Raw genomic sequence first — 144,179 nt, 5'->3', positions numbered from 1 at the left:
GAGCGGGTTCAACCATGGCGGACACAGCTGTAGGCCAACATTAGTGACTGTGACAGTCATGGCCCAATGGCTGTGGCCATCAGTGGGGATAACCACTTACATGCTGTACATGTACACAGCGTTTTGCTAAATCACTCACTTGACTCTTGACACTGCTGCAATCATCAGCTCCACCACTTCAGCTACTGTGTACTGCTTATGGTAGCAATCATGGCAGGCCAAGTAGGTGAAAGGGCCCCTGCCCTCTCTGGTGAGGAGCTGGAGAAGCTTGTTGAGGAGGTCCTTCCCCTGTATGATCAGCTCTATGGCTCACCATAGGAGGAGGTAAGAATCTCATAGGCATATTTGACTCATTCAACACCATCCTTTCCTTCCTCATATGCTACAATGTGCCTCTGAATGCCAGTGAGACTTTTCGGGTACCTGTTGCCATATTTTGTACTCCATACATGGTAGGTATATCGTGCTAGTAGTGGAGACAAGTACTTTATGTATTTAACATTGCCATTATGTTGTGTGATGAGCCCTATATCCTCCTTCTGTTGCATTCATATATCTAGGCAAGAGGGCTTTACAGCCATACAATGACATCTTTGGATATGATGTCTGTAAATGTAAAACAACATGTATGTGCATTACAGCATGAGCTGTGTAAGTATACTCTTTGAGTATCTCATTAGCAATGTGTATAGTCCCACAGATCACTCACCCACATCTGGCCTTGGCAAACTTTTGTATGAGAACCATGTAAAGCTCACTGTGCCCTTCAGAGTGTCACACAACCCAGAACTCACATAGAGGATGGGCATAGGATGTACTGTCATGCAAGGAAGTGATGGAAATGTGGGTGTCATGTAGGTTCTGTATGCTCAGTCTGCAGATACCAAGGCCTGTGAAATGTTTCTCCCAGTATGGGACATAGACCGGACTTGGGTAGGGTTACTGTGGCTATGCAACAGTGGCACTAGACCCACTCCCTGTAGACCTATATATCTTTGGATGTGGTTAAAATGAGTCTTCAGTGGCAAGACTTGGCCTAAAGGCCTTTGTCCATTGACTACATTAGGAATGGGTGCTAAGGTAACCCCCTGACCTACCACATATTTGTGTTGACCCTCATTGGCAATGTGTGTCATTGACTTATGACAGGTCCCTTACTCTCACAGCTCTGTTGTCACCTTTACATGAGACATATTCACACAGTACAGGTGTATTGCACAAGTGACAAACCTACAGTGCAGATAGTTGGTTGATTCACGGAAGGGCATGACATGTGACTCATTAGCTTGATTATCTGCAATCAATCGGACCAAATATACCTTAGTATGCCATCTCTAAAGTACTGCCACATATGGTAAAAGGTGTTTTCAGTGCTAAAAGTACATACCACACAATCCCACTCTGAAGTGGCATAAGATTATATTGGGCAGGCCACATGTCCACACATGTCCAGAGAAGAGACATTCCACGCTACCCATGGCAGCCCCTTCATTGTCACTTAAGTCTTAGGGTGTAGTCTGTACTGTGGTAGTTGCCTGTAGGGATTGTATGCTATGAGTAAATGTGGCTGGATGTAAATGTGTCTTTCCAGTCAGGCCATAGGAGTTTACCCTTCAGAAGGTCATGTGAGAAAGTAGCCTCTTTCTAGCCTTGTTACCCCCACTTTTGGCCTGTTTGTGAGTATATGTCAGGGTGTTTTCACTGTCTCACTGGGATCCTGCTAGCCAGGGCCCAGTGCTCATAGTGAGAACCCTATGTTGTAAGTGTTGTTGTTATGTGTCACTGGGATCCTGCTAGCCAGGACCCCAGTGCTCATAGGTTTGTGGCCTATATGTATGTGTTCCCTGTGTGATGCCTAACTGTCTCACTGAGGCTCTGCTAACCAGAACCTCAGTGGTTATGCTCTCTCTGCTTTCCAAATTTGTCACTAACAGGCTAGTGACTAAATTTACCAATTCACATTGGCATACTGATACACCCATATAATTCCCTAGTATATGGTACTGAGGTACCCAGGGTATTGGGGTTCCAGGAGGTCCCTATGGGCTGCAGCATTTCTTTTGCCACCCATAGAGAGCTCTGACAATTCTTACACAGGCCTGCCAGTGCAGCCTGAGTGAAATAACGTCCACGTTATTTTACAGCCATTTACCACTGCACTTAAGCAACTTATAAGTCACCTATATGTCTAACCTTCACCTGGTGAAGGTTGGGTGCAAAGTTACTTAGTGTGTGGGCACCCTGGCACTAGCCAAGGTGCCCCCACATCGTTCAGGGCAAATTACCCGGACTTTGTGAGTGCGGGGACACCATTACACACGTGCACTATACATGGGTCACTACCTATGTATAGCGTCACAATGGTAACTCCGAACATGGCCATGTCCCATGTCTAAGATCATGGAATTGTCACCCCAATACCATTCTGGCATTGGGGGGATAATTCCATGATCCCCCGGGTCTCTAGCACAGAACCCGGGTACTGCCAAACTGCCTTTCCAGGGTTTCCACTGCAGCTGATGCCAACCCCTCAGACAGGTTTCTTCCCTCCTGGGGTCCAGGCAGCCCTGGCCCAGGGAGGCAGAACAAAGGACTTCCTCTGAGAGAGGGTGTAACACCCTCTTCCTTTGGAAATAGGTGTCAGGGCTGGGGAGGAGTAGCCTCCCCCAGCCTCTGGAAATGCTTTGATTGGCACAGATGGTGCCCATCTCTGCATAAGCCAGTCTACACCGGTTCAGGGATCCCCCAGCCCTGCTCTGGCACAAAACTGGACAAAGGAAAGGGGAGTGACCACTCCCCTGACATGCACCTCCCAGGAGAGGTGCCAGAGCTCCTCCGGTGTGCCCCAGACCTCTGCCATGTTGGATTCAGAGGTGTTGCTGGCACACTGGACTGCTCTGAGTGGCCAGGGCCAGAAGGTAACATCAGAGACTCCTTCTGATAGGCTCTTACCTCTCTTAGTAGCCAATCCTCCTTCCTAAGTAGCCAAACCTCCTTTCCTGGCTATTTAGGGTCTCTGCTTTGGGGAATTCTTTAGATAACGAATGCAAGAGCTCATCAGAGTTCCTCTGCATCTCCCTATTCACCTTCTGCCAAAGGATCGACTGCTGACTGCTCAGGACGCCTGCAAAACCGCAACAAAGTAGCAAGACGACTACTAGCAACCTTGTATCGCTTCACCCTGCCGGCTTTCTCGACTGTTTCCAGGTGGTGCATGCTCTGGGGGTATCCTGCCTCCTCTCTGCACCAGGAGCTCTGAAGAAATCTCCCGTGGGTCGACGGAATATTCCCTCTGCAACCGCAGGGAACAAAAGACTGCATCACCGGTCCTCTGGGTCCCCTCTCAGCACGACGAGCATGGTCCCTGTAACTCAGCAACTCAGTCCAAGTGACTCCCACAGTCCAGCGACTCTTCAGTCCAAGTTTGGTGGAGGTAAGTCCTTGCCTCCCCACGCTAGACTGCATTGCTGGGCACCATGTGATTTGCAGCTGCTCCGGCTCCTGTGCACTCTTCCAGGATTTCCTTCGTGCACAGCCAAGCCTGGGCCCCCGACACTCTAACCTGCAGTGCACAACCTTCTGAGTTGTCCTTCAGCGTCGTGGGACTCCCTTTTGTGACTTCGCATGGACTCTGGTTCACTCTTCTTCCAAGTGCCTGTTCAGGTACTTCTGCAGGTGCTGCCTGCTTCTGTGAGGGCTCCCTGACTTGCTGGGCACCCCCTCTGTCTCCTCATCCAAGTGGCGACATCCTGGTCCCTCCTGGGCCACAGCAGCATCCAAAAACCCTAACCGTGACCCTTGCAGCTAGCAAGGCTTGTTTGCGGTCTGTCTGCGTGGGAACACCTCTGCAAGCTTACTCACGATAGGGGACATCCATCCTCCATAGGGGAAGTTCCTAGTCCTCTTCGTTCTTGCAGAACACGAAGCTTCTTCCAACAGGTGGCAGCTTCCTTGCACCCTCAGCTGGCATTTCCTGGGCTCCTGCCCACTCTCAACACTGTCGCGACTCTTGGACTTGGTCCCCTTGTCTTACAGGTATTCAGGTCCAGAAATCCACTGTTGGTGCATTGCTGGTGTTCGTTACTCTTGCAGAAACCCCCTATCATGACTTCTGTGCTCTCCGGGGGTTGTAGGTGCACTTTACACCTACCTTTCAGGGTCTTGGGGTGGGCTATTTTTCTAACTGTCACTGTTTTCTTACAGTCCCAGCGACCTTCCACAAGCTCACATAGGTTTGGGGTCCATTCGTGATTCGCATTCCACTTTTGGAGTGTATGGTTTGTGTTGCCCCTATACCTATGTGCTCCTATTGCAATCTATTGTAACTTTACACTGCTTGCATTACTTTTCTTGCTATAACCTGCATAATTTTGGTTTGTGTACATATATCTTGTGTATATTTCTCATCCTCATACTGAGGGTACTCAATGAGATACTTTTGGCATTTTGTCATAAAAATAAAGTACCTTTATTTTTAGTATATCTGTGTATTGTGTTTTCTTATGATATTGTGCATATGACACCAGTGGTATAGTAGGAGCTTTACATGTCTCCTAGTTCAGCCTAAACTGCTTTGCTATAGCTACCCTCTATCAGACTAAGCTGCTAGAAACACCTCTTCTACACTAATAAGGGATAACTGGACCTGGCACAAGGTGTAAGTACCTCTGGTACCCACTAGAAGCCAGGCCAGCCTCCTACAGGTCACAATGGTGTTCTGTGTTTCATTGTGGCTTACATCACAGTGCATGTTGTTTGGGCCTGAGCTACCTGATGTCAGTGGGCTTGCTTAGTCAGTGTAGGCCATGAGCAGGGTAGTGGGTTAGCCTGCAGATGACTAGAAGTGTGTATTTATGTCCCTGTACTTATTGGCATGTGTGGTTTACCCTTGTGTATGTTGAATATAACAAACATTTTGTGCTTTGTGTTTTTGAAATGTGTGTGACACAACCAGTTGGACAAGGAAATGGAGTGGAAATCTTTCCATTTGTTTATTGCGCACATCTGAAGAAAGGGATTTGGAGAGCCATCGCCCAGAAGGTGCAGACATTGGGGTCCATAGCCGGTGGAGCACCCACTGTCGCAAGAGGTGGGAGGACCTGAGACGATGGGCCCGGAAGATCACGGAGTCCAGCTAGTGCTGTCCTCCCAATATGCGTGGGGTGCACGCCGGAGCTTGACTCCCCTGATAGCCCGCATTCTGAGGATGGCCTATCCCAAACTTGATGGGTGTTTGAGTGGAGCACAGCAGCTACTAGGGGATGAGTCCAGGGCATATCCATGCCTGTTACATTGCCAAGTTGAAGTGTTAAGAGTATTCCATCTCCTGAAAATTGAAGATGGACCATGTGTGACACACAAGATAAGTAATTGTGTAGGTATGGAAGTTGGTGCATGCTGATGTGCCTTGCCTATTGGTCCTGTGACCTAGGACACAACAGAGTACAGTCTACTACCAATATACTCTCCAGGACCAACACATGGCTGAGTACAGTGATCAATCAGGTCATGTTGTTTGTTGTTGTAGGTGTCATTTGTACCCAACAATCTACTTGTCTTCAGTGTGTCAGCCCAAAAATAGACAACAGAATGTAATAGATCACTGTACTCAGCCATGTGTTTGCTCAAGTGAGTGTATTGGCATCTGTCCTCCACAGGCCACTTGTCTTCAGTGTGTCACGAGTGCTGGTGCCTCACTACTGTCTTTCCTGTGAAGGTGGCCATCATACATGTGACAGAGTATGCATTGCCCTTTGGGTGCAGTCACAGAGCCACACTTTCCCTTGATAGTAGTGAATGTACAGTGACATGATTTTGGCAACATTACTGTGGCCATCATTCCTTGTGCCTACATGTTAGCATGTGTACTTTTCACTTTTGACATATCATGTTCACTGCTGTTTGATGCATGGTCTACCTGTCTTCATAGGATGATGTTTGATTCCCTCATATATATGTGCATGCCAACATGTGTTTGGAATTGGACAGATGTGATGGGGCTACAGTTCATGTGGTGCCACAGGCAGGAGTGTCACCATTGGTGGCTCACACATACCCTCACCCATCACTCCATGTAATTTGGCATGCACAATTGCAGAAGTAATGAAGGACATGAAAGCTAGGACTACAGTTTTTACTCACAATGTGCATTTCCATGCAGTTGATGTAGAATCATTTGGCAAAGTGCTCAGCACCTAACTGTTTACATACATCAGGGAGTGACTTGCAGGAATGTGGGAATCATATGTAGTTGTGTACACTTATTCGTCCAAGTGAATCTGTGACAAAAAGGGGACAGTGATGTGCCTTCCCATTGGGCAACATGTTAAGGGTCTTCTACAGGTACTGAAGATTCCCTGAGCCTCTACAACATTCAATGGGCTATTGGCTTTTGCTTATACAATTTAAGTAGGTTATTCCCCGCAGTACCAATCAGGTTATTTCTCTGGGGCTAACTGATTCATTGTGGTGTGAATATTTACAGACAAATCTCCCAGACATTTTAGCCAAATTGTCTCCAGTGTACATTTCTGTGCAAAATGTGTTATCTATCACAGCAACATTGATACAACTTCCATGAGTCTAATTAAGCAATGGTCATATTGTGAAGTTACCATTGGGGATTTTTTACAGTGTGACATGGGGTTTTACATGCCACCTTCTCCCGGTGACTGTATTGCTTTCTGCAACATGACTGGATTATTTGGCCATCATTTCATCATCATGTGGTATTGGGTTTATGAAAAAATAGCTGGATGCATGACCTTGTGTGGGATCTGTGATATTGAACTTGGTATCGCCATAGTATTTTGTGACAACAGGTTACTAAGGGATGCTACATAAGCCAAGGAGTTAAGGTTTCCTACTTGCTCTCGGGGCATTACGATTGCACAACTTCACCCATGGAATTGGAGTTGTTTGTGATTTTCCTTTGGGCAGCTGTTCACAGTTCATGTAGCATGCATACATACAGTGTAGCAAATGTTAGAGCCACTTTGCTAAAGCTTGTGGCTGGGACTACTGTACATTATGGTAATGTTTGGGATCAAAGCTGTTGTTCAAGTGTGATCAGGCGCATGTAGTGACTCTATTTGTCTTTGCAATTTCTGCATCAGCACAGGCAAGCGGAGGAGACAGGGCTGAAACCAGTGGAGAAGCAGCTGGCCATGGTACCTCCAGTCAAGAGACATCAGACACAGAGGGACCCAGTGGTCTGGAGGTTGAGGGAAGTGCCACAGAGGACACAGGATCAACATCTTCATCTTTGGATTCTTCCTCCAGTGGCCCCTCCCTAGTGGTGGTGTACCCATCAGGACCTGCTCCTTGTCCACCACCCCCAGTTCCATCTCCACCCTCCCTGTTCCTCTCCACCCAGTTGGCCGTGTCTGCTCACCCAAAAGGGTGGACATCTCCTTGATGGCAGGCACCTCACCTCCTTCCCCCCTGCTGCCCTAAGAGAGGAGGCTATCAACCTCCTGAGGAGTATCTCTGTGTCAGATTGCCATTACGAATGCCATCCAAATGCGGACCAGCAGCTTCAGCAGGTTTTTGCGTACATGGAAGGCATTCATAGTGCCATGTCTAGCTTGCAGAGATCTTACAGCCACCACACACACACCATACCCCCAGATACCATGCCACCACCACCCCCACAGCCACCACACACACACACAGACAATACCCCCAGACACCACCCTCACCGACCCACACACAACATAACCCCAGACATCACTTCAGCATCCTCAGACCCACACACCATAACCCCAGACACCACCCCAACACCCACAGACACAGTCATCACACATACCATACTGCCAGACACCACCCCAACACCAATAGCCACAGCCACCGCATCCACCTTAGCCATCACTTCCACCTCACAGTTCCCAAGAGATGCAAACACCCACACTCACACATGCAACAGACACCACCCAAACACAAGCATACCTCAGACATACACACACTGGCACCAATAACACCCAGAATCAGCACAAGCAATTCCTCAATTGCCCAATCCATAGTCCCTTCTGCAGACCCTACCCCAATTCCCAAAGAAAATTTCCTGTTCAGCCCTGCCCTTACCCCTGTGAACCCCCCTTCTAAAACCAAAACAACCCCACCTATCCAGACCCATCACTTCCATGTCCAAGTCCTCACCTGTCACACTTGCCCCCACCCACCTGAAACCAGTCATATCCCTGCCACCCCCAAGAAGGAGCCCACCCCTCCCAAAGTTTTTCCCACTCCTTCCAAAACCAAACCCACTCGTCTTAAAGCAGATCTCACCCAAGGGTAATCACTGAGGTGCCTGGCATGCCCAGTTGATGCCCCTTCCTGTGCAGGTTCCTAAGGCAGTGATCAGAGAGTCAAGTTGTAGTGCACAGGAGTGTCCATGGACAATTATTTGTAGACTGGCCATTGGCATTTAATCATATATTGATTTGTGTTAATAAACCCAAGCTGTTTTTTTGGGTACACAACTGTCCTGCCATCACTTTTCCACCATTTTGTTGTTCCTGAGTAATCTGTGATGTATGCCTATAATTGTGTTTTAGTCACCCTGATTGCTGATCCATTTGCTGTGGTTGGTAAGATCTGACTTTGGGACAAGCGCTGTGTCGCCCAGGACAAGAGGAGATGTTCAAAGGATGGATATGTGGTAATAATCCAATTGGGGAGTCATTGCATTGTGTTAATTTGATATGGTAAGTATTTCATCTTGGCTTGGCCAATGTCAACACCTATTAGGTTACATTTGTCCCCCTAATGTCGACTGGACAATTGTATCATGTGTGCAAGCTAGAATTGTGCTACCTTCCTATACATTTGACTGACCATGTGTCAATTTTTATGTGTGTAGCTTCCAACTACTTCATCTAAATGTGCACTTACACATTTGACACATATTCATGGCACTTAGTTACACTATGTCTTGTCCCTGAGATACACGAAGGCCCAATTCCTTTGCAAATAGTGTTTTAGGGGCATGTGAAAGGTGAAATGTTTCCCAGAGCAGCATCCTTCCTCAGGTTCCCCTGGTACCACCATCCCTATTCTGAGGGTATTGTTTACGCTGGGAGCTTTGAATATTTGTCTTACAAAATATTGTGCATCCCATTTACCTTACATTCTCTTGCAATGTAGGTGATATGCATTGGTCCATTACAGGAATGTTGCATGGAAGGGATGTTTGGGTTAAGTGGCACATCCATACATGTTTCTTCAGTATCACAACAGGCCATGGCATATGAGTAATGTGAGGGTGTCAGTTCAATTAGTAGGTGTGCTATTGATGTGGTGTTGGTGTTGGGTGACACAATGTTATGTACACTTCACTGTCCCTGAAAATGGGATGTTTGGTCATGTGTTGTTTTGTGGAGTGTGGCGGTGCAGTGCCAGTGACCTCGGCACAGGGGGTGCCATGGGGTTGTGACTGGGTCATATGTTGTGTACAACTCTGACTCTGGACACACAAAATTATACTTGGTCCAGGAGCACAGCACCCATACCATGTCAATGGCAGTGCATCGATTTGCTGTTGAGTTTTGGGAGACAGGTAGGTGTTTTGTCTTACCATTGGCTGCTTCCACAGCAACATTGATTTTGGGCCCCATCTATCAGCAGCGGCAGAACACGTAGGATCAGCTCCATGGCAGCACAGGATGTGTGAAGCTGCCCACAGGTGAGTTCCTGCCTTATATGCCTCAGTTTCCTTCAGCTGAGACGTGGTGTTTGGACTGCTACAGTCACATCGGTGGAAAGCAACATCATGATATGTCCGGTGGAAACATTGGTGGTCCATCCTCTGGCAGCCTCATTGGCCTATCTCATCACTGCGGCGGTCTGCCAGGTGATGCCTGTGGGATGTTGATGTAACCGTAAGCATCATAATACGGTGGTAAGACTGCCAACCCATCTGCGGTTGTGCCATCCCCACACCCCATGGTGGTTCAAAGACTGTCAATCAGGCCCTTATTTTTTTTTTTTTTAAAGGAAATCAATTTTGGTTTATAATAAACAATGCATTTTACTTTTATTTCCATCTTTTTATGGGTACTTACCTTAGTCTATCTTTTTTGCTGGTTTATGGTAGTTTGTTTTTCTGTCAGTTTATCACTTTAAGTAGCAGTTTTGTATTTTAAGAAGTCTACACAAAAAGATAGAAGTGAAGGAGTGTATTATAAATTATTTGTTATTTTACTTGCGTAGGTTTAATAACAAGTACATTTTGGTTTAAATTAAGTTTGATTTACATGGTTAGGTAGTTGTTGAGATGTATATATTTCTTCTTTGATTGTCTGGTGAGAGAATTAAGCAGAGTTTTCTCATCTTGCAGGGTTTTCATTCTTGAAGTATTCAGTTGTTTAGATGAGCGTGCCTTTTATATTGTTGATTTAATTGCTTGTCTGATTTTATTGGTTAAAGTTGTGTATACTTTTATTTTATTAGTTTAATTTAATTTTGAACTTGTTTTATCACTTATGTCTTTCTGTGATAAACACCAATGTAGGTTTTATTTTGAGTGTATGATATATAGTTTGGAATATAAATTTGTGTGTGTGTATGCATGCGTTTGTGTTGGAATGGAGTTTTCCCAAGGGAGGGTGGGCTGGTGAACCTACCCGATCCAAAAGAGATACGTTGATTGGTTATTGTGATAGGAGTGGCAGTTAAGAGGCCTTTGTCAGTCTTGTAAATGTCAAAGTTTGTGTTCTTGGCATTTGTGGTTTTGCTAGTTAAGTATTGGAAGTTTTTATTTTTGTTATGGATTTTTAATTTTCATTACTTTTAATTGTATGTATCAATATTATGTCAGTGATCCCTTCCAAAACCTAAAAGTCAAAGCTAAGCAAATAAACAACCATTCTGAAAAGGAGATTTTAAGAGCTCTAAGTATTTGAAACATGAAGTTGTTTGGTGCTACTGTTCTGAAAAATTGTTCCACAGCTTGGAACTCATTACCAGGCAGGTCGCTCCCTCCATCTGCCACGCAGCCCCCTGTGGGTTGAACCTCCGTTGCCGCTTTTGCCGCCTGACTACTCTCTCCCTTTTTTCTGTACCCCTGCGCTTGGCTTCTGTGCCACTTTGTTTTTTTCATTCCGTGCCCCTGTGTTTTGCTTTCTGTACCCCTGTGCTCTGTTGTCCCTCTCCCGCCGTCTTTTCCTGCCGTTTTTTCCCCGGTTTTCCCCCGGGTTTTCTGCTGCCCGCCCCCTTCACTCCCATTGGCCGCCCCGCTCCCACCTCCCAGCTGCTCCTCCCTCCCTCTGCCCTCATATGGAGGCCGCGAAGCGGGTGCGCCACTGGTAAGCAGCGGGCGCGCCGCTGGCACGCTGAAGGTGCGCCAAAGGCAAGCCCGCCTGCGCCCGTCTGTGCCTGGACCGCACCCAGCACCAGAACCCCTGGAACCCGCACCCCCGCAACGCCAGACTGCACTACGACGCAAGCACCCTCCACGCACTCAACACCAGACGAGACCAACCCTGCTACCGGGCCACCCTGAAACGCACCCAGGGGCCTTTCACCTGCCGGAACTGCAGATTCACCAGCATCCAACCCTCCACACCACCAGCCAGAGAACCCAACCACCTCCGCTGCATCCTCCTCAACACCCGCTCCGCTCGCAAGCACGCCATCGAACATTGGGACCTCCTAGACTCCACCGCCCCGGACGACGCCTTCCTGACGGAGACCTGGCTGAACGCCACCTCAGCACCAGACATCGCCATAGCCATCCCACAGGGCTACAAGATCTCCTGCAGAGACCGCACAAACGGAGTGGGAGGAGGAATCGCCATCATCCACAAAGATTCCATCAAAATCTCAACGAACACCGATGACACCCTCACCACCGCCGAGCACATGCACTTCCAGATCCACACCGACCTCAACACCACCCTGAGAGGAACTCTCATCTACAGACCTCCCAGACCCCGCCCACAGTTCAGTGACACCATCGCTGACCTCATCAGCACCCACGCCCTCGCTTCCACGGACTACATCCTCCTCGGGGACCTGAACTTCCACCTCAAGAACTACAACAACGCCAACTCCACCGCCCTGATCGACAACCTTGCCAACCTCGGACTCAAACAGCTTGTAACGACACCCACTCACGCCGCTGGACACACGCTCGACCCCATCTTCTCCGCAAGCCCCCACGTCTCCTTCAACCTCACCACCGAACCACACTGGACTGACCACAGATGCGTCCACTTCACCTTCAGAAAACCCACCACACACCACCGCACCCAACAGCTACCACGCCGCTGCTGGGGCAAGGTCACCGAGGACCAAATGACTACCGCTCTCGCCCTGAGACCACCCACCAACCCCACCGACCCAGACACCGCCGCGACCAACCTCACACAGTGGATCAACGACTGCGCCAACACCCTCGCCCTCTCAAGACCTTTACAACCAACCACACCAACAAGAAAGCCGCCTGGTTCACCGAGGACCTCCGGATCACCAAGCACACCTGTCGGAAGCTGGAGAAGAAATGGCTCCATGAGCGAACACCAGACAACCACACAGCCCTCAAGAGCGCCATCCGCAGACATCACCAACTCATCAGGACCGCCAAGAAGATCGCCTTCAAGGACCGCCTAACAACAACGCACACAACACCAAAAAGCTCTTCAGCATTGTGAAAGAACTCTCCAACCCCAGCTCCATCACCAACGACATCCCGCCATCTCAAGACCTGTGCGACTCCCTGGCCACCTTCTTCCACCGCAAGATCACTGACATCCATGACAGCTTCAACCCCGACCCCCCCGCACCCACCACTGAGTCCACCACCCCTGCGACTACCACTCGCACCAGTCGCCTGACCGTCTGGTCCAGCGTCAGCGACAAAGACACTATCAAAACCATGAACTCCATCCACTCCGGATCCCCATCGGACCCCTGACCTCACCACGTCTTCAACAAAGCCAGCGCAGTTATCGCGCCCCACCTCCGGAAAACAATCAACTGTTCCTTCGAGACAGCAACCTTCCCAGAAAGCTGGAAGCATGCTGAGATCAACTCCCTTCTGAAGAAGTCTAAGGCGGACCCCAAGGACCTCAAGAACTTCCGGCCCATCTCCCTGCTCTCTTTCCCGGCAAGTGACCGAGGAGATTGTCAACAAACAGCTGACCCGCTACCTCGAAGTCAACAACATCCTGGACCCTTCCCAATCCGGTTTTCGCAGTAACCACAGCACCAAGACCGCCCTCATCGTCGCCACTGACGACATCCGGACCCTGATGGACAAAGGAGAAACAGCCGTCCTCATCCTCCTGGACCTATCAGCAGCCTTTGACACAGTCTGCCACCGCACCCTATCAGCACGCCTCCATGATGCCGGTATCCAAGAGAAGGCCCTGGCCTGAACCACATCCTTCCTCTCCGGCAGAACCCAGAGCGCCCGCCTCCCACCCTTCTGCTCTAAAACCACAGAGATCATCTGCGGCGTCCCACAGGGATCCTCCCTCAGCCCGACACTGTTCAATATCTACATGGCCCCCCTCGCCCACGTCGCACGACAACACAACCTCAACATCATCTCCTACACCGACGACACCAAGCTGATCATATCCCTCACCGAAGATCCCCACACCGCCAAAGCTAACATCCACAGAGGAATGAAGGCCGTAGCGGACTGGGTGAAGGACAGCAGACTGAAGCTGAACTCAGACAAGACAGAGGTCCTCATTCTCTGACCCACCCCATCAGCCTGGGACGACTCTTGGTGGCCCACGTCACTAGGCACAGCCTCGGAACCCACGGACCACGCACGCAACCTGGGGGTCATCCTCGACTCCACTCTCTCCATGACCAGACAAGTCAACGCCGTCTCCGCGTCCTGCTTCAACACCCTCCGTATGCTCCGCAGAATTTTCAAATGGATCCCCCTCAACACGAGAAAAACTGTTACCCAGGCCCTCATCACCAACAGACTCGACTACGGGAACGCCCTCTACTCAGGAATTACAAACAAGCTCCTGAGACGACTCCAACCCATCCAGAACGCCTCGGCCCGACTCATCCTCGATGTCCCCCGCCGCAGCCACATCACACTCCACCTGAGAGGCCTGCACTGGCTCCCCGTCAACAAAAGGATCACCTTCAAGCTCCTGATCCACGCACACAAAGCACTGCACAACACCAGACCCACCTACCTCAACAAACGACTCAGCTTCCACACCCCCACCTGAAGCCTCCGCTCAGCCAACCTCGCCCTCGCCACAGTCCCCCGCATCCAAAAAATCACCGCCGGCGGCAGATCCTTCTCCTACCTTGCCGCCAAGACCTGGAACACTCTCCCCACCATCCTACGACAGACCCAGGACCTGCTGGCCTTCAGAAGACTCCTCAAGACCTGGCCCTTCGACCAGTAGCACCCCCTCTCCCCAGCGCCTTGAGACCCTCGCAGGTATGTAGCACGCTTTACAAATGCAGTGATTGATTGATTGATTGAGTATTGCAAACCATCAACCTCCCCTCCACATCCAACTAGAATACAGGCTATCAAACAAGGGCCACGAGACCAATGGAATAATAAAGAACCTTGATGTCATGAGATTTTGAAGTCTTATATTGGAGGTAGATAGGACTGTCAAGGCTGAAGCACTTCAAGAGAAGGCAGGGGTGTTTAAGCTTAAGTCTGCCCTACACCTCATGTCAATGTAAAGTGCCTTTAGCTTATGAGGCATGGACTTGCCTGCGAAGTCTAGTGCATAGAAGTACTCCAAAGTGACTTGTAGTTTCCCCATCCTTTTTATGTCCCACTATATGGATAAGATGGTTTTCTGATAAAGAAGTCTGGCAGCACAACAATGGTGCTGAATTTCTGGTATGGGGCTTTATCTAACAAATGAGGACTCCAGGTTATCCACGTTCAGTCTGAAAGCATCAAATGTATTTGTTTGTTTATTTATTGAAATTAGGAGGATTTCTCAAAGAAACACTGTGAGTGACAACAAAGATAAACACTGCATAAGTCTGTCTCAGAATAGGTGAATAGGTATACAATGATGGTAGTATGCATCAGAAGTGGTAATTGATAATCATAACAACACAATCATAAATATATATGATATATTTAGAGTAATAGGTGTGTTGGTCTGGTGTAAGATTATTATTGGGTAGGGAGCATTAAGCTACATTTGCCTTTAATACAAGTAGATTATTGCTTATTAGGAGCAGACTTGAACACATGGATCAATAAGGACATAGTTATGGAAGGAGCGAGTGGTAGGCATTTGGATATTTATGTTGCACAAAGTTGCCTGAGGAGTAACGAGGGCACTGTATATTATAGGGACACAATGCAAGATTGTGTGCATCAAGTTGGGGTTTACTTTGTGGTACTCCAAAATTACCATGCCTCAGCCGGGGCCTTAGATGGGGAAGTGGCTGTCATAAAGATTTCAAACCCATTGCACAGATGAAGAGCACTGAGGTCTCCAGGCTAACTTAATTGGGGTGCAGTACAGAGCATGGGATCTGTACACAGATCATCTCTGCCTTTATTCTGGACAAGTTTACAATATGAGAACTGAATTCCATTTAGTGGTAAATGACCATGAGGCAATCAAACATCCCTGACTGACGATGGTGGGTTAATGTTGTAAACAAGATGAAGATTTGGGTGCCTCCCGCATAAATATGATAACAAATACTAAAGGAGGTAAGGATGCCCAGACCCTGCGATGTGAACACAGGCAATTAAGTTGGCCATGTAATACCAACTTTATTACCTGCTTTGTAAAGTAAAGAACTCAGAGGCCAGGTGTTTCACTATGGAATGTGAATAAGTTAAGTACCTGGAGCACTGGGGCAGGATTTTAAATGGTACATCAGGATGGAGCGAACACAGAAAAAAGTCGTAAAGAATGGGAGAAAACAAAGAAAGAAGGAGTAAAAAGGAGTAATAAAGAGAATTGATCCTTTCTGATGTTGAGGGCTAGTTTAGTAATTGGAAAACTAAGCTGAGGATCTGTCTAATGTTAGTGATTCTAAAATAGTCTACAAAGGAAAAGCACCTTTAATGCAGCCCTCTGGATCGCCTCATTTGGCCCTGGTGAGCATCTCCAAGAGTTGTATCACAACATGTTTACCTCTTGAGATCTTGAGAACAGTGCAGTAGCTTCAAGGGGATATTTGCAGTGTGATACCCCCATATAAATACATTCTTGGCTTGGTAGTTGGGTAAGGGGGCTTGAGTTGGGTCTGCTATGTCTGTGTCATTTTTCGCGCTGTCCTGATTTAACTAAAAGTATTAAATTATTTGATGTTTTTGATCAAGAATTTAAATATCAATAGTGAGCGGTTTAAAAAGAAAAGCAAATATGCATCTATAGAAGTACTCCTTGAATGATTATAAATATACTACTTTTTAGAATTTTCAGACATTGGCAGTAGTAGGCTTGGAAAGCTGCACCTGTCTCACGTTTCCAGGCATACTATTGGCAACCAAACACTCAAAAGGTGATGGAACAAATGCTTAGGGTAGTAAATTGGATTTTTTATTGGGTGTGAAAACCCTTCTCAAACAACAACAATCCTTGTCAGGGTGAACCACAAAGGTGACTTAATTAACCCGTGCATAACCCGTGCATAACTCTTTGGTAATTTGGCACAAAAGCAGTCAGGCTTGACTTAGAGGCATTGTGTTAAGTAATTATGCAGCACACAAACAGTAATAAAGTCAAAACACAAAACTAGAAAAATTCCAAACTAATTTAGAAGAGTACATAATATTAAATACAAAGAGACCAAGATGACAAAAAAATCAATCAGTAGAATAGAAGATATTGAATTTAAAATGTTTAAGTAATAATAGTGCCAAGAAGCAGGAATCCCCAACTGTGGGTATCTAGTCGTACTGAACCAGGGCAAAGTCAGAAGTTTGTGCCAACCACAATGGATCACAGGTTAGGCACAGAACCAAGTTTGGCCCCCTGAGGATTGTACCTTATGTCCTTGGTGAGAGATCTGCATGGCTTTGCTTTGTGAGGTTTTCCATTGTCCGATATCAGTTCTGATGAGGTTGTGTGGCAAGGCCTTGAGGGGCTTTCTGTTGCTTAGCATCAGTTCCAATGAAGCTTGCAGCTGCATAGTGAGGCTTTGAGTCACTTAGCGTCGCTTCCGATGAATATTTTACCTGTGCGTCAAAGCTTTTCAGGGCTCTGCGTTGCTGGGCATCTGTTCCATTGAAGCCTTCAGCTGTGCAGCGAGGCTTCCCATCGCTTTGTGCCAGATTTGATGAAACCTTCAGTTAAGCCAGAGACGAGTTCTCTTGGTACCTCTTGCGGATCAGAAACTCACTACAGCCAAAGCCAGCAGGGCTCAGGCAGGCCCCGTCGCTGGTCCAGGCAGGTGCAGTGCAGTAGGTCAGCTGGGCAGTTGCAGGGAGGCCTCTGGAGCTGATTGTGTCCTTGTAGTTCAGAACAGGAGTTCAGCCATCAGACCTTTTGAGTCATTCAGTTCTTCTGGAGAGCAAGAATATGATCGAGTTCTCCTTCAGCAATGCAGCCTTCAACTACCAGGACAGTCCTCTGGAGGTCCAGGCAAGCCTCTAGCAGCAGGACAGTCCCCTGGGGCACATGACAGTAATTCTGGAGCCTTCCACAGGTCCAGGAGTGTACTGAAAAGTTGGTCTGGGGGTCCAGTATTTATACCTGGAAAAATGTCCCCCACATCTGGGTCTGGAAATGTCCTTCCTCCCCTGCCCAGGCTCCAAGAGGTCTAGGGTAACAATAAACTGGTGTCACATTGTATGTGAGTGTGCAAGAGGCAGTTCCTTTGAAATGTAAGTGGGGCAGGGAATAGCTCCTCCCCTCCATCCTGGCAGAAGGCCCCAGGCTGCCATTACCTAGTCCCCTTATTTCCCACTGTCTCAGCAGAAAACACAAAGCCAACTGCCACTGATAGTGACCCAGGACATAGGATGCAGGCACCAAATGATTAGGATAAGAAAATACCATCTTTCTAAATGTGGCAATTTTAGAATTGTGACTTTAAATGCAGTAAGATAACCCATTGTTATCCTGTGGGAGAGGTAGGCCTCACAGCAGTAAAAATCTAATTTGGGAACATTTCACTACCAAGACATATAAAACGTAAAACTACATGATAATTTTTAAATACACTGCACACTAGCACTATTGACTGGTTAGGGCTTACCCTGATAATGACTTAAAGGTACTAAACAGGAGGTTTAGGCAGTGGCGTAGCAAAACTTGAGGGGGCCCTCCAGCAAGGTACAGGGAGGGGCCCCCTCCGGACTCACTCTGGGTCTCTCTGGCCAGAGGACTCTGCTGAGGGGGCACCCTGAGTTCGGGTGCTGCAAGGGCCCTTGTTACACTAGTGGGTTTAGGCTTGGCAAAAGGTATATTTTGCTAGGTTGAACTGGCAGTTTTAAGCTACATCCAGGCTGCTACTGCGGGCCTGAGACATTTTAAAAAGCTGCTTTTGTGGGCGGCACAAGAAGTGCTGGGGGCTCACTAGAAGCATTTAATTTCGAAATTCTGGGTAAATGTTGTACCCCTTTACTAGGGACTTATAATTAAAATAAATGTGCCTTTCCTGTGTAGGCCAATTTTACCATGTGTTAAGGAGTGAACACAAGAACTTTAACACTGGTTAGTCAACAAAAACAAATTTCAGCAAACAAGAGGTGAGAAAGGCAAAAGGTTTTAGGGAAGACCACATCAAGGACTGTCACATCTAACACTTGTGAATAGATTAATCACTGACAATCTCTGAGGATAGCATTCCAAACCATTGTTTTCACCCACTGTGACACTTTACACAAAAGACCCGACTTAGGGTTTGTCACAAAGGGCGGCGTAGGACTTTACCTCCGCCACCCTGACTTTGCTCACCCTGCCACATATAGAGATGTCTGCCGGCTCGTGGGCATCTCTATGAATTAGCAGGAACCACAGTCATATTGGTTCCTGTAGATGTAGGAAAACTTCGACGAACAGCTCTGTCAACCATGACAATTGGATGTCAAGCTTCTCCAAAGCATTTTATTTTCAAAAACAAACTGCCAAAGTGGGAGTTTGTTTTTGAAAAAAATCAAAACACTAATGACCCCCATACCACTGGAGTTCTCTCCCATGGTGTTGGGGTTATTTTTCTTTTTTTAATGTCCCTCACTTGCAGGATATAGCTCACAGTGACAGACAGTGAAATAAAGCCTTACAACAATCCACTCTTAGTAGCTCAGATGGCTTACCTCCAATGGCACCTACTCTGTTGGGCTGCCAGTAGAAGTTCTACACTGACAGGATACTCCATCATTGTTGCAATGGAGTACCTGCCTGCCAAACTCTAAATAAGTCCTGGTGGCGCACCTGGCTCTTGTTTATGGATAACTTCTCAGAGGTGAACCTATGGTTGAGTTGTGGTCTCATTGTCATTTAATACACACAGTGACATTGCTTTCATTTAAATTAGCCAAGCAGTTCTATAGACTGACTGGTGAATTGTCTGTAGTCCTTCGGTTGATTGCCACAAACTGGCAACTCAGAAAGTTCTCTTTTAAGATATTAATTGCCTCTTTAGTTAGGACTAGTAACAAATGTGATGCACCTGCAGACTGCATATCTTACTATACCTAAACATATCTTTACAGTCTGACCCCCCACATATACACAAGGTGTACCAGTCAGACACTTGTAATATATAATACTCAAACAAATGTGTGAATATATTGGTATTTATATAGCACAAACTTAGCTAGGATGCAATGGAGAAACAAACAGAAAGGGAAAAAGAAAAAAGAAAATAGGAATGAATAAAAGGAAGACTAAACTATCAGCAGTAGGGAAGGGAAGAAGAAAGAAAAAGTGAATAGAAGAAAGAGGGCACAATAGAAACAAAAGCTAAAGTAAAAGAAAGAGACGGAAAGACAAAAGCAAGGGATAAAAAAGAGAAACAGAAACAAAAAGACAGAGTGAGAAACAGGGACAAAAAAAGAAAGAAAATATGACTGACAACACATAAAACAAAGGGAAAGACAAAAAAATATACAGAGAAAGGAAGAGAATGAAAGAGAAATGCAAGACAAGAGGACAAGAGAAAAGGAAAAAAGAAAAGAAGCACAAAACACAGAGAAGGTTAAGCATGAAAGAAGGAAAAGAGAACGGGAAATAGAATAGTAGGGAACCACAGAGCAAAGGACAAAGAGGAAAAAGAAAAAATAAAGAAAGCAGCAAAAGAAAGTTAGTGAAAGAAACAAGGGAAAATGAAAGAGGAATATAAAATAAAAACAGAAAAGATAAAAGATGGAAAAGGAAAAAAAGTAGAAAACTAAAGAAAGAATCTAAGAGAAGACAGATAGATGAGACAAGAAGAAATAAACAAGCATTTGCAATGCAATGGGTCTCGCGTTTGCTAGAGCAATTAGCATTGTAAACTCCTAACCGGAAGTTTCTTGCCACTTAAATTGAAAATGAAAATAAAACAGTTTCACATAACTAAATGGACTTTTCTTGCCATATTAACTGAAAAGCAAAAGTTTCACATAAGCGAGCTGACGGCCACCATCAGTGCAAAGCAGACACACTAAGGGAAATAAAAGTTCACTCATAGTGAAACCTATCGGCAACAGTGTAGTTATCCATGTAACCGGCAAAAGTGCAATTATCTACGTGACCGGCAAAAGCGCAACTAACTGTAACAGGATGATGTCATTCATGTAAAGCGCTCGACTTCCTCGAGCGAGCCATGTGAAAAAAATAATAATTAGTCCAGAAACCCTACGGAATACATGGAGCCTCGAATGTTTACAATACTTGGTCTCTGGGGGGCTGAATGCCTTTCACTAATGAAAGCAAGCAGATTTTAAAAGGCAAGCCAATGAAAGAGACTGACGTGAGATGGGCATGGTTTGAAGCCCAAAGAGAGATTACAAAACGGGACGAGCACTTTGCGCTCGCCTCTAAAAAGGAGGGATGAAAAGGAAAATAAAGGAAAGGAAGAAAAGGGGAAAGAAAAACAGTAGGAAACATAAAGGACAGAAAAAGGAGAACAGTGGAAGAAATGGTACAACATGAAAAGGTAGAAAAGGTGCAAGAAATAAAAAAGAGAGGGGGAGAAAAAGGAAAAAAAACAAAGAAAACAATACAGCATGAAAGAAAATTAGAGAAGAAAGATAGAAAGAATGACGAAAGAAGAAAAAAGGAACAAGCAAGAAAGAGGGGAGAAATTCAAATAGAGAAAGGAGACAATGAAAGGCGAAGGGAAAAAGAATAAAAGAAAGAAAAAGTATAAGGGAATGGGAATGGGAGACAAACATGAGAAAACGATACTTAGAGCGAAAGACCAACATTTAAAGAACCGTTCAGAGAGTTAGGGTGCATGGTCTTGCACTGTCAGCTTCCTAGGCCTAATGGAACTAAGCACACAAGTGCTGCATTAGCAAGTAGACAACTAAATATTCTCAAACCATCTGATGGGCATTTTAGTTCTGACTTTGTGACAGCTAAAACAAAATAGTAAATCTGTCAACGGAAGGACCTTCGGTTAGTCCTCCACATCTAATAAACTGATCAAGAGTAATTCACAATTGTTTCTACCCACACGAGCATTCAGCAATGGGTCAGCCCACTTCCCTTGGTGCTGGTCACTACGATGACAGCATTTTGTGCACGTCCGCTTAAAAAAAGTGCTCTTCAGGGCTAGTAGGCCAAAATTCTGCTTCATTTCTGCTTGACTGTCAGTTATTAGTTTATTTGTTTCAATGGGAATGTTATACTTGTTTGCAAACATATGCACACCAGATGTGGCAGGTGCATTTTAACTTCCTATTATTTTTTGCACTTTTAATATCTATTATTTGCGTTTACAATAAAAGAAATTAAAAACGGCAGCTTCCCCAAGGCCAGATGCCAATGTTAGTTTTATGTTTGAGCTACTCAGATGCAGCCGACGAGCTACTGGCAGTCTCCAATCCAAAGAAAACCCTGCACTACAGGAAAATTGGAGAGGGGACGATGAGGCAAAGAATGGGGAGAATGAAAAGAGGAGTGGAGAAATATGGGGGTTGGATACTGAAACGGGACAAAGGATGGAGTGACGCAGGAAGATCATACTCAGTATGTAATAATACCTCGAGAGAGCTGATATATAATGTGGATCCCCCTCTCCCAAGTAGGAGGGGGACAGAAAATTATGAGATGGTAATGTTTTTGGTAGGGGCATTAATGCATTTTCTACCGTAGAGGTATTATTTTGACAGGGTCTTTGATATTAGATGTTCTCATGAGCTTTTCTTTAGAACTACCTTTAATACCCCTGAAACTCCTTTGCTATCAATTTATTCATGTTTTAAATCCAAGAGAGAACCCCTAAACCCTAATTCCCATTGCTATGTCACCAAGGTTGTTATCTCACAAAAGGCTCACCTAGTCACTCCACGATGCACAGAAAAGCAAGCAATCTACCATATCATTTCTACAAAAAGTTAGTTAGAAGACACTGCTCTATCAAGGTTACATTCAGATGGCGCTAGAAATATCAATGAAATAACCCTACTAATATAGCCCACAGATAGCTGTGCTGAAAAACACACTGACAACGGTTTCATTGGTTATGCAAGAGAATGAGCGTGCCTACTGCATTTTGGAGACAGATGGAAGTCATTCACGTATCTGTCAGTACAAAGCACGAAGTGTATTCACTTAACAAACAAAGGCAAGGAATCATTAAAAAAATAGAATCAGGCATGCTGACATGCAAATTAAATGAATGTAATACACAGGAAATTACTTTCCAGTCGTTCCCATTCTGCTGTTAAAATCATTATAGCTTACAGCGTGGGAACTCTTTCACATGCCGAAAAGTCAGAGGTAGTGGTTTTAATATAAAAATCCATTCATTTGAAGTTACGCCTCACAGAAAAGATGACAGTCATTTCACGCCCCCTCTGTTTCATGACAGCTCAATTTCCTATAACTTTCGACAGCATCTTTGGCAGCACTGATTACAAGAATTTTAAAAATTGCGCTACTATATTTATAAATACGCACTGAACAACACTTTAAAAAACGATTTATCGTTAAAGAATGTTTATAACCAACTGTGGTGACGATCAATGGTGGGATCTGATTTTGTACCGGTCAGAGTCCCACAAAAATCCACCCATTTTTAGGTGTGACCTGAAGGGCACTGCAGATCAGCTCCATTAAGGATACACGTTTCAGTTTTCTTGAAAAGACCAGTGGCATCTTGCCCTTGTCAGGGGAAACAAAACACGTTGAGATGCTATGTTATGACTATTTGTAGAACGAACATCTTACCCAATCTGGGAGGGTATCCAGGTGGCAAATAGAATAGAGGATGGGCTTGCCGAGTCTGAGGTCCAGGTAAAGAGCCACATCTTTAGTTTCTTTGAAATTCAAGAACTGAAGAGGTGGCTCTGATGTGCAGAGGGAGCTTACTCCAAGCTTAGGAAGCGAGGTACAAGAAGGCGTAGTCTCCAGCTCTGGCTTTGTGGGTACAGATCATACATTTCTGGCTGGGGTATAGAAGTTGATGCAGCTGTGGAGGTAAGTGGGGCCTAGGTTGTGCAAGGCTTTGTATGTGTGGGTGAGGGGCTTAAGGAATGTGCAAGAGGAGATTTTTGAGGTGCTGGATGAGGTGTGCATGGGCTGGGAGCCTGAGTCTGAGGCTGGCCACTGTGTTTTGATGGCCTGAAGCTCCATTTCAGTTGAGATATGAAGTTGACAAAAAGTGTGTTGCTGTAGGTAGTTTGCTGGTGATAAAGGACTGGGTGATGGTTCTACATGTGTTGATAGGTAGTCATTTGAAGATTTTTCTGGAACTCTTTCGAGTGTGGAAGCAGGATGAGGTAACCACCTTGTTGACTTGACTGGTCATCAAGAGTTGGTCGTCCACCACTATGACCAGATTCATGGCTTGATTTGTCGGGTAGGGTGTTGGTCCGAGGTCTGCTGGTAACCAGGTAGAGGTCCATAGGGAAGTATTCTTGCCAAACAGTACCACTTATGTTTTGTCTGTGTTGAGATTCAGACAGTTGATCTTCCTCCAGTTGGTGACTTTGGACATTCTTCTAGGTGTTAGATGTTTTATCGGAGAGGGAGAGAATGAGCTGGGTGTTGTTGGCATAGGGGATGATGTTTATTCCTTGGGTTTGGATGATGTTGGCTAGCAATACAATTTAGGCATTGAACTGCCTAGAGCTGAGGGATGTTAGTTGGGGTACTCCAAAGATGCATTTTGCAGCAGCTGAGGTGTAGGGGGGCCATGATGACTGACTGGGTAAGTCTAACGAGGAAGAAGCAAGTTTTATAAAGAGTGGGCCCTAATATGCCAAGCTTGGTAGAGACATTGAATGAGGACTGGCAGAAAGACAGAGTCAAAAGCGGCAGATAGACTCTATGATTAGAGCTACGGTGTCTACTCTAGCCATGATCAGTTGATTAACGTCTCTGGCAACAATTATGGCAGTGCTGGTGCTGTGGTTCGGCCTAAATCCAGACTGGGAACAGATGGAGGACATTGTTGTTGTTCAGATGGTTGGCCAGTCATTGATCGTTGACGTTCTCCAGGACTTTGGCAGGGTAGGGCAGCAAGCAGATCAGTTGGTAGTAGGCCAACGTCTTAGGGTCTGCTGTGGGGTGCTTCAGAATGGGGAATATGGTGGCTTGTTTCTAGGCATCCGGGAAGGTAGCTGTGTTCTTTCCTACAACAGCTGCCAAGAAGTCCGCTCCTGCCCATGCCTGTGTTGCCAGATGCTCTGCCCAAGCCTGTGGCACTTGCCATGAAGGCTGCTCTCTTTTAGTGAGAGCAAGCAGAAGTACAACTAGCAGCTACTGCATGGTGTCCCGTGCCAGGCAGAGTCGGGGGAGTCCTATTACAGGGGAAGTCACCCTTACCATCAGAAACATACTTGTGAAGCAGCCTGACACACTCAACATAAGGAAAATGTCCCCACCTGTAGTCTTACATGAGGAGATGCCTGAAGTAAAGGAAGCTGTTGGAAGAATATGACTATCTGTATACTGACATGAGATTTGTGGAGTAAAAGAAGCTGTAGGAAGATAAAAACCTAAACATGTGTTAAGCAAGGAAGCTAGATCATGAATTTGAAGGCATAAAATAGTTAGAAATTCAATATATTCAAGTGCACATGATGTAGTCCATGGCAGATATTGTAGTAGTGTTGCTGGTCGATGGGGCTGCCTTTCTGGGATTGAGGAGCAGTAAGCTGAATATGGGAGCATCGTCCCAGAGAGATGCACATTTTCACCAGGTTAATATGGTCAGCTGACTGCTACATTGCCTTAAAAGCTCGTTCACCTGACATAAATCTCTCTTACCTTCCACTCAGGCTGGCACTGGGCATCAAAAAGCAGCAGTGAGGTGCAATTCTGCTTGGCCTTCCGTGGTGAGTGGATTAGTTTATTTATGTATAAAGGTATACTAGGTTTTATGGTCTTAGGAACTTGATTTCAGGATTGATACAAATTTGTGAGGACAACCAGAGTTCAGAGAGAAGAGCATATTATTATCCCCATGAAAGTGGTGAAGGATATATGCTGGGGCCCAGCGGAGTGACAGGTACTGTTAAGGAGGGTTAATTGTTTCTCGAATAAACCAAATGTACTGATGTTAGCCATTCCGTTAGAAGTGGGGTCTCTAGTTGGCAGAGGTATACACCCTTGTCCAAGTAGGGAACACAATCCTAGACAGGGTAAGTCACACACAATCTAAATTGTCCTTTGCCCATCCTCTGTTGGCTTGGCACTTAGCAGTCAGGCTTAACTTGGAAGGCAATGTGTGAAGTATTTGTGCAATAAATCATACAGTAACACAGTGAAAACACCGCAAAAATACACCACACAGGTTTAGAAAAATAGATAATATTTGTCTGAATAAAATAAGGTCAAAACGTCAGAGATCCAATAAGTATAAGTTAAAATATCACTTTTAAAAGGTTTAAAAGAGTCTCAATCCTAAGAAATAAACGGTTGTCTTTTTGTTACACACAGTACCTGGTATGCGTAAAAAATAATGACGCACGGAGACCACAAAGGAGGAGATGCATGGAAAAAAATGGTGTTGCATCAGATTTTTTAATACTGCACAGACAATGCATAATTTCTTTCCACGCTGCCCGGGGTTTGCGTCATTTATCGGTGCACAGTCTTGGTTCCTTCCTGTGATGCAGGGATATTTTGCAGGGACGATGCGTGAAAATCCTTGATGTGCTTGAACAAGACACAGGTGCTGTGTTGATCTGGTAGGCGATGCGTAGAAGTTCCAGCCGAGAAGCTGGGCTGCGTCGTTCCGGTCATCTGTGCATTGATTTCTCAGTTGCAATGCAGGCTTCGCATTGATTTTGGCAGGAGTTGTGTCGATTTTCGATGCACAAGGAGAGCACTTTTGAGGGAAGTCAGATGCCAGCCTGGCAGCAGGGCAACAGCAGGGCAGAGGTCCTTCTGAGCAAAGCAGTCCAGATGAGTCCTTTGGGCAGTCAAGCAGCTCCTCTGACAGGGTGCAGGTGTAGGTCCATAAGTGTCTGAGTTGGTGGGCTCAGAGACCCAGTTTATATACCCCAAAACACCTTTGAAGGGGGGGAGACTTCAAAGAGTGGTTTTGAAGTACACAAGTTCATCTTTCAGCCCACTCCTGTCTGCCAGGGTTCCAGTGGGGGGTTATCAGTCCTTTGTGTGAGGGCAGAACAGTGGCCTTTGAAATGTAAATGTCAGGCCCTCACCCTTTCAGCCCAGAAAGACCCATTTAGTATGCAGATGAATGCAGATGTGACTGAGTGCCATATGTTTGTGGTTGTCTGGGTGAAATGCACAAGGGAGCTGTCAACCAGCACAGACTAAACATTGATTGGAGACAGGCTGCAAGGCACAAATAATTTTAAGGACAGAGAAATGCTCACTTTCTAAAAGTGGCATTTCTAAAATAGTAATATAAAATTCAACCTCACAAATAAAAGGATTTTCTATTGCCATTCTGGCCCTACTGAATATGACCTGGTTATCCCTTTCAAATCAGAATCTACCACTCAAAAAGTATATGAGGGCAGTCCTAATGATAGTCTATGAAAGGAGCAGGGTAGTGGAAAACAAATTTAAGAGTTTTCCACTACCATGACATATAAAACACATATTTACATGTCCTGCCTTTTACCTGCATAGCACCCTGCCCTGTGGGTTACCTAGGCCCTTCCTTATGGGTGACTTATATGTAGAAAAAGGGCAGTTTAAAGCTTGGCAAGTACTTTTAAATGCCAAGTCGAAGTGGAGTGAAACTGCACACAGGCCTTGCAATGGCAAGCCTGAGACGTAGTTAAGGGGCTGCTTATGTGGGTGGCACAATCAGTGCTGCACAATCTACTAGTAGCATTTAATTTACATGCCCTGGGCACATGTAATGCACTTTACTAGGGACTTAAATGTACATTAAACATGCTATTTGGGTATGAGCCAATGTTACCATGTTTTTAGGGAGAGAGCACATGCACTTTATCACTGGTTAGCAGTTGTAAAGTGTCCAGAGTCCTAAAACCAGCAGAAATGAGGTCAGAAAAAGAAGAGGAGGAAGACATAAGGTTTGGGGTGACTCTTCAGAGAGGCCATTTTCCAACACATTCTATAACAATGGGTGTAGATTAGTTCATCCTAATGGCGTTGGGTGAGTACTATGTATAGGGGTAAACCCTTCACTCTAGAAAATTGTTACGAACACGTAATAGACTCAGTTAAAAAAAAAATTATTGCCTTTTTAATGTACACCTGGTAAAATCCACATAATTTCACTTAAGATGAGTGCTCTAATGATATTGTTTTTTTTAAAACAAATTATATGCTAATTCAGAATCAATAATATTATCTTTGTGTCCTGAAGAAGGTGGTGTAGACCCATTAATCCACCAAAAAGCTACGTTGACAGTTTTTTAATATTGAACAGTTTCCCTATTTGAAAGTAGTGTATTTAACATTCGTTGTAAACATTGGATGTACGTATGTTTTTGACAAATGTGTAATATGTGTTGGTCTTTTGTGTGTAAAGATTACATTTCATTTATACTTTTCTGTTGCCTGTTTGGGCATTCAAATATTGTAAAAGAAAGAACTTTTTGACACAGTGAATGTTTCAAAGAAATAAGAACCTGGTTTATTAATTAATGTATAACCTTATTTTGGAGCATGCCGATTTATAAGTCTTCGGTAGTACCTGAGGTCAGCATATATATAGTTCTGCTTTTTAATGTACAGTAAGAGGGAAATTGCCTCATTTTGTAGCTCACGAAAAACCAGCAGCCTTCTTGGCAAATATTGCAAGGGTGACATTGACAATGTAAAATGTGCCCCTCCCCTACAGAATGCGATGAGGGGCCCTGAGTTTCCCATATCTCACAAATATTTATTGGGCATAGGCTGGGCTGAATGGACCGCCTGTAAGAGGGATGGGAGCCCCTTGATGTGTTGGGGGCCCTCATACACGGCTGGCATTGCCGGTAATTGCGTTACACCTCGGGTGAGCAGCCGTTCAGGCAACACAGGCTTGGGTGGGAGGACGAGGTTTGGGCAGGTAGCTCAGGAAGGAGGCTGTGTCGGTTCTGTTACACGCATGGAGCTGCCGCACCACCCAGAGTCTAATCACCAGTGACTGTCTCCAGAGTGCAGCACTACATACGCCTATGGCTGTGAAACCTGCATTTTGGACCACATCATAGGTATCTGAAAGATTTTCAACCTGCCATCTCTTGCAGTGTGCTCCTGGCCCACCCACAAGTGTTCATCCTTTAGTCAGTGCTTGCACATAAACAATTATAGCAATTCTGGTTTGACTGGGATTGCAGCTTTGAGTGTTTTAGAAGAGCAAATATATTTAGTAAATATCAAGTTTTTGTAATCCTTCAGTATGGAATGTAACCTTAGTGTCAAGGGATTAGAATGGGTTTCCACAGTCAACAATTTAGCTACTAGTTGATATCTGAAGCATAACATAGCTTTTATGTTTTGTGTCATACTGAAGACCAGGTGACACTGTGTTTAAGGTGGGTTGCAGTTGACATTATAGGTATGTAAAAATAAAAGTACATCTGTTTGCATGTATTCAATTAAAAACACAGTTAAACTGCAAAATGAAGGCCTACAACTGGTGAAAGTTCCCATTTATGGTTAACTACAGAACCCATAATGAACACAATAGTCATGCAGACCATAACTCACACAACAAAGACAGATTTAATAAAGGTTTCTGCTGGACCTCAAGAGAAGCATAGCAGCACAAAGAGGCACCAAGAGTAGAAAAATAGCAGTGAGAGACCAATTGTAATGTGCAAAAACTGCTTGGCATTGGAAATTTAGCTTGTGCTGAGCCCAAGCCACTTTGTGTCACCCCCCAGTTAATATATGTAAGGGGACATGTCTGAAGCATACCAGTGAAAAATTAGAGTGATCCAGCTTTTCCCCAAATCTTAATGCTAAGTAAAAGCAGGCACATTAATGGGGTCAAGCTGTATATTACCTGATATCTCTACATGTATTGTGTGTTTTATCTTAAAGCACGCATCTCACGTCTGATCGCCCTATTGATATCTACATTTAGGAATTTGTACTGGGGTACAAATCCTAGGCTAGCTACTACTTGCTTTCCTTTGCACAAACATGTGAGACTTGGCATCACACACAACAGGCAATTTTATTCTGAGCATCATCAGTGATGTTATCGTCAGGCAACTCTTACTAAACCTGATGCAGCATTACTTTCAGCCCTTCATGTAATATGGCCCTACAATTTTTCACTCTGTGCTTCGTTGTGTGAAAGACAGCAAATCTGAGTTGAAACACAATGCCTATGACCTCACAGTTGATGTGACATACGCAACTGCAAATGTATAAATTATCATTATTGCATGGTAATTCAAAAACTTAGAAAATGGAAAAAAGACAGACTCCACTTTGGCAATGGAAAGACAGCTCTTTATTGTTGCGACAGGTAGATTGACCCTTTTCACACAGGCAGGACGCCAGTCTCAATCTGCTGCTGTATAGACAGCTTCTTATATACAAAACCACACAATGCTCTATTCCAAAACCACAAATAATGAACCACTACATAGTTATACATTAGTTGTGAAAAACATAATGCCACCTGTGACACTATTGTCAAGCACTAACCTGTTCGTCCCACGGAGACACAATGTTGACCAAGCTGCTTGTTCCCAATTCCACCTAAACGTTGCATGCACATGATCAGCACTGCAACGTCCCCGGGGGAAAGGAGATGAATGTGAAAAGGAGAGAGACACTGGAGTCGCAGGGCTGGATCCGGACACCTAGTGATGGTTCTTGAAGAGCTGGTCTTTCTTATGATAAATTACACATCAATAAAATAACTAATATCTCTACCGTTAAGCTATGATGTGCAAGCTATATGTACCTGTTGGGGTCCCCTGTCCCGCTTCTGATGGCTCTCTCTCTCTCTAGGAATTTTCAGAAACAATGTGGATTACCTGTAATTAAATAAGAGCCTCGAACCTCCTATACTGTCTATAACTACTCCCATTGTGATCCCAGATTAGTCCCTCATCACCTCAATTAAGCCTACCTATATGTTCCTTGACATTCAGTGTATATCTTGCATGTTTCACCTTGATGGGATTTCCCAAGATGCTGACTTGCTTGACTCTTGACTCAGACATTTATATAGGCAGCAATAATGAGAGCAAACTCTCAGGCAATTCGATTCTCCAGATATTCATGGGTTAATCATTGCACTGTTCTAGTATTGCGAGGAGCACGATCCAGTGTTTAAATCACACTGAATGCATAAGGTTAATATTAAGGATTATGGTTCACGTATTACTATGAAAACATAGGGTTAATCAATAGTGCTTAACTTCATGAACAATCGGCTTATCACTGTTACATCACAGCGTAATTATGAGCATGGCAAAGATAAGCTTCAACTTCATTTAAGCACCAAACATGGAATGCTCTGCATAACCAGCAACAATTTAAAATAATGCAAATGCCACTTCGAACTCAGCGATAATAACCCTATTCACAGTACATTGTATCGCTAACAACAATAGTAATGTCACATTAAACTCAGTGATAACTAGATTGTCTTTTTTAAATGTCGCTCAATTGTCTTGTATCACAGGAGTGGTTAACTGAGATACTGCACTCAACTCTAACATTCAAGGGTGAGATCCATAATTGCAGTAAAAAGGTGAATATTCAGTGGATACATGGGTTACATTGTTATACGAAAATTCAGCTGCCCACAAGCACTCAGCCAAATCCACTTCTGAGCTTATGAGATAACAGTGTAAATATTGTTCCATACACTGGTTAACTCTTTCGGTTTGTCCATCTGATTGTGGATGATGCCTTGATGACAGGTGGACATTCACATCCAATTCCTGACAAAGACATTTCCAAAATTTGGACGCAATTTGTATTCCTCTGTGTAGGAGGCTGGCCTGGCTTGTAGTGGGTACCAGAGGTACTTACACCTTGTGCCAGGTCCAGTTATCCCTTATTAGTGTAGAAGAGGTGTTTCTAGCAGCTTAGGCTAATAGAAGGTAGCTATGGCAAAGCAGCTTAGGCTGAACTAGGAGACATGTAAAGCTCCTACTATACCACTGGTGTCATATGCACAATATCATAAGAAAACACAATACACAGAATTACTAAAAATAAAGCTACTTTATTTTTATGACAATATGCCAAAAGTATATCAGTGAGTACCCTCAGTGTGAGGATAAGTTATATACACAAGATATATGTACACAAACCAAAATTATCCAGATAATAGCAAAAGGAAGTAATGCAAGCAATGTAAAGTTACAGTAGATTGCAATAGGAGCACATAGGTATCGGGGCAACACAAACCACATACTCTAAAAGTGGAATGCGAACCACAAATGGACCCCAAACCTATGTGAGCTTGTAGAGGGTCGCTGGGACTATAAGAAAACAGTGAGGGTTAGAAAAACAGCCCATCCCAAGACCCTGAAAGGTAGGTGTAAAGTGCACCTACTATCCCCAGAGAGCACAGAAGTCGTGATAGGGGGATTCTGCAGGAAGAGCACACACCAGCAATGCAACAACAGTGGATTTCTGGACCTGAGTACCTGTAAGACAAGGGGACCAAGTCCAAGAGTCGCAACAGTGTCGAGAGTGGGCAGGAGCCCAAGAAATGCCAGCTGAGGGTGTAAGGAAGCTGCCACCTGTTGGAAGAAGCTTGGTGTTCTGCAAGAACGAAGAGGACTAGGAACTTCCCATTTGGAGGATGGATGTCCCACGTCGTGAAGAAGCTTGCAGAGGTGTTCCCACGCAGAAAGACCGCAAACAAGCCTGGCTAGCTGCAAGGGTCATGGTCATGGTTTTTGGATGCTGCTGTGGCCCAGGAGGGACCAGGATATTGCCACTTGGATGAGGAGACAGAGGGGGCACCCAGCAAGTCAGGGAGCCCTCACAGAAGCAGGCAGCACCCACAAAAGTACCGGAACAGGCACTTAGAGGAAAAGTGAACCGGAGTCCGCCCAAAGTCACAAAAGGGAGTCCCACAACGCCGGAGGACAACTCAGAAGGTTGTGCACTGCAGGTTAGAGTGTCGGAGACCCAGGCTTGGCTGTGCACGAAGGAAATCCTGGAAGAGTGCACAGGAGCCGGAGCAGCTGCAAATCACGCGTATCCAGCAATGCAGTCTAGCGTGGGGAGGCAAAGACTTACCTCCACCAAACTTGGATTGAAGAGTCACTGGACTGTGGGAGTCACCTGGACAGAGTTGCTGAGTTCCAGGGACCACGCTCGTCGTGCTTAGAGGGGACCCAGAGGATCGGTGATGCAGTCTTTTGTTGCCTTCGGTTGCAGGGGAAGATTCCATTGACCCACGGGAGATTTCTTCAGAGCTCCTGGTGCAGAGAGGAGGCAGGCTACCCCCAGAGCATGCACCACCTGGAAATAGTCGAGACAGCCGGCAGGATGAAGCGATACTAGGTTGCTAGTAGTCGTCTTGCTACTTTGTTGCGGTTTTGCAGGCGTCCTGAGCAGTCAGCGGTCAATACTTTGGCAGAAGGTGAAGAGGGAGATGCAGAGGAACTCTGGTGAGTTCTTGCATTCATTATCTGGTGAGATCCCCAAAGCAGAGACCCTAAATAGCCAGAAAAGGAGGTTTGGCTACCTAGGAAGGAGGATTGGCTACAAAGAGAGGTAAGAGCCTATCAGAAGGAGCCTCTGACGTCACCTGCTGGCACTGGCCACTCAGAGCAGTCCAGTGTGCCACAAACACCTGTTTCCAAGATGACAGAGGTCTGGGACACACTGGAGGAGCTCTGGGCACTTCCCCTGGGAGGTGCAGGTCCGGGGAGTGGTCACTCCCCTTTCCTTTGTCCAGTTTCGCGCCAGAGCAGGGCTGGGGGATCCCTGCACCGGTGTAGACTGGCTTATGCAGAGATGGGCACCATCTGTGCCCATCAAAGCATTTCCAGAGGCTGGGGGGGGGGGCTACTCCTCCCCAGCCTTCACACCCATTTCCAAAGGGAGAGGGTGTTTCACCCTCTCTCAGAGGAAGTCCTTTGTTCTGCCTTCCTGGGCCAGGGCTGCCTGGACCCCAGGAGGGCAGAAACCTGTCTGAGGGGTTGGCAGCAGCAGCAGCTGCAGTGGAGACCCTGAAAAAGCAGTTTGGCAGTACCCGGGTTCTGTGCTAGAGACCAGGGGGATCATGGAATTGTCCCCCCAATGCCAGGATGGCATTGGGGTGACAATTCCATGATCTTAGACATGTTACATGGCCATGTTCGGAGTTACCATTGTGACACTGTACATATGTAGTGACCTATGTATAGTGCACTCATGTAATGGTGTCCCCGCACTCACAAAGTCCGGGGAATTTGCCCTGAACTATGTGGGGGCACCTTGGCTAGTGCCAGGGTGCACTCTCACTAAGTAACTTTGCACCCAACCTTCACCAGGTGAAGGTTAGACATATAGGTGACTTATAAGTTAATTAAGTGCAGTGGTAAATGGCTGTGAAATAACGTGGACGTTATTTCACTCAGGCTGCACTGGCAGGCCTGTGTAAGAATTGTCCGAGCTCCCTATGGGTGGCAAAAGAAATGCTGCAGCCCATAGGGATCTCCTGGAACCCCAATACCCTGGGTACCTCAGTACCATATACTAGGGAATTATATGGGTGTACCAGTATGCCAATGTGAATTGGTAAATTTAGTCACTAGCCTGTTAGTGACAAATTTGGAAAGCAGAGAGAGCATAACCACTGAGGTTCTGGTTAGAAGAGCCTCAGTGAGACAGGCATCACATAGGGAACACATATAGGGCACATACTTATGAGCACTGGGGCCCTGCCTGGCAGGGTCCCAGTGACACATAGACTAAAACAACATATATACAGTGAAATATGGGGGTAACATGCCAGGCAAGATGGTACTTTCCTACACTCTGTCGGACAGGTCTACTGAAAGAAGACCATGTAAATGGATTATTGATTGTAGGAATACATGGGCTCATTGTATAGCCGAAGGTAAGGCTTTTTGAGGAATAAAATGTTCCATCTTGGTCAAATGATCTACCACAACTAGAATGGTGGTGAACCTAGCTTGAAATTTTGGTATTTCTAAAACGAAGTCTAAAGACACCATGTGCCACGGTGCAGGTGGTGTAAGTAAGGGTTGCAAAAGACCAGCAGGTGCTTGATGAGAACTCTTCTCTTTGGCACAGGTCAAACAATTTGCTACAAAGGTATTTGCGTCCTTGGATATGGATGGCCACCAAAAGTGTCATAGAAGGATTTCTATAGTCTTTTTCTCCCCTGGGTGACCAGCAAGATTATCAACATGGCACTACTCACAAGCTTTGCCTTGTAGTGTTTTTTTGGTAGGTATAACTTTTTTACTACATAGTTTGATCCCTCATGGCTAGTAATGTCAGTAGTGTGGTGTTGCAGAGATTCTATGGCTAACGTACTTTCTTGCTCTCTTTGCACTTCTTGCAAGAAGTCTAAATCAACATTAGTGGCCCCAACTATTTTGTCTGATGAAATAATAAAGGATGGCTCTCCCACTTGTTCTGTAATGGTGTGAGCTAGTCTAGAAAGTGTGTCAGCTTTTCCATTCTTACGACCTGGTTGGAACTGGATAAGCAAGTCATAGTCATGAAAAATTTGTGACCATCTCAACTGTCGTGTAGACAAAGCACGTGCGGACTTAAGAAATTGTAAGTTCCTGTGATCTGTAAAAATGGTGATGGTGTGTAAACCCCGTAAAAGATAATGGGGTCATTATGACCCTGGTGATCACTAGACCGCCAGGGTCACGGTTGCGGCTGGACTGGCACCAAAGTGGCAGTCCGGCTGCGACATTATAACCGTGGCAGAGCAGCAACGGTCAAACCGCCAACACTGCCAGGCTGCCGCCAGACTGCAGCCTGGCAGCCCCAGCGGTTGTAATCCACCTGGGCAGCGCTGCAACCAGTGCTGCCCTGGGGATTACGAGTCCCCATCTGCCAGCCTGTCCATGGCGGTGTGAAAGGCTGGCAGTATGGGGGACTCAGGGTGCCCCTGATGGCCCGGCAGTGCCCATGCACTTGCCGTAGGCAGTGCAGGGGCCCCCATGCACAGCCCCATTGTGCATTCCACTGCCCGAATTACGGCAGTGCAATGTGTGATGGGTGCTGCTGCACCCTCTGCACCGCCACATGTTAATGCCCTGTTCTCCGCTGGGCCGGCGGGCAGAAACTCAGCGGGCAAGCCATAATAGGGCCAGCGAGTTTCAGGCCGCACAGGCGGCCTGATGGCTGGATAGCATTGGCGAACGGCAAAAATGAGGGCCTATGTCTTCATTCTTCAAAGGCCCGTTTTGTTGATAGTAATTCTCAGTCTGCTACTACACAGTTAGTTTCAGCTGGGTTCAATTTGTGGCAGAAGTATGCCACTGGATGAAGCTCGCCGGTTCCAGGGTCTCGTTGAGACATGGCCCCACCCACCGCTACTTGAGAAGCATTCGCTTCTACCACAAATGGTTGCATAGGATCCGGGTGTTGTAAAATGGGGAGAGGGGTACTAAACTTATCTTTTAATTGATGAAAAGCCTTATCTGCCCCTTCTCCCCACTGAAACTTTATTTCTTTACGAAGTAACTTTATGATGAGAGCTACAATGGTGAAAAAGTGATCAATAAAATGTATATAGAAGTTGGAAAACCCTAGGAAGCTTTGTACTTCTTTGAAACTTTGTGGAGCCTTCCAGTGAGCGATGGCTTCAACCTTCCTGGGGTCCATTCATACCCCATTTGGAGTTAAGATATACCCAAGGAATTCTACTTCTTGAACATGGAAACTACACTTTTCTAGTTTTGCGAAGAAATTATTTTGTCGCAAAACTTGGAAAATGACCTTGACATAAGCCACATGTTCTTCATAGGAATTGGAATAGATCAAAATATGGTCAATATAGACAACAGCACACTGATCAATAAAATCACTAAGGCCGTCATTACCACCCTGGCGGTCAGTGATAAAGTGGTGGTAATACCGCCAATAGGCTGGCGGTAACTACTGCCAAATTTTGACCATGGAAAGGAGATCTCATATAGACTGCCACTTTTCCACACCGACCGCCAGGGCGGAAACAACAGCCACCAATGCGGTAGCCGCCTAGAGCCAGGTGGAAGCCAATGTTCCACCCACTGTATTAAGACAACCCAATCCGCCACCTCTTCCAGGGCGGTACCAATGACATCAAAAGCCTGGTGGAAACAGAGCTCAAAAGTGAAAGGACTCACCATTGGAGACACAGGGAACAACCATGCTGCCATGGAGCCCGAGCTGCAGATCTTTCCGATGATCTTCTACATCCTGCTCCACCACGAACACCAACGACGGCGAAGACGACCACGGTGAGTACAGGTGCCTAGCACACAAGGGAGGTGGGGGGAAGAGAGTGACACACACACAACACACACACCACCATACACACAATCAGATGCAGTAAGAAAACATATTTACCCCGCACCCCTCAGCAATAATGTAAGGACTACAGGAATAGATGAGAGTGAGTGTAATAATATAAATATAGTAGAAATACAAAAATACAATCTAATGGTATATACATATGTACAGTTCAAGGGACACATCCCAGTCCTCAAAGCGCGTGGGCCACAGGGCCACATGACAAAGTCAAAAGCCCCACATGCCTCCTGCAGCAACACAGAGAGAACACTTGAGGGGCATCAGTTGGAAAATAGGCAGGCACCTCAAGGGGACGGGGAACGGGGGCACCTCAGCCGGCAGATGGAACAACACCACCGGTCCTGGAGGGGGCAACATGCCCTGTGCTTGGTCCTGGGGAGTGCAAGGCCACAGTCTCTCAAGTAGGTGACTTACCCACATGCTCTGGAGGGGGCAAAATGCCCGGTGCTTGATCCTGGTGAAGATGGGGTGAATGGGTGCCATACCCACTGGTTCTGGAGGGGGCATCGTGCCCTGTGCTTTAGATACTGGTGAGGATGGGGTGAGTGGGTGCCATACCTACTGGTTCTGGAGGGGGCATCGTGCCCTGTGCTTCTGATCCTGGGGAGTGCAAGGTTACAGTCTCTCAGCTGGGTGTCATTCCCACAGGATTTGCAGGTGGCAGGCCATACAAAAGCCCATGGAGGCAGGACTACAGACCGTCCTCCGGCAGTGAAGGCTGCTCAGTGGTGGTGCTGCTGATGCTACAGCCGCTGGTGGGGGGAGGCTCCAGCCCATCCCCTGCAGCCTCGGACGGCTGCCCACTGCTGGTGGTGGTGGTGCTGCTGCTTGTAGTGGTGGGGGGAGGCTCCAGCCCATTCCCTGCAGCCTCGGACGGCTGCCCACTGCTGGTGGTGGTGGTGCTGCTGATGCTGCTGGTGGTGGCGGTGCTGCTGATGCTGCTGGTAGTGGTTGGGGGAAGATCCAGCCCTTCACCTGCAGCCTCGGATGGCTGCCCACTGCTGGAGGTGGCGGTGCTGCTGCTGCTGGTGGTGGCAGTGCTGCTGCTGCTAGTAGTGGCGGGGAGACTCCAGCACATCCCCTGCAGCCTTGGATAGCTGCACAACCATGGTTGGTGGTGTGGGCTCCTACTGAGTCCCTGCACCAGGCCCCTTGTCCTTTCTGCCTGCTGGTGCAGGCTCCTTGTCCTTCCTGGCAGCACTTGTGGCAGGCTTCTTGCCCTTCTGGGCAGCACTTGGGGCAGGCTCCTTGCCCTTCCGGGCAGTACTTGGGTTGGTTCAGGCTCCTTGCCCTTCCGGGCAGTACTTGGGTCAAGCTCCTTGCCCTTCCGGGCAGTACTTGGGTCAGGCTCCTTGCTCTTCAGGCAGCACTTTGGGCAGGCTCCTTGTCCATCTGGGCAGCACTTGGGGCAGGCTCCTTGCCCTTCCTGGCAGCAGCTGGCGCATGCACACTTTCTTTGAGGCTGGCTGGTACCCTGGATCCTTTCCCACCACGAGTGGGTGTGGAGACTACTGGGCCCGTGGACTGCGTTGCAGAGGTGCTTGCCTGGGTTATTGCCACCCTGAACAGACATGAAGGATGGGGAAGGGGTAGGAAAGAGGTCAACGGTGGAGAGGAAAAACTTCTTAGGACATTGGGGCAGGAAGAGGGGGAAGGTTTAGGAGTGGAGGAAGAGGTAGTGGTTGTAGGTGGTATCTGTCTGCTGTGTTTGGGTGCAGGAGCATGGGCTGCATGCAGGTGTGAGTGTGGATGCAACTGGGAGGGAAGTGGAAGAGGAGGGGGAGGGGGGCCACAGTGGAGGCAGTGGATGTTGGTATGTCTGCATTTGGATGGTGTTTGTGTGAGTGCCTGTGGATGATGTGTGGTGCCTGTATTTGCCTGTGACACTCTTGTGTGTTGTCCTGTGTGCATGCACGTCTGCCTGTGTGCTCGAGATAGGTTGGGGTTGAGGAGAATGGGCCATGGTAGGTTCCAGACACAGGTCACAGCAGCACATGCAGTGTAGGTCCTCTCCTGTTGAAGGTCAGGGGGCAAGTGAATGATCAGATAGAAAATGGTGGTCACGCCCATGGCGGAGCATACCGTCACCGCCGGCGTACATCACCATTGGCCACTGTACTCCATAGGGGCCACTATTATCCAATGATGAGCTGCACAGCGGTTCCCGACCGCCTCCCGCAACGGCATACAACGTCAGCGGAATTACCTAACTTCCACCTGTCCCTCCACACAGGACAGGCAGACTCCATTTCAAGGAAGGGGGGCAGGCCCTGGATCATTACTGTGTCACAGTACACAATCGGACATACAGGACAGTTGCTACATATACATAAAAAATGGACATCATGCATTGTACTGTTGAGGCTACGATGTACAGTTTGTGACCGGCTCCTCACTCTTTTGCGCCATAGATTGCTACCGCTGCAAATGAATAGGAGATGGAAACATACCACAGTGTACAGACCCCTTGTGGACTTGGCAACAATGGAGGACAGGCACATCATCCTCACCTATAGACTTGACAGGGCCACAATCACAGAGCTGTGTGCCCAAATGGAGCCTGACCTGATATCTGCTATCTATCACCCCACTGGGATCCCCCTCTTGTGCAAGTGCTATCAGTGCTCCATTTCCTGGAAACTGTTTCTTTCCAAGTCACAGTGGGCTTGGCAGCAGGAATGTCACAGCAAATGTTCTCAATAGTGCTGACAAGAGTGTTGTCTGCCCTGATTAAACACATGTGGAGCTACATTGTTTTCCATCACATGGAGGGCTTGGCCACTGTGAAGGCTGACTTCTATGCAATAGGACATATCCCCAACAACAAGGGGGCAATTGATGGAACAAATGTTGCATTTGTCCCCCCCGGCAAATGAACAGGTGTTCAGAAATCTAAAGAGTTTTCACTCCATGAATGTCCAGATGGTGTGTCTGGCGGACCAGTACATCTCCCATGTCAATGCTAAGTATCCTAGGTCGGAGCATGATGCCTTTATCCTGAAGAATAGCAGCATTCCAAATGTGATGAGCCAACTACAGAGGCACCGGGTGTGGCCAATAGGTGAGCCCTGGTTCCCATCCAGTGGATGTTGGTGTATGGGTATGGTGTGGGCAACATGGAACAGTGTGTGGCTTAATGTTGTCCCTCGATATTTACAGGTGACTCTGGTTACCCCAACCTATCATGGCTACTGACCCCTGTGAGGAATTGTTACAATGAGGCACATGGGTGAACAAGAAGGATTATTGAACGTACCTTTGGCCTCCTGAAGGCCAGGTTTTGGTGCCTCAATCTAACAGGGGGATCCCTGTGCTACTTACCCAAGAAGGTCTGCCAGATAATCGTGGCATGCTGCTTGTTGCACAACCTTGCCTTGAGACGGCATGTGCCTTTTCTGCAGGAGGAGGAGGCTGGAGATGGCTGTGTGGCAGCAGTGGACCCTGTGGACAGTGATGATGAGGAGGCAGAGGATAAGGATGAGGACAACAGAACTGCAGTGAGTCAACAATACTTCCAATGACTCACAGGTAAGACAATGTTACTTCACATTTAATTGATAATTTTTTTGTTTCACTTTGTCACTGGTAGGCTGTTATTTCCCACTTCTATGCCCACTCACTGTACCCTTTGGTAACTCTTTTTGCAGACTTTCGCTCGTGGTGTGATCACTGCAGCCATCTACAGATCTATCCTATGTGAACATTACTGTACAGTTGAATTGCAATTTTTGAACCTGGTTGAACAAATACATACTTAAATCATTTGACATACTCCATACTTTTATTTGTTTAAAGAGTGTTTATTTAAGTGCTAAGGGTATTGTTCCAGTTTATTGGTAGCACAGGTACATTGTCCAAAGGGACATAGGAAGGGGAGCAATGGCAGTTCAAGGTGGACAGGGTGACAGAGTGGGACACAAGGGTAACAATCAGGAGAGTCTCATTTGCTGGCGGGGTCTTGGCAATAGTCTCTGGCTTCTGCCTGGATTGCAGGTAACATTTGTGGGGTGGTTCTCCTTCTGAAGGGAAAGGGGTGCTGGTGGCCTGTTGGTCCTGTGGCAAGGCCTCCTGTCCACTAGCGGCAGCAGAGGTGGAAGGCAGTTCAGATGTCTGGCTAGTGGCAGGGGCCCGCTGTTGTAAGACTGCCTCCCTCGTGATGTTGGCTGTGTCTGCCAGCACCCCTGCAATGGAGACCAGGGTGGTGTTAATGGCCTGCAAGTCCTCCCTGATCCCCTGGTACTATTCCTCCTGCAGCCGCCTGTTCTCCTGCACGTTGGCCAAGATCTGGCCCAGCGTATCATAGAAATGTTGGTATGCTCCCAGGATGTTGGTGAGTGCCTCCTGGAGAGTCGGTTCCCTGGGACTGTCCTCCCCCTGGCACACAGCAGTCCTCGCAGTGTCCCTGTTGTCCTGTGCCTCTGTCCCCTGAATGGTGTGCCCACTGCCACTGACCCCGGGTCCCTGATTGTCTTGGGTATGAGGTGTGCCCTGGGGTCCCTGCAGTGGTGGACACACTGCTGATTGACGTGTCCTGGGGATGCTGGGTGGGTGCTGTGGTAGTGTTTCCTGAGGGGTGAGGCTCTGAGGTGGTGTGTGGCTGTGCCTGGGTAACCAACTGTTTGGAGGTCCCTGATGGGCCACGTTGGTCATCCATATCTAGGCGACCATCACTGTGGGCCTCTTCTTTGGGGGACTGGATAGTACTGGCACCTCTTCTCCGCTGACATTGGCTGGGATACCTGTGGGAATGTAAATGCAGTGTTATTGTTTCTCTGTATGACATATTGTGCATCAGTGGGGTTGCACTCTTTGGTTGGATTTGCCCTGGCAGCTTTCAATTGTGTACGTTGGTGTATGGTGGGATGATTAGTTCTCTATAGTGTGCATGCTTTAGTGATAGGTGTCCATGCAGGGCTGTGAGTGATGTCCATGCATTGGTGGTGCATGCAGGGCTTGGCATCGGGATGGGTGATATGTGATGATGGGGTGTGGGAGGTGGGTGGTGGAGTGATGGGAGTGAGGGTGGGGTGGGGGTATGTGATGGCATGCAGAAAGGGGGTTGAGAATAGTATAGACTTGACTTACCAGTGTCCAGTCCTCCTGCTACTCCTGCCAGGCCCTCGGGATGCATGATTGGCAAGACTTGCTCCTCCCATGTTGTTAGTTGTGGGGGAGGAGGTGGGGGTCCACCACCAGTCCTCTGTACAGCGAGCTGGTGTCTTGCTGCAATGGAATGTACCTTCCTCCATAGGTCGTTCCACCTCTTCCTGATGTCGTCCCTTGTTCTGGGGTGCTGTCCCACGGCGTTGACCCTGTCCACAATCCTCCGCCATAGCTCCATCTTCCTAGCAATTGATATCTGCTGCGCCTGTGCTCCAAATAGCTGTGGCTCATCCCGTATGATTTCCTCCACCATGACCCTTAGCTCCTCCTCTGAGAATCAGGGGTATCTTTGTAGTGCCATGGGTGTTGTTTGAGTAGTGTGGGTGAGGATGGGTAGGGAGATGTGTTGGGGTGTGTGATATAAGGTTCGTGGGTGGTGTATAGGTGATGGTGGTGTGTGGCTCTGGTTTTGTCTGTGGTCGTGGTATCTGTCTCCTGCCAATGGTTTGTAATGGTAAAGGGTTGTGGGTAATGTAGGTGTGTGTTTTATAGTGGTGTGGGTGTGGTGTGTGTATGGTTGTTAGGTGTGTGTTGTTTGAATTGTCCAATGTGGTGCTGTTTTGTTTGTGTGTGTGTATATTGAGCGTGGTGGTATGTACTGCCAATGGTTTACCACCATTGAATGTTCGCCGTGGTGATTCATGGGTCATAATGTGGTGGGCGCTGTTCTGTTGGCGTAACGGTGTGCGTTTTGATACCACCAGTTTATCACTGACCTTTGGACTGGCGGACTTGTGTGTGTGGCTAAATAGTGACAGATTGGTGTGTGTGTGTGTGTGTGTGTCATAATATGGTGAACGGTTATCCGCGGCGGTATGTTGGCGGCAGTCACCGTGGCGGTAAGTGGGATTTACCGCCAATATCATAATGATGGCCTAAGTGTCTTGTTGATGAAATATTGGGAGGCAGCAGGGGCATTGCAGAGTCTGAAAGGCATGACGAGGTACTCATTTAAACCAAATTTGGTCTGGAAAGCTGTTTTCCACTTGTCACCCTCCTGGACTCTCACAAGATGGTATGCCCCTCACAAATCCAATTTCGGGTATCTGCGTGCATTTTTTACCTGATCTATAAGGGTTGAAATAAAAGTTAACGGGCATCTGTTTTTTATCGTAATTTTGTTTAGGGCTCTATAATCAATACCAGACCTAAATTCCCCTCCCTTCTCAGGAACAAAAAATAGTGCTGATGAAGCTGGGGACCTAGAGGGTCTTAAAAATCCTATGGCCAGTATCTCATCTAAGTATTGGCGCTGATGCAAATTTACCCTTTCTGTTAGAGTGTAAATTCTACTACAAGGAATTTGTGAACCTGGCTGCAAATCTATCTGACAGCCAAAGAGACGATGCAGTGGCAATGTAGTGGCCTTCACTTTATCAAAGACATCTGCAAAATCTTGGTATACCAAAGGTAACTCATTTTCTCTTTTTTCTGCATTACCTATGCTTAAAACAATACCTTTATCTGGTAGGGCCTCAGCCCAAACGTTGTCTTTACGGAACTAAGAATGTAAGGTAACACTTTGTGTAACCCAGTTTATGGTGGGGTTATGTTTTTGTAGCCATGGAATTCCTAATATTACTTTGAATTGAGGGGAACATATCAAATCGAATTTTATGATTTTTCGATGATTGGAGTATAAGCACATTGTGAACTCACAAGTTGGTAATGGCGCCTGACTGGCCTATCTACCTCAGGACTGGGTTTAAGCAGTATCCCAAGTTGTTTTGGAAAAGCAATATCCATGAAATTCCCGCTGACCCCGGTATTCACCAGGAGGTTGAGTAAAACTGGACAGTCTGAAGATAACCATTCCATCTGCGCATATATATATAAGTGATGGAATTCTTTCTGGGAGCTAATTTGAGCTAAATTATAGGAGACTTCTGGTCGTTTCACACCCGAACAATTAGTCTTTACAGTAGTCGGGTGTTCTGTTTTCCCTCAAATTTTTCACTTTTAGAGCATTTGACCCCTACAGACTATTTCTTAGGCTTAACATTACAAAGCTTCAAACCCTTTTATCTGCAATACAGACAACTTTTGGTTGCGTTGTCGCTGTCATTCTTCTTTAGTAAGTAGGCCCCTAATTGTGCTGATTTGCATCGGTTCACCTTCATTAGTGCCTCTGTTGGTGTCTTGTTTCTTATTTCTATTCACCGACAAGTGGTGAATGGTTCAACCCTTGTCACTCTGTCTCTCCGACAACCAGTGACCCAATTTGACAACTAAATCAATAAGCTCTTCGCAAGAATCGGGTGGATTAACTACTTGAGTTAAAAGATCCTTTAGTTCATCTTTTACCCCTCTATAAAACAAGGAGCCCCCTCTTCTGTATCGGACAGTCAGCCTCAGTCCCCAGTCTATTAAAGGCAGTTATGTATGTCAGAAAATCCCTATCACCTTGCTTTAGATTGAGCAGTTCTGAGTCTATGCTTGGATAAATGTATGCTTATCAAACTACTTTTTCATTTCTGTTTTAAAGGCCTGATAGTCATACCACAACAGACCATCTCGTTCCACTAACTGAATAGACCATGAGGCAGTAGTATCAGCCAAATATGAGAGAACAAATGCCACCTTAGACTGCTCACTCGGAAAAGAGGTTGGTCGACATTAAAAATGAAGGTGACATTGATTTAAAAAAATAGCAAACTTAGCAAGATCCCCTGTATAGAACTCTGGGGGTGCTAATGGCACTGGAAATGGTGTAGTGACCTGAATTACCAAGCCATTATGCAGTGATTGTTCTCGAGCAGCCCCCACTTGAAATGGTTGAGGCCTTGCTCCAAAGAATGTGGGTTTACTTAAAGGAGGCCGTTTGACTGCAAGTGTGGGCTGAACAGCATCTAATCGCTGTGAAAATATCTGGGTTGCGCATTGCAAACTCCCTAGCAGGTGTGCAGAATCAGCTAGGGGAACCTCTTGAGTCTCCATTGTGTCTGGGTGGCAATTTAAATGTGGGCTTGCTGTACTGTCACAGGGTTAATCAATAGCATTCAACTTCATGAACAACCAGCTTATCACTTTTACATCACAGCGTAACTTGAGCATGGCAAAGATAAGCTTCAACCTCCTTTAAGCGCTAAACACAGAATGTTCTGCATCACCAGCAACAATTTGAAATAATGCAAATGGCACTTTGAACTTAGCGATAATAACCATATTCACAGTACATCATATTGCTAACAACAATAGTAATGCCACATTAAACTCAGCAATAATAAACATATTCACAGTGTATCATTTTCATAATAATTGTTTGGTAGAAACTCCATTCTGTGGTATAATGCAAGCAACTACAATAAGAGTTATAGCATGACAAGCGGCAAACATCCCAGTGACCATAATAGCCAAATATGTGCCCTTTTAGGTGCATCACATCAGAGAACATTCGCTTATCAAGGTTCAAGTCAGCAAGTATCAAGTTTTAGCAAAAAATGTTCTTAAATTGTGTGCAGCACGTTACTGCCTTTTTAAGGGTTAAATCACTTGGTTCTTCTTCTTCCAGAAGTGGCATCCAAGATGCTGGAAAGAACAGAACCTATAGATCAAAAGTAGAGGAGCAGAGTTGCCTTCTCTGCAGCCTGTGAGCTTTACAACAAGCAATTCACTCAGTTTGAGTATGGTTTAAATACCTGCTGCATCCAGCTACACCCAGTCTGAGTCATGGGGAGCCACACCCAGTCAGAATTATTGAGATGCTGAAGGCTTGTGCAACACATGTTCCCTAATAAGCGTTGGTGTCTAACAAGCATTAGTTTCAACAAGCATTGGTCTCTGCAAACAAGCATTGGTCTATGTAAACAAGCATTGGTCCCTGCAAAGGCAAATTATCAACTCAGAAGTTTTTTTGCTGGGGCATATCTGGGTTTGCAGGCCCCACACATATGACCTCAAACTTTAACTTAAATCACTACACATTCTTTATTTCAGAACAGCAAATAATGATTGATTTGTCAGTTGTAGACTGAAAACAGAAAAACATTAAAATACCTATGACCCTGTAAACCTCAAATCTAACCTAATCCTCTACACATTCTTCATTTGTGGCTTTTACAATGCTTGGCAATCTAACCATTCTTTGTTCTTGAACAGATGCATATTTGTGGTAAATACAGCTTTAATAACACGTGTGCTTTATCATTGTGAACCTAAGACCTCTATGTAGGTTGAACTGATTAGATTTTTTGCACCCGTTGTCTAATCAGGTTACAATCTATTTGAAAAGACAAAGTACGTGCCAATGAGCTTGAGTGTTAAGATAAACACGAGTTGGCCTTTAACTGCAACCTTTTAAAGTTACTTATTCCATTATGTCTCCAACTGAACTCTTCACCTTATTCTGGTCGGTTTTAGATTTGGTCCTACAATATTCTTTTACTACATACAACTGTGTAGCATTTACTGCTGGTGTATGTTGTTGCGTTATATTTTTATATTCATATTCCACATTTTGTGTAATACTCCCCACTCTAGTTGACATTTCAACTATTGAATCTAACCCTTGATCTACATTTGGCACTATATGATATAAATTACCCTGGGAATCTACAACATGTGATAGTGACCTAATTGGAAACACCCGTCCTACCTTAACACCTACTCTTCTACAACATGCTAGGATCAACTGTATGACACAGTAACTTTAATAATAAGGCTACAATAGCTGGCAACAAGGCTCCCAACAGTCCTGACATCCAGGATGGCAGTAATGTCAACCAACCACTAAACCAATTATCTGGAGCACCTCCTTCATCTATCATTTTCTTTTGTAAATTATGTAGTGTCTGTATGACTTCTGACAAAGTTCCATTATCCACATCATTTGCTGGAATGAAAATACAGCACGCGGTTCCAATCTTCTTGCACAACCCTCCTTGCATGGCTGTCATACGGTCAAGTACATAGCAATACTGCATTACCATTATTCTCATTGCACACAGCTCCTCCATTTTGAGTCTATTATTGTAGCATTGATGCGCTTTAGAAACTTCCCTCAAGTTATCCACAGTCATCGAGCAGTTGCCTTAGCCTGAACAAATGGTAGAAAGCTTCAAAAGGACTACTGTGCATCATTAAACAAATGGTACTCATGAGGACTGTCACTCATGTACTTGTACCATAATACTCTGCAGTTCTCTTCCTTTAATTATGATGTGGCACAGTCAATGGACGGCTCATGGGGTGTTCATGCAAAACCGTCGGTTTATTTCCAAGAATTACCAAACTGAAGCATGCAAGGTCACAATGGAGCTGATTTAATGGCAACTGGGCACACAAAAGTTCTCCACACTACCAATAATAGTCCATGAGGCTGGAGGTGCCCCCTGCATGTCGACGTTATCTATTGTAGTCTGACACCCAATATTTCACTTACACCTGTATGGGCTGTGTCCTGTCTATACACAAAGGGCTGTGTAACCCCCTGTAGTGAGACAGGGAAGGAAGGGCAGGAATGCTGTGCAGTTCAAAGGCATGTCTTTGAATTCTCCCCAATTTCAAAAGTCTATACAAGTATAAGTACTGGACCTCTGACACTACCAACTCAGTATACTTCTGGACCTGTGGATACTCTGCCAGGGTAAAAGGACTGCTATGCTACTGAAGGCCTGCCACTCTGCTGGACTGCTACTCTGCTGGAAAATACACAAAGAGGGACCCCTCTAATATCACAAAAGGAATTTTGAATAAACAATTCACATTGAAAACTAATTGTACATATTAGTCCATATACAACAGAAAGGTCCTAAATTCAACCAAAACGATAAGTCCAAAGTTTATTCAGATTGTGATTACACATTAGACAGTCCAAAATCCAAAGAAATTTGTGGTTCCAGCCCAGGTTGCATGTTCTATTAGATTCTTCATGTACTTTAAGTATCAAAGTTCTATTTCTATCCAAATATCTTGCTTTGTGTCGTGCTTTAAAAAAAATCTTTTTAGAATATCCACGGGCTGTAAATCTCTTCTCCATGTCATTCATTTGGGCAACAAATTAATCATCTATACTACAATTACGTCGTGCCCTCATGAATTCTCCAAAAGGAATTGCTGCCACCTGATGTTTGGGGTGAGCACTTTTAGCATGCAGAATAGAATTGCAAGCAGTTGCTTTTCGGAAAAGTCTACTATGAATTTTATCATCAGTAATAAAAAGTTCAACATCTAAAAATTCAATCTTGACATTACTATATTGATAGGTGAATCTAACATTCATGTGGTTGGAATTTAAAAAATCACAAAATTCAACAAGTTTCTCCCCGCCTCCAGTCCAAATCATTAGACAGTCGTCTATATAGCGACCCCAGAATAGTATATAAGTCTGCCATGCAACAGCATCAGGGCCCCAAATCCATGTGTGTTCAAACCACCCCATGAATAGGTTCGCATAGGATGGAGAAAACTTGGAACCCATTGCTACACCTTGTTTTTGTCGAAACCACATATTGTTAAATAAAAAGAAATTATTAGTAGTAATCATAGTGATCATCTCCAATAACATCTTTGTGTGATCCCACAGATTTGCTGATCTTTTATTTAGAAAATATTTTAAGGCTTATAAGCCTAAGTCATGATTGATACCACGTCTAGAGTTACCAAAAGCATGTTACTATCCCATTCAACATCACTCAGAATGCTAAGAATATGCGTGGTGTCTCTGATAAATGAAGGAAGATTATGAACCAGTGGTTGCAAAAAACAGTCAACAAATTCTGAAAGCCTTTCCGTAGGTCCAAGTATGCCTGAAACAATGGGTCTCCCTGGTGGGAAAGGCAAGCCTTTATGTATTTTAGGTAAGGTATATATACATGGATAACGAGGATGGTGTACCTTCAAATATGAGTATTCATCTTTGTTAAGTAATCCCTGTTGTTGCCACACTGCTAGTCTGTTATTAATCCTAAGTGTAAGATTAGTGATGGGGTTATATAGAATCTTCTCATAACAAGACAAATCATTAAGTTGTGACAGAATCTCATTGTCATAGTCCAACTTATCCATTAAAACCACGTTACCACCCTTATCTGCTTGTCTGATAACAATGTCTTTATTAAGTTTCAATTCTTGAAGAGCAGCTAATTCCTCAGTATTCAAATTCATTGTAGAGTATCGATATTTGTTACTAGCTAAGTAATTGTCATAATCCTGGCATACCACATCAAAAAACTGATCTAAAGAGTTAGAGCCCAGAGATCTCGGAGTCCACCTAGATTTACTTCTTAAACCACTCGATACACTTTTATTTGAGATCATGTCTAGATCATTTAAAATTCTAGCAGTAATGTCAGGTTCCTCATCTCGTTCAACTAGAGATAATAAAACAGCTGTGTCCTGGACATCCTCAATAGATAAAGTGCTTAAGGGAGAAACATTAGCCTCAGAATTTGTATCAATGCAGGGATTAGTTTGAAAATGTTTCTTAAGTTTAAGTTTCCGTATGAACTTAAACAGATCAATTTTGGATCTACACGGGTCACCAAAGTTACTAGGACAATAGCTAAGACCTTTAGATAGAAGACTTTTGATCCCTGTCGTTAAGACCAAACTCGATAGATTTACTATATTGATTGATGATGCATCCTCAGAGTTTACACTTTCCTGTCTCGAGATCTCGTTTTGACTCCTTCCACCTCTTTTGTAACATTTGCCCGATCCTCTCCTGCCCCTCCTAGTTTTTTTGTATATAACACTCCTTTGTTCTGAACACTCTTGCCCCGCCTTATCCTCATTAGTTCTAATAAAAAATTATTGCCACTTGAGGTCTCTTGAGCAGATGTGCTTGCTCCATCCTCCATCTCACTATCACTAGTTAACGAAGTACTTGCAGATGTTGAGTCAGAGAACTTGGACAAACCTGAACCACTGGGGAGCCCACCAGTAAGGAAAAGATGATCATATTTATTAGAAAAGGTAAAAATTCTACCAGTCAAGTAGTCTCTCTCGTCCCGCTTGAGTTTGCGTGCTTTCCTCTGCATAATTTCCTCTTGATGTTTAAGTAATATTTCTTCCAAGATTTTATAATTTTTTTCAGTGTCTTCTCTAAGGTTTAAACCTTCAATCTCCTTTTCTAGAATACCAATCTCAGTTTGTAATTGGCTGACTTTTCTCTCCGAATTAATGATCAAAATATCAATAAGTTTCATAGAGCTAGCAGTTAGCTCCTTGTCCCATAGTGTTAGTAAATCTTCATCCAAATCGTCGTAAGTAGGAAAGATCTGTGATCTCAAGCCTCGAGGGATACGGTTAAGTTTTTTGTACTGTTTTAACGTTGTGCCATCCCACCATTTAGATAGTTCATTTTTCTTAAGTCTTTCTAGTTTTATAAATTTATTCCTCAGGCCTTCCTTGTGTGAATTGCCACCAGAAATATTATGAAAAGTACCTCCCTTTGCTAAATTTTCAAATAATTCTTCAGCTATTTTATTCCTATCCATAGTGCAGTATCCAAAAGCATGTTACTGTAGGGTGTGTCCCTTGTGAGGTTCCCCGTTATTTACTTAGGGTAGATTGGCATCCCTAGCGCCATATTTCCTCTATTCGCACCCCGTTCCATTATTACTGTTTGGGTGAGGAGGCTGCTTGGTTGCGACCCTTTAATATTAATTACTGCACTATGGATAGGAATAAAATAGCTGAAGAATTATTTGAAAATCTTGCAAAGGGAGGTACTTTTCATAATATTTCTGGTGGTAATTCACACAAGGAAGGCCTGAGGAATAAATTTATAAAACTAGAAAGACTTAAGAAAAGTGAACTATCTAAATGGTGGGATGGCACAACGTTAAAACAGTACAAAAAACTTAACCGTATCCCTCGAGGCTTGAGATCACAGATCTTTCCTACTTACGACGATTTGGATGAAGATTTACTGACACTATGGGACAAGGAGCTAACTGCTAGCTCTATGAAACTTATTGATATTTTGATCATTAATTCGGAGAGAAAAGTCAGCCAATTACAAACTGAAATTGGTATTCTAGAAAAGGAGATTGAAGGTTTAAACCTTAGAGAAGCCACTGAAAAAAATTATAAAATCTTGGAAGAAATATTACTTAAACATCAAGAGGAAATTATGCAGAGGAAAGCACGCAAACTCAAGCGGGACGAGAGAGACTACTTGACTGGTAGAATTTTTACCTTTTCTAATAAATATGATCATCTTTTCCTTACTGGTGGGCTCCCCAGTGGTTCAGGTTTGTCCAAGTTCTCTGACTCAACATCTGCAAGTACTTCGTTAACTAGTGATAGTGAGATGGAGGATGGAGCAAGCACATCTGCTCAAGAGACCTCAAGTGGCAATAATTTTTTATAAGAACTAATGAGGATGAGGCGGGGCAAGAGTGTTCAGAACAAAGGAGTGTTATATACAAAAAAACTAGGAGGGGCAGGAGAGGATCGGGCAAATGTTACAAAAGAGGTGGAAGGAGTCAAAACGAGATCTCGAGACAGGAAAGTGTAAACTCTGAGGATGCATCATCAATCAATATAGTAAATCTATTGAGTTTGGTCCTAACGACAGGGATCAAAAGTCTTCTATCTAAAGGTCTTAGCTATTGTCCTAGTAACTTTGGTGACCCGTGTAGATCCAAAATTGATCTGTTTAAGTTCATACGGAAACTTAAACTTAAGAAACATTTTCAAACTAATCCCTGCATTGATACAAATTCTGAGGCTAATGTTTCTCCCTTAAGCACTTTATCTATTGAGGATGTCCAGGACACAGCAGTTTTATTATCTCTAGTTGAACGAGATGAGGAACCTGACATTACTGCTAGAATTTTAAATGATCTAGACATGATTTCAAATAAAAGTGTATCGAGTGGTTTAAGAAGTAAATCTAGGTGGACTCCGAGATCTCTGGGCTCTAACTCTTTAGATCAGTTTTTTGATGTGGTATGCCAGGATTATGACAATTACTAAGCTAGTAACAAATATCAATACTCTACAATGAATTTGAATACTGAGGAATTAGCTGCTCTTCAAGAATTGAAACTTAATAAAGACATTGTTATCAGACAAGCAGATAAGGGTGGTAACGTGGTTTTAATGGATAAGTTGGACTATGACAATGAGATTCTGTCACAACTTAATGATTTGTCTTGTTATGAGAAGATTCTATATAACCCCATCACTAATCTTACACTTAGGATTAATAACAGACTAGCAGTGTGGCAACAACAGGGATTACTTAACAAAGATGAATACTCATATTTGAAGGTACACCATCCTCGTTATCCATGTATATATACCTTACCTAAAATACATAAAGGCTTGCCTTTCCCACCAGGGAGACCCATTGTTTCAGGCATACTTGGACCTACGGAAAGGCTTTCAGAATTTGTTGACTGTTTTTTGCAACCACTGGTTCATAATCTTCCTTCATTTATCAGAGACACCACGCATATTCTTAGCATTCTGAGTGATGTTGAATGGGATAGTAACATGCTTTTGGTAACTCTAGACGTGGTATCTTTGTATACTTGTATCAATCATGACTTAGGCTTAGAAGCCTTAAAATATTTTCTAAATAAAAGATCAGCAAATCTGTGGGATCACACAAAGATGTTATTGGAGATGATCACTATGATTACTACTAATAATTTCTTTTTATTTAACAATATGTGGTTTCGACAAAAACAAGGTGTAGCAATGGGTTCCAAGTTTTCTCCATCCTATGCGAACCTATTCATGGGGTGGTTTGAACACACATGGATTTGGGGCCCTGATGCTGTTGCATGGCAGACTTATATACTATTCTGGGGTCGCTATATAGACGACTGTCTAATGATTTGGACTGGAGGCGGGGATATTAGAGGGGTCCCTCTTTGTGTATTTTCTAAGTTGTGAGGTGGTTTTTCACCTCTAAGGGTAGGGTGTGTCCCTTGTGAGGTTCCCCGTTATTTACTTAGGGTAGATTGGCATCCTGAGCGCCATATTTCCTCTATTCGCACCCCGTTCCATTATTGCTACTCTGCTGGACTCCTTCCTTGCTGAGCTGACCTGTGCCTCCTGACCTGATCTCCTGATCTGAAGCCTCATGGACAAAGATGACTTCCAACTACCCTGCTTTTGCACCTAGACTCTGTCATCTGTGAGTCTGCCCTGTCAAGTGGTGCCACCCTAGTCCTGGATGCTTGGAAGTGGCCTAAGATGTTTTGCCCCATTGGAACCAATGCATCCTCTGCTGTAGGAACAGAACTGATGTATAGCCAATGTTGTGGGGAACAGAAAGGACGTATCCCCTACTGCGTGGGTCGGAACCGATGCAATAAACTCGCATTGCCCCATCTGGGGAACAATGCATCTCCCTTGGAACCACCACTGTGAGATACTTTTCCAGGTGCAACTTCCTCTCATCCATCATCCACGGCAGCCTCTACAACATTGCAGAACCTCCGCTTTGCTGCCAATGCGTGGATCAGAACTAACACCTTGTCTCGACTTCCCCACACATCCTCAACATCGGTCTTAGCCTCACAACCTCCATTGACAGGATCCTCAATGTCAATGCATCAGGATCTCACACATCTGCCGCGCCACATCTCGGAACAGAGGCATCACCCTGGCTGCACTATGCATCTTCGTTTTCGGACCCACCTAACGTTCCGCAACCAGGATTTGAGGTACTTTAGTTTAGCGGGCCTAAACTGGGTCCCTGTAGCCAGCTCGCGTTCTATTGTGGTTGGTCTGAATGTTGACTTTGCCTTGGTCTGATGCAGCAAGATCTCTTTGGTTGGCTTTGCTTGCTTCTAAGTGCTGCTTTATAGTTTATTCTTTAAAAAAAATCACAACTCAAGTTCTACTTATTGTTTTGGTGTCATTTTGGGCTTGTTTTATTTATTTAATTAAGTACTATTTTTCTAAAATGGTGTGGGATCCTTAATGTGTTTAGTTTTCCCTGTTTTACTGTTTAAAGTGTTGCACAAATACTTTACACTTTTTCTTCAAATTAAGCCTGACTGCTCTGTGCCAAGCTACCAGAGCATGAGCACAGGTGAATTTGGGATTTGCATTTACCTTACCCTGACAAGAATTGTGATTGCTGCATGACTCAGGGCCCAGTCAACCAGCAACCCAATTTCCCACAAGCATGGACAAGGTTCTATAGTCAGCCACGCCAAGCACGTCACCCCAGGACTTGGGGATGGATAATATAAGTGCCTTTCTGGGGGTGCTTTGCAGAAGACCGCTGTCTAGCGCTCCTCCAAACATGTCAGCTAGTTTCAGAGACATATGGTCCATGTATGTCTGGTAACATTCCACTGACAATCTGTCAGTTCCTGGCTCCTTGCCACATGTTAGCTCTTTTATTAGTTCTTTAATCTCCTCTTCTGTAATCTGTTGGTTCAACTCATCAGTGGCCTAGGTATTCAGCCTGGGAAGCCATGCCCAATCCAAGTATGTCTTATTGGCAGCCCTAGGAGCCTGCTGCTGCTTTCCATACAATTCTCTATAATACCTAAAAGAAACTTCATGAATATGAGTTTGCAGTGGCATGTGATGGGATGACCCTGTTCCTCAGGCTGTACCATTCATGCCAGTAGTCTGCTCACCCAACCCCCCTTAGCGTGGCTAGTGGGCAGATAACGACAACATGTCAGAGCCCCCAGCCGGTTCTCTCTCTGACACCCATCGAGAGTGTAGGGAGGGATCTATTGCGATATTAATTTCAAATGCACGAAGGTTGTCTCCCAGAGTCAGTAGCTCAGCTTCTAGTGACTGCTTAACTTCTTCTTTTGGCCTAGGCAATAACCCTGTCTCACTAACTTGAATTCTTCCCATCCTGTGGAAACATGTTCAACTGTTCCACTATTATGCTGGAAATTATTGACTATTGCCTCACTGAAAGGGGTGCGGAATGTATTCTCTTCAAAGTGTGAGGTTTAAAGCAGCCACGTAGGAATTGCTGCTTTTTGTTCTCGCTGTGTCATCTTCAGGAGGAGTGAGTTATGATCCGACAGTGTGTGGCTTAAGTATTCAGCATCTACAGCTCTACTAAGGAGACCATCAATACACAGAAAACTGTCAAGTCTTATGTGTAGGTCATTCACCGGAGAGTAAAAGGAATACTGTTGCCTTCTACCATTGCACCAACATCACATGTCCCCAGGCTCCACTGCGACACCCAATCTCAGAATTTCCATGCCAGTTTCATATGGGGTGGGTCCGCCAGTGGTGGGTGTGATCTATCAAGTTCTATGTTTTCAATGCAATTGTAGTCACCTCACAGTATCATGGGGCATGAACTGCATTTGGCTCATGTTTGCTGCATATAAACTGCCCAGTATAAGCTTTGTATCGTTTAGTCTCACCTGTATTAGCACATACTTCCCATATTGGTCTGTTTGAACCATGGTGGGCTTCATAGAAACACCTGGCTGTATTCAGATAAGAGTTTGTCTCGCTTAAGTAGAATAAACACTAGCATAAACCTGCCACTCCACCAACTTTGCAAACCGCAAAGACCTTCAGCCCTTAGGTGTGTTTCCTGAAATAACCCAACATCAACAGCTAGAAATTTCAAATAGGTTAGGGTGTTGTGTCTTTTGTCCATCATGTTCATGTCTCTCACGTTCCACATGAGGAACATGCCAGTTATCATGTGCCTCATCTCCAAGTGTTAAGCAGACAGATGGTCACTTCCAGGTTAGGTGGTTTCCCTGTGTCTAAAGTATTTGTGGTGTGCACATCGTTATATGTCAGGAGTGGCTATCACAAGCAGTCCTTAGTGAACAGTCCTAACTCCCACCCCAGGTTGTAATTGCAATGGCTATCTGTTAGAAATGGGGTATTTAGTTGGAAGAGGTATACACCCTTGTCCAAGTAGGGTCCACAATCCTAGTCAGGGTAAGTTACACACAATCCAAATGATCCTGTGTCCACCCTCTGGTAGCTTGGCACTGAGAAGTCAGGCTTAACTTAGAAGGCAATGTGTAAAGTAATTGGGTAATAAATCATACAATAACACAGTGAAAACACCACAAAAATACACCACACAGGTTTAGAAAAATAGATAATATTTATCTAAATAAAATAAGGTCAAAACAACAAAGATCCAATAAGCACAAGTTGAAATATTACTTTTAAAAGGTTTAAAAGAGTTTTGATCCTTGGAAATAAACTGTTGTCTCTTTGGTACACACAGTACCTGGTATGCCTAAAAAATAAAGACGCACGGAGACCGCAGAGGAGGGGATGCATGGAAAAATAGGATGTTGAGTCGAATTTGCCGACATGACACAGACAATGCTTAGTTTCTTTCCACACTATAAGGGGTTTGCATCATTTTTTGACACAGTCTTGGTTCCTCAATGTGCTGTAGGGTTATTTTGACACCCAGGGATGAAGCAGGGAAAATCCTTTATGTGCTGGAAGAAGTCACATGAGCTGCGTCGATTTGGTAAGCGATGCGTAGAATTTTCCATTGCAAGGCAGGCGCTGAGTCGAATTTCAACTCGGGAACTCGGGCTGTGTCGTTCCGGTTCGGCTGTGCAGCGATTTCTCGGTCACATTTCAGGCTTCATGTCGATTTAGGCAGGCAGTGCGGTTATTTTTGACACACAAGGAATTTCCTTAAGTGATGAAGTCTTTTTGGCCCTGAAACTTCAGAAAACAGGAGGCAACCTCAATCCAAGCCCTTGGAGAGCACTTTTGGGGAAGGTAGAGTCCTTCTCAGCAAAGTCAGAGGCCAGCAGGGCAACATCAGGGCAGCTGTCCTTCTCAGCAAAGCAGTTCAGATGAGTCCTCAGGGCAGCCAGGCAGTTCCTCTTGACTGGATGCAGGTGTAGGTCCAGAAGTGTCTGAGTTGGTGGGGTCAGAGACCCAGTTTATATACCCAAAAATGCCTTTGAAGTGGGGGAGACTTCAAAGAGTGGTTTTGAAGTACACAAGTTCCCCTTTCAGTCAGTCCTGTCTGCCAGGGTCCCAGTAGGGGGTTTGGCAGTCCACTGTGTGAGGGCAGGCCACTGGCCTTTAAAATGTAAGTGTCAGGTCCTCCACCCCTCCAGCCCAGGAAGTCCCATTCAGTATGCAGATGAGTGCAGGTATGACTGAGTGACCTGTGTTTGTGGTTGTCTGGGTGAAACGCACAAGGGAGCTGTCAACCAGCCCAGCCCAAACATTGATTTGAGACAGGCTGTAAGGCACAGAAGGTTTTTAAGTGCAGAGAAATGCTCACTTTCTAACAGTGGCATTTCTAAAATAGTAATATAAAATCCAACCTCACCACTAAGCAGGGTGTTCTATTAGCATTCTGGCCATACTAAATATGACCTGGTTACCCCTTTTAGATCAGAATCTACCACTCAAAATATACATGAGGGCAGTCCTAATGCTAGTTTATGAAAGGAGCATGTCTCACGCTAGAGGAAAACAAATTTACGAGTTTTTCACTACCAGGACATATAAACCACATATGTACTTATCCTGCTTTTTACCTACATAGCACCCTGCCCTATGGATTACCTAGCTAGCACAACACGAAATGTATAGCAGGGATAGATAGCTAATTGCTTTGCGCTACAGTGACACCTTAATTACTCAATGGAAAGTATCCATATTCATTTTGGAGAAACCTTTTATTATATTTTTAATATTTTACTTTGTCATTCTCCAGCCTCTATTTTGTAGCACTTATATACCATTCTACTAGACATATTATATATACTTAAACTGCCTCATTCATAGTACGACAAACATATTATCGCAATACAATTACGGCATGTTGTACTTCCTGGTTATTCCATATTAGCCGCTGTTATCAATTATAAATAGCAGTTCTTTGTTTTGAGGTAGTAAGAAAAATGTTTCTATAGATTAATCGTGATGTTGTTCTGATATCCTTATAACATCATAGAATTTCTTTGTACCAGTTCTCAAATTTATAACACTGCTCTGGTCTTTATGGTCAATGAGTTTCAGCCTCAATTCCTTAAGGGCCTCCTCAGGACATAGGAAGACATGCAATATCTAAACATAAATTTACACTCATATATATATACACACACAGAGTCATATATATATATAAGAAACTCTGCTACAATTAATACTGTAATTCTTATGTGACATTACCGCCAGGGTTACACAACCCTTCATAATTATTTTTACATTAATATGGTTAGTAGAACACCCTGTGAGGTCATTACTTTTGTATTTATCATATACTTTTAAAACAATGTATGCCACATGGAGAGAATAGCTATATATGTAACAATTGGTACTAACCTTCTATATTCAAATGAATGTAAGATACATAGACCCTCATTAAGACCCTGACGGTTGATGGAAAAGTGGCGGTTTTACCGACAACAGGCCTGCAGTAAAAAATTATGAATTATGAACCGCCATGGTCATCCGCCACTTCTCCGATCAGACCGCCAGGGCGGAGACAACCGATGGGCTGGAGACTTGGGTCTCCAGCCTGGTGGCCGTCACACTACTGCCGGCGGTATCATGACCCGGCTCACCGCCATGGATTTCATGGGGTTGGGAACCGCCATGAAATCCATGGCGGTGAGCACTATCAGTGCCAGGGAATTCCTTCCCTGGCACTGATAGGGGTCTCCACCACCCCCCACCCCCACACCCGAGTCCTTCCCCAACACCCCCGCCCCCTTGCCACCATTGAAAGGTGGCAGGACCCCCGCCCCCACCCCCAACATCACATTACTGATACACACCTGACACGCACGCAGGCACCACCAACACACATACCCACACACACACCAACAAACATGCCAACAGCCACACACACAGTCATACACGCACACCCACATTCAGACATACACGCACACATCCATACAGACATACATACAGACAGCCACGCACACTTTCCAAACACACAACACCCCTCCATGCATACACGCACTCACACACCCCCTCTACATACTCACACGCACACTCCCATGCACACACATAACACACAACACCCCCCTTCCCCCTACCCTAACGGACGATCAACTTACCTGGTCCGTTGATCCTCCGGGAGGGGACGGGATCCATGGGGGCTGCTCCGCCGCCAGCACCCCGTCGACAGAACACCGACAGAACGTGATTCGGTAGACGGCGTTTTGTTGACGTGGCGGTGGAGGTGGAGCAACCTTCACTTCCCCACCGACCACCAGTATGGCTGCTGGCGGCTCTCTGTCCGGAAAAGGACGGAGGGTTGCCAGCAGTCATAATGCGCCGAGCGGAAAACCGCCTGCACTGGTGGTCTTCAGCACGGCGGTCCCTCAGCAGTCTTGTAAAAAGACCGCTGAGGTTGTAATGACCCCCATAGTTCTTATTCCAAGGTAACACTGTGGTATTTGTTTCTACACACATTAATGCCTCAGCTGTTAGCACTGCTAGCAAATGTTTTTGCCTTTAAGGCACATCGGTTCGCCAGCTGCTTAACAGCGAACACGATTGGTCACTAGAGCACTTTATGTATCTATGAACTAATTAACCGGAACCCCATTATTTATCTTTCCTCTTTACCTTAGCTGTGGGGGCCCGCCCCTACAGCATACTACCCGTTGCTGTCGAGCGAGTCATCACTGCATCATTAGAGCATCCTTGTGGGCCAGCGACGCAACACTTCTAAATCTTTGCGCGGTAACCATGGAAACCCTTAAAGCTATCTGACCTTAATTGACGTATCCGGCGTGAGTGCTACATCAATATAGTGTGCCGCTGACGCAATGCTTTTCAATCTTTTGCGTTGTAACTATTCGAACCCTTGAGACTGTCGGACCTCAATTAACATATCCGGCCTTAGTAGACTCTCTTGTATAGTTCACATTTTTAAGTGCCCATTTTTAAATGGGACCAGTGCTACAGTATACTGATTACTTTTTCTTAAGGGAAAGCCCAGTCGTTTGCACGCACCGTGAGCCATACATTCACCTTACAGTCACTCAGCTTATGTTTCCACCCTCAAAGTTAGTGAACCTAGAAAGGATAGAACACTGCAGGGGCATCAGTTTGCAAATAGGTAGGCACCTCAGGGATGGGGGGCACCTCAGCCGAATGCGGGAACAATCCCACTGGTTCTGGAGGGGGCAACATGCCCATTGCTTTGTCCTAGAGAGTGCAAGGCCACAGTCTCTCAAGTAGGTGTCTTGCCCACTGGTTTTGGAGGGGGCAACATGCCCATTGCTTTGTCCAGGGGAGTGCAAGGCCACAGGTCCTAGAGTGGGTGTCTTGCCCATGGTCCTGGAGGGGGCAACATGCCCATTACTTTGTCCTGGGGAGTGCAAGGCCACAGTCTCTCAAGTGGGTGTCTTTCCCACTGGTTCTGGAGGGGGCAACATGCCCATTGCTTTGTCCAGGGGAGTGCAAGGCCACAGTTCCTGGAGTGGGTGTCTTTCCCACTGGTTCTGGAGGGAGCAACATGCCCATTGCTTTGTCCTAGGGAATGCAAGGCCACAGTTCCTGGAGTGGGTGTCTTGCCCACTGCTTCTGGATGGGGCAGCCTGCACAGTAGCCCCTGGAGGGTGAACTGCATGGCATCCACCAGCGGTGATGGCTACATGGTGGTGGTGGTTGGTGTAGGCTCCTGGGCAGCCTCTGCACTCAGTGATGGCTGCATGGTGGTGGTGGTTGGGGGAGGCTCCTGGGCACCCCCTGCACTCACTGATGGCTGCATGTCCACAGCTGGCAGTGGGGGCCCCGTGACAGCTGGTGGTGTGGTGGTGTTAGCCTGACAACTTCCTCTGGCGTAGAGTGCCTCTTCTCCTCCTGTTCATGGGTCCAGGATCCCTTACCCTTCCTAGCAGGCGTGGATGGGCTCTTCCCCTGACTACCTGGTGGTGCATATTCCTTCCCCTTCCTCACAGCAGTTGCAGGCCCCTTCCCCTTCCTCACAGCTGGTGCACGACTCTTCCCTTTTATCCCTAGTGGTGCTGCCTCCTTCCCCTTCAGCGTCGTAGATCTTTTATCCTTAACACCACGAGTAGGTGGTGCTACCACTGTCCCCGTGGACTGTTTGGCTGAGTTACTGGGCTGTGTCCTTGGTACCCTGCCCATATGTGCAGGACAGGGTGAGGGGTAGGGAAGAGGTTAAGTTGGGCAAGGAAAAGCCTTTTAGGGTTGCTTGTAGCAGAAGGAAGGCGGAGTAATGGGAGTGGAGGATATGGGAGTGGTTGTTGGAGGTGTATGTCTGCTGGATTTGGGTGCAGGTGCATGGGCTGTATGCTGATGTGAGGTGGATGGCTGTTGGGTGCCTGAGTGCTTGAGTTTGTGTCCTTTAGGAGGGGGACAGACACAATGGGAGAGGACACATGGATGGTTGTTGTGGAGGTGTCTGCCAGTGAGATGTGGGTTCTGCTTGGTGTGGTAATGCTGGTAATGAATGTTGATGTAGTGCATGCAGGTGTTAGTGTGGACGTAACTGGGAGGGAGGTGGAGGAGGAGGAGGAGGGGGAGACAGTGGAGGCTGTGTATGTTGTTGTGTCTGCAACAGTATGGTGTTTGTGTGAGTGCCTGTGGGATGAATTGTGGTGCTTGTGTTTGCCTGTGCCATTCTTGGGTGTTACCTTGTGTGCATGCTCATCTGTTTGTGTGCTTGCGATGGGTTGGGGTTGAGGAGAATGGGACTGGGAATTGGGAGTTGGAGGGGGGACAGTAGAAACAGGGACAATGGCTGCCATCAGAGAGGAGGCCAGAGCCTGAATCGATCTCTGTTGGGCCGCCAATCCACCGTGAATGCCCTCCAGGAATGCATTGCATTGCTGCGTCTGGGATGCCAGCCCCTGGATGGCATTCACAATGGTTGACTGCCCTACAGAGATGGATCCCAGGAGGTCAATAGCCTCCACACTTAGGGCAGCAGAGATCACTAGGGCAGGGCCTAAGGTGCCTCGGCGAAGGAGATGCCCACCCTCCTGGGTGAGGGGGCACGGGCAACTCACTGACAGGCTACTGGGAGGGCGGTGCTGGTATGGGGGTGGCGGCTGCACCTGCAGTTGGGGTGGACACAGAGGTGTCCGCCACCACCAGGGAGCTCCCATCGGAGGAGGTATCAGAGTCTGTTTTGTCCCCTCCAGTCTCCGCCGTGGTGCTCCCCTCGCCCTCCGTCTCACTGGTTCCCTCGCCGTCGGTGGACTCTGCCTCGAGGGTCCTGTGGGATGCCGCTCTCTCTGTCGCCGGTGCCTCTGCTCCTCTGCCAAATGATGCTAATGCACAAAAGGACAGGATGTCAAAACAATAAAGGGTGGGAGAGAGACAAAGGATACACTGGATCAATGACTGCACCAACACCACAGTTGGCGTACACTGCACCCTCACACACAGGGAACACACCTACGTACTATTCATTGCACTACCAGTGATATGGCTCATTACCAAGGCATGAGAAGGAGCACACAGCACCAACTGCAGCACACCTGGGACCCACGCAGCCCTGCCTAGAAGTGAATGCTAACAAGCTAGGTTACATGTATTTGCCATGCAACCCTTACCCTGCAGAAGACCTACGCTGCTATGTCTGCCCTGGCCTTAGGGGCAGCCACTAACACACAACCACCACCCGGATACCACCCCACCAGCCATAAGTTGTAACTATACCCACTGTACTCACCCCCTTGTGGGTGATGTGATGCCCTCAAGCGCCCATCCAGCTCTGGGTAGGCCGCTGCCAGTATGCGGGGGGGGGGTCAGGGTCTGACGGGCACCCCTTCCTCATTGGGAGGCCATCCCCAGCTGGGCCTCCATGTTCTTCCGTGCCCAGCATCCCAGGTCCGTTTGCGACAGTGGATGTACCGCCTGCCATAGACCCCCAGGGTCCGCACATCCTTGGCGATGGCATGCCATAATCTCTTCTTTTGATGGGCGCTGACCTGCAGAGGTAATACATACAGCAGAACTCCATTAAACAAACTGTCCAGCCTGTCACACACATATCAGATCCCAATAACATTGCAAAGCACATAGGCCAGCTCACAACATGTACACCGCCAAGAGTAAATCACCCCACCTCCCAACCCACCCTTACATGATGCCGTCACACACATCTCCATGCTCTCAGGCCACATGCATTGTGCCCACAGTGTACTCACCTGTTGGCCTGGAGGCCCATACAGCAGTCTGTACTGAGATAGGACCCCACCCACCAGTCACTCTAACTCCTCAGAAGTGAAGGCTGTGACCCTTTCCCTGTCACATGGGTCATGGTAGGTTCCAGACACAGATCACAGTGGCACATGCAGTGTAGGTCTTCTCCTGTGGAAAGTCAGGAAACAAGTGAAGATTGAGAAATAAAATGTCAGTCACATCTGCGGCGGTGACGGTATTTTATTTCTCATAGGGCCCAATATTATCCAATTAAGAATTGCATGGCTGTTCACAACCACCTACTGCCATGACGCACAACGTCAGCGGAATTACCTCAGTTCCACCTGTCCCTCCACACAGGACGGACGGTCTCCATTCACAGGGGGGAAGGCCTATTGTAAATTGCTGCGTCACAGGATAAAAAGCACATTCTTTTAAATTCCACTATCCCCAAACATGATTGCAAGATGTGGACTGCTGTTGTGGTATAGTTGTTCCAACTGTGACAGGTTACTCAATCTTGTGTCCTTTAGATACCTACTGCTGTGGATGAATAGGAGATAGAGACATACCCCCTTGTTCAGAACCCTGGTGGATTTAGCTACACTGGAGGACATGCACATAATACTCACCTATAGACTGGACAGGGCCACAATCACAGAGCTGTGTGCCCAGTTGGAGCCTGACCTGATCTCAGCTTTCCGTCATCCCACTGGGATCCCCCCTCTTGTGCAAGTACTATTAGTGCTCCATTTCCTGGCAACTGGTTATTGCCAAATGACAGTGGGGTGGGCAGCAAGAAGGTCACAGCTAATGTTTTGAATAGTGCTGGCAAGAGTCTTGTCCGCCCTGATAAAACACATGTGCAGCTACAATTGCTTTCCCTCAGGTGGACGATTTGGCAACTGTGAACGCTGTGTTTTATGCAATGGGACATATCCCCAACATAATTGGGGCAATTGACAATACACATATTGCGTTCCCCACCCCCCCTGGCAAAATGAGCAGGTGTTCAGGAATCTTAAGAGTTTCCACTCCATGAATGTGCAGAGGATGTGCCTGGTGGACCAGTATATCTCCCACGTCAATGCTAAGTATCCAGTGTTGGTGCATGATGCCTTTGTCCTGAGGAATAGCAGCATCCCAAATGTGTTGGCCTCCTGAAGGCCAGGTTCAGGTGCCTCCATCTGACAGGTGGATCCCTGTGCTACTCACCCAAGAAGGTCTGCCAATAGTAGTGGTATTTCATGTTACACAACCTGGCCCTCAGACACCATGTACCTTTTCTGCAGGAGGAAGAGACTTGAGATGCCCCTGTGGCAGCAGTGGACCCTGAGGACAGTGAGGATGAGGAGGCAGAGGATGAGGATGTGGACATCAGAACATTAGTGATCCGTCAGTACTTCCAATGACACACAGGTGAGACAGTGAAACCTCACATTTCTATGACTATTGTTGTATTCTGTGTGGCATTGGCATGCTGGCATTACCCACTTGTTTTCTCTACTTACTGTTACCTATGGATTGTCATTTGACAGCTGTTGGTGATATGACAACAATGACCTGATGAGATCACAAAAGCCAGCAACAGGTCATTCATTCTATGTTCTCACTATGTACAGTTAATTTGCAATTGATGTAGCTGTTTCAATTAATACAAATTTGTAATACATGAAATACCGGTAGTCAAGTTTTATCCAAGTGTGTTTATTGTAGTGCCCAGAAATTGAGGGGAAAGTGCAATGGAATGGGCTGATGATGGAGGAAAGTCCAGGGTATTGGTCCAGTCTGTTTGTAGCAGAGGTGCAGTCTCCCAGGGGAACATAGGAAGGGGAGCTATGGCAGTTCAAGGTGATAGAGTGGGACACAAGGGGGACAATCAGGAGAGTCTCATTTCCTTGCGGTGGTCTTGGCAAGTGTCTCTGGCTTCTGTCTGGGTCCAGGGAACGTTTGCATGGTGGTTCACCTTCTGCAGGGGCAGGGTGCTGGTGGCCTGTGGGTCCTGTAGCGGGGCCTCCTGGCCACTAGCGGCAGCGGAAGTTGGGGGCTGGTTGATGGACTGGCTAGTGGTAGGGGCCCGCTGGTGTGCTGTTGCCTCCCTCATGATGTTGACCATGTCTGCCAGCACCCCTGCAATGGAGATCAGAGTGTTGTTAATGGCCTGCAAGTCCTCCCTGATCCCCATATACTGTCCCTCCTGCAGCTGCCTGTTCTCCTGCACGTTGTCAAGGATCTGGCCTATCGTGTCCTGGGAATGTTGGTAGGTTCCCAGGATCTCAGTGAGTGCCTCCTGGAGAGTCAGTTCCCTGGTCCTGTCCTCCCCCTGGCCCACAGCAGTCCTTCCAGTGTCCCTGGTGGCCTGTGCCTCTGTCCCCTGAACGGTGTGCCACTGACCCCAGGTCCCTGATTGTCTTGAGGGCGAGGTGTGGCCTGGGGTCCCTGTACATGTGGGCACACTGCTGATTGATTTGTCCGGGGGACAGAGGTGTGGGTATGCTGGGTGGGTGCTGTGGTGTTGGTTCCTGATGGGGGAGGCTCTGTGGTGGTCTGTGAGTGGTCTTGGGTGACCGGCTCTCCAGTGGCCCCTGATGGGCCAGGTAGTTCCTCCAGATACTAAAGTCCAGAGTTACTGTCATCACTGGGAGCCTCTTCTGTTGGGGGACTGGATAGTGGTGGCACCTCCACTCCACTGACATTGGCTGGGGTACCTCTGGGGATCTAAATGATACATTATGCTTCATCTGTATGCCATTTGTACTTCCCTAGCTTCCCCTCTATGGTTGGTGTTACCCTGTCAGCTTTTGGTTGTGTGTAGTGATGTATGGTGGGATTGTTAGTTTCCCTATGCTGTGCATGCTTTAGCGATGGGTGTCCATGCAGGGCTGGGAGGGGTGTCCATGCATTGGTATGGCATGCAGGGCTTGGCTTTGGATTAGTGAGATGTGGGGGTGCAGTGTGTGGGATGGAGTGGAGTGATGGGAGTGGGGGTGTGGGTGTGAGATGGCATGCATGTATTGGGGGGTGATAGGTAGTAAATATTGACTTACCAGTGTCCAGTCCTCCGACAACTCCAGTGAATCCCTCTGGATGCAGTATTGCCAGTACCTGCTCCTCCCATGCTGTGAGCTGTGGGGGAGTGGTGGGAGGCCAGTCCTCTGTATGGCGTGCTGGTGTCTTGCTGTTATTGAACTTACCTTCCCCCATAGGTCATTCCACCTCTTCCTAATGTTGTCCCTTGTTCTTGGGTGCTGTCCCACAGTGTTTACCCTGTCCACGATTCTCCGCCATAGCTCCATCTTCCTTGCAATGGATATTTGCTGTACCTGTGCTCCAAAGAGCTGTGGCTCTATCCTGACAATTTCCTGCACCATGACCCTTAACTCCTCCTCAGTGAAAAGGGGGTGCCTTCGAGGTGCCATGGGTGTTGTTTGATGTGTGTTGGTGAGGTTGTGTTGGGTAATGTGGTGGGGTGTTTGATGTGGAGTGCGTGAGGGGTGTAAGGGTGTAAGTGGTGTGTATGTCTAATTGTCTCTGTGCTCTTCTTCTCATTCTCCTGCCAGTCATTGTTGTTTGTAAAGGGTTGTGGGTAAAGTGGGTGTGTTTTTTATAGTGGTGTGGGTGTGGTGTGTGTATGAGTGTCAGGTGTGTGTTTTTCGTATTGGCCAATGTAGTGTTGTTTTGTTTCTGGGTGTCCATTCTTAGCGTGGCGGTTTACCACCGTTGAATGTCCGCAGTGGTGATTTGTGGGTCATAATGTGGTGGGTGTTGTTTTGTTGGCGTAACGGTATGGGGTTTGGTACCGCTACTTTATCACTGCCCTTGGGTCTGGTGGATTTGTGTATGTGGCTGTATTCTGTCGGACTGGTGTGTGTCTGTGTCATAATATGGTGGATGGAAGTCCGCCACCACACCGGTAATTTGGCAGCATGGCGGTAAGCGGGTTTTACTACCAATGTCCTAATGAAGGCCTATGTATCTTAAATTAATTTGCCTAAAGAAGGTTAGTACCAATTGCTACATACATTTAAAAAATCACTATGGTGTAAGGTTACTCACATCACCATAGGGTTTGTCAATCTGGGAACGGAATCTAGTTAGGTTATTATGTGAGATTCTCTCCACGTGGCATACATTGTTTTGAAAGTATTTGATGAATACAAAAGTAATGACCTCACAGGGTGTTCTAGTAACCAAATTAATGTAAAAATTATTACAAAGGTGAACAGGTGATATGTATATACATATTTGTATATATACATATATAAGTGGAAATTTATGTTCAGATATCGCATGTCTTCCTATGTCCCGATGAGGCCCATAAGGAATTGAGGCCAAAAAGCATCGACCATAAAGACCAGAGGAGTGTTATAAATTTGAGAACTGATGCAAAGAAATTCTATGACGATATAAGGATATCACCACAATTAATCTATATCGACATTTTTCTTACTACCTCCAAAGAAAGGACTACTATTTATAATTGATAACATTAGCTAATGTGGAATGACCAGGAAGTACAACATGCTGTAATTGTATTGCGATGTATATAAATGTATTTTGTGTATTGTGGAATGTTTGTCATATTGTGAATGAGGCAGTTTATGTATATATATAATATGCCTAGTAGAATGGTATACAGATGCTACAAAATAGAGGCTAGAGAATGACAAAGTAAATTACTTAAAATATTACAAAAGGTTTCTCCAAAATGAATATGGATACTTTGCGGAGAGCAATCAAGGTGTCACTGTAGAGCAAGGTAAATAGATACCTATTCCTGCTATATATTTAATGTTGTGCTAGTTTGGTCACCAGTCCAATTATAGCAGGGTCATTACGACTGGCCCCTCAGGTGTTTCATTTTCTATGGGTTAATTTACAGGCCCCGGGCACAGGTAGTGCACTTTACTAGGGACTTACACATAAATCAAATATGCCAACTGTGGATAAACCAATGTTACCATGTTTAAGGGAGAGAGCATATGCACTTTAGCACTGGTTAGCAGTGGTAAAGTGTGCACAGTCCTAAAACCAGCAAAACAGTTTCAGAAAAGTGGAAGGAGGTAGGCAAAAAGTTTGCAGATGACCCCCCTAAGGCTGTCAGGACTAACACTGTCCATCACATGCTGATGAAAACAATAGCAAAAAATCCAAACAATCACCAACCAGGAAACTATATTTGGATTCAATAGCAAATGCTTAGGAAGCTATATGGGGTGTGTGCTCATCAGCCTCCCATCCATCCACATTTTCTCCCCATATATAGTAAAGCAGCATTTCTCTAGTGTTTAAAAGTGCCTGCTATTTCAGCTAGTAATTGCCTCAGAATAGAGTCTGCACCTTGTACCTACAACCATCTGATAGGGTCTTGTGGTTGAGCAGTATTTGGTGTGCTCATAGTAGATAATCACAGGTCGTCTGCCCTGCAGGGCTTTATCTTGGGGGCGGTGGAGTGCCTCCCATTGTCCTGTCAGAGTCCGAACTGTCAAAGTGGAGGGTAGATTTCAGTTCACTGGGCTTCTTCATGATAGAGCCCCAAATGTTTGTTGTGATCAGTGCATCTGCTCTGCCCCACGTCACTTGCTTCTGTGAAGGTGTCCGATGGGCAGTTCTCCCATGCTGATGTTGTCTCCTTTTGTTCGAGGTCGGCAGTCGAGCCCGAGTGGCAGTGTCTTGTTCTGTCTGATGCTGCTCCAGCCAGTCCCATGCTGTCTCCAGGGACATGAAAAACATGGTGGTGCCATCCACCAAAGTCTGGAGACAGGAAGGTAACAGAAGTGAATATTGAACATTGGCCTCCTATAGCTCTCTATTGACCGGCAGTAAGGAGTCTTGTCAGTGCTGCACCTCCAGTGTGAAGCCGGGAAAGATTGCTACCTGAGCACCCTCTCCCCACAGTGGATCTATCGTGCGGAGTCCCTGCAACAGAACATCTCTATCCAAGTAATGAAACAGCCATGCTACCGCCAGAGGTGCTCTTGAAACCGGCTGCCTGGAGGGCACCCTGTGCAATTGCTCCAGGGAATAGAAGGGCAACAGTCCCCCCGGAGCCACCTCACTGACCAACCACCACTCAAGAAATGTCACAAAACCATTACATCCAATTTTCTCAGGATGCCCCACAATTCGGATATTGTTTCTCCAGCTGCGTCCATCAGTGTTCTCTACCCATTTTCAAGGACATCCACTCTGTATATGAGGTCTTTGACCTGGTATTGCTACCGCCCGCTGCACCTCACCTAGTAGTCCTTCAGTTCCCATCACTCTGGAGGCTAGCTTATGGTGATCGTCCAACAGGATTCCTAAATCAAGAGCCACCTTGTTCCTTATTGCACTCCAGTACCTCCATGTTTTTTTTCACTGCTGCCAGTTTCTGTTCCAAGGACATTGTGGTAGGCATCACTGCAGCCTCTGGCAGTGCATGATTAACCTTCTCTGCAGTCTAATCAGTGTGCAGGTTTGTGTTCTCTGATCCTGATCTGCTCCTACTGCCTGCACATTTTAGGGCCCTTGCCTGTCCATTGACAGCAAGGAAGACACCCTGTGCAATGCAATCTGGTACCAGACTCCTCACGACTACTGTGTCTCTTATACCCAATGATGCTGGTGCCTGCTGAGCTCCCTTATCTGTGTTTCAGAAGGCACTATCACAGCATCCCCACTAGGTCGGCTCTTAAATTGACCTAGCAGGTTTCTGGGCTAGTGTCACATATTCAAGCTTTTCTGCTCCTACTCCTCGTGTCACTGTATATGTGGGGAAGAAACCAACAGGTCTCTACATGTGCTGTGTCATATACTAGGATGTGTGTCTGGACATTCAAGACCCAGGCAAGAAGCTTGTCTCCACCAGTGGGACAGTGCAGTTCAGCAGTGCCCCATCCACAGGTTGTCCCAACATAGCCCTCAACTCCTGTCACCATCCTACCATGTGCGAAAGTCCAAGGCCAGTTGCAACAGTGTTTAGAGGCTCAAACATGGTGCCTTATAGGTGAGGCTATTGCAGGTCGCAGGTGTTAGGTGTTAGGTCACTGTTTGCCCAAAGCCACAGCTTGTTGAGGCAGTCCTTGGCAGAATTTATGAGCCCCTTCAAGCAGGTTGTATGTGTGTGGCCTTCAGTGGGACTCCTAGCTGGTGCAGCCAGTTGTCCTACTCATTTTAATTTCTACCGCAGCTGCCCCATACTGTCTCCCATGAGTCTTGCACTTTTCTGTTTGTCATTGGGCATGGCGTTTGTCCGTGGCCCCCTGCTACGCAAGGCCCTATCTCAGCACTCCAATCAGGCCATGCTGCTTATGGAAAACCGAAAGGCAGCAGCCGCTTGCTGAATCAGACCCCCGTGGAATCAGTTTTCAGTGCCTCCTCATCCTGGCATCGCCCAAGCCTCGATGCATGCTTCTGGGGGTCTAGACGGACATCGATGTGGAAGGATCTGTGCTGCGGAGTACATACCTTCAGCGTTTCACATCCTGTCGGACTTCTTAGCAGGCCACACCACAGGAGGCAAACTCCTTATGACCAGAACTTGGTAGATACACCAAATAAGGAGCCTGTAAATCTATATATTTCTGATAGAATTATATACCCACTCCCTGTACTACCAGTGTTTTAAACCGCCACCATCCATAATTGCAAAATGGTTCTCTCTCTCTCCAATCAGGGGAGAGGATGTGGCGTTACAGCCAGAGATGATGACATTGGATCTGGGGAGCCAGGTTTGGGTCTCAGCTTTGGCCCAACATCCTGTGATTCTGGGCAGATCACTTAAACTCCACATGCCTAAAAAAAAGAATTAAAAAAAAGAATGTGGCATGTAAAATGTAACTGGTGCTCATGTAAAGCGCAGCACTCAAATACCTTCGAGTCACATTTGTGAAATAGAAAATATGTGTGCCATTCAATAATGCTTACAGAAAAAATACAGAATATTCAAAGAAAATATACAAAATGTTAACATTTTGAACTTTCTCAATTCGTATTTCTAATACACACCAGTCAGACCCCCCCCCTACAAAATCCGAACAAACCCCATGAAATCAGACCCAGTAATAGGAATCTGTTTGTATACAGTCTCAGAAAGCAAGGCAGGAATGTTGGTGTAGGAAAGTACCCTCTGTAAGGAAATGCCTCCTTGGCATGGTTACCCCCTGACTTTTTACCTTTGCTGATACCAAGTTATGATTTGAAAGTGTGCTGAGGCCTGCTAACCAGGCCCCAGCACCAGTGTTCTTTCCCTAAAACTGTACCTTTGTTTCCACAATTGGCACACCCTGGCATCCAGGTAAGTCCCTTGTAACTGGTACCCCTGGTACCAAGGGCCCTGATGCCAGGGAAGGTCTCTAAGGGCTGCAGCATGTCTTATGCCACCCTGGGGACCCCTCACTCAGCACAGACACACTGCTTGCCAGCTTGTGTGTGCTGGTGGGGAGAAAATGACTAAGTCAACATGGCACTCCCCTCAGGGTGCCATGCCAACCTCTCACCGCCTATGGCATAGATAAGTCAGCCCTCTAGCAGGCCCTACAGCCCTAAGGCAGGGTGCACTATACCATAGGTGAGGGCATAGGTGCATGAGCACTATGCCCCTACAGTGTCTAAGCAAAACCTTAGACATTGTAAGTGCAGGGTAAACACGAACTCCACAGCACCATAATGGCTACACTGAAAACTGGGAAGTTTGGTATCAAACTTCTCAGCACAATAAATGCACACTGATGCCAGTGTACATTTTATTGTGAAATACACCCCAGAGGGCATCTTAGAGATGCCCCCTGAAAACATACCCGTCTTCCAGTGCGGGCTGACTATTTTTGCCAGCCTGCCACACACCAGACCTGTTGCTGGCCACATGGAGAGAGTGCCTAGCCTGTACTGGGTGGAGGTGCTTCCCACCTCCCCCTGTAGGAACTGTAACACCTGGCGGTGACCCTCAAAGGCTCACCCCCTTTGTTACAGCGCCACAGGGCATTCCAGCTAGTGGAGATGCACGCCCCCTCCGTCCACGTCCCCACTTTTGGCGGCAAGGCCGGAGGAGATAATGAGAAAAACAAGGAGGAGTCACTGGCCAGTCAGGGCAACCCATAAGGTGTCCTGAGCTGAGGTGACTCTGACTTTTAGAAATCCTCCATCTTGCAGATGGAGGATTCCCCCAATAGGATTAGGGATGTGCCCACTCCCCTCAGGGAGGAGGCACAAAGAGGGTGTAGCCACCCTCAGGGCTAGTAGTGATTGGCTACTATCTCCCCAGACCTAAACACACCCCTAAATCGAGTATTTAGGGCCCCCCAGAACCAAGCAAGATAGATTCCTGCAACCTGAAGACGAAGAAGGACTGCTGACCTGAAGCCCTGCAGAGAAGAAGGAGACACCAACTGATTTGGCCCCAGCCCTACCGGCCTGTCTCCCCACTTCAAGAAAAACTGCAACAGCGACGTGTTTCCCAGGGTCCAGCGACCTCTGAAGCCTCAGAGGACTACCCTGCATCTAAAAGGACCAAGAACTCCCGAGGACAGCGGCCCTGTTCCAAAGAAACCAAAACTTGCAACAAAGAAACAACTTTAAAAGGACTCCACATTTCCCGCCGGAAGCGTGAGACTTTCCACTCTGCACCCGATGCCCCCGGCTCGACCTGCGGGGAAACAACACTACAGGGAGGACTCCCCGGTGACTGCGACCCTGTGAGTAGCCAGAGTTGACCCCCCTGTGCCCCCCCCCAGCGACGCCTGCAGAGGGAATCCAGAGGCTCCCCCTGACCGCGACTGCCTGCTTCTAAGAACCCAACGCCTGGTAAAGACACTGCACCCGCAACCCCCAGGACCTGAAGGATCCGACCTCCAGTGCAGAAGCGACCCCCAGGTGGCCCTCTCCCTTGCCCAGGTGGTGGCAACCCAGAGGAGCCCCCCCCCCCCCTTGCCTGCCTGCTTTGCTGAAGAGACCCCCGGGTCTCCCATTGAACTCCATTGCAAACCCGACGCCTGTTTGCACTCTGCACCCGGCCGCCCCCATGCCGCTGAGGGTGTACTTTTTGTGCTGACTTGTGCCCCCCCCGGTGCCCTACAAAACCCCCCTGGTCTGCCCTCCGAAGTCGCGGGTACCTACCTGCTGGCAGACTGGAACCGGGGCACCCCCTTCTCCATTGAAGCCTATGCGTTTTGGGCACCACTTTGACCTCTGCACCTGACCGGCCCTGAACTGCTGGTGTGGTAACTTTGGGGTTGCCCTGAACCCCCAACGGTGGGCTACCTTGGACCCAACTTTGAGCCCTGTAGGTGGTTTACTTACCTGCAAAACTAACTTCCCCCAAGAACTGTTCAAATTTGCACTGTCTAGTTTTAAAATAGCTTATTGCCATTTTTGCCAAAACTGTACATGCTATTTTGCTGATTCAAAGTTCCTATGATACCTAAGTGAAGTACCTTTCATTTGAAGTATTGGTTGTAAATCTTGAACCTGTGGTTCTTAAAATAAACTAAGAAAATATATTTTTCTATATAAAAACCTATTGGCCTGGAATTGTCTTTGAGTGTGTGTTCCTCATTTATTGCCTGTGGGTGTACAACAAATGCTTAACACTACCCTCTGATAAGCCTACTGCTCGACCACACTCTTTTTGCCACTATCTTACCTCTAAGGGGAACCCTTGGACTCTGTGCATGCTATTTCTTACCTTGAAATAGTACATACAGAGCCATCCAACTACATTGGTGGATCAGCGGTGGGGTACAAGACTTTGCATTTTCTGGACTACTCAGCCAATACCTGATCACATGTCTAAGTTCCAAAAATTGTCATTAGAAACTGATTTTTGAAATTTGAGCTATTTTTCAAAAAATTTAAAAGTCCTGCTAGGGCCTTGTGTTAGTCCCTGTTCGCATTTCTTTTAGAGTTTAAAAGTTTTGTAAAAGTTTGAATTAAATTATAGAGATAGTTTTAGATTCTTAAAAAGTATTCCAACTTTTAGAAACATAATGTCTGCTGCAGAAGAGATAGTGATGGAACTCAACCTCACCCCTTACCTGCATCTTAGGATGTCAGAGTTAAGGTCTCTCTGCAAAATCAAAAAGATAAAGACTGGTTCAAACCCTACCAAAGTACAGCTCCAGGAGCTTTTGGCAGAGTTTGCTAAAAACAACCCCTCTGATGATATCTTCAGAGGGGGAAGCTAGTGATGAGGAGGGAAATATCTCACTCCCTCTCCTAGTTAGGGAGCCCAGGGTTTCTCCAACCCTGACTCCAGAAGTGATAGTCAGAGATGTTGCTTCTCTCACAGGAGAGTCCAACAGCTCTGCAAGCATTGAGGGCAGCCTCAATGAAGATGACCTCCTGCTAGCCAGGTTGGCCAAAAGATTAGCTTTGAAAAGACAGATCCTAGCCATAGAAAGGGAAAGACAAGATATGGGCTTAGGTCCCATCAATGGTGGCAGCAACATAAATAGGGTCAGAGATTCTCCTGACATGTTGAAAATCCCTAAAGGGATTGTAACTAAATATGAAGATGGTGATGACATCACCAAATGGTTCACAGCTTTTGAGAGGGCTTGTGCAACCAGAAAAGTAAACAGATCTCACTGGGGTGCTCTCCTTTGGGAAATGTTCCCTAGAAAGTGTAGGGATAGACTCCTCACACTCTCTGGAAAAGATGCAGAATCCTTTGACCTCATGAAGGCTACCCTGATTGAGGGCTTTGGATTCTCAACTGAGGAGTACAGGATTAGGTTCAGGGGGGCTAAAAAATCCTCGAGCCAGACCTGGGTTGATTTTGTTTACTTCTCAGTCAAAACACTGGATGGTTGGATTCATGGCAGTGGTGTAAATGATTATGATGGGCTGTACAATTTATTTGTGAAAGAACATCTGTTAAGTAATTGTTTCAATGATAAACTGCATCAGCATCTGGTAGACCTAGGACCAATTTCTCCCCAAGAATTGGGAAAGAAGGCGGACCATTGGGTCAAGACTAGGGTGACCAAGACTTCTACAGGGGGTGACCAAAAGAAAGGGGTCACAAAGACTCCCCAGGGGAAGAGTGTTGAGACATCCAAGGGAAAAATTTAAGAGTCTTCTATAGGGCCCAAAAAATCTGCTCAGGAGGGAGGGTCCAAAGCCTCTTCACAATCCAATTTTGGGTACAAGGGAAAAAACTTTGATCCCAAGAAGGCCTGGTGTCGTAGCTGTAATCAGCATGGGCACCAAACTGGAGACAAGGCCTGTCCCAAGAAAGGTTCCACTTCAAACTCTACTCCAGCTAACACTGGAATAGCCAGTCTCCTGGTAGGATCAACAGTGTGCCCTGAGCAAATCAGGGTTCACACTGAAGCTACTTTAATCTCTGAGGGTGGGGTGGACTTAGCCACACTGGCTGCCTGGCCCCCTAATATGCAAAAATACAGGCAGCAACTCTTGATTAATGGGATTAGTGTAGAAGGCCTGAGGGATACAGGTGCCAGTGTCAACATGGTGACAGAGAAACTGGTTTCCTCTGATCAATACCTGGCTGGACAAACGTATCCGGTCACCAACGCTGACAATTAGACTAAAGTACATCCCATGGCTATGGTAACTTTAGAGTGGGGAGGGGTCAATGGCCTGAAACAGGTGGTGGTCTCCTCAAATATCCCTGTAGACTGTTTTCTTGGAAATGACCTGGAGTCCTCAGCATGGGCTGAGGTAGAACTCAAAACCCATGCAGCCATGCTGGGTATTCCTGAACTGGTGTATGTCAAGACAAGGGCACAGTGCAAGGCTCAGGGTGAAAAAGTGGTGTTGGAGCCTGGAAAAAAGGCCTAACCCTCCAAGAGAAAAGGAAAGAAGACTGGAGAACCAGCTTCAACACAACAAGAGAAAGAGAACCTCTCTTCCCAGGAAGAAGTTCTGCCCTCTGAGGGAACTGAGCCCATGGAGTTGGAACCTTATCAGGTTGAACTCTCAGGCCCAGGGGGACCCACAAGGGAACAGTTGTGTAAGGGGCAAGAAACATGTCCCTCTCTTGAAGGCCTTAGGCAGTAAGCTGCTGAAGAGACCAAAGGAAAAATCACTGGAACACATAGAGTCTATTGGGAAGATGGACTCTTCTATACTGAGGCAAGAGATCCCAAACCTGGTGCCACTACGAGAGCGGTAGTGCCTCAGGAGTTTAGGGAGTTCATTCTAAATTAGCTCATAAAATTCCACTTGCTGGACATTTGGGACAAAACAAGACTTGGGAAAGGTTAGATAACAATTTCTATTGGCCCAAAATGTCCCAGAAGGTAAAGGAGTTTTGTGTCTCCTGTGCCACCTGTCAAGCCAGTGGTAAGACAGGTGGACACCCAAAGACCCCCCTCATTCCACTTCCAGTGGTGGTGGTCCCCTTTGAAAGAGTGGGTGTGGACATAGTGGATCCACTTGAACCTCCCACAGCCTCAGGGAACCAGTATATCCTAGCGGTAGTGAATCATGCCACTAGGTACCCTGAAGCAATTCCCCTTAGGTCCACTACTGCCCCTGCAGTAGCTAAAGCACTCATTGGTATCTTTACCAGAGTGGGATTTCCTAAGGAGGTGGTGTCTGACAGGGGTACCAACTTCATGTCAACACACCTGAAACATATGTGGAATGAGTGTAGAGTGACTTACAAATTCACCACACCATACCATCCACAAACCAATGGTCTTGTAGAAATATTTAACAAGACATTGAAAGGCATGATCATGGGGCTCCCTGAAAAGCTCAAAAGGAGATGGGATGTCCTCTTGACATGTCTGCTTTTCGCCTACAGAGAGGTGCCTCAGAAGGGAGTAGGGTTTTCCCCCTTTGAACTTCTGTTTGGCCATCCTGTCAGGGGACCACTGGCTCTTCTAAAAGAAGGCTGGGAGAGACCTCTTCATGAGCCTAAACAAGATATAGTGGACTATGTACTAGGCCTACGTTCCAGGATGGCAGAGTACATGGAAAAGGCAAGCAAAAACCTTGAGGCCAGCCAACAACTCCAGAAGATGTAGTATGGCCAAAAGGCTGCTATGGTTGAGTTTCAGCCAGGGCAGAAAGTCTGGGTTCTGGAACCTATGGCTCCCAGGGTACTTCAGGACAGATGGAGTGGCCCTTACCCAGTACTAGAAAGAAAGAGTCAGGTCACCTACCTGGTAGACCTAGGCACTAGCAGGACCCCCAAAAGGGTGATCCATGTGAACCGCCTCAAACTCTTTCATGACAGGGCAGATGTGAATCTGTTGATGGTAACAGATGAGGACCAGGAAGCTGAGAGTGAACCTCTCCTTGATCTCCTCTCCACAGACCCTAAAGATGGCTCAGTAGATGGAGTGATCTATTCAGACACCCTCTCTGGCCAACAGCAATCTGACTGTAGGAAGATCTTACAACAGTTTGCTGAGCTCTTTTCCCTAACCCCTGGTCAGTCACACCTGTGTAACCATGATGTGGACACAGGAGACAGCATGCCTGTCAAAAACAACATTTTCAGACAGTCTGACCAAGTTAAGGAAAGCATCAAAGTGGAAGTCCACAAGATGCTGGAATTGGGAGTCATTGAGCACTCTGACAGCCCCTGGGCTAGCCCAGTGGTCTTAGTCCCCAAACCTCACACCAAAGATGGAAAGAGAGAGATGAGGTTTTTGTGTGGACTACAGAGGACTTAATTCTGTCACCAAGACAGATGCCCATCCCATTCCAAGGGCAGATGAATTGATTGACAAACTAGGTGCTGCCAGATACTTAAGTACCTTTGACTTGACAGCAGGGTACTGGCAAATCAAAATGGCACCAGGAGCAAAAGAAAAGACAGCATTCTCCACACCTGATGGACACTATCAGTTCACTGTTATGCCCTTTGGTCTAAAGAATGTCCCTGCCACCTTGCAAAGGTTGGTGAATCAAGTCCTTGCTGGCTTGGAGTCCTTTAGTGCAGCTTATCTTGATGATAATGCTGTCTTTAGCTCCAGCTGGCAGGATCACCTGGTCCATCTGAAGAAGGTTTTGAAGGCCCTGCAAGCAGCAGGCCTCTCTATCAAGGCATCCAAATGCCAGATAGGGCAGGGAACTGTGGTTTACTTGGGACACCTTGTAGGTGGAGGCCAAGTTCAGCCACTCCAGGCCAAGATCCAGACTATTCTGGACTGGGCAGCTCCAAAAACCCAGACTCAAGTCAGGGCATTACTTGGCTTGAATAAGTACTACAGGAGGGTTGTGAAGGGATATGGATCAATAGTGACACCCCTCACAGAACTTACCTCCAAGAAAATGCCCAAGAAGGTAAACTGGACTGTAGAATGCCAACAGGCCTTTGGCACCCTGAAACAAGCTATGTGCACAGCACCAGTTCTAAAAGCTCCAGATTACTCCAAACAGTTCATTGTGCAGACTGATGCCTCTGAACATGGGATAGGGGCAGTTTTGTCCCAAACAAATGATGATGGCCTTCACCAGCCTGTTGCTTTCATTAGCAGGAGGTTACTCCCAAGGGAGCCATTGAGAGGGAGGCCTTTGCTGTGGTTTGGTCCCTGAAGAAGCTGAGACCATACCTCTTTGGTACTCACTTTGTAGTTCAAACTGACCACAGACCTCTCAGATGGCTAATGCAAATGAAAGGTGAAAATCCAAAACTGTTGAGGTGGTCCATCTCCCTACAGGGAATGGACTTCATAGAGGAACAAAGACCTGGGACTGCCCATGCCAATGCAGATGGCCTTTCCAGGTTCTTCCACTTACAAAATGAAGACTCTCTTGGGAAAGGTTAGTCTCATCCTCTTTTGTTTGGGGGAGGGGGTGTAAGGAAATGCCTCCTTGGCATGGTTACCCCCTGACATTTTGCCTTTGCTGATGCCAAGTTATGATTTGAAAGTGTGCTGAGGCCTGCTAACCAGGCCCCAGCACCAGTGTTCTTTCCCTAAAACTGTACCTTTGTTTCCACAATTGGCACACCCTGGCATCCAGGTAAGTCCCTTGTAACTGGTACCCCTGGTACCAAGGGCCCTGATGCCAGGGAAGGTCTCTAAGGGCTGCAGCATGTCTTATGCCACCCTGGGGACCCCTCACTCAGCACAGACACACTGCTTGCCAGCTTGTGTGTGCTGGTGGGGAGAAAATGACTAAGTTGACATGGCACTCCCCTCAGGGTGCCATGCCAACTTCTCACTGCCTATGGCATAGATAAGTCACCCCCCTAGCAGGCCCTACAGCCCTAAGGCAGGGCACACTATGCCATAGGTGAGGGCATAGGTGCATGAGCACTATGCCCCTACAGTGTCTAAGCAAAACCTTAGACATTGTAAGTGCAGGGTAGCCATAAGAGTATATGGTCTGGGAGTCTGTCAAACACGAACTCCACAGCACCATAATGGCTACACTGAAAACTGGGAAGTTTGGTATCAAACGTCTCAGCACAATAAATGCACACTGATGCCAGTGTACATTTTATTGTGAAATACACCCCAGAGGACATCTTAGAGATGCCCCCTGAAAACATACCCGACTTCCAGTGTGGGCTGACTAATTTTGCCAGCCTGCCACACACCAGACATGTTGCTGTCCACATGGGGAGAGTGCCTTTGTCACTCTGTGGCTAGTAACAAAGCCTGTACTGGGTGGAGGTGCTTCCCACCTCCCCCTGCAGGAACTGTAACACCTGGTGGTGAGCCTCAAAGGCTCACCCCCTTTGTTACAGCGCCACAGGGCATTCCAGCTAGTGGAGATGCCTGCCCCCTCCGGCCACGGCCCCACTTTTGGCGGCAAGGCCGGAGGAGATAATGAGAAAAACAAGGAGGAGACACTGGCCAGTCAGGACAACCCATAAGGTGTCCTGAGCTGAGGTGACTCTGACTTTTAGAAATCCTTCATCTTGCAGATGGAGGATTCCCCCAATAGGATTAGGGATGTGACCCCGTCCCCTCAGGGAGGAGGCAAAAAGAGGGTGTAGCCACCCTCAGGGCTAGTAGCCATTGGCTACTAACCCCCAGACCTAAACACACCCCTAAATTGAGTATTTAGGGGCCCCCAGAATCAAGCAAGATAGATTCCTGCAACCTGAAGATGAAGAAGGACTGCTGACCTGAAGCCCTGCAGAGAAGACAGAGACACCAACTGCTTTGGCCCCATCCCTACCGGCCTGTCTCCCCACTTCAAGAAAAACTGCAACAGTGACGCGTTCCCCAGGTTCCAGCGACCTCTGAAGCCTCAGCGGACTACCCTGCATCTAAAAGGACCAAGAACTCCCTAGGACAGCAGCCCTGTTCCAAAGAAACCAAAACTTGCAACAAAGAAACAACTTTAAAAGGACTCCACGTTTCCCGCCGGAAGCGTGAGACTTTCCACTCTGCACCCGACGCCCCCGGCTCGACCTGCGGAGAAACAACACTACAGGGAGGACTCCCCGGTGACTGCGACCCTGTGAGTAGCCAGAGTTGACCCCCCTGAGCCCCTTCAGCGACGCCTGCAGAGGGAATCCAGAAGCTCCCCCTGACCGTGACTGCCTGCTTCTAAGAACCCGATGCCTGGTAAAGACACTGCACCTGCAGCCCCCAGGACCTGAAGGATCCGACCTCCAGTGCAGAAGTGACCCCCAGGTGGCCCTCTCCCTTGCCCAGGTGGTGGCTACCCCGAGGAGCCCCCCCCTTGCCTGCCTGCTTTGCTGAAGGGACCCCCGGGTCTCCCATTGAACTCCATTGCAAACCCGATGCCTGTTTACACTCTACACCCGGCCGCCCCGTGCCGCTGAGGGTGTACTTTTTGTGCTGACTTGTGTCCCCCCCGGTGCCCTCCAAAGTCGCGGGTACCTACCTGCTGGCAGACTGGAACCCGGGCACCCCCTTCTCCATTGAAGCCAATGCGTTTTGGGCACCACTTTAACCTCTGCACCTGACCGGCCCTGAGCTGCTGGTGTGGTAACTTTGGGGTTGCCCTGAACCCCCAACGGTGGGCTACTTTGGACCCAACTTTGAACCCTGTAGGTGGTTTACTTACCTGCAAAACTAACAAATACTTACCTCCCCCAAGAACTGTTCAAATGTGCACTGTCTAGTTTTAAAATAGCTTATTGCCATTTTTGCCAATACTGTACATGCTATTTTGCTGATTCAAAGTTCCTATGATACCTAAGTGAAGTACCTTTCACTTGAAGTATTGATTGTAAATCTTGAATCTGTGGTTCTTAAAATAAACTAAGAAAAGATCTGTTTCTATATAAAAACCTATTGGCCTGGAATTGTCTTTGAGTGTGTGTTCCTCATTTATTGCCTGTGTGTGTACAAAAAATGCTTAACACTACCTTCTGATAAGTCTACTGCTCGACCACACTACCACAAAATAGAGCATTAGAATTATCTATTTTTGCCTCTATCTTACCTCTAAGAGGAACCCCTGGACTCTGTGCATGCTATTTCTTACTTTGAAATAGTACATACAGAGCCAACTTTCTACACTCTCTTTTTGGCATGTTACCCCATTTTCTGCCTGATGTCAGTGTGTTTGACTGTGTTCACTGGGATCCTGCTAACAAGGACCCCAGTGATTGTGCTCTCTCTCCTCTAAATTTTGCCACTGCATACTGGTAACCCAGTATTTCACCCAAAACTGACATACCGCCCCCCCTTATAAGTACCCAGTATATGGTACCTAGGTACCCAGGACATTGAGGTTCCAGGGGATCCTTATGGGCTGCAGCAGTTCTTTTGCCACCCATAGGGAGCCCATGCAAAGACTTCTACAGGACTGCCATGGCAGCCTGTGTGAAATGGTGCATGCACCCTTTCACTGCCATTTACACTGCACCAGGTCACTTACAAGTCACCCATATTGCAGGCATTCTAGCCCTGAAGGTTGGGTGCAGATAACCTGTGCGTGAGGGCATCCCTGCACTAGCAGAGGTACCCCCACGATGCAATACACAACTTGTATGGGGAATGCTAAGAGCCGGCTCCTCTGGCCCGTTTCACAGGTAAGTAGGTCACAGACTTGGTGATCTAATTGTTGGCATGGAATGTGGTAGTGACGGTCGAGTGTTCAGAGAAGGGTGGGGGAGTTCCCTTTATGGACTAGGTGGTCTCACACACATTATAGTGTCCTACTTCATCATTTGACCACCAACCCCCATTCAGGCAAGATGATACCACCTGGGCAGACTCAACCTCGTTGTTAAAAGAACTCTGAGGGAGTGCTAAATATTTATCTTTCTGGATAAAGCGTGGATCCAGTTGAAGGGGAATAAATACTAAAATTACCTCACAAACCACCTGTATAATTTAATCTTCTAATAACGGTGTTTGTTGGTAAGATTAAAAACAATATGAGACAATCCTGAACATAATGGTTCAAGGTGTCATCTAAAACTATATGGCCAACATGTTTCTGCCCCTGGGCTGGGGCATTTGTCAGGGCCTAGGGCCCCTCCTGTACATGGGGGTGGCTGGTTCAGCTAAAATGTGAGCACATGCATTGAAATGCACACTGGGCCTACCTGTTCAAGGTAAACGAGGAAGGCACTATGGTGTAAAGGCCAATTGCCTCAGGTCTGGAAAAAAGGGGAGGGGAGTTGCCCCTTGTAGTCACACTTACTCCAAAGGCGGCATCTCGCTCTGCAGCCTAGAAGGTTTCTTGTCCCAGCCTTCTGCTCGTACCCCCATGACGTCCAGGAACATTTTCACGGACCTCATGAGTGCGGGGACGCCATTTTACGCGTGCCCTGGACATAGGTCACCACGTATGTCCAGCTTCACAATGGTAACTCTGAATATGGCCATGTTTGGTATCAAACATGTTGGAATCATACTCCAAGGCTTTTGCAAGAATTGGTAGGTGTGATTCCATGCACTTGGGGCTCCTTAGAGGACCCCCAGTACTGCCATTATAGCCTTCTGAGGTTTTCCAGGCACGCCCAGCTGCTGCCACCTCTCAGACATGTTTCTGTCCTCCTGTTGCTCAGGCAGCTCGAACCCAGAAAGGCAGAACAAAGCATTTAATTTGGGAGAGGGGTATTACACCCTCTCCCTTTGGAAATAGGTTTTACAGGCATTGGAGGGGTAGCCTCCCAGAGCCTCTGGAAATGCTTTGAAGGGCACAGATGGTGCCCTCCTTGCATAATCCAGTCTACACCGATTCAGTGACCCCCAGTCGCTGCTCTGGCACGAAACTGGACAAAGGAAAGGGGAGTGACCACTCTACTGTCCATTACCACCCCAGGGGTGGTTCGCTGAGCTCCTCCAGAGTGTCCCTTGGTTTTGCCATCTTGAATTCCCAGTTGTCAGGGCACTCTAGGAGCATCTGAGTGGCCAGTGCCAGCAGGTGGCGTCAGAGCCCTCCCTTGATATGTGCTTACCTTTGTAGCTAACCAATCCCCCTTTCATGGCTATTTAGGGTCTCCCTCTTGGGTGGTTCTGTAGATTCAGATTGCAAGACTCCAGCAGGAATTCTCTGCATCCTTTACTTCACCTTGTTACCGAAGAAACTGCATCTGGACCATCCAGGAACTCTACAAACTGCAACAAAAAAGCAAAGACTACTTCTGTAACATTGTAACTTCAGCTCCTGCCAGCAACTGCAACTGTTTCCAGGTCGTGCATCCTCAGAGGACTGCCTGTCTTCAGCCTGCCCCCAGAAGAACGAAGGTATCTCCCTTGAAGTGAAGGAGTCACTTCCCTGCTTCAGAAGGCACCCCTCTGCAGCTACTACTGGTGGCTTGGGTCCCCTCTCCGGAAAAAGTGCATGGTTCCAGCAACACAGGTGGTACACTGAAGTGGTCCCGATGGTCCTGACGTCCAACTGTCCAATTTTGGTGGAGGTTGGACACGCAAGACAGTACCTCCATGCACTGAGTGTTTTGCAGTTGCCAAGGCTTGTTGGCATTCTTCCACAAAGTTCATTATGCACCATGCAGCTCTGGCCCCCAGCACTCTGTCCTGTGATTCACAGCTTCCTGAGTTGATCTCCGGTGGCGTAGGATCCCTTTGTGTAGTGCTGCATGGGTTTCCTTTTGCACCTTCTTTGTCCCCATGCTGTTGGACTCCTGTGCACACTGCCTGGTCTTCTGAGGGCTCTTTGAGTTGCTGAGAGCCCCCCTCTGTCTACCCTCCAGTATAGAGTCCACCAGGTCCCTCCTGGTCCCGGGCAGCGCCATTTTCCGCAACCGTGTGCTTTGGGCAGCCAAGGCTTGTTGGCAGAATCCAGTGACGCAAACCAGACTGCAATCATCCATCCGGCGTGGGACATCATCTGCACCAACCAGGAACCTGCATCCATCTTCTTGGGTTCGGTACTGACTGTTGTTGTTCACAGGTGATTCTTCTTTTGCACCTTCATCCAGGTTTGGAGGGGCTCCTGTTCTCCCTTGACTCTTCAGTGCTTTTTGGACTTGGTCCCCTTCTTCCCTTCTTCCACAGGTCTTTAGGTCCAGGAATCCATCGTTGGTGTCTTGCAGTCTCTTCTGGCTCTTGCATAATGTTTCTCGTGTTCTTGTGTGTTCTTGGAAAGTTACTGTGATTTACTCCTACTTTCCTGGGCTCTGGGGTGGGTTCTATTACTTACCTTTGGTGTTTTCTAATACTCCCAGCCCCCCTGTACACACTACACTTGCCTAGGTGGGAAACCGACGTTCGCATTCCACTTTCTTAGTATATGGTTTGTTTTCCCCCAGGCCCCTTTCTAACTATTGTGATTTTCACTATTTGCACTGTTTTCTAACTGTTGTTACAGCTATTTCTGCATACTAGTGTAAATAATGTGTGTATTAATTACCTCCTAGGAGAGTATAGTCTCTATGATATTTTTGGCATGTGTGTCAACAAAATAAAGTACCTTTATTTTTGTAACACTGAGTATTTTCTTACATGTGTGTGAGTACTGTGTGACTTCGATGGTAATGCATGAGCTTTGCATGTCTCCTAGCTAAGCCTTGGATGCTCATCCACACTACCCCTAGAGAGCCTGACTTCTAGACACTGAGTACATTTCACTACTAAGAGGTACCTGGTATAAGGTGTAAGTACCTTAAGTATCCACTACAAACCAGGCCAGCCTCCTACACTGGTGGTGCAGCGGTGCGATAAATACTTGCAATTGCTTTATCACTCTGTCACCGATGCTTTCCACAGGAAAGAGTACTCTGTACCTAGAGCTATACACATATACCTAGTTACAGGGATCTAGGTTCTTACTCTCCTTTCTAAGAGGACCTCCCTACTTAATGGCGGCTGTTGCGTGGTAGGCTGAGCAATACCACTGACCTGGTCAGTGCACTGCTCTGCCTCCCGTGGCTGCTCCTGGCAAGTAGAGCCCTTTCCCTGGCCCCTCTGAACTCCTGGACCCTTCTCTTCCGTCTGCTTTCAAGCCTCCCCGTAGATTACCCGCGGACCCTTCTCCTTCCGGAACTGCCCCTTCACCAGCCTCCACGCCAGCGACCCACCCACCAAGGTAGTACGCAACCATCTCAGATATATCCTCCTCAACACCCACTCCGTCCAGAAGCACAGAGCAGAGCTATGGAATATACGCGACTCAGCCTCCCAGACGTTGCCTTTCTGCCCAAGACCTGGATGAACCCCTCCTCAGTGCCTGGCATCGCCATCACCATCCAGGACGGCTACGAGATCACTGGCAGGGACTGCTCCAACAAACCAGGAGGAGGCATCGCCATCGTCCACAAGAACACCCTCAGGATCATGATCATCACCGAAGACACCCTCAGCACTGCTGAACACCTGCACGTCCAGATCCACACTGACCCAAACACCACCCTCCGAGGGACCCTCCTCTACAGGTCCCCTAGCCCCTGACAGCAGTTCGGCGACTCCATTACCGATGTCATCAGCACGCATGCTATCACATCCACTGACTACATACTCCTTGGGGACTTAAACATCCACCTCGAGAACAACAACAACAACACTGCCAACCTGCTCGACAACCTCTCCAACCTCGGCCTCAAACAGCTCGTCACGACACTGACTCACTCAACAGGACACACACTCAACCCTATTTTCTCTGCCAGCAATCACGTCTCCTTCAGCCACACAACCGAACTCCACTGTACAGACCACTGCTGCATCCACTTCTCCTTCAAGAAACCCACAACACACCACCACCCACAACCGATCCCCCAGGGCAATTGGAACCAGGTCACCGAAGACCAACTTATCACAACCCTCTCCCGGAACCTACCCATCGACGCCACCAACACTGATGCAACTGTCTGCTACTTCAGGCAATGTGTCGACACCTGTGCCAATACTCTGACCCCAATCAAGAATCCCTCCAACAGACACACCGATAGAAAGGCCTTCTGGTTTACCGCTGACCTCCACAAATCTAAGCAAACCTGCCGAAGACTCGAAAGAAAATGGCGCAAGATCAGACTATGTACAACCACACAGCCTTCAAAAATTCCATCCCTATACACCACCAACTTATCTGAGCCACCAAGCAAACCACCTTAAAAGAGCGAATCAACAACAACACACACAGCCACAAGGAGCTCTTCAACATCATAAAGGAACTCTCCAACCCCAGCTCAAACGCCAACGACATCCCGCATCCCAAGACCTCTGCGACTCCCTAGCCTCCTACTTCCACCGCAAGATTGCAGACATCCATGACAGCTTCAGCACCTAGACCCGCCCGGCAACCACCAACACCACAGATTCACCTCTGACCAACCTCCTGCTCTCCTGGACCCCTGTCAATGACAACGAAACCATCAAAATCATGAACACCATCCACTCTGGCTCTCCATCTGACCCCTGCCCTCACCACATCTTCAACAAAGCAAGCTCCATCATCGCACCCCAACTACGGAAGATCATCAACAGCTCCTTCGAGTCCGCCACCTTCCCAGAGACCTGGAAACACGCCGAGAACAAAGCCCTCCTCAAAAAACCCAAGGCAGACCCAAAGAACCTTAAGAACGTCCGGCCTATCTCCCTGCTCCCCTTCCCAGCAAAAGTCATTGAGAAGGCTGTCAACAGACAACTAACCCGCTTCCTCGAGGAGAACTGCACCCTGCACTCTCCCCAATCCAGATTCCGCAGCAACCACAGTACCGAAACCGCCCTCATCGCCGCCACCGATGACATCAAAACCATACTGGACAACGGCGAAACTGCAGCCCTCATCCTCCTGGATCTCTCGGCCACGTTTGACACCGTCTGCCACCATACCCTACGCTCACACCTCAGCAATGCAGGAATCCGCGACAGAGCTCTGGACTGGGTCACCTCCTATCTCACCGGCAGAACCCAGAGAGTCCGCCTCCCCCCATTCCGCTTGGAGGCCACCGAAATAATTTGCGGCGTACCCCAGGGTTCGGCCCTCAGCCCGACCCTCTTTAACGTCTACATGGCTCCGCTCGCTAACATCGTCCGATCCCACAACTTCAACATCATCTCATACGCCAACGACACCCAGCTTATCCTCTCCCTCACCAAGGACTCCGCCAAGACCTACCTCCACGAAGGAATGAAGGACATCACCGAATGGATGAAGAGCAGCTGCCTCAAACTAAATTCCAAGAAGATGAAAGTCCTCATCTGCTGCTCCACCCCCTCTGCATGGGATGACTCCTGGTGGAATGCCACTCTCAGAGCTGCTCCGACTCCCACCGACCACGCACGCAACCTAGGATTCATCTTGGACTCCTCCTTATCCATGACCCAGCAAGTCAACGCCATCTCCTCCTCCTGCTTCAACCCCTCAGCATGCTCCGAAAGATCTACAAATGGATAACCACCGAAACCAGAAGAACAGTCAACCAAGCCCTCGTAAGCAGCATACTGGACTACGACAATGCCCTCTATTCAGGAACCACAGCCAAACTCCAGAAGAGGATACAACGCATCCAGAACGCCTCTGCATGCCTCATCCTGGGCATCCCCTGCCACTGCCATATCACAGACCACCTGAGAAACCTGCACTGGCTCCCAGTCAACAATAGAATCACCTTCAAACTCCTCACCCACGCTCACAAAGCACTGCACAACACCGGACCAGAATACCTCAACAGATGGCTCTCCTTCTACATCCCGACCCGGCATCTCCGCTCTGCCGACCTCACCCTCGCAACCATCCCACGCGTCCGCAGAACTACAACCGGCAGTAGATCATTCTCGCACCTCACCGCCAAAACATGGAACACTCTTCCCACCCACCTGTGCCAGACCAAAGACCTCCTCACCTTCAGGAAACTTCTCAAGACCTGGCTGTTTGAGCAGTAGCACCACTCCCTTCCCCCCCAGCACCTTGAGACCCTCACGGGTGAGTAGTGGGCTTTACAAATTCCTAATTGATTGATTGATTGAAGTTAGGTAGAGTAGGTTTGCCTTACACTACACTAACACTCACACTACATCATGTTTACTGCTGGGCCTAACTCTGAGGTCATAGGCACTCCCTATGAGGCCATGACCTTCAAAGAACTCAAGGGGCTTTGTTCAGAAAGAAGCCTAGATGCAGGGAAGAACCCTAACAAAAATGTTCTTGTAAACTTCCCTCTTTAGGATGACCAGGAACATTCTAGTGGCCAGGAGGAGGATCTTCCCCCTAGCAAACCTTCTAGTGTAGCTCGCAGTGGGAGGGGTAGTCACTCAGGGAGGGCTCCCTTCACACCTAGGGGTCAGGTTACTAGAGTTAGCAAAGTTAGGGGAAGATCTACCTCTGCCCATTCCCATATCACCTCAGTTTCTGAGGGATCCCATGGTTCAACTCCAGGTGATGACTCCATAAATAGGGAGCTCAGGAAACTGAGACTGGAGGAGGCCAGGCTGAGGATGCAGCAGCAACAGCTATCCCTAGATAGCCCTGGCTGTGGAAAGGGAAAGGCAGGGGTTGGGGTTAGTTCCCCATGGTGGCAGCAGCCGTTTCAGGAGTTGTGGAGTTAGGGAGGACACCATTTATTCTAGAAACTAGCATAAAAATGTTCCCCCATACAAGGTGCTGGATGACATCTACAAATGGTTTGCTGCGCTTGAGAGGGCCTGCAAAGTTCAGATGGTCCCTCAAAGGCAATAGCCTGCTATTCTGTGGTTGTCCTTTTCTGACAAGGGGAGGGATAGACTTCTTATTGTCAGAGAAGATGACTCAGACAACTATAGAATTCTTAAAACTATACTCTTGGATGGATTTGGCTTAACCACTGAACATTACGGAATTAAGTTCAGAGAAACCAGAAAAGAGTCTTCACAAGACTGGATAGACTTTTTGGACTGTTCTGTGAAGGCTTTGGAAGGTTGGTTACATGGCAGCAACGTGTCTGACTATGTGGGCTTATATAGTCTAATTTTGAGAGAGCATATTTTGAATAACTGTGTGTCTGATTTGTTACACCAATACTTGGTAGACTCAGATCTGACTTCTGACCCCAAGAAGAAGGCAGACAAATGGGTCAGAACAAGGGTGAGCGGGAAAGCTCATACAGGGGATGACAAAGACAAAAAGAAGGTTGGTAAGTCACATGACAAAGGTGGGGACAAAGATAAAAACAAGGAGTCTTCTTCAGGCCCACAAAAATACCCTGAGGGGGGGGTCTAAATCCTCTTAACCAACAAACTAAAAAGCCTTTGTGTTATAGGTGTAAAAGCAAAGGCCATTGTCCAAAGAAAAACACCATAGCTCCCACCACCACAACCCCGCTGCTTCCACTAGTGCCCCTAGTATTAGCAGTGGTGGTGGGGAAAACAACACTACAAATAGTCAGTCCAGAAGGGTGTAGCAGGGCTCACTCTAGGTAATGTAGTGGGAGTTGGTTTAGTTAGGGAAACCATTGAGGTTGTTTTTGTTTCTGATGGTGGCATTGACCTTGCCACCCTTGTTGCGTGTGACCTTAATGGATAAGTACAAGCAACAACCCCTAATAAATGGTGCTCAGGTTGAGGCCTAAAGGACACAGGTGCCAATGTCACAATAGTGATGGAAAAGCTGGTAGCCCCTGAGCAACACCTACTTGGCCATCAGGACCAAGTGACTGTCGCTCATACTAACATTGTCAGCCACCTCATGGCTGTTGTTGATCTCAACTTGGGGTGGGGGTTGCTGGTCCAAAGAAAGTTGTAGTATCCACAGACCTACCTGTAGAGTGTCTACTAGGCTATGACTTGGAGACTTGAGCTTGGGCTGAGATGGAGTTGGTGGCTCATGCAGCAATGTTGGGCATTCCTGGGCATATCTTTGCTTTGAAAAGGGCTCAGGCCAAAAAAGCAAAGAGGACAGGGAAACTTGGATCCTGGAACAATGGACCAAGAGCTTCCCAAAAGCAGGGTAGAAAGGGTAAAATGGTATCCACTATCCCTCCCTCCACTGAAGATTTCCCTTTTGAGGAGAAGGAGTCTACTCCCTGTGCAGAACCTGCACCAGAGGAGCTTCAGTCTGACAGAGCTGAGCTTTTGGGTGCACGGGGGCCTGCCAGGGAGGAGTTAAGTGTGGCTCAGCAGACCTGACCCATGTAGGAAAGTACCATCTTGCCTGTTACCCCCATATTTCACTGTATATATGTTGTTTTAGTTGTATGTGTCACTGGGACCCTGCCAGCCAGGGCCCTAGTGCTCATATGTATGCCCTGTATGTGTTACCTGTGTTATGACTAACTGTCTCACTGAGGCTCTGCTAACCAGAACCTCAGTGGTTATGCTCTCTCATTTCTTTCCAAATTGTCACTAACAGGCTAGTGACCAAATTCACCAATTTACATTGGCATACTAGAACACCCTTATAATTCCCTAGTATATGGTACTGAGGTACCCAGGGTATTGGGGTTCCAGGAGATCCCTATGGGCTGCAGCATTTCTTGTGCCACTCATAGGGAGCTCTGACAATTCTTACACAGGCCTGCCACTGCAGCCTTAGTGAAATAACGTCCACGTTATTTCACAGCCATTTACCACTGCACTTAAGTAACTTATAAGTCACCTAGATGTCTAACCTTTACCTGGTAAAGGTTGGGTGCTAAGTTACTTAGTGTGTGGGCACCCTGGCACTAGCCAAGGTGCCCCCACATTGTTCAGGGCAAATTCCCCGGACTTTGTGAGTGCGGGGACACCATTACACGCGTGCACTATACATATGTCACGACATATGTATAGCGTCACAATGGTAACTCCGAACATGGCCATGTAACATGTCTAATATCATGGAATTGTCACCCCAATGCCATTCTGGCATTGGGGAGACAATTCCATGATCCCCGAGTCTCTATCACAGACCCGGGTACTGCCAAACTACCTTTCCCGGGGTTTCACTGCAGCTGCTGCTGCCAACACCTCAGACAGGTTTCTGCCCTCCTGGGGTCCAGCCAGGCTTGGCCCAGGAAGGCAGAACAAAGGACTTCCTCAGAGAGAGGGTGTTACACACTCTCCCTTTAGAAAAAGGTGTCAGGGCTGGGGAGGAGTAGCCTCCCCCAGCCTCTGGAAATGCTTTCATGGGCACAGATGGTGCCCATTTCTGCATAAGCCAGTCTACACCGGTTCCACCGGTTCAGGGATCCCCTAGCCCTGCTCTGGCGTGAAACTGGACAAAGGAAAGGGGAGTGACCACTCCCCTGACCTGCACCTCCCCTGGGAGGTTCCCAGAGCTCCTCCAGTGTGCTCCAGACCTCTGCCATCTTGGAAACAGAGGTGCTGCTGGCACACTGGACTGCTCTGAGTGGCCAGTGCCAGCAGGTGACGTCAGAGACTCCTTCTGATAGGCTCCTCCAGGTGTTGCTAGCCTATCCTCTCTCCTAAGTAGCCAAACCTCCTTTTCTGGCTATCTAGGGTCTCTGCTTTGGGGAATTCTTTAGATAACAAATGCAAGAGCTCATCAGAGTTCCTCTGCATCTCTCTCTTCACCTTCTGCCAAGGAATCGACTGCTGACCGCGCTGGAAGCCTGCAAAACTGCAACAAAGCAGCAAAGACGACTACTGCGACCTTGTAACGCTGATCCGACCGCCTTCTCGACTGTTTTCCTGGTGGTGCATGCTGTGGGGGTAGTCTGCCTCCTCTCTGCACTAGAAGCTCCGAAGAAATCTCCCATGGGTCGACGGAATCGTCCCCCTGCAACTGCAGGCACCAAAAGACTGCATCACCGGTCCTCTGGGTCTCCTCTCAGCATGACGAGCGAGGTCCCCTGAACTCAGCAACTCTGTCCAAGTGACACCCACAGTCCAGTGACTCTTCAGTCCAAGTTTGGTGGAGGTAAGTCCTTGCCTCCCCACGCTAGACTGCATTGCTGGATACCGCGTGATTTGCAGCTGCTCCGGCTCCTGTGCAGTCTTCCAGGATTTCCTTTGTGCACAGCCAAGCCTGGGTCCCCGACACTCTAACCTGCAGTGCATGACCTCCTGAGTTGTCCTCCGGTGTCGTGGGACCTTCCTTTGTGACTTCGGGTGAGCTCCGGTTCACTCCACTTTGTAGTGCCTGTGCCGGCACTTCTACGGGTGCTGCTTGCTTCTGAGTGGGCTCTTTGTCTTGCTGGACGCCCCCTCTGTCTCCTCACGCAATTGGTGACATCCTGGTCCCTCCTGGGCCACAGCAGCATCCAAAAACCCTAACAGCGCGACCCTTGCAGCTAGCAAGGCTTGTTAGTGGTCTTTCTGCACGGAAACACCTCTGAAAGCTTCTTCACGACGTGGGGCATCCATCCTCCAAAGGGGAAGTTTCTAGTCCTCTTCGTTCTTGCAGAATCCACAGCTTCTACCATCCAGTGGCAGCTTCTTTGCACCCACAGCTGGCATTTCCTGGGCATCTGCCCACTCCCGACTTGATCGTGACTGTTGGACTTGGTCCCCTTGTTCCACAGGTACTCTCGTCTGGAAATCCATTGTTGTTGCATTGCTGGTGTTGGTCTTCCTTGCAGAATTCCCCTTTCACGACTTCTGTGCTCTCTGGGGAACTTAGGTGCACTTTGCACCCACTTTTCAGGGTCTTGGGGTGGGCTATTTTTCTAACCCTCATGGTTTCTTACAGTCCCAGCGACCCTCTACAAGCTCACATAGGTTTGGGGTCCATTCGTGGTTCGCATTCCACTTCTAGAGTATATGGTTTGTGTTGCCCCTATACCTATGTGGTCCCATTGCATTCTATTGTGACTATACATTGCTTGCCCTGTTTTCTATTGCTATTACTGCATATTTTGGTATTGTGTACATATATCTTGTGTATATTTGCTATCCTCACACTGAGGGTACTCACTGAGATACTTTGGCATATTGTCATAAAAATAAAGTACCTTTATTTTTAGTATATCTGTGTATTGTGTTTTCTTATGATATTGTGCATATGACACCAGTGGTTTAGTAGGAGCTTCACACGTCTCCTAGTTCAGCCTAAGCTGCTCTGCTAAGCTACCTTTTCTATCAGTCAAAGCTGCTAGACACCTCTTCTACACTAATAAGGGATAACTGGACCTGGTACAAAGTGTAAGTACCCCTTGGTACCCACTACAAGCCAGGCCAGCCTCCTACATTGGTTGTGCAGCGGTGGGATGAGTACTTGCAACTACTTACCACTTTGTCATTTTGTACTTTTCATAAGAGAAAAATATACAAAACAAGTTCAGTGTATGTACACCTAACCAAAAAGATTTGCTTTTCTTCTCTTACTCTTTTGCTAAGTGCTGAAAAGTACATCTAAAACTTTCAAAAAGGTCTTAAAATGTTTTAAAAGTTTTTTTTCCTGTTCTTTAAAAAGTTCTGAAACTTTTTCTTTCTTTTTCTGTCCCTTAAACCTTTTCTATCATGTCTGGTACAGGTCAAACTGTGGATCTGACCAGAGTTGCATATGATCACCTTAGCTGGAAAGGAGCAAGGAGTCTCTGCATTGAAAGAGGTTTAGGGGTAGGGAAGAATCCCTCAAGAGAACTGTTAGTTAATATGCTCATTGAACAGGATAAGACCATTAGTTGGCACCTCTGGTGAGAGATTGGCTGATGGTTCACACTCTGATTCTGGGGCACCCTCAGTCAGAGGGTTAGAAGGGAACCTTCCCAACCTGCCCCTTAGCAGGCCACCTAGCAGGGTTGGTACTGATGTGAGTCCTCATCATAGTATAGAGGTTACTCCTTTAGGCTAGGTTGTTAGAGTGCCATCTGTTAGGGACAGGTCTCCCTCTGTTCATTCATAGCATTCTTCTGTGTCAAGGCATGCCCAACCCACCCTCCCTGAAGACAGAGTGTTAGAAAAGGAACTCAATAGATTGAGGGTGGAAGAATCCAGGCTGAAGCTCAAGAAGCAACAGCTGGATTTAGACAGACAAGCATTTGACTTAGAAAAAGAAAGACAGAGGTTGGGGTTTGGACCCCATGGTGGCAGCAGCAGTATTACAGATAGTAATCCTGTAAAAGAGCATGATTCTAGGAATCTGCACAAGATAGTTCTCCCTTACAAGGAGGGGGATGACATTAACAAGTGGTTTGCTGCACTTGAGAGGGCCTGTAATGAACAGGGGGTCCCTCAAAGGCAATGGGCTGCCATCCTATGGCTATCTTTCAGTGGAAAGGGTAGGGACAGGCTCCTTACTGTTACGGAAAGTGATGCCAATGATTTTACAGTTCTTAAGAATGCACTCCTAGATGATTATGGCTTAACCACTGAACAGTACAGGATCAAGTTCAGAGAAACCAAAAAGGAGTCTTCACAAGACTGGGTAGACTTTGTTGACCATTCAGTGAAGGCCTTGGATGGGTGGTTACATGGCAGTAAAGTTTCTGACTATGAAAGCCTGTATAACTTAATCCTGAGAGAGCATATTCTTAATAATTGTGTGTCTGATTTGTTGCACCAGTACCTGGTAGACTCTGATCTGACCTCTCCCCAAGAATTGGGAAAGAAGGCAGACAAATGGGTCAGAACAAGGGTGAACAGAAAAGTTCATACAGGGGGTGACAAGGATGGCAAGAAGAAGGATGGTAAGTCTTCTGACAAGGGTGGGGACAAATCTAAAAATGAGTCTTCATCAGGCCCACAAAAACACTCTGGTGGGGGTGGTGGGCCCAAATCCTCTTCAAATCAAAATCAAGTTAAGAAACAATGGTGCTATTTATGTAAAGTAAAAGGCCATTGGACAACTGATCCCAGTTGTCCAAAGAAAAGCACCTGCTGCTACACCTAGTGCCCCTAGTAATAGCAGTGGTGGTGGGAGCAAACCTACTAATAGCCAATCCAAGGGAGTAGCTGGGCTCACTTTTGGTAATTTAGTTGGGGTTGGTCTTGTTAGGGAGACCACAGAGGCTGTGTTAGTCTCTGAAGGTGCCATTGATTTGGCCACCTTGGTTGCTTGTCCCCTTAATATGGATAAGTACAAGCAACTTCCCCTAATAAATGGTGTTGAGGTTCAGGCCTATAGGGACACAGGTGCCAGTGTTACCATGGTAATAGAGAAACTGGTCCACCCTGAACAACACCTACTTGGTCACCAGTACCAAGTGACTGGTGCTCATAACAACACTCTTAGCCACCCATGGCTGTTGTGAATCTCAACTGGGGGGGGGGGGGTTACTGGTCCAAAGAAAGTTGTGGTTGCCTCAGATTTACCTGTAGACTGTCTACTAGGGAACGATTTAGAGACATCAGCTTGGGCAGAAGTGGAGTTGGAGGCTCATGCAGCAATGCTGGGCATTCCAGGGCATATTTTTGCTTTAACCAGGGCTCAGGCCAAAAAGCAAAAAGGACAGGGTGACTTGGATTCTGGAAGAATGGACCAAGTGCTCCCTAAAGCTAGGGTTAGTAAAGGTAAATCACTACGTACTATCCCTCCCTCTACAGTGGATTCAACTTCTGAGGAAGAAGAATTTCCACCCTGTGCAGAACCTATACCAGAGGAGCTGGAAGCAGACACTGGTGAGCTTTAGGGTGGAGTGGGGCCTGCCAGGGAGGAGCTGAGTGTGGCACAGCAGACCTGTCCCACACTAGAGGGTCTAAGACAGCAAGCTGTCAAACAAGCAAATGGGGATGTCAGTGACTCTCACAGAGTTTACTGGGAGGACAACCTCTTGTATACTGAAGCAAGGGATCCAAAACCTGGAGCTGCCAGGAGATTGGTGATTCCTCAGCAATACAGAGAGTTCCTCCTAACTCTAGCACACGACATTCCCTTAGCTGGACATTTGGGGCAAATGAAAACTTGGGACAGGCATGTCCCCTTGTTTCATTGGCCTAGAAAGTCAGAGGACACAAAGGAATTTTGTAAGTCCTGTGAAACCTGTCAAGCCAGTGGCAAAACAGGTGGCCCCCCAAAGGCACCCCTTATTCCACTGCCTGTGGTTGGGGTTCCCTTTGAAAGGGTAGGGGTTGACATAGTTGGCCCCCTTGACCCTCCTACTGCTTCAGGCAATAGGTTTATCTTGGTGGTAGTGGACCATGCCACCAGCAATCCTGAAGCAATTCCTGTAAGGACCACTACAGGTCCTGCAGTGGCAAAGGCCCTCCTATGAATCTTTTCCAGGGTGGGCTTCCCAAAAGAGGTGGTATCAGACAGGGGAAGCAATTTCATGTCTGCTTACTTAAAGGCCATGTGGAAGGAATGTGGTGTGACATACAAATTCACCACAACCTATCATCCACAAACAAATGGACTGGTTGAGAGTTTTAATAAAACTCTCAAAGGAATGATAATGGAACTCCCTGAAAAACTCCACAGGAGATGGGATGTCCTGTTACCTTGCCTCCCTTTTGCTTACAGGGAGGTACCCCAAAAAGGAGTGGGCTTCAGCCCATTTGAACTCCTATTTGGACACCCTGTAAGAGGTCCTCTAACACTTGTGAAGGAGGGTTGGGAACAACCTTTAAAAGCTCCTTAACAAGACATAGTGGACTCTGTACTTGGCCTAAGATCTAGGATGGCTGAGTACAAAAAAAGGCCAGTAAAAACCTTCAGGCCAGCCAAGAGATTCAAAAGCAATGGCATGACCAGAAGGCTGTTCTGATTCAGTACCAACCAGGGCAGAAAGTGTGGGCCTTGGAGCCTATAGCCCCAAGAGCACTCCAAGAGAAATGGAGTGGTCCCCACATTATTGTTGAGAAAAAGGGAGAAGTCACCTACTTGGTTGACTTAGGCACTGCCAGGAGTCCCCTTAGGGTGCTCAATGTCAATCGCCTGAAACCCTACTATGACAGGGCTGATCTCACCCTGCTCATGGCAACAGATGAAGGACAGGAAGAAGAGAGTGACCCTCTCCCTGATCTCTTCTCTTCCACAGAACAAGATGCTCTAGTGGAAGGTGTAGTTCTAGCAGATTGTCTTACTGCTGAGCAGAAAGACCACTGCATAAATCTCCTGGGTCAGTTTTCTGAACTCTTTTCTACTGTGCCAGGCACCACTTCTTGGTGTGAGCACACTATAGATACTGGAGACTGCTTGCCTGTCAAAAGTAACATCTATAGGCAGCCTGACCATGTCAGAAACTGCATAAAACAAGAGGTGCAGAAAATGCTTGAACTGGGAGTGGTTGAGCACTCTGAAAGTCCATGGGCCTCCCCTGTGGTACTTGTACCAAAACCTCATTCCAAAGATGGAAAAAGGGAAATGAGATTTTGTGTTGACTACAGAGGTCTCAACCAGGTAACTAAAACTGATGCTCACCCTATACCCAGGGCAGATGAGCTAATAGATACACTGGCATCTGCCAAGTATCTAAGCCCCTTTGATTTGACTGCAGGGTATTAGCAGATCAAGTTATCAGAGGATTCAAAAGCAAAAACTGCATTTTCAACCATTGGAGGGCACTACCAATTCACAGTAATGCCTTTTGGATTGAAAAATGCACCTGCCACTTTTCAAAGGTTGGTGAATACAGTCCTGCAAGGGCTGGAGGCTTTTAGTGCAGCATATCTAGATGATATAGCTGTCTTTAGCTCCAGCTGGGATGATCACCTGGTCCACCTATGGAAAGTTTTGGAGGCCCTGCAAAAGGCAGGCCTCACTATCAAGGCTTCAAAGTGCCAGATAGGGCAGGGGAAAGTGGTTTATCTGGGACACCTTGTAGGTGGAGGACAGATTGCACCACTTCAGGGGAAAATCCAAACTATTATAGATTGGGTTCCCCCTACAACTCAGACTCAGGTGAGACACTTTTTAGGCCTCACTGGGTACTACAGGATGTTCATAAAGAACTATGGCTCCATTGCAGCCCCTCTTAATGACCTCACATCTAAGAAAATGCCTAAAAAGGTATTATGGACAGCAAACTGTCAGAAAGCTTTTGAGGAGCTGAAGCAGGCCATGTGCTCTGCATCTGTCCTGAAAAGCCCCTGTTACTCCAAAAAATTAATTGTCCAACTGATGCATCTGAATTAGGGGTAGGGGCAGTCTTATCACAACTTAATTCTGAGGGCCAGGATCAACCTGTTGCTTTTATCAGCAGGAGGTTGACCCCTAGAGAAAAGCGTTGGTCTGCCATAGAGAGGGAGGCCTTTGCTGTGGTCTGGGTACTGAAGAAGTTGAGGCCATACCTGTTTGGCACTCACTTCATTGTTCAGACAGACCACAAACCTCTACTTTGGCTAAAACAAATGAAAGGTGAAAACCCTAAATTGTTGAGGTGGTCCATATCCCTACAGGGAATGGACTATACAGTGGAACATAGACCTGGGAGTACCCACTCCAATGCAGATGGACTCTCCAGATATTTCCACTTAGACAATGAAGACTCATCAGGTCATGGCTAGTCTTATTGTCCTTCGTTTGGGGGGGGGGGTTGTGTAGGAAAGTACCATCTTGCCTGGCATGTTACCCCCATATTTCACTGTATATATGTTGTCTTAGTTGTATGTGTCACTGGGACCCTGCCAGCCAGGGCCCCAGTGCTCATAAGTGTGCCCTGTATGTGTTACCTGTGTTATGACTAACTGTCTCACTGAGGCTCTGCTAACCAGAACCTCAGTGGTTATGCTCTCTCATTTCTTTCCAAATTGCCACTAACAGGCTAGTGACCAATTTCCCCAATTTACATTGGCATACTGGAACACCCTTATAATTCCCTAGTATATGGTACTGAGGTACCCAGGGTATTGGGGTTCCAGGAGATCCCTATGGGCTGCAGCATTTCTTGTGCCACCCATAGGGAGCTCTGACAATTCTTACACAGGCCTGCCACTGCAGCCTGAGTGAAATAACGTCCACGTTATTTCAAAGCCATTTACCACTGCACTTAAGTAACTTATAAGTCACCTATATGTCTAACCTTTACCTGGTAAAGGTTGGGTGCTAAGTTACTTAGTGTGTGGGCACCCTGGCACTAGCCAAGGTGCCCCCACATTGTTCAGGGCAAATTCCGCGGACTTTGTGAGTGCGGGGACACCATTACACGCGTGCACTATACATATGTCACAACATATGTATAGCGTCACAATGGTAACTCCGAACATGGCCATGTAACATGTCTAAGATCATGGAATTGTCACCCAAGTGCCATTCTGGCATTGGGGAGACAATTCCATGATCCCCGAGTTTCTTGCACAGACCCGGGTACTGCCAAACTACCTTTCCCGGGGTTTCACTGCAGCTGCTGCTGCTGCCAACCCCTCAGACAGATTTCTGACCTCCTGGGGTCCAGCCAGGCTTGGCCCAGGAAGGCAGAACAAAGGACTTCCTCAGAGAGAGGGTGTTACACCCTCTCCCTTTGGAAAAAGGTGTCAGGGCTGGGGAGGAGTAGCCTCCCTCAGCCTCTGGAAATGCTTTGATGGGCACAGATAGTGCCCATTTCTGCATAAGCCAGTCTACACCGGTTCAGGGATCCCCCAGCCCTGCTCTGGCGCGAAACTGGACAAAGGAAAGGGGAGTGACCACTCTCCTGACCTGCACCTCCCCTGGGAGGTGCCCAGAGCTCCTCCAGTGTGCTCCAGACCTCTGCCATCTTGGAAACAGAGGTGCTGCTGGCACACTGCACTGCTCTGAGTGGCCCAGCCAGCAGGTGACGTCAGAGACCCCTTCTGATAGGCTCCTCCAGGTGTTGCTAGCCTATCCTCTCTCCTAAGTAGCCAAACCTCCTTTTCTGGCTATTTAGGGTCTCTGCTTTGGGGAATTCTTTAGATAATGAATGCAAGAGTTCATCAGAGTTCCTCTGCATCTCTCTCTTCACCTTCTGCCAAGGAATCGACTGCTGACCGCGCTGGAAGCCTGCAAAACTGCAACAAAGTAGCAAAGACGACTACTGCGACCTTGTAACGCTGATCCGACCGCCTTCTCGACTGTTTTCCTGGTGGTGCATGCTGTGAGGGTAGTCTGCCTCCTCTCTGCACTAGAAGCTCCGAAGAAATCTCCCGTGGGTCGACGGAATCTTCCCCCTGCAACCGCAGGTACCAAAAGACTGCTTCACCGGTCCTCTGGGTCCCCTCTCAGCATGACGAGCGAGGTCCCCTGAACTCAGCAACTCTGTCCAAGTGACTCCCACAGTCCGGTGACTCTTCAGTCCAAGTTTGGTGGAGGTAAGTCCTTGCTTCCCCACGCTAGATTGCATTGCTGGGTACCGCGTGATTTGCTGCTGCTCCGGCTCCTGTGCACTCTTCCAGGATTTCCTTTGTGCACAGCCAAGCCTGGGTCCCCGACACTCTAACCTGCAGTGCACGACCTCCTGAGTTGTCCTCCGGCGTCGTGGGACCTTCCTTTGTGACTTCGGGTGAGCTCCAGTTCAATCCACTTCGTAGTGCCTGTGCTGGCACTTCTGTCTCCTCACGCAATTGGTGACATCCTGGTCCCTCCTGGGCCACAGCAGCATCCAAAAACCCTAACCGCAACCCTTGCAGCTAGCAAGGCTTGTTTGCGGTCTTTCTGCACGGAAACACCTCTGCAAGCTTCTTCACGACGTGGGACATTCATCCTCCAAAGGGGAAGTTTCTACTCCTCTTCGTTCTTGCAGAATCCACAGCTTCTACCATCCAGTGGCAGCTTCTTTGCACCCACAGCTGGTATTTCCTGGGCATCTGCCCACTCCTGACTTGATCGTGACTGTTGGACTTGGTCCCCTTGTTCCACAGGTACTCTTGTCCGGAAATCCATCGTTGTTGCATTGCTGGTGTTGGTCTTCCTTGCAGAATTCCCCTATCACGACTTCTGTGCTCTCTGGGGAACTTAGGTGCACTTTGCACCCACTTTTCAGGGTCTTGGGGTGGGCTATTTTTCTAACCCTCATGGTTTCTTACAGTCCCAGCGACCTAGGTTTGGGGTCCATTCGTGGTTCGCATTCCACTTCTAGAGTATATGGTTTGTGTTGCCCCCATACCTATGTGCTCCCATTGCATTCTATTGTGACTATACATTGCTTGCACTGTTTTCTATTGCTATTACTGCATATTTTGGTATTGTGTACATATATCTTGTGTATATTTGCTATCCTCACACTGAGGGTACTCACTGAGATACTTTGGCATATTGTCATAAAAATAAAGTACCTTTATTTTTTGTATATCTGTGTATTGTGTTTTCTTATGATATTGTGCATATGACACCAGTGGTATAGTAGGAGCTTCACACATCTCCTAGTTCAGCCTAAGCTGCTCTGCTAAGCTACCTTTTCTATCAGCCAAAGCTGCTAGACACCTCTTCTACACTAATAAGGGATAACTGGACCTGGTACAAAGTGTAAGTACCCCTTGGTACCCACTACAAGCCAGGCCAGCCTCCTACAACCCACACTTGAGGGTCTAAGACAGCAAGCTGTCAAACAGGAAGCAGAAGATGTCAGTGACACTCACAGAGTGTACTGGGCAAATAATCTCCTACACACAGAGGCAGGGGACCCAAAGCCTGGTGCCACCAGGAGACTGGTGATTCCCTTGCAGTATAGGGAGTTTCGTTTGACCTTGGCACATGACATTCCCCTTGGACATCTGGGACAAAAGAAGACCTGGGAAAGACTGGTCCCTCACTTTCATTGGCCTCACAAGTCAGAAGACACAAAAGAGTTTTGTTGCTCTTATGTCACTTGCCAAGCCAGTGGTAGGACTGGTGGCACCCTTAAAGCCCCCTTGATCCCACTGCCAGTGATTGGGGTGCCCTCTGAAAGGGTAGGGGTTTACATTGTTGGTCCCCTTGACCCTCCTACTGCTTCTGGCAATTGGTTTATCTTGGTGATAGTGGACCGTGCCACTAGATATCCAGAAGCAATACCTCTGAGGACCGCTACATCTCCTGCAGTGGCAAAGGCCCTCCTGGGAATCTTTTCCAGGGTGGGCTTCCCAAAAGAGGTGGTGTCCGACAGAGGTAGCAACTTAAGGGGTCATTTTGACCTCAGCGGTCTTTTCTCAAGATCGCAGAGGGACCGCCAGTGGTGGCGGTTTGCCGCTCGGCGTATTATGACTGTTGGCAGCTCTCCGTCCTTTTTCGGACGGAGAGCCGTCAACAGCCATACTGGCGGGCGGCGGGGAAGTGGAGGTTGCTCCACCTCCACCACCACACCAACAGAACACCGCCCACCGAATCACGTCCTGTGATTCGGCGTGGCGGCGTTCTGTTGGCGTTCTGTTGACGGTGTGGTGTCGGCGGAGCAGGCCCCATGGCTCCTGTCCCCTCCCGGAGGATCGTCGGACCAGGTAAGTCGATCGTCTGTGAGGGGAGGGGGGTGGGAGGGTGTTGTGTGTTGTGTGCGTGCATGGGGGTGTGCATGTGTGTATGTAGTGGGGTTGTCTGAGTGACGGTATGCTTGCGTGGATGTCGTGAGTATGGGAATGAGTGCATGTATGTCTGTAGATATGTCTGCATGGTTGTGTGCGTGTATGTTTGAATGTGGGTGTGCGTGTCTGACTGTGTGTGTGGATGTTTGCATGTATGTCTGTATGTGTGCGTGTATGTGTGTTGGTGGTGCCTGCGTGCGTGTCGTGTGTGTATGAGTGCTGTGATGTTGGGGGTCGGGGTGAGGTGGGGGGTCCTGCCACCTTTGGGGGGTGGCGGGGGTGTAGGGGAAGGAGTCAGGTGGGGGAGACCCCTATCAGTGCCAGGGAAGGAATTCCCTGGCACTGATAGTGCTTACCGCCATGGATTTCATGGTGGTTCCAACCACATGAAATCCACAGCAGTAAGCCGGGTCCAAATACCGCCGGCGGTATAGTGACCACCGCCGGGCTGGAGACCCTGGTCTCCAGCCCAGCGGTTGTCTCCGCCCTGGCGGGCAGAACGGAGAAGCGGCGGATGACCATGGCTATAACCGCCATGGTCATAATAAAAAAAAAAAGACCGCCAGCCTGTTGGCGGTCTTACCGCCGCTTCTCCACCGTCCGCCAGGGTCGTAATGACCCCCTTAATGTCTGCATACCTGAAAGCAAAGTGGAAAGAGTGTGGTGTAACCTACAGGTTCATCACACCTTATCATCCCCAGACAAATGGGTTGGTTGAGAGGTTTAATAAAACTCTCAAAGGTATGATTATGGGACTCTCTGAAAAGCTCAGAAGGAGATGGGATGTCCTGTTACCATGCCTCCTTTTTGCCTGCAGGGAGGTACCCCAGAAGGGATTGGGAAATAGCCCCTTTGGACTCCTTTTTGGTCTCCTTGTTAAGGGTCCATTAGCTCTTGTGAAAGAGGGGTGGGAGCAGCCCTTGAAGCCCCCTAAAGAAGATATAGTGGACTATGTGCTTGGCTTAAGATCTAAAATGTCTGAGTACATAAAAAAAGGCCACTAAAAACCTTCAGGCAAGCTAGGAGTTACAGAAAAAATGGCATGACCGGAGCGCTGTCCTGACTGTGTACCAACCAGGACAGAAGGTGTGGGTACTGGAGCCTGTGTCACCCAGGGGACTCCAGGACAAATGGAGTGGTCCACACACAATAGTGGAGAAAAAGGGTGAGTTCACCTATTTAGTTGAAATAGGTACTCCTAGAAGAGCTCTTAGAGTACTTCATGTGAACCGCCTGATACCCTACTATGATAGGGCTGACTTAACCCTACTCATGGCCACTGATAAGGGACAGGAAGATGAGAGTGACCATCTTCCTGCTCTCTTCTCCAACACTGCTGCTGATGGCTTAGTGGAAGGAGTTATTCTTGCAGACTGCCTCTCTGAAGAGCTGAAGGAGGACTGCAGTAACCTCCTAGGTCAATTTTCTGAACTCTTTTCTCTGACACCTGGTCGGATCACTTGGTGTGGTCACACCATTGATACTGGAGATAGTGTGCTTGTCAAAGGTAAGATTTATAGACAGCCTGACCATGTCAGAGACTGCATAAAATCTGAAGTTCAGAAGATGCTTGACTTGGGGATGATTGAGCACTCTGATAGCCTTTAGGCCAGCCCAGTGGTGCTTGTACCAAAACCCCATTCTCAGAATGGAAAAACGGGAGATGAGGTTCTATGAAGATTATAGAGGGCTCAACATAGTCACTAAGACGGATGCTCACCCTATACCCAGGGCAGATGAGCTTATTGATACACTGGCATCTGCCAGTATCTCAGCACTTTTGATTTGACTGCTGGGTATTGGTAGATCAAACTATCAGAAGATGCGAAACCTAAGACTGCTTTCTCTACTATTGGAGGGCATTATCAGTTAACTTTTATACCCTTTGGTTTGAAGAATGCACTTACCCCTTTTCAGAGGTTGGTGAAAACAGTCCTCCAATGTCTGGAAGCTTTTAGTGCAGCATATCTTGATGATATTGCTGTCTTCAGCTCTACCTGGGATGAACACCTGGTCCACGTCCGGAAAGTTTTGGAGGCCCTGCAAAAGGCAGACCTCACTACCAAGGCTTCAAAGACCCAGATAGGGCAGGGAAAGGTGGTTTAGTTGGGACACCTAGTAGATGGAGAACAGATTAAACTACCACAGGGGAAGATACAGACTATTTTAGACTAGGCTTCCCCTACAACACGGACCCAGGTCAGAGCCTTTCTTGGTCTCACTGGGTATTACAGGAGGTTAATAAAGAACTGTGGCTCCATTGTTGCCCCGCTTAATGACCTCACCTCAAAGAAGATGCCTAAAAAGGTATTGTGGACAGCCAGCTGTCAAAAAGCTTTTGAGGAGCTAAAGCAGGCTGCGTCCTGCACCTGTCCTAAAAAGCCCAAACTACTCAAAGAAGTTTATTGTCCAAACTGATGCTTCAGAGGTAGGGGTTGTGGCAGTGCTATCACAACTGAATTCAGAGGTCCAGGATCAACCTGTTGCTTTTATCAGTAGGAGGTTGACCCCTAAAGAAAAGCGATGGTCAGCCATAGAGAGGGAGGCCTTTGCTGTGGTCTGGGCCCTTAAGAAGTTGAGACCATACTTATTTGGGACTCACTTCATAGTTCAGACAGACCACAAACCTCTCTTATGGTTAAAACAAATGAAAGGTGAAAACCCTAAATTGTTGAGGTGGTCCATTTCCCTACAGGGGATGGACTTTACAGTGGAACATAGACCTGGGAGTAACCACTCCAATGCAGATGGACTCTCCAGATATTTCGACTTAGACAATGAAGACTTATCTGGGCAAGGTTAGCCTTATTGACCCTCATTCTGAGGGGTTGAGGAGGGGGTTGTGTAGGAAAGTACCCTCTCTTTGGCATGTTACCCCCACTTTTTGCCTGATGTAGGTGTGTTTGACTGTGTTCACTGGGATCCTGTTAACCAGGGCCCCAGTGATTATGCTCTCTCTCCTCTAAATTTTGTTGTCACTGCATACTGGTAACCTAGTATTTCACCCACAATTGGCATACTGGTCCCCCCTCATAAGTCCCTAGTATATGGTACCTAGGTACCCAGGATATTGGGGTTCCAGGGGATCCCTATTGGCTGGAGCATTTTGTTTGCCACCCATAGGTAGCCAACGCTTCTACAGGACTGCCATTTCAGCCTGTGTGAAATGGTGCATGCACCCTTTCACTGCTATTTACACTGCACCAGGTCACCCATATTGCAGGCCTTCTAGCCCTGAAGGCTGGGTGCAGAGTACCTGTGTGTAAGGGCACCCCTGCACAGGCAGAGGTGCCCCCACAATGTCCAGGACCATTTTCCCGGACCTTGTGAGTGCGGGGACACCATTTTACACTTGCACCAGACATAGGTCACCACCTATGTCCAGCTTTACAATGGTAACTCCGAATATGGCCATGTTTGGTATCAAACATGTTGGAATCATACCCCAAGGCTTTTGCAGCATTGGTTGTATGATTCCATGTACTCGAGGGCTCCTTAGAGGACCCCTAGTACTGCCATTATAGCCTTCTGAGGTTTTCCAGGCAGCCCCAGCTGCTGCCACCTCTCCTGTTGCTCAAACAGCTCTTGCCCAGGAAGGCAGAATGAAGTATTTCCTTTGGGAGACGGGTCTCACACCCTCTCCCTTTGGAAATAGGTGTTACAGGCATGGGAAGGGTAGCCTCCAAGAGCCTCTGGAAATGCGTTTATGGGCACAGATGGTGCCCTCCTTGCACAATCCAGTCTACACTGGTTCAGGGACCCCCAGTCCCTGCTCTGGGGTGAAACTGGACAAAGGAACGGTGAGTGACCAATCCCCTGTCCATCACCACCCCAGAGGTGGTGCTCGGAGCTCCTTCAGAGTGTCCCTGGGCTTTGTTTCTTGGATTCCAAGTTGTCAGAGCACTCTGGAAGCATCTGAGTGGCCAGTGCCAGCTGATGATGTCAGAGCCCTCCCCTAATAGGTGGTTACCTGTGTAGCTGACCAATCCCCTTTCAGGGCTATTTAGAGTCTCTCTCTTGGGTGGTTCTGCAGATTCAGATTGCAAGACTCCAGCAGGAATCCTCTGCATCCTTTACTTCACCTTCTTACCAAAGAAGCTGCATCTGGACCCTCCAGGAACTCTACAAACTGCACCAAAGAAGCAAAGACGACTTCTGCAACATTGTAACTTCAGCTCCTGCCAGCAACTGCAACTGTTTCTAAGTTGTGCATCCTCTGAGGACTGCCTGTCTTTAGCATGCACCAGAAGAACAAAGGAATCTTCCTTGAAGTGAAGGAGTCACTTCCCTGATTCAGCAGGCACTCCTCTGCAGCTACAACCCGTAGCTTTGGTCCCCTCTCCTGAAAAAGTGCATGGATACAGCAACACGGGTGGCAGCCTGAAGTGGTCCAAATGGTCCTGACGTCCAGCTGTCCAACTTTACCTCCCCACACAAGACAGTACCCCCATGCACTGTGTATTTTGCAGTTGCCGAAGCTTGTTGACATCCTTCCACAAAGTTCTTCATGCAGCTCTGGCCCCTAGCACTCTATCATGCACTGCTTCCTGAGTGGTTTTCCGGTGGAGTGGGATCCCTTTGTGTAGTGCTGCATGGACCTCCTTTTGCACCTTCTTTGTCCCCGTGCTGTGGGACTCCTGTGCATGCTGGCTGTTCTTCTGAGGACTCTGAATTGCTGAGAGCCCCCTCTGACTTTCCCTATTGGGTAGAGTCCACCAGGTACCTCCTGACCCGGGCAGCGGCATTTTCCTCTAACTACGTGTTTTGCATGTGCCGAGGCTTGTTGGCAGAATCCAGCGACGCAAACCAGACTGCAATTATCCATCCGGCGTGGGAAATCATCTGCACCAACCAGAAACCCGCATCCATCTTCTTGGGTGCAGTACTGACTGGTCTTCTTCACCCGTAGTCCTTCTTTTTCACCTTCATCCGGGTTAGCAGGGGCTCCTTTTCTCCCTGGACTCTTCAGTCCTTCTTGGACATGGTGCCCTTCTTCCAGGGGTCTTCACATCCAGGAATCCATCATTTGTGTCTTGCAGTCTCTTCTGGTTCTTGCATAATCTTCTTTCTCGTGTTCTTGTGTGCTCTAGGAAAGTTACTGTGATTTAATCCTGCTTTCCTGGGCTTTGGGGTGGGTTCTATTACTTACCTTTGGTGTTTTCTAATACTCACAGTGCCCCTTTACACACTACACTTGTCTATATGGTTTGTGTTCCCTCTAGGCCCATTTCTAACTATTGTGATTTTCACTATTTGCACTGTTTTCTAACTGTTTGCACAGATATTTCTGCATAGTAGTGTAAATAATTTGTGTATTACTTACCTCCTAAGGGGAGTATAGTCTTTATGGTATTTTTGGCATTTGTCTCACCAAAATAAAGTACCTTTATTTTGGGAACACTGAGTATTTTCTTTCATGTGTGTGATTACTCTGTGACTACAGTGGTATTGCATAAGCTTTGCTTGTTTTCTAGTTAGGCCTTGGCTGCTCATCCACACTACCCCTAGAGAACCTGACTTCTATACACTGACTACATTGCACTAATAAGGGATAACTGGACCTGGTATAAGCTGTAAGTACCTTAGGTACCCACTACAAACCAGGCCAGTCTCCTATAGTTGGAAAGTGGGTTATTGGTAAAGGCAGGTAGGAAGCTACATTTAGCAATAGGCCACAATCCCCCACTAGGTCCAATCAAGGTCCTTGCTCAACCTTTGATAGCCTGGCCCATGAGTATATAGGCGTAACTTACGAGGCAGGTGTGTAAAACACTATGGCCCTCATTTGGACCTCGGCGGTCTTTTTTAAGGACCGCCGAGTAACCGCCGTGCATAAGACCGCCAGTGCAGGCGGTTTTCCGCACAGCGTATTATGACTGCTGGCAGTCCCCCACCCTTTTCCAGATGGAGAGCTGCCAGCAGACATACTGGCGGTCGGTGGAGAAGTGGAGGCTGCTTCACCTCCACCGCCATGTCATCAGAACACCGCCCACCGAATCACAACCCATGACACGGTGTGGCGGTGTTCTGGTGACGGGGAGCTGGCGGCAGAGCAGTCCCCATGGATCCCGTTCCCTTCCGGAGGATCACAGGAACAGGTAAGGTGATCGTCCGTTAGGGGAGGGGGTTGGGGGGGGTGTTGTGTGTTGTGTGCGTGCATGGGTGTGTGTATGAGTGTGTAGAGGGGGTGTGTGAGTACGTGTATGCATGCGGGGTATGGGAAATGTGTGCGTATATGTCTATGTGTATGTCCGTGTCTATGGCTGTGTGTATGTCAGTGTTGTTGTGTAGTTGGTGTGTGAATGTGCTTGTAGGAGGTGGGAGTGTGTGTATGTCAATGTGGGGGGGTGGGGTAGGGGGCCCTGCCACCTTTGGGGGTGATAGGGGGGTCGTGGGTGTGTGGGGAGGACTCTGGGGAGGGGGAGGGGGGAGAGGGGTACCCCTATCAGTGCCAGGGAACACATTTCCTGGCACTGATAGTGCCTACCACCCTGGATTTTGTGGAGGTTCCAAACCCCACAAAATCCATGGCGGTATGCCAGGTCCTGATACCGCCGGTGGTCTGGTGACGGCCCCCGGGCTGGAGACCGAAGTCTCCAGCCCAGCGGTTGTCACTACCCTGGCGGTCAGAGTGGAGAAGTGGCGGTTGTCCATGGCGGTTACATAATTCAATTTTTTGGTCCGCCGGCCTGTCCTTCTCAACCAACCGCCAGGGTCGTAATGAGGGCCTTAGTATCAACAAAACAGTAAATAAATAAAACACAACACAGAATAAAAGTCTGACACCAATTTAGAAAAATAGGAAATATCTTTGTCTTTACAATGTCACCAAAATGACTAAAATTAAATGTAGGGAACCGGAGATATGAATTTTTAAAGATTAAATGTAAAAAAATGCTTTCTAGCACCTAAAAACACAGGGCCATATGTATACTTTTTGACGCAAAACTGCGCCAACGCAGTTTTGAGTCAAAAAAGTTTACCGCCGGCTAGCGCCATTTCTTTGCGCTGTGCGGGCGTCAAATTTATACTTTGACGCACGACGGCGCAAACCACAGGAGTGAGTCTTTTTTTTTTACCCAAACCAATGCATCATGTCGTAAAGGAAAACGATATTAACGCGGCAAAAATGACTGTGAGCCGGTTTACGACTACGCAATTGTGTCAAAAAGCGGCGCAAACACAGAGAAATGTGCTAAGGAGAGCCAAAATCGATCCCTGATGCCTGCACAGACCCCAGGAAGATGACAACAGACCAGGAACCAGCCAGGAGGCCCCACACAAGGCCCAGGACAGGGAGAAGAAGAAAAGAAAGTGTCGCTTCAGTGCAAAGGAGCAGGAAATTCTGGTGAAAGAGGTGACAGAACACCAGCACCAACTGTTTGTCACCTCAAAGTTGCCAATTAGTAGGAGAGAGGCAATATGGCAACAAATTGTTGACAGGATCAACAGTGTGGCAGAAGTACAGAGAACAGTCATCGAGTGCAAGAAACGCTGGCATGACTGCAAGCGCAGGACCAAGGAAAAGATGGCCAGGAACAGGAAGACAGCATTGCAGACTGGAGGTGGGAGTCCAGTACCGCAGGAGCCCCTGGACCACATGGAGGAGATGGTGGCAGCCGTCATCTCTGAGGAGATCGTCACAGGGATCCAAGGACAGGACAGAACAGCCTACCAGGAGACAACACACATGCAGGGTAAGTCGCATGGGGAAATTAAATGCCGAATTTTAAATGCAACCGGGGGGGACATACCCACTACACAATGCATGGAAGGCATGATATTCAGGGAGTGGCATGGCTAAAGGGGCACAGCACGGGGGCATTGGCTGTACAGAGGAAACCTGGGGAACAATACTACATTACACCAACAACCTTTGCATGGGGGTATGCTGCCATGCCAAGGATGTTGGAAAGGTAAAGCCAGACCAGGAGGGTAAGGTACAATGTAAAACTGGCAGCCTGTCACACTTCAGCCAGTATTCTCCCTACATTAATTAGAGCCCAATTAACAACCTCTGGCCATATCTGCAAGTGGAATTTAACATTGACAACAGTTGCCACTACCACCTCCGCTGTGTTTGCAGGTCAAGTAGCTAATGGCAGTAACGTCCCCATGGATCAAACACACCCAAATTAGAGGGTTCATGATGACTACTTTATCAATCACCTGAAACAATACAAATGTCCCAATCCTGTCAAATGTGATTGTCCATAGTTGCTACAAACATCAGCCATTGTCATAAACATTAGGAGGTACACAGTACTAATGTCATACCCATGCTGCATATGTCAGGGTCCACCCTGTGCCTGGGTCACACCTGGCACAGGAGGACACCTGTAATGGGTTACAGAGATACACCTGCACAGTCAGAGGAGGAAATGAAACACTGCTAGGACAATCAGTGCAATCCAATGTAGCACACATTCCCCAACATCAGCAGTACACATTACCAATGTTGACATCCATATCGTGCCATAAAAATGCTATACATAGTATATGCTAGATCTCAACAACATATAGGTGGATGTGAAAGATCAGAGACTGGGGCAGTTCCAGATTGTAAAGTATGGTGCTAGTGCCATTAGAACACCCACAGACGATAAAAGGCCTCACCATGAGAATGGAAGTAGACAAAGGGTTGCGTTGGACAAAAAGGTGGCAATTCATAATTTGGCCTGAACCAACACCTAGAGGATGTGATGGTGATAAGTCCACAAACTGACCACAATACATGTGACATGCAGGTGGGGCATAGGCCTGGGATAATGCTAATATGAAAGACAGGGACAATGAACAGGAACCCAGATCACGATGTTAAAATAATCGGAATGCAGGCATGTCACATTACAAATGCCACAACACAGACACAGTAATTGTACCATATCTCATTGCAGAGAACGATGGCTCTCCTGTGGATATGCCTGTCCAGGACTACCCTGATGACTTGGATGACGAGCTGACAAACATCAGCCAGCAGACCCTCCAAGATGTCCTTGGAACCCTCCAGACCCCGCCTTCAGTCACAAGGAGGAGCCCCAAACTATCAGCCATTACAGAAGACCCACCCGCCACCCCAATTGTACGACCTGCCAGCTCCAAAACAGCTGAGGACTCTGACGACCCTGGCGCCGGCATTTGAGAGAACTGTAGTTGGAGTACAGCGGGAGCTGGCCAAGGAGGTGGGGGTGGGGATGCAAACTATGGCTGCCAGCCTCGAGGGAGTGCGTTCATGCATGATGTCAACTGAAGAATAGGCAGCAGCTATGCAAGGTCGAACAACAATCTTGCAGGAACTTGAAAAAGGTTAAAGGAAATCAACACAGCTGTAATAGAGTTGACCCAACACCTATAACAACAATCCGGTCAACGCGTGCACAAATGCAATATTGAACTCCTCAGGGCCGACTTGGCTGCCTACCACCGAGCCCCAGCCTACATTTATGAAGGGCCCTCAGTTTTCGAACAACCCTGAATACACAACACTGAATACTATACCAATTGAATTGACCCCCAGACCAGAGTATACCACATCCTCGGGGTACATTGAACTACTTAACATGTACATGTAAGTAGTCACCGGCTACCTTATGGTCACACTTCCTATTTTCTAATGTATAAACAGAGTACCATACTGTACGTCATTTTCCCATCAGGAAGATGTCCCAGACCACAAGATCGTAATTCTACAATGGAACTTATGTGAGTGTCTAACCCCTCCTTTAACCATAAATCGAGGACACCAATTAAATAGGCCTTTAGTAATTCAGATATTTTTACTATCCGTAGGTGCTACCGACCAGAATTTTCCCAGTCCTGATGATGACCCACCTTTGATTTGTTTCTGAAATTGGGTCGAAACGTCGACGTATCTTTAAGTGTGGAATGGAAAACTGTAAAGAACTTTTATGTGACTTCAGGGCTTCCCGGACTGACGGAGCCGCATGAAATCCATATTATTCTTAAACCACCTGTTGTACATATTATATATATCACCCTCACTTCCCTGCACAATATTCACTTTCACTGTTTTTAATAGGAGCACCTATTCAGACAAGTATAACCTTGTGTGTACAATAATATGTCAAAAAGATGCAAAATGCAATAAATTACTATTGATGTTACACTGTTTGTACACTTTATTTAGTCATTGGATTACCGTGGAAGTCTAGGTTACTCCCCCTTGTATTGACCAATAATTTACTTTCATTTACTACCCTGGTCAAAAGGGTTAGAGGGTATGTTACAGTGGGTTAGGTGATATGAAGGACTCTGAGACTCGAGTGTGAGTAGGTGATAATTTATTTAAGAGTTCTGTACAATATCAAATTGGTGCGCTGGTGTGTTCCTCTCCCGTAATGTCTCTCTTGTTGTTCCTCCCAGGTTCCCTTCTTGACTGGCGATGATTCCCTGGTGGACGTCCCTGCCCTCCTCCCCTCTGTCCCAGCTATTTTGTGTTTCTTTACACTGTCCTTTAAACAAGGACCGTACCTTGTTCAGCCACACCCCTCCTGGGACACGGCGGTAATTGTGCGTCTCCTCGCTGCTGTCCTTCTTCACGGGACCCGTTCTCTCGGTGGGAACGTCGGAGTTCCCAGCCCTTCCTTCTGCTCGTGCTCCTCCGGCGTCCGTCATCTCTTCTCCTTTCTTTGCATCCTCAGTCGCATTTTCCTCTGTCGCGTTATCGATGTTCTCCTCCTCCCTGTCCTGTGGTCCGTTGTGCAGTTTTACGGACCCCGGGACCCAGAAATCCGGGGTCATTGTGCAGGGGTCCGCCCGCTGGCTGCCATGGGAACGGCAGACGCTTTCCTCCGACGTGCGTGAACAGCGCCAATCGGAGGAGTCCAAAGCCGCATTTGACGATAACCGGCTACAGGGTACTTGCCTCATTATTTTTACCCACCCTACCACTGTGATGTGGCTGCTATTCTAAGAACCAGCAGCTCCTCCTTGCTGCAGTACTGCCCTTAATAGCCCCACAGTTGCAAGCTACCGGGATGTCTGACTCCACGTCTTCAAACACTGAGGTGTTTGTTGCCTCTTCACACCACCATCACCAAAGGCAGAGGAGACAACACACACATCAGAAGATGAAGACGTGGAACAGATCGCCTTCACCCGTAAGAGTACCCAGTAGCACTAGTCCCTGCCACATGGCCACCTATTACCAAGGTCCTGTGCTTTGTAACATGCCAGTCTAGCAACAACTGTACTCAAGCACTGTTCTTCAGCCCCCTGTATATCTTGTCACCCTGCCCTGTGATTGTCACTCACTACCTCATTGGCAAATCCTGTCCCTCTGCACTGTCTGACACTTCACCCCAGCATGTCCAATGACATGTCCTTTTGCACTTGTGTAGGATCACAATGGAGGATGTCACACTAATGGACTCACAATCATGAACAATGTACATATAGCACTACAGCACTTTCAAATTAATAGCACTTACACAACAACTTTGTCTCTGTGTAATGTGACACATCAGCTGTGATGGCCATCAGTGATGTTTACCTCAGGTCAATGATTATTGATTGTCAATACACCTGACCGGAACAAATCTTGGCTGATAACTATGCACAGTGGTCTGGATTGTACCATCATCTGCCCTTCCTGAGGGTTAGTTCTGAGGAAAATAAAAACTATACACCATAATTCTGTGTTGGACAGAATAACTCTTCCGCAAGGGGTGTCTAAACCAGAAAATAGTGCCTTCAATTTTTAATTCAAACCAAAACTTAAGTATGTGACATTTTAACCAATTTTTACCTAACACACACCATACAGCATGAATGGATGTGTATGAGTTTCCATACATATAAGTCACCGGGCTGAACATTGTAACAAATGATAGGTGTGAGTTATGTATGCCATACTACATGAGAGCATACTATCACTCACCTTATAAAGATTTGCTTGGATATCAGGCTGCAGGCAGACTTACCACAGTGTCCTCAATACCAAATCTGGTAGCAAAGTATATGACATTGAAAACATACATCACAAATTACCCACACTTTGGGATCCATAGTAACCGTGAGTGGTGGGTGCAATGGATGGCCCAATCTTAGCTAAGTAGCTTTGGTGTAGCTGCCAATGTAACAGCTCAGTTGGGAATTGATAGCAGTATGGGACACAAAAGCTAATACAAAAGAGACACTGTTCACTCATGCCAAGGCACTGATCTACAAGCATTTGACACATACTGTAAAGGGTTACCTAGATATTTATTAAACAGTTAAAACAGAAGCTAAAACCAGGGGAAACACCTTACCTAACCTAAATTAATCTAACTACACATTACCCACAACTGGCTCTAACTAACCTAAGCCAAACTTACTTATCACATTTAACGAAACGATCTAAACATCAAACCCCCACCCCCCTTATAAGACGGGACACATGGAGGACAACATATACTAACCTAAACACATACTATCTTATACTAAACATATATATGTATTTTTGTTCTTCTTTTTCATTATATATATATCTTTTGTTTTTAAAACCCCAACATCGTCACCCACCCACCCACCCCACACATAATAAAAAACAGTTATAAAAAGTATGATACATCCACCCCCCACCTACTACTACTAACTAAACTAACATCCTATACTAACCTAACACTAAGCCCCCTAAACCAGCTAATTTAAAGACCCAGGAAAGAGGAGGGAGGGGAGGTAATCATGGCTGAGTTTAATGTCTACAAGTTGGCCCTGCGCAGGGTCTTTTTGATGGCATGCACCCTCCGATTCACTTGTGCCACCTCCTGCTGCAGCCTGGTCATTTTCCGCAACACACGTTCCAAGTTATGTTGTGGTCTGGGTGCCAGTGGAGGAAGTATGGGCCCTTGTCGATGTCATGTCTGTAGGAGGATGTGCAGGTGGTGCTGTGACAGGTCCTGGAGCTGTGGATGTTGACGGTCCAGCAAAGGTGCCTGCTAATGTTGGTGCCACCTGGGTGGTACTGGTGGTGCTGGTAGTGGTGGCTGTTGTGGACACAGAAGGGCCCCCTTGGGCAAATGCCCTCCACACTCTGGAGGCTCTTTCAAGCGGAATAACGCCTTGCCATGTTGCGGAACACCAACTCTACATCCAGAATGGGCGGTAATGCATCGCCCTGCGCTGAACTCTCGAATCTGGATGGGATTCATATTGGCAGCTGTTAAAACAAATAGAAAACCAAACATTAGGTACTTCATTGCGTGAAATGGCTCCAGAAGTAAATCAGACATTACATCTAATGTACCAGAAACAGGCTATATCATCATACAGATCACTGATTGCCCCTGAGGCAGTACATGCCAAGCCAGCCTACACATGTCCTATCATCAAACAGCACAGCAAAACTCTAAAAGATGGGAAACAACTGGATTGACTTTGGCAACATTGTTCAGCCATTTGGCAGGTAAACATAATGCTGCAAATCCTCCACCACTGACAGGCCAACGAATTACTATGTTCTTGATGACAATCTAGGGCCACAAGATCTGCCAGTTGTAAATGGAATTGCCAGGATAGAATGCAGTTGCTAATCATGAGTGGGTATCCTAGGTTTGGACAAGTGATTTACATATTTACATGTCTGTGTACTAAGGTTGGATCATCAGTCCTAGGTACACTATTGACAACCATACGCCTGTGCCCAGGGGGGGGGAGGGTGGACAAGCAACAAATAATTTCAAATAACAAGGACACCCAGGAAGCTTTGGACAGCTATACATGGGTTTGGCCAGCACACCACAGGTAAGGAGGAAGTCCAACTGAGATACGCCCAAACCTTGGACAATCCCATCAACACTTATCTTTGGAAATGCAGACCATTGTCAATCTCATTTCCCCCAAGTAACCTATGACTTACAACAAGCAGATAGATGCAAGCACACATATGGCCATAAGCTGCATGCACACCTAGGCCATTGTACTCAAGTGCCTCATACTCGTAGCACAACATGTGGAGCTACATGCTGCTAGGAAGTTAAACATACAGTCAAACATGTTAATTAGTGAATAGGGAAGCTGAAGTCTGTGGGTAAGAGTCTGGCATCCCTATTCTGGGAGAATCAGCGTCTGACTTGCTGACTAAATCACTAATATGGTCCACTGCTACATTTTCTGTTTTTAAGTTCTAGCCACATAAATCATCCTCATTCATGTTGCTGTGCCTACAGGACTGACCTACAATCCTGAATTATGACAATACGCTAATGATTGGCCAACTCAAAGATGAGGAAAAAATTATACTCCACTCAAGGAACATATCCGATCATTGACCAGAGCATCACACCTTGCTATGTGTCCAACACACAGGAGTCAATCACAAATCATCAGCAAACACAACACAGAACAGAAATATCAACACTTACTGAAGATGTCTGGGTCTGCAAATCGAGCCACCTCTCCGATAGTGTAGGGTGTAGGTCCACCTGTAAGTCATGGAGGGGAGAAATGTGCTCAATGTCTATGCACTGTACAACACTTCCAAATACAAATATTATATGTAATATTAACTCAGAAAGTCAAGCCTCTCAGACATGAAGATATTGCATTCTACATAGCACTGCAAACATGTACAGACCCGGGGGCTCCAGTGAGTGAGAAACACATAACTGCACATATACAGTGGCCCTAACTATCATGTGGTGGCAAGCATGCTCCTTCATTAGTTAGCAGACAAATTCATGGAGTGTATTCCTCTCATCATGTGTATCCATGAGAGACATGCCAAGCCACTTTCCTGGAGGACTGCAATACCAGTCACCCAGACATTGTGACTAAGACCAATTTAAGACACACAGGTAAAATGTACAGAGGGCCAGGGACAGTTGTTAGCCCTCAATTTGTATCATTTTCTTCATTTGATGTGCTACAGCTATGGTAAGTTGCACCAACCATAGAGATATGAACCCGTGTGCATACCTTTTGCCATCCATCACTAATTTAAATGTGGCACTACAAACTACAAATATCAATCTAAGATGTTACCTGAGGTCAGCTATAACTTGTTACGTATGTGTCAGAATCCAGTTCAGACATGTATCACAAAACATTGAGGAACACTATATTACCTGTTCAAATCTGGATTTAAAACATGTATTTCCTGATACACTCACAGACTATGCATGAAACATATGTTAGAGCCACATTGGCATCATCAACTGATGTGAAGGCAGCACTAATTTACAGGCTCCTGTTGTGTTTTGAAAGATAGTCTAGCTGTTGCGTCAACAAATGACGGTAATGTGTGGGAAATATTGAATATCTCACAGGCAACTGTGGCCCATAACCATACTTTTTTTGCACCGCATTTGTGCTGCTTTTTGACACAAAGGTGGTGCAAACTTATAAACACCACCAATGACAAAGCATGCACAGGATAGATAGCAGACGGTTGTTCATGTCAATGTTCCAAAACTTAGCAATCACATGTCCTGGAATGTTGGAAACTACTTCCTAGGCACTTGTTTGTTTACTTACCATGAGTCAGGCATGGGATAATGCTATGTGGGTACCGTGTTTGTGACACCGAGTCCCAAATATAATACACAAATGTGATGTCACACCACAGTTGGAGTCATATAAATGAGCCATGTCTCTCCAGTGGCAGTAGAGGACCAGCAGACCAAGCAGCATGTGTTCCAGTGGTAAAATGCACAGAGGTGTCCGGTTCATGTGTGTGGGCCAATGTTTAGCCTGTAACATTATTGGGGTCTAAGTTGTCACAGTTACGTGCAGGTCTAGTCATGAGTCTGTGGAGCCATTTCCTGCATCTACAAAGTATCCTTCGCAGATCAATTGAAGGAAAGCCAATGAGGAATTGAGAACACACATGGGGATAGTCCAGCTCTGTCACTGCAGACGTGTTATGAGACTGACAACAGGGCAACCTTGGTGTGCTGACAAAGTTAATGTCTCAGGATTCTTATACTGGCAGGTGTCCTCACAACATTTGCACACAGGTTGGCCTCTAAAATTCCCACTGCATCCGGGAACATCAGTGCCTCTGTGCTGATTAAACTTACAGCTATTCACCACGCAAGCCCCATCTATATGTTGGGGACAATGAGAATCAGCGTGTGGACTGTCTGGGTCCTAACGTGTTGACATTTCATGCACATTATCTGATGTTGTTTGTTGTGCTGGAGGCACCATACCCAATCCATGCATACAGCCATGGCACACTGTCACTATTTATCACTCATGCATACATGAAACCCAGACAAGGGATAGGCCATGATTTGGCTATTTGGAGACAAGTTCCCCCCCATGGTACGATAAGTAAACTGATTATGCTATACAATGTATTTGAGTATGCATTGTGGACCCATCTGACACAATACCCCAGGAGGAAAGTGAGGGCTGGGAAAGCAACTATGATACAAATGTAGCCACAAGGTACCTTTAGGGTAACACAAAGACAGGAATCAGTCAGGCTAAGAGGATGCAGGGTCAATCAGGATCCAAAAATCTAACAAGGCAAATACACAGTCGTCAGACTGAGACTGGTCAAAGGTAGAACAACACTGTGGAAACTGAAAACTGTGTTTCTCCTGTGTGTTGGAACATAACACAATAACCCAAGGGCTGTGTTACACAGCTGATTTTTATGGCAATGCATAACAGTGGTATAGATAAAATGGCCGCTTCTATGCTGTTAAGAGGCAGCTGCAAGGGCAGTGCATGTTCAAATGGCTGGTCTCCATGGAGGTGCTCACAGGTGTGTGCTGCTTCAGTCTCTCACAAGTCCTGTAGGTGAGATTCAAGTTCAAAGGGCCAACAGTACCTTTCACATGGGAAGCAATGTACAGGTGATTACAGGTCCTACAGACTACAAGGCAGTGCATTATTTAACCTGACATTCATGCAGACAGAAGTACAATGACTATGGCATACCATACTAAAGAGGGGAGCACACTGGATTCACATTGTGAGTCTGGGTGTGTGTAGAGGATGGATTATCTGGGTACACATATTTCCATTCCAGGGACCTCTGAAGAAGGGTGGGGTGAGACAGGGAACATGGGCGTGGCTGGACATAGGACATGGGCTGCCATGTGCAGGGGATGTTTTGTGAGCAATGCTAGTCATACCTGGGGCACTTGTGCTATCTATTTGCTGCTTATATGAACATCTTGTCACACATAATCCTTGCAAAGATAGGTGATGTAACACTTACTGCTGTCAAGGGTCTGGTCATACCTTCTTGTCACCAATGCAATAGCACATCCACTGCCTCATGTATGAGGCATTTTTTCCCCTTATTGACTGATGGTGTCTTAGTTGTGTGCCATTCCGGCGATGAACCATGTTGCCAACATGTATGTGTAAAATGGCTGTGGTCCTCTGCTATTGTCCTTCAAATGTGAAATGTACAGGATATATGTCATTTACAGTGTGTGTGAATTTGGCTGTACATTCATGCACATCAAATTTGATTTGGATTTTTCTGTGTCCTAATCTGTATTTCTGCAATGCTCCATGAGGCTACACTCTGATTCTGATAGTTAGAGATAATGTTATGCAAAATTGATTATTCAGACCATGATATAGTGAATAGTTTAGGTGTTTTCATTGACATATGGTAAGACAGTGGTGATGGATGATTTAAAAGAAATTTTGGACAATATGTTGTCTCCGACGCAATCCTGCTGGTGTGTTTGGATGGTCCCCCTCATGTTGATGGACAGCATCCTCCTCTTCCTCCTCTTCAGGCATTTGTGGGTCGGGTTCATATCGGGGAATGTTCCTTCTTACACAACTGTTGTACAGGATGGCACAGGTCAAAATTATTTTGCACACCATTCCTGATGAGTATAGGAGGCTGCCTCCGGTGATGTCGAGGCACCTGAATCTTGACTTCAGGATGCCAAAGGTCCTCTCGACTATGGTGCGTGCCCTCCTATGTGCCTCATTATAGGCACGCTCTGTTGCAGTACTTGGGTTTGCAAATGGGGTCATGATCCATGGCTGGATCCCATACCCCTGATTAGCTGAAAGAGATAATGAGTGAGAACATGTTGATGTAGCTGTCACCATAATTATCACTTTGCATGGCAGTTGTTCTCTTGTGTTGTCCGTGACTCATCAGTGTTTGTGTTATTGTGTGGAATCCTAGGCTTCTAGGATATACCATCAGCATTGGTTTGTTTCCTTAACTGAACGGGTGTTTGGCTGTTGACCGGATGTCAGCAGTATTTTTGTAGAGTTGCAGTACAGTGTGTACTCCCTTGCATTGTGTTACGTGAAAGAGGTGTCCCTGTGTCTTACCTGGGGGTGAGGTGATACTTCCATACACAGATTCAATTCCACAGTGGTGGTAACACGGTTGCATCTATATACCTTGGACATCCCATCCAATTTCACATATGCAATAGAATTATTTAAACATCAGTGAGACCATTAGATTTGGAAAGGTGACAATGTGCAACACATCTCTGTACGTTGTCAGCACTGACGTGATGACAATTGACTACGCACTAATTTTACATGTGTGACAAGTTCACTGCAGACCTATTTCTCTGCCCTTGCCAAGTCGACTCAGGTTGTAACGTGTACCTATACTACTGAACATGTTCTAGTTCAGATGGCTAACTAGGTTGGAAGGTTGTCATTTTGAGTTTCAGAAGGTCCGTATGCCTGTACATCTTTTGTGTGTGTGTTAATTTGTCACAATGTGTATGTGTAGGAATGTGCACTTTCAATATTGTCCCATCAATATGTGTTCTTTGCACAGTCCACTTACATATTGGTAGTGGGCAATGTGAGAGCAGGAGTGATGTGAGATATTGGTACAGCCTCAATGATTGCATGTGACATTCATTGTAGTCATCCTCCTGCTATGTGTGTCATGGTGTTTGACCTGCAGCAAAACACATTACAAACCCCTTACACAGTACGTATTGTTGGAAGGGTGTTTGATTGAATGTTATTGATGTGATATTGAAAGATTAATCTTCCAAATTGTACTGCCAGTTGGGGCCATGTAATTGTCATTGTGTTGTTTTAAATTGTCCCCTTGTGTCTGTGGAGTGGCATCTGTTGTTATTTCATACTGTCATTTGTCCCTAGGTGTGTATCCCATTGGTGAGTTTTTCACACATGCCTAGCGGTGTCACAACCTCATTGTCTTCCTGTCATGTGTCGATGTTGTGGTGTTTGTGTTGTGTGTCCTAGAGGGTTGCTGTGCTGTGTGTATATAACTGGGTTTCTGTACTTACCAACAAGTAGTCCATTTCCATATCGTCCATCCTGGAAGTGTTGATTGATGGTGCAGTGACGGAAGATGAATGAATCATGTACACTCCCAGGATACTTTGCCACAATGTTGGTGATCAAATCCCGGTGATCCACAATGGCCTGCACATTGATGGAGTGTGTGTGCTTCCTGTTGCGGTATAGATGTTCGGTTGCAGCAGGTGGCACAAGGCGTACATGTGTGCTGTCAATGGCACCAAGGAAGTGTGGGAAGCCATTAATTTGGTAAAACCCCTGTTTTGTCTCCTGCTGCTTCTGCTGTGTGTTGGGGAAGCTGATGTGGTGGGGTGTGAGGGAGATGATAGCATCCAGTACCTTGGGTAGGAAGGCGGAGAATGATGGCTGTGAGATTCCGGCAACCAGGACACCACTGGTTTGGAAAGAGCCACTTGCCAACATGTGGAGTACAGCTAGCAGCTTGGTTTCTGGTGGAATGGTGTGGGTGTCTGCAAGCTGGGTGCCAACTGTGGCTCAATGTTGCGCAGCAGCTGCAGAATGGCTTGCCTCTGGATGATGTCTTGTTGGCGGAGTCCCAGAAGGGTTGTCCTGGTGTGGAATATCCTCTTCTGCCTTCTGCGTTGCCTTTGGGGTCCCTGCTGGTGTTGTGGAAGCTGCTGTTGATGGTCATGTGCTCTGCATCTGCGTGCATGCTGGATGAAAAGCACCTCCATGTCTTACTTTTGGAACTCTGCTGTTCTTTCTGTGTATTTTTATTAAGTACAGGTGTGTTTGTCCCATTTTAACGCCTGCCCTGACCCAGGCGTTATTTTTTTAATGCAAATCGGGCTGTGCGTCATTTTCCGCCTCCGCCTCCGGGCCATGCGTGATTTTTGCACAGTAGCATAAATAAGGCGCACGGGTGTTTAAGACATTTTTTGGAAGGGAACACCTACCGTGCATGTCATTAACGCAAGGCGGTTTCCCGCATCCAGAAAATGACGCGCACAGCAGAATTTTGGCGTTCGTGGGCTCGGACATCAAAGTTTAAATATGGTGCATGGTTTGCGCCGAATAGGCATAAAAATTTTTGACGCACATTCAGCGCAAACAGAGTATAAATATGCCCCTTAGAACGTTTTCTGGCGATTTTTCCCTCAGCACTGGGTAAGGCTCCTTTTCAGGCCAGCTTTTGATGCAACATTGTTGGTTTGGATCAATGTGAGGACCCCATCAACTCCTGGAAGTCTCATCAGTGTGAGGAAAAACTCTGATGCTTCAGCGGGACAAACCTGAAATTCAGGCCTGGTTGCGGTTTGACATCGCCGGCTTGACTCTTGTCAGTGGGTCAGTCACCTTATGGAGCTTTTTAACAAAGTTGCTCCAGACTTCTCCAAACTTCTGGATCTTCTTCTAGAAGTCCCTTTTGGGTCCTTGAAGTGCCCACAACCCTGATCCAAAGTTCCAGAAGCTCTGAGTTGCTCCTTGGAAGTTGGGCCTACTGTTCCCTGAATGCAGCTGGTCAGAATCCTCTAATGGCACTGGGCACTGGTCAGTCGGGCTCTTTTTGCAGGTCCTGATGAAGGGGTCTTAGGTCAGCTCCTTTGCACCTGTAGCTCATAGGGAGTCCACTCCAAGAGTTGTAGAAGGAAGGCCAAGTCATTTTCTTGGTGAAGACCGGAGTGTGCAGCTGGTGCAGTTCTTGTGGGTGTAGTCCTTCAAGTGCAGACCAGGGGTTAAGCAGGGCAGTCCTTCACCAGTATCTTCTTCCTGCAGGGACCTGAATTGTTGGGCAACTCTGCCATATTTATCCTTGCTCCTGGGTTGGCAGGCAGGGGATCGACCCAGACCAATGGGGTGCAGGGTGCAACCCTCTGGGGTGACCACTTCCTACAAGTTGTGGAAAAAATCAGTCCCAGAGAGCAACATTCTTTAAGAATCCAACATGGAGAAAATGGTTACATCTGGCTGAGCCCACGCACTGGTGTGGCTACGTTTCCCTTACACACCCCTTCCTAGCCATCTCCTTGAAAAACTGGTTTGGCCACTCTACCCCATCCAGCTCTGCATCTGCTGCAGCAGTTCTCCTCCCAACAGATGCTTCCTTTGTTTCAGCCTCGACCACTTTACACCTCATTAAGGCAATCTGGCTCAGGCTGTCAGAGACTGACTAATCAGTCAATTGAACCACAATGCTAATTTTGATAACTGTCAGAAAGAGTTCTATAACTCTTTCTCTGCACTAGTTACAATAGATGCAACCTTGGCAAGTCATTGGATTTATTCTAAATTGTAATTTGATACCAAAACTTTATAGATGTAGCTCTTGTGGAAATGCGACTTTATTCATTTTAAATTAAGCCTCCCAATGTTAGGCGATCAAGCTAATGTATTAGAATGGGGAAAACAAAATTGGATGTTTTCCCTCACCAGGGCTTATGAAACATGTTTTATAAAGTCCCTGCTTATATTGACACTGTACCCAAACCTTGGGGCACTTACGGCAGACCTTAGGGGTAACTTATATGTAAAAATAAGGTAGTTTGAGACTTTGGAAGTATTTTTAATTCCAAAGTCGAATTTGGGGTTTACTTTACTTTAAAAGCAGTCAGCAAGGCAGGCCTGCTTATACAATGACAGGTGAGACCACAGCAGGGCACCCAGGGGTGCCCTAACCACATGGGGGTATCTAAACCTACATGCCCTACCACATATTAGGGGCTTATAGGTAGGTTGTCAGAGCCTATGATAATTATGCCTAGCTTGCATATACAATTTTTCACAGATCACTGTCCCTGGGACTGGTTAGCAGTGCCCAGCGCACAATCAGAGTCAGTAACCACCAGTGTTAGTCAAAAGGTTTGGGGGTGATCAGTGCCAAAATAGATGACTTTCAAACACTGACCCCCAGATGAAAGGTGATGGGTACTAACCTACACCCTGGTAGTCCTCATCAGCTAAGTGAAAAAACCTGGAAAGTCCATCTGCATTGACATGGGCACTCCCAGGTCTATGTGCCACTGTGAAGTCCATCCCCTGTAGGAAAATGGACCACCTCAACAGTTTTGGGTTCTCCCCCCTCATCTGCAGGAGCCATCTGAGAGATTTGTGGTCAGTTTGAATACGGACGTGAGTGCCAAATAGGTATGGCCTCAGCTTCTTCAGGGACCAGACCACAGCAAAGATCTCCCTCTCAATGGTCTTTCATCTTTGTTCTCTGGGGGGCAGTTGTCTGCTAATGAATGTAAATGGCTGATACTGGCCCTCATTATTTATTTGTGACAACACTGCCCAATCCCTTACTCTAAAGCATCCGTTTGTGCAATAAATTCCTTATTGTAGTCAGTGGCCAGTAACAGTGGTGTTGAACACATAGACTCCTTCAGGATGTCAAATGCCTTCTGACACTCTGGAGTCTAAATGACCTTTTTGAGCTGCTTTTTAGATGTGAGTTCTGTCAGAGGAGCCACAACGGTCCCATAGTTCTTGACAAATCTTCTGTAATACCCAGTCAGACCAAGAAAGGCCCTGACCTGAATTTGGGTTTTAGGAGCCTCCCAATCCAGGATGGTTTGGATTTTGGGCTGGGGAGGCAGTACATGGCCTCTACCCACAAGGTGGTCGAGGTACACCACTGAACTCTTCCCTATCTGGCATTTGCTTGCCTTGATAGTCAGGCCTGCTTATTGCAGGGCCGGAAGAACTTTCCTCAGGTAGACCAGGTGATCCTGCCAGGTAGACCTGAATACAGCCATATCATCAAGATAAGCTGCACTAAAAGATTCCAACCCAGACAAGACTCTGTTCACCAACCTTTGGAAGGTGGCAGGAGCATTTTTCAAACAAAAGGGCATCACCTTAAATTGATAATGGCACTCTGGGGTGGAAAATGTTGATGTGGTGGAAAATGCTGACCTCTCCTTGGCTTTTGGGCTTAGGGCAATCTGCCAATATCCTGAAGTCAGATCAAATGTGCTCAGGAATGTGGCTGCCCCCAACCTATCAATGAGCTCATCAGCTCTGGGTATGGGGTGAGCATCAGTCTTAGTGACTGCATTCAAACCTCTGTAGCCTCAACTCCTTCTTCCGACCTTGGGGAGTAGGTTTGGGTACCAGCACCACTGGACTGGCCCAGGGACTATCGGAGGTCTCAATTAACCTTAGCTCTAACATCTTAGCTGCCCCTACATTGATGTTGTCTGTGACCTGGTCAGACAACCTATACACTTTGTTTTTTGGCAGGTAAGCTGCCACCAGTGTCAATATCATGAACACACCAAGTTGTGATTCTAGGTGTCAGGGAGAACAGCCCAGCAAACTGCTCCAACACTTGTTTGCAGTCTTTCTGCTGCTTGTCTATCAGCTTGGGAGAGAGTACAACTCCCTCCACTGACCAATCTTGCACATTGGTACAGAGGAGGTCTGGCAGAAGTTCACTCTCTCCCTCCCTTCCCTCATCTGTGACCATAAGCATGATCATGTCTGCCCTGTCTTGGTGGGTTTAAGCCTGTTCACATGCAGGATCCGGTGGGGATTCTTGGGGGTGCAAAGGTCCACCCGGTACATGACCACTGCCTTTGTCTCCAGAATGGGGTAGGGCCAAGTCTAATTGACCTGGAGGGCCATGGGAGCCAGAAGCTCCAACACCTACATCAACTGACCTTTATGGTACTCAGGCATAGTAGCCTTTTGATCATGCAAGAGCTTCATAAGCTCATGACTCACCAACAGGTTGCTGCTTGCTCTTTTCATGTACTCTGCCATGGGAGACTGCAGGCCTAGCACATAGTCAAGCACATTCTGCTTAGACTCCTTGAGAGTCTTCTCCCAAGACTCTCTCACCAAGCACAATATTACTCTCTTACAGGGTGCCCAAACAGCAGCTCAAAGGAACTGAAGCCAACCGTCTTTTGGGGCACCTCTCTGTAAGCAAACAGAAGGCATGGGAGGAGAACACCCCATCTCCTTCTGAGTTTGTCAGATAAACCCATAATCATGCTGTTAGAAATGAGGTCTCTTGTTGGCAGTCAGTTTGCACCCTGTCCAAGTAGGGACCCTCACTCTAGTCCAGAAAAGGGAGACACCCATCTTAGATAACCCACGCTCACCCCCTTGGTAGCTTGGCACGAGTAGTCAGGCTTATCTCAGAAGCAATGTGGAAAGCATGTCCACATAACATACAGTGAAAAAACTACAAAAGGACACCACACCAGTTTTGGAAAAATTGACAATATTTATCACTGTAAAACAAGATCAAAATGAGAAAAATCCAACATACAATAACAAACATATGAATCTTGCAAGAATTAACTTAAAAATAGGGTTCCTTGAACTCGATAGCTCCGTCTGGGGCTATCACAGCGTAGTGAACAACAAATTCAACAATTCAGGCCAGCTGCGGTGTCGTGGGCCAGCTATAGTGTCTGGGAGGCCTGCAAACAGTACCTTGGAAATGCAGGGCATAGTGATCCTCACGATATCTGGAGTGCGGCGTCCTGGCATCGCAGCCGTCAGTTCCGGATGTCGGTGCAGGGGTCGTCGGGCCCTTAAAGTCACACACGTTGCAGATCGAACTCCGGGCTGATGACTACCTAAGGAATTCTGCCGTGGATGGCGTCAGGGCTGCGGTGTGAAGCACGACGATGCGACTTGTGGTGCCCACAGGTGATGGTGCAGGTAGCGGCTTGGTGACGACGTTGGTGAGACCAGGCCTGTGGTGTGGAGCGGGCCGGTGCGACGTGCAGTGTCTCCAGGTCACGGTGCAGGCAGCGGTGTCGGCGTTACTGAAGTGCTGTCATCGGTAGGCCCAAGACAGCAGTGAGGGGCGGGCTTCGTTCGGCACCCACGGGTAGCAGTGCAGACAGGGGCATCTGGTGACGACACTGGAGTCGATGGCCCTGGTGTCGGTGGACCGGGACTGTGGTGCGAGACAGTGCTCTGCGTATCTCACAAGCGGTGTCCTCAGGCCAGTGCAGGCAGCGGCGTTTGTGTCAGCGTGGAGCAACATCGTCGGGGATGCCAAGGCTGCAGTGTGAGCAAAGCAATGCAGAGTGCGGGGCCCACAGGTCACGGTGCAAGCAGCGGCTAGGTGACGGTGTTAGGTGATGTCGTTGGTGAGAACAGGGTTGCAGTGTGAAGTGGGGCACAGCTCCATGAGATGTTGTCAGGTCACGGTGTAGTCAGCGGCATCGTTGGCGGCATTGTGGTGGTTTTTCTTCTGATGCAGCACAAAACACACACTTCCCAGTGCTGTAGGCAGATGAAGCTGAAGTCTTTGCTATCCTTGAAACTTCCACCAGAAGGCAAGCTCTACTCCAAGCCCCTTGGAGATACCCCACAAGCAGGATACAGTCCAGTCTTTGCCCTCTTTAATGCAGAAGCAGCAACTGCAGGCCAACCCAGCAAAGCACACAGCAAAGGGGCAGTACTCCTCCTCCAGCTTTTCAGCTCGTCTCCTTGGCAGAGGTTCCTCTTGAACCAGTGGTGTTCTCAAGTTTGGGGTTTTTGGTCCCCTACTTATACCCAGATCTGCCTTTGAAGTAGGCAAAATATCAAAGGAAATTCTCTGCTGTTGACAAGATTCTGCCTTTCCCAGGCCTGGCCCCAGACACACACCAGGGGTTCGGAGACTGTATTGTGTGAGGGCAGGCACAGCCCTTTCAGGTGTAAGTGACCACTCCTCCCTCCACTCTAGCCCAGATGGCCCATCAGGATAGACAGGCTACACCCCAGCTTCCTTTGTTTCACTGTCTAGAGGGAATTCACAACAACCCACCTGTCAGTCTGTCCCAGATGTGAAATACACAAGCAGACAGAGGCACATAATGGTTTAAGCAAGAGAATGCCCACTTTCTGATACCTATGCTGCTTGTGATTGGGGAGTTATGTTTTTGTTAGTAACGTGGTCTCCTATGGGGGCATTATAGTCTTTGTAACATAATTTCTACCCAGCCCCCTGGGGTTATTTGGGTTACCCTCTGTGGTTTATATTATACACTTTCTAAAAGTGGCATTTTCAAACAGGCAATTTAAAAAACAACTTTAGAAAAAGGTATATTTTTAGATTGTGTATTCATAGACCCCAATCTCCATATCTCCATCTGCTCCCAAAGAGAAATTAAACTTTAAGAATATTTAAAGGCAGCCCCCATGTTAACCTATGAGTGAGATAGGCCTTGCAACAGTGAAAACCAAATTTAGCAGTATTTCACTGTTAGGACATGTAAAACTTATCATGTCCCACCATTAACATTCACTGCACCCTGCCTTAGGGCTACCTGGCGCCTACATTAGGGGTACCATACATGTACAAAAAAAGGGTACACTTGCCAGGTCGAATTGGCAGTGCAAGACTATACACACAGACACTGCTGTTCACAGGGCTACTTATGTGGGTGGCACAATCAGTAATGCAGGCCCACTAGTATTATTTGATTTACAGGCCCAGGGCAAACATAGTGCACTTTAAAATAAACTTACTAGTAAATCAGATATGCCAATCGTGGAAAAACCAATCACCAATACAACTTACATAGGGAGCACTTGCACTTTAGCACTGATCAGCAGTGGTAGAGTGCGCAGAGCCAATAAACCAGCAAAAGCAGAGACCAGCATACCATAAAAACAGGAGGTCAGAAGGCAAAAAGACAGGGTAAACACACCAAAAGATGCCAGGTCTGACACATATCCTCTCCAGCTGAGAGTAGGGGGAACTAAGGCGGAAGAACCTGGAGAAACCATCAGCGCTGGTGTGTTTTGTGCTAGGATGGTGTTTCACCATAAAGTCCATCCCCTGTAGGGAAATGGACCACCTCAACATTTTTGGATTCTCACCCCTCTTCTGCATAAACCATCTGGGGGGCCTGTGGTTAGCCTGAACCCGGAAGTGGGAACCAAACAAGTAGGGTCTTAGCTTCTTCAGTGCCCAGAACACAGTAAAAGCTTCCCTTTCAATTGCACTCCGCCTCTGATCCCGGGGTAGTAGTCTCCTGCTAAGGTCTAGGCCCTCTTCGTTCATCTGTGAAAGTACCGCTCCTGCACCATGCTCTGAAGCATATGTCTGTACCACAAACTCCTTGGAGACTTCAGGGGCCAGCAGCACATGTCCTCCTTCAGGGTGTCAAACGCAGTTTGGCACACCTCAGTCCACATCACCTGTCTAGGCTATTTCTTGGAAGTCAGCTCTGTCAACAATGGTGCCTTACCCCTTGACAAATCACCTGTAGTACTGAGTGAGCCCTCAGGAGGCTCTCACCTCTGTCTGGGTCTTGGGTGGTTGGGTGGTTCCCAAGCCCGAATGGCATACATTTTGGGCTTTAGGGTGCCACCCGGCCGCTTCCTACCTGGTGTCCCAAGTACACCACTGACCCCTGCCCTATTTAGCACTTACTGGCCTTGATAGTGAGGGCTGCGGCTTGCAGAGCCTTCAGCACTTCCCAGAGTTGGTGCAAGTGGTCCTCCCAAATGGAGCTGAAAACAGCAATGTCGTCAAGGTAGGTGACCTGAAGTTTTCAAGCCCAGCTAGGACCTGATTGACCAACCTCTGGAAGGTGGCAGAGGCGTTCTTGAACCCGAAAGGGCATGCCTCGGAACTGGAAGTGCCCCTCTAGCATTGAGAACGCCAACCTCTCTTTAGCCCCATCAGTTAAGGCAATCTACCATTACCCAGGTGTTAAATCAAATGTGCTGAGGAACTTGGCAGCCCCCAACCAATCAATGAGCTCATCAACTCTGGGGATGGGGTGGGCGTCAGTCTTGGTGACGGCATTGAGCCCACAGTAGTCCACACAGAACCAAAGTTCTTGTGTGGCACCAGGTACATTAGCTGTTGGTAAGAAAACCACTGGGCTGGACAAAGGGCTGCTGGAGTGCTCAATCACCCCTAAAGCCAACATTTTGGATACTGCCTCCTTGATACTGGCCTTCACTCTGTCAGCTAACCTGTGAACCTTGTGTTTCACAGGCAGTCTCTCCCCAATGTCCACATCATGTGTGGATAGATGGATGACACCTGGAGTGAGTGAGAACAGAGTTGAAAATTAACTTGCGATAGTCACTCTGCTACTCTAGAGTCAGAGAAGGGGAGAGGGCCACGCCTTCTACTGACCCATCCTGCTCCCTGGCAGACAGGAGGTCAGGGAGAGTTTCACTCCCCTCTTCCACCCCATCATCTGCAGCCAGAAGCATGGTTAACTCAGACCTCTCAAAGTGGGTTTTGAGGCGGTTCACTTGTGGGACTCTTAAGGGGTTCCTTGGAGTCTGTAAGTCCACCAACTAGGTGACATCTCTCTTGCCCTCCTTTACCTCAAATGGCTATGTCCACTTGTCCTGAAGAGCAAAAGGCTCTACTGGGGCCATGACCCACACTTTCTAGCCAGGCTGAAGCTCAACCAGAGTGGTATTCTGGTCGTACCAGCATTTCATGTCCTCCTGGTTTGCCTCTAGGTTCTCTTGAGTGAGCTTCCGGAAGCGGGCAGTCTGGTTTCTGGAGGCCAGCATGTAGCTTCATACATCCTAGGTTAACTTCCAAGGAGCTTGGTCCCAGCCCTCTTTCATCAGACTTAGAGGTCCTCTGACAGGGCGCCCATAAAACAGCTCAAAGGGGCTAAATCCAACCCCCTTCTGTGGTACTTCCCAGTAGACAAAAAGAAGGCATGGCAAGAGGACTTCCCACTTACACCTCATGGAGTGTGACAGAACCCCAGTCATGCCTTTCATAGTCCGGTTGAATCTCTCAACCGACCCATTACTTTTGCGCTGGTAAGGAGTGGTGAACTTGTAATTCACCCCACATTCCTTCCTTCCACATGGCCTACAGAAAGTTGGTACTTCGGTCATATAACAACTATTTGGGGAAACCCACTCAGGTAAAGATCCCCATCAGTGCCCAGGCCACAGCGGGTACGGTCACTGTTCTCAGAGGGATAGTGTTACACCTGGTATCCTTGCTGTGGTCTCCCCTGTCTTTTTTGCCTCTGCTTCCCATGTTTTGACTGTGTGCTGGACTCTGTTTTACTGTTTTTAGTATTGTGGGAACATTACCACTGCTAACCAGTGCTAAAGTGCAAGTGCTCCTATGTAAACTATATGTGTAATTGGCTTTCCATGATTGGCACATTTGATTTACTTGTAAGTCCCTAGGAAAGTACACTAGAGGTGGGCAGGGCCTGTAAATCAAATGCTGCTAGTGGCCCTGCAGCACTGGTTGTGCCACCCACATAAGTAGCCCTGTAAATATGGCTCAACCAACCACTGCATTGTCTGTATGTGCAGTTTTAACCTACCAATTCGACTTGGCAAGTATACCCACTTGCTAGGCCCAAACATTCCCTGTCTATACATGTAAGGCCCCTCTAAGGGAGGCCCTAGTTAGCCCCGTGGGGAGGGTGCAGTGCATGTTAAAGGTGGCACATGTACTGATGTGTTTTACTTGTCCTAACAGTAAAATACTGCTAAATTTGTTTTCGCCTGTTGCAAGGCCTATCCCTCTCATACATTAACATGGGGGCTGTCTTTAAATAACTTTAACATGCAAATTCCCTTTGGGAGCAGCTGGAAACATAGAGTTTGGTGTCTCTGAACTCACAATTTAAAAATACATCTTTTAGTAAAGTTGTTTTTTAGATTGTTAGTTTGAAAATGCAGCTGAAAGTGGGCATTTTCCTGCTTTAACCATTCTGTGACTCTGCCTGTTTGTGGATTCCCTGTCTGGGTCAGTTTGACAGTTGGACTGTTTGTGAATCCCCTCTAGACAGTGAGACAAAGGGTGCTGGGATGTAGCCTGGATATCCTGATGAGCCATCTGTGCTAGAATGGAGAGAGGAGTGGTCACTTACACCAGAATGGGCTGTGCCTTCCCTCTCACACTGCAGTCTCCAACCCCCTAGTGTGTGTCTGGGGCCTGGCCTGGGCAAGACAGGATCTTGTGAACAATAGAGGATTTCCTTTGAGGTTTGCCTACTTCAAAAGCAGACAGGGGAATACGTAGTGGACCCTAAACCCCATACTTTAGATTTCTTCAAGATCACTTTTGGATTCAAGAGGAACCTCTGCCTAGGAGAAGACCTGAGGAGAAGTGCTGCCCCTGCCTGTGACTGTGCTTTGTTGGTCTATCCTGCAGTTGCTGCTTCTGCCTGTGAAAGGGGACAAAGACTGGACTTTGTTGTGCATTCCTGCATGAGAAGAATCTCCAAGGGCTTGAATTGAGCTTGCGTCCAGTTTTGAAGTCTCAGGGCCACCAAAGACTGCCTTTGCCAACACCTGGACTCTCTGCTGAGACTCCTGCCCTGCCAAGTGGTACCCTATCCAGTCCCTGGGCCCTTGAAAGGGGAAGTTGGCAGAACAAGAGTTGAAAATCCCCGCACGGCATTCTGTGCGGGGAGATTTTCGATGCACCATGTACAACATGGCTGATAAATGATGTGCCGCAGGCTTCGTGGCTGAAATCGAGGATTCACCTGCATCGCGGCTGGGAGATCGACACATTGCAGCTGGAGAAACAACGTGCAACACCCACTTGCGGATGCTGATAACGACTGTAGGAAAGTAACCTCTTTTATGCATGTTACCCCCAATTTCTGCCTGATGCCAGTGTGTTTGACTGTGACACTGTGGGATTCTGCTAACCAGGACCCCAGTGCTGATGCGCTCACTCCTCTCAAATTTGTCACTCCATGCTGGTAACCCAGTATTTCATTCCAAATTGGCATACTGGTCACCCTGTATAAGTCCCTACTATCTGGTTCTTAGGTATTCAGGGCATTGGGATTCCAGGGGATCTGTGTGGGCTGCAGCATTGCAGCCTGAGTGTAATGGTGCATGCACCCTTTCACAGCCATTTTCACTGCACCAGGTCACTTATAAGTCACCTATATGTCAGGCCTTCCAACCCTGAAGGCTGGGTGCAAAGTACCTGTGTGTGAGGGCACTCCTGCACAAGCAGAAGTGCCCCCGCATCCTCCAGGACCATTTTCCCGGACTTTGTGAGTGTGGGGATGCCATTTTACATGTGCACTGGACATAGTTCACTACCTATGTCCAGCTGCACAATGGTAACTCCGAATATGGCCATGTAAGGTGTCTGACATCTGGGAATTACACCCCAAAACTAGTATTGGTTGTACAATTTCATGCACTCTGGGGGCTCCACAGTGGACCCCCAGAACTGCCATACCAGCCTTCTGAGGTCTTCCAGGCAGCCTCAACTGCTGCCATCTCACAGACAGGTTTCTGCCCTCCTGTTGCTCCAGTAGCTGGAGCCCAGGAAGGCATAACAAAGCATTTCCTTTGGAAAAGGGGTGTTACACCCTCTCCCTTTGGAAATAGGTGTAACAGGCATGGGAGGAGTAGCCTCCCCAAGCCTCTGGAAATGCTTTGAAGGGCACAGATGGTGCCTTCCTTGCGTAATCCAGTCTTCACTGGTTCAGGGACCCCCAGCCCCTGCTCTGGCATGAAACTGGACAAAGGAAAGGGGAGTGACCCCTCCCCTGTCCATCACCACCCTAGGGGTGGTGCCCAGAGCTCCTCCAGTGTGTCCCAGACTTCAGCCATCTTTCTTTGCAAAGTGTGTGGGCACTCTGGAGGCCTCTGAGTGGCAAATGCCAGCAGGTGACATCAGAGACCCATCCTGATATGTCCATACCTGATAAGGTAGCCAATCCCCCTCTCAGGGCTATTTAGGGTCTCTCCTGGGGGTTCTCTTCAGATTCTACTTGCAAGTTTCCAGCAGGAAGCCTCAGCAACTACTACTTCATCCTCTGACCTCGGATCAACTGCAGACTGCTCCAGGAACCGCTGTAACAGCAAAAAGGTATCCAGTAGGGCTACTTTTCCTCTGCAACTTCAGCTCCAGCCAACAACTGCAACAGTTTCCATGGTGTGCACTCTCTGGAGATTTCCTGTCTTCACCCTGCACCAGAAGGTCTGTAAAAATCTCCCGTGGATTGACAGTCACTCCCCTGCTCAAGCAGGCACCTTCTAAGTCGACGACCAGTTCTCTTGGACTCCTCTCCTGGCGATGAGAATGCTCCTTGGAAAACAGAGGGTGGACCCCTTCGACACAGACTGTACTGAGGTCCTGCTGTCCCAATTTCGAGGAGGTAAGACCTTGCCTTCCCCGAGAACGACAGTACCCCTGTGCACCGCATCTTCTTCACCTAATGAGGCCTCTGTGCACTATTTGCAAAATTCCTTCGTGCACAGCCTGGCCCAGGTCTCCACTCTATCCTGCGACACTCAACTCGCTGAGTTGACCTCCAGCGGCGTGGGACCCTCCATTGTAGGGTTGCACCAACTGCATTTTTCATCTCCTTTGTCCCCGTGTCCTGGGACTCCTGTGGGAGCTGTCTGATCTTCTGAGGGCTCTCTGAAGTGCTGAGAGCCCCCTCTTCCTTCTCACACAGAGTTGAGGGCCCCAGGTCCCTTCTGGGTCCAGACAGCACAACTTTGGTGCAAAACTCGACTTTGCTGGAACAAAGGCTTGTTGGAGGAATCCGGTGCCAAAACTCACCTGCATCCTACTTCTCTCTGTGGGACATCAAGTGCTTCATGCAAGAACCCGCTGACATCTTCCTTGGGTGCATTTCTGCAGTCTTCATCCAACTGGAGACTCTTCTTTTGCACCCTCTTCTGGGTTGGCAGGGGCTCCTGTCGTTCCTAGAACTTCTTTCCACTTCTGAACATGGTTTTCTTTCTTTGCAGGTCTTCAGGTCCAGGAATCCACCATTTGTTCTTTGCAGTCTTGCTTGGCTCTTGCAATAACTCAAATCACAACTTGTGGTGTGTCCCAATGAAACTTGCAGTACTTAACTCCTGCTTTTCTGGGCTCTGGGGTGGGGTATTTTACTCACCTTTGCTGTATTCTTACTCACCCAGTGATTCTCTACACACTACACTTGTCTGGGGGGAATTTGTGATTTGCATTCCACTTTCTTAGTATATGGTTTGTGTTACCCCTAAACCTATTTTCTCCCATTGCATTCTATAGCATTTCCTATTGTTCGCACTATCCTATGTCTAATCACTTATCTTATTTTGGTGTCTAGTGTATATATTGTGTATAATACTTACCTCCAGAAGGAGTATTGCCTCTAAGATATTTTTGGTATTGTGTCACCGAAATAAACTACCTTTATTTTTGGTAACACTGAGTATTGTCTTTACTTGTATATAAGTACTGTGTAACTATAAGTGGTATTGCAGGAGCTTTGCATGTCTCCTAGTCCAGCCTACCTAAGCTGCTCTGCTATAGCTACCTCTATCAGCCTCAGCTGCTAGAACACTACTACATTTCACTAATAAGGGATAACTGGACCTGGTGTAAGGTGTAAGTACCCAAGGTACCTACTACAAACAAGGCCAGCCTCCTACAGTTCTATTACTTACCTTTGATGTTTTCTTACACTCCCAGTGCCCCTCTAAACACTACTCTTGCCTAGGTGGGAAACCGACGTTCGCATTCCACTATTTTAGTATATGGTTTGTGTTCCCCCCTAGGCCGAATTCTAACTATTGTGCTTTTTACTATTTGCATTGTTTTCTAACTATTTTTACAGCTATTTGTGCATTCTAGTGTATATACTGTGGATATTACTTACCTCTTAAGGGAGTATAGTCTCTAAGGTATTTTTACATTTGTGCCACCAAAATAAATGACCTTTATTTTTGTAACACTGAGTAATTTCTTTCATGTGTGGCTACAGTGGTATTGCATGAGCTTTGCATGTCTCCTAGATAAGCCTTGCTGCTCAGCTGCAGCTACCCCTAGACAGCCTGGCTTCTAGACACTGACTAAATTTCACTAATAAGGGAGAACTGGACCTGGTATAAGGTGTAAGTACCTTTGGTACCCACTACAAACCAGGCCAGCCTCCTATAACGACGCAAACCCCACGCGGCAAGGTTTTCTAACACTGTGCGAATGGATTTCTCACACATCGTCCCTGGGTGTCAAAGTCATCCTGACCTTGCACGGATCCGAGGTGCCCCATCCGAGAAATTGATGCATCACTCTCTTGTGAGTAAAAACAATGACTCATCACTGACATGACCAGAGAAGAAATGATGCACGGCCTCCCTTACGAGGAAGGAACACTCACCCGTATGGCTTATTTTTTACACAAACGAGGTACTTTGTGTAAAATCAACGTTTCCATTGTTTTCTATGTAGTAAGACTCTTAGGGGGTCATTACAACATTGGCGGTAAATGCCGCTTACCGCCGTGCAGAAGACTGCCAACACACCGCCGGGGCTGCGGAATTCCGCCACAGCTATTACGACCCACAGCCCGGAACCTGCCAAAATCCAGACACCCACACAAGTCCACCACACCAAAGGTCAGTGATAAACTGGCGAAAACGAAACCTCCACCGTCACGACAACAGGAATACGCCCACACTAGCATGACCCATAAATCCACGCGGCGGTCTTTCAACCACGGTATTCCATTGGCGGTATATACCGCCGCGCTCAAAATACACACACATATCCAAAACACTACCACATTGGACAATTCGAAATACACACACCTGATACACATACACACACCACTCCCACACACCCAATGCAATATAAAACACACACCCACATCACCCACAAACCCTTACGACCACAATTGCGACTGAAGGCCAGAGAGAGACACCACCATCTACAAACTAGCATCCACAGGCACTTAACACCATCACTCACACAACATCCACGCACAAAACACCACACACCCCTAAACATCACCCCACACATCACAACACACACCACCGACACATCACGCACCCCACCCCATGGCACCGCAAAGACACCCCAGGTTTTCTGAGGAGGAGCTCAGGGTCATGGTGGAGGAAATCATCGGGGTAGAGCCACAGCTATTCGGATCACAGGTGCAGCACACCATCATAGCTAGGAAGATGGAGCTATGGTGCAGAATCGTGGACAGGGTCAATGCAGTGGGACAGCACCCAACACGGGATGACATCAGGAAGAGGTGGAACCACCTATGGGGGAAGGTACGTTCTGTGGTCTCAAGACACCAGATTGCAGTTCAGAGGACTGGCGGCGGACCCCCACCTCCTCCCCCAGAACTAACAACATGGGAGGAGCAGGTCTTGGCTATACTGCATCCTGAGGGCCTCGCAGGAGTAGTTGGAGGAATGGACTGTGGTAAGGCAAATCTTTAACTACTTCATCCCCCACCCTACCTGCATGCTATCACATACCCCCACCCTCACCCTCACCCCTTCACTCCAACTCCTAACACATGTCCCACTATCACATACCACACATCCCAACACCAAGCCCCGCATGCAGCATCAAAGCATGGACACCCATCACCAATGCATGGCCACTGCACATACCCACACAGACCCCTAAACATTTAGCACACAAGGTCCTACACAAGAATGTAAGCACTGGGGTACAGGGTCACCCACCCATTGCACACCATGGCACACACAGATGCAATAACCATGCCTTTACACCCTTGCAGGACCCCTACTCAACGTCACCGGACAGGAGGTTCCAGACATGTCCACTCCAACCACAGAAGAGGCCCACAGTGATGACAGCAGCTCTGTCCAACTGGATCTAGATGACCAGCACCAGCCCATCTGGGACCTCGGTACAGTCGGTTCCCCTGACATAGTCACAGGCCACCACAGAGCCTCCCCCCTCAGGAAACACCAGCACAGCACCCACCCAGCGGCCCATACCTCTGTCTCCAGGACACGTCAAGCAGCAGTGTGTCCACCTCTACAGGGAACCCAGGCTAACCCACCACCCCAAGAACACCAGGGACATGGGGGGAGTGGCAGTGGGCACACGGTTCAGGGGACAGAGGCCCAGGAACACAGGGGAACTGGGAGGGCTGCTGTGCGACAAAGGGAGGTCAGGCCCAGGGAACCCACTCTCCACAAGGCCCTCTCCTACATCATGGGAGCCTACCACCATTCCCAGGAAATGATGGCAATGGTACTGGCCAAGTTCCAGGAGACCCAGCGGCTGCAGGAGGAACAGTATTTGTGGTTCAGGTAGGAACTCAAATCCATCAATACCACCCTGGGCACCATTGTAGGGGTGCTTAAGGAACTTGTCAACACCAGAAGGGACACTGTGGTACAACAAGGGGCCCCTGACACTAGCCTGGACGATGAACTGCCCACCACCTCTGCCGGCGCTAGTGGACAGGTGGCACCACCACAGGACCACGACACCAGCACCCCACCCTCTACAGATGGAGAACCACCCCGCAAGCGGTCCATGAGATCCAGGACAAAGACAGAGAACAATACCAAGACCCCCGCCAAAAAATGAGACCACCCTGATTGTCATCCTTCTGTCCCACTGTGCAACCCTGTCCATCCTTAAACTGCCCCAGCTCCACTTTCTATGCCCCTTTGGACAATGCACCTGTGAGACGAATACACTGGACTCTGCCATGGACATTCCTCCACCATCACCCCTGACCATTTTACAACACCTTCCACTATTTAACACTTAAATAAACACCCTTAAATCACAAAACTATCTGGAGTCAGTCTGTGCTTTCAAAAATGTGTATTTGCAATAACTGTGGAAAACAGCTATATCCATTGTATTGTCAACATACCTATGTCACACAGCTCTAGTCCATGAGGAAACAAAGCAGATGTCACACAGTGGGACCCTTATCTGTGAAATTGAAAGGGAAAGTGACAACTCAGGGTCCATACACTGGGTGAAAGTGACAGACAGATGAGAGGTAGAACAAGGGTATTAGATGTAGCAGGCAGTGATGTCTTCTTACCTGTGTCTCACTGGAAGTATTGATGAATCACTGTGTTTCTGTTGTCGATATCCTCTTCTTCTGCTTCCTCGTCTTCACTGTCCACAGACTCCACAGCTGCCACAAGACCTCCATCTGGACCATCCTCCTGCAGAAAAGGCACCTGTTGTCGCAAAGCCAAGTTGTGAAGCATACAGCAGGCCACGATGATCTGGCACACCTTCTTTGGTGAGTAGAATAGGGAACCACCTGTCAGATGGAGGCACCTGAACCTGGCCTTCAGGAGGCCGAAGGTCCTATCTATAACCCTCCTAGTTCGCCCATGGCCTCATTGTAGCGTTCCTCTGCCCTTGTCCTGGGATTCCTCACTGGGGTCAGCAGCCATGACAGGTTGGGGTAACCAGAGTCACATGCAAATGTTGAGGGAATTCTGTTAGACACACACTAACTCTCAGGGATATCCCCAGACACCTAGTCACACTGTATAGGGTCCATGTCCTCACCTAATAGCCACACACGGTGCCTCTGGAGTTGCCCCATCACATAAGGGATGCTGCTATTCCTCAAAATGTAAGCGTCATGCACTGAGCCAGGAAACTTGGCATTCACATGGGAGATGTACTGGTCGGCCAAACACACCATCTGCACATTCATCGAATGGTAACTCTTCCGGTTTCTGAACACCTGTTCACTCCTGTGGGGGGACCAAGGCCACATGTGTCCCATCAATGGCACCAATGATGTTGGTGATATGTCCCAGGGCATAGAAGTCACTTTTCACTGTAGGCAAATCCTCCACCTGAGGGAAAACGATGTAGCTGCGCATGTATTTCAGTAGGGCAGACAACACTCTGGACAACACGTTGGAGAACATAGGCTGGGACATTCCAGATGCTGTATCCACTGTTGTCTGAAAAGACCCACTTGCCAGGAAATGGAGTACTGACAGGACCTGCACTAGAGGGGGGATTCCTTTGGGATGGTGGATAGCTGACATCAGGTCTGGCTCCAACTGGGCACCAAGTTCCTGGATTGTGGCACGGCCCAGTCTGTAGGTGACAATTACATGTCGCTCTTCCATTGTCGACAGGTCCACCAGCGGTCTGTACACCGGAGGATGCCACCATCTCTTCACCTGCCCCAGCGGACGTGCGCTATTGAGGAGAACAGCGAGCAGAGAGTCAGCCAACACTGAAGTACGAAAACACAACCTTATTCTACAAATTTTGAAATCCGCTATGTGCCTGTCTTATGTGTATGCAAGGCCTAGATATGTGTGACACATTTAAAATTCATCCCATGTGGCCCCATGAAATGGCGGCTGCCTGATCTGTAATATGGGACAAGGGGATATGAGGTAACTGCGCTGGCGTTGTACACCGTCGCGGTAGGCGGTCGAAGACCGCAGCGCAATCCTGCATTGGTTAACATTGGACCCTATTGGTCCCAGGAGCCAATGGGATGTATGCCGGCGGTGACGGTACGCACCGCCGCTGACGTGACCGCCATTTTCTCTCTGTTCACTCACTTGATGCCTGATCTTCAACAGGAGAGGACCTACACTGCAAGTGCTGCTATGACCTCAGCCTGGAAGAGACAATGGCTCATGTGTCTGGGGAAAGGGCCCCTGCCTTCAGCACGGAGGAGTTGGAGAAACTAGTGGATGGGGTCCTACCCCAGTACACGCTACTCTACTGTCCTCCAGACAAACAGGTAAGTACACTATGAGCATGCTGTATGGGCAATGCCTGTGTGGAGATGTGTGGATGGAAGATAGGGGGGGGAGGATGAGGCGTGCATGAAACGACGGCGAGTGGATGTGCGTCATGGCTAGGGTAGGGATGCGGGCCAATGACTGTGATGGTGCGGACGGTTATATCTTCTCCTTTTCCCCTGTACTATTCCTGTAGGTCAGCACCCACCAGAAGAAAAATATTTGGCGTGCCATCGCCAAGGAAGTCCGGACCCTGGGGGTCCACCAGAGACGGAGCACCCACTGCCGGAAAAGATGGGAGGACATTCGCCGCTGGAGCAAGAAGATGGCAGAGGCTCAGCTGGGGATGGCCTCCCAACGTGGGAGGGGTGCCCGTCGCCCCATGACCCCCATGATGTTCTGGATCCTGGCGGTGGCGTATCCGGAGTTGGATGGGCACCTGAGGGCATCACAGCAGCCACAAGGCGGTGAGTACACTCTCATTCAGCTGATTCTGCACGCATTGGAGGTGTGTGGCTGGGGGAGGTGGGCTGTGGGTTCCCCTAGGCCAGGGCGTGTTTAGTAGGCAAGGTCCCATTGTAAGGCAGGCCATGTGGCACCCCCCCCACCTGTGTTCAGAGGCAACTACACCTAGTCAGGCTCCTGTGACTTCCATGTGTGCAGCAATTAGGCATAGGCCTTGTAACCCATGTCCCTGTGATTAATTAGGGTACTCAAAGTGCACAGCGTAGTGCAGGGGGCTTGTGTGTCTGTAGTGTCCGCCAACGGTAGCGGTATTGCATGCACTGAACATGTCTTTCTTCTGTTCCCCCCCCACTTTTTGTGGTCTCCCTGTTCTTGTGTGCATTAGCATCATCAGGCGGAGGAGCTGTGCCACCGGAGCAGGAGGGAGCTGCATCCCACATGGCCCTGGAGGGCGACACAACGGAGTCTGAAGCCACCAGTGGAACGGAGGGCGAGGGGAGCTCCATGGCGGGGATGGGAGCTGAGACCAGCGACACAGACTTCTCCTCTGATGGGAGCTCCCTTGCGGTGGCGGGCCCCTCTGTGCCCACTGCATCTACAGGTACAGCCGCCACCCCCCACCAGCACTGCCCTCCCAGCAGCCCCTCAGCATGTGCCCCGTGGCCGCTCACCCAGGAGGGTGGGCATCTCCTTCGCCTCAGGCACCTTAGCCCCTGCCCCTGTCAGCCCTGCTGCCCTCAGTGAGGAGGCCATTGACCTCCTCAGATCCCTTACTGTTGGGCAGTCTACCATTTTGAATGCCATCAAGGGTATAGAGAGGCAGTTGCAACAGACCAATGCATACCTGGAGGGCATTCATTCTGGTCAGGCAGCCCAACAGCAAGCTTTTCAGACTCTGGCCTCAGCACTGATGGCAGCCATTGTCCCTGTGTCCAGCCTCCCCCCTCCAACTTCCTCCACCCAGCCCCAATTCCCTGTACCTCTGCCTATCCCAAGCACACCCTCAAACCAGCATGCACACAGCTCAACACAGAAAGGGAGCTCTGGCAAACATAAGCACCACACATCCCACAGGCACTCACACAAGCATCATACCCATGCACACATACCAACATCCACTGCCTCCTCTGTGTCTCCCTCCTCCCTCCCTGTCTCGTCTCCACTCACACCTGCATGCACTACATCTTCAGCCACTACGTCCATCACCAGCACACCCATCACCACACCCCGCTCACATGCACTCACCACCCCCACTACCATTCACACATCCCCTGTGTCCTCTCCCAGTGTGTCTGTGAGCCCACCTCCCAAGGTACACAGACGCAGTCACACACCCACCCAACAGCCATCCACCTCACGACAGCCTCCAGCCCATGCACCTTCACCCAAGGTCAGCAAACATATACCTTCTACAACCACTACCTCTTCCTCCACTCCCAAACCCTCTCCATCTACCCGTCCCAGTGTGTCTAAAAACCTTTTTCTGTCCAACCTTGACCTCTTCCCCTCACCTCCTCCACCCCTTTGGTCCCCTAGGGCCCGCCTTTCCAGGTCCCAACCCAGCACCTCAGCAACCACATCAGCGGGAACAGTGGTGCCAGCAGTAACCGGCTTCTGGAGTGCGCCAAGCAGCATGGCAGCCAGTGCGCCAAGGAGCCAGACCACGGACAGTCCCCCACCTCAGAAGCATAAAAAGTTGGACACTGCCCGGTGGGAGAAAGGCAAGACATCTGGCACCAAAGGCTCTCCCAGGAGTACAGTTGGGAGTGGGAAGACAGCTGCGCTACCATCCAAGGTGGGGAAGGGACACAGAAAGAAGGGCAAGTCGCCGCAAACCTGCATGGCGGACAAGACCGCCACCAGCACCTCTGCCAAGGACACCGCCGCCACCAGCACCGCTGCCAAGGACACCGCCGCCACCAGCACCGCTTCACAGGACACCGCCGCCACCAGCACCGCTGCCAAGGACACCGCCAGCACCGCTTCACAGGACACCGCCGCCACCAGCACCGCAGGTCAATGAGCGCGGAAAGCTCCAACGCTACTGAGGCTGCCACGAGCAGGTTGTAGCACTCTGTGCACAAAGCCCCCTCCAGAACCAGTGGAGAAAGACATCCACTACCTCTGTCCTTGGTAGGATGAAGCACTCTGGGCACAAAGCCCCCTCCAGAACCAGTGGAGAAAGACATCCACTACCTCTGTCCTTGGTAGGATGAAGCACTCTGGGCACAAAGCCCCCTCCAGAACCAGTAGAGATTCACATCCACTACCTCTGTCCTTGGCAGGATGAAGCACTCTGGGCACAAAGCCCCCTCCAGAACCAGTGTAG

The sequence above is a fragment of the Pleurodeles waltl genome, chromosome 8 (genome assembly GCF_031143425.1).
Source record: "Pleurodeles waltl isolate 20211129_DDA chromosome 8, aPleWal1.hap1.20221129, whole genome shotgun sequence".
NCBI lineage: Eukaryota > Metazoa > Chordata > Amphibia > Caudata > Salamandridae > Pleurodeles > Pleurodeles waltl.
This window is presented reverse-complemented; position numbering follows the sequence as displayed.